We start from the raw sequence: 140,564 nt of genomic DNA, 5'->3' as shown, positions 1-140,564 counted from the left end.
CCCGGTGATTTTCCTCCCCTGGAATCTTTAAAGAACAGAGAGAGGCATGTAATTGAGCCAGGGCCGTCGCCATGGTTGCAGCTGTGGAGAAACTGAAAGATCAATTTGGAACGACTGTCTCCGTGATAATTGCGCCTTAATAGTCGCTGTGAGGCAGAGTGGGGCTCGGCGCGAGGCGGCCCGCACGGGCGCGGGACCTTGGAGGAAGAGGCACCTGCAGTCCCTAGCCGTCAAGGAGTCCCCTGGGCCAGGCCTCTGGAGGGGACACTTGGCCTTGGCCCAAAAGGGGCCGGGGTGGGAAGAGCGAGTGGGAGGGAGGCAGCCCAAGCCCATACCCACCCCCCCAGCCCAGAGGTGTCCCTGCCTCTGCGCCCACCCGCTGCGCCCTGCTCCTGTGGATAATTTGGGCTTATGATCAGAATTATCAGCAATAATGATAACGTGATTATAATTGTCGAGCTGCCTGGCTCGATTGCGGCGCTGTTGGTAAATATTATGATAGAGGGTAGCGTGAGGTCACTGCCTCCCAGCGCTTGAGGGATAGGCTGGGGGGCTGGGGGAGCCCCGAGGGGGGGGTGCGGCCCCTCCCCCGCTCGCAGGCAAGACCACCCACCCTTCTCCCGTGACGTTGCTGTTCCACCTCCCTTGCTCCTCCATTCTGACACCTAAAACGCCTCCCTGCCTGTGACGTTACCACTTCTGCTTTCACCCGAGCAGTAAGCGTTCAGGTCAGGGGTTCCTAACCAGGGGTCCATGGGCTTGAGCTGAAATTCCAAAGAGCATTATCGGGTGTGGCGTATTTATTAAATAATACATAATAGAGTGTGGACTTAGTAAGGGACAAAAAGTGAAGAACGCCTGGATTAGAAGCTCTGCTGGGAAGGGGTCATGCCATCTGTCACCCCCACCAAGAGAGGGCACCCCAGAGCAGTGGGGCGGAGCCGAAAGGACAGTCCCGCCTCGCCCAGTTGGGTTTGACCGGTCCCCGTAGGGACCCGGAGGAGTCCTGAGGGGTCTTGGCAGGGGGCTAAGAAGCAGGATAGGACCACTGCCCAGGCACAGCTCCTGGGGTGCAGGTGACATTTCCTGCACCCACAGGCAGCCCCCCCCCTTCTGCCTGGGAGAAGTGAGGCTAGAGACCCAGGGTGGGAACAATTCTGCAACGTGCCTTGTCCCAGAAGTGGCCTCTTATAGAGAGGCCACCCAGATGACCCGAGGACAGGGACAAGGCTGCCCGGAGGCTCCCCTCGGAGCGCAGCCCCTGGGCTCAGAGCAGCCGAGCCCCCGCTCGGCCCTCGTGCTCCGGCAACGCCAGTCTGCCCTAAAGTGCATGTTAGAAAGGGCTGGTGGGCCTGAGGGTCAGGGTGGGACGAGGTGCCTGGAGCGAGTTAATCCCAGTTAATCCTAGAGGAGAAAGACGAGAAGAGAAGACAAAAAGAGAAACATTCAGAAGATCACACAGTGAAAGGACTCAGTTAAAACAGCAGGGCAGGAGGAGGGGAAGGAGGAAAAAAACTAGACGCAGGAAAGAGCCCCCAGCACAACCTCTCCATCCCCCCCGAGCTTCCCCACCTCTTGCCGTGGGCGGGACCCCGTCTAGGAGGGTTGCCCACAGGTAGATGCAGGTAGATGGCCTCGCCAGGAAGAGGAAAGAAAAGCTTTCTTGCGAAGGCCCCTGGAAAGCTCCCACCGGGGCAGGAGACCCTGCAGGCCCTTCCCGGGGGGCGCACCTGAGATGGAAATGCTGGCTTTAACTGGGGACCCCAGTCCACAGTGCTGGGAACAAGGCTACAGAAAAAGGCATTGGCTCCGGCAGCAAGATGGCAGGTGAGACCCCCCCAGGTGCAGTTCCGGAGTGGGGTGCAGGTGGTCAGGGAAGGGCACAGGCCAGGGGCTGCGCATGGATGAGGGAGGAGAGGGGAAGGCCGTGGAGGTGGAAGACCCGGGAGACCGCACCCCGGGCGCTCATCGGCTCCGGGCCCCCAGAGGAAGGCAGAGGCGGGGGAGGGCAGCGTTTGGCGTCCCCTGCCTGGGCGCGGGACAGTCCCCCGGGGCCGCCCTCCCGCTCTCCGCTCTGTGTCCCTGTCACCTCAGGCCAGCCCTGGTGAGCTGAGTGTGGATTTCAGCCGCTGATTGTCCCCTGGGCACCGTCACCGCAGCCTCCCCCGAAGCCAAGGCCCGGGACCCCCTGATGGCTCCGAATGGAAGTGTCCGGGGCCACAGGAGGGGCTGGTCACTCATCCCCGGAGCAGAGAGCCGGAAGCCCACTGAGCAACTGCAAGCAAGTCCTGCTCCCTCTCTGAGTCTTATTTTCTTTCGCTCGAGCGTCTAATAGTCTAACGAGTCTCTGTCGGCTTCACCCCACGTGGCGTCTAAGCGGGGGGGATCTGAGCCAGAAGGGAAGGGAACCGGAAGAGAAGGAAGCCCCCCGGCCTAGGGCCTGCGAGCGGGAACCCCAGCCTGGCCCCTGGGGCTTCGGGGCAAACGGCCTCGCTCTGCGCGGCAGAAGCCTCACCGCTCAAGCGGGCTGGAGAGGTGGTCGCGGGAGCTGGATGAGCTGTGCTGCCCGTCAGTGAGCCTGAGCGGTGCCGGCCCCGCGGGGCAGGCCGGGGCTCCCAGGGAGCAGACCCCCGGGTACCCGGGGCTCAGGCGCGTCCTGCCCGGGAGGCCTCCGCGCTGGACAGGGTGCACCGGGGGCTCAAGTCCGGCACCCGGCTTGCCAGGGCTGCCTCCTCCCGCCAGCGCATCACGCCAGGTGCACCGGCGGGCGCCTGCCCAGAGCGGGGTCACGCGCTATTTGCGCAGAGGCTTGCCACGGGCTTGCTAGGGGCCTCCACGTTCTGGGCCTTTCCGGGCTTCGGGTCTGTCCTGCTCATCACTTTGTGTCCTGCAGCCAAAACACACAGGCTGGAGAAATTCAAGAGATTGAGTCTGACTGATCAAGGGTCCGTTTCAGGCCGGGAGCTGGAACGCCGGGGGGCCGCTGTCCCCGAGGTGCCATTTTCGGCCCTCGTCCCCTGGGCCGGCGCTGGGGGCTGCCAATGTGAACACATGCGCCGGAGCTGGGCACCCGGGAACCCTGAGGCTCTGGATGGGCGGCCGCCCCAGGAGGCCCAGTGGCCCCCATCTGCCCTTCTGGGCTCAGCTCACACGTCACCACCTCCAGGAAGGCATCCCTGATTCCTGGCCACGCAGCTGCCTGTCCTGGTCCCCACGGTGCTTTGTAGCCGTCTGCCTCCCTACTCAGCCTGAGAAGTTCTCACAGGCCCGGTCAGAGGGTTCTCCACGTCTGCACGGGCGCAGGGCCCCAGGCAGCACCCAACAGGGCTTTGCTGGGACTGGGTGGCAGAAGGAAGGGTCCATGTGATGAGGTGGAAGGGGTGAAGAGGTGCCCTGGGAGAGCTGACCCAGCAGGTCAGCTTGGCCACCCTCCCCAGGGTGTCTCAGTGAGAGCCCACAGGGGTGCCTGCCTCTGGGCCACCTCCTTATCTCGGGCTCCATGGAGGGGCGTGGGGGGGGCGAGGAGGAGATGCCACTCCCTGCCTTTGTCGCTGTCCTGTGGGCTTCATAAGCCCCGTGCTGAGCCCCACCTGCCCCTCTGGCCTCTTTCCCTGTCCCCTGCTTGCAAAGGGGCCCTGCTGCTTGGAGCGCACCTGCCACGGGCCCCTCACCTTGCTGCACTCACCTCTCTGAAGCCCAAAGTCCCCGCAGGCTCAGGCTCCCAGCTGCCCCCATCATGCTGCTACTGACCGGCTGGTTCCCAGCTCGGGCCACCTCCGGGCCAGGCGCTGGGTGAGTGACCCCTGCCCGCCCCAGCCCGAGCCTTTGTGTGGTCGATTCACAGTGTCCCAACCTAGATAGGTTCTTAGTCTTAATCAGCCTTCCTGCGGGTAGAAACCCATGCTCAATAGCTTCTCCTGAATATGTGTTTGTTGTTGTTTTTAGGACAGAGAACACTTTTTCCCACACCCATCAGAAATGGCCAGTTTGAGTCTGTAACAAAGTGCTCGTGTTTCACAGCGCGGGTCAGTAACTGCATTCGAGAGGATACACTGCTACGTACGATATAACCGCTCAGAGCACAGCTTCCCAATGTTTAATGATGTTTTAGGGGAGCAGATTTGGCTCAACTGATAGGGTGTCTGTCTACCACATGGGAGGTCCAGGGTTCAAACCCAGGGCCTCCTTGACCCATGTGATGAGCTGGCCCATGCGCAGTGCTGATGTGCGCAAGGAGTGCCCTGCCACACAGGGGTGTCCCCCACGTAAGAGAGCCCCACGCACAAGGAGTGTGCCCCGTAAGGAGAGCCGCCCAGTGCAAAAGAAAGTGCAGCCTGCCCAGGAATGGCGCCGCCCACATGGAGAGCTGACACAACAAGATGATGTAACAAAAAGAGACACAGATTCCCGGTGCCGCTGACGAGAATGTAGGTGGACACAGAAGAACACACAGCAAATGGACACAGAGAGCAGACAACTGGGGGGGGGGGCGGGGGAAAGGGAGAGAAATAAATAAAATAAATCTTTTCTTAAAAAATAACATTTTAACTTCGGTCTTCTCCTTCACCCTCTCCTTCGACAGAATCCACGCCACCTGCTCAAGGCAGCCCTGCCCGCACGGAGCTCAGGAAACTCTCCTTCCTCTCCCCACTGCCGTCCAGGGGAGCCCGGGCCGCAGCCACGCTGTGAGGTCCCTTGGCGAGCGTGCCTGGGCCGGGTCTCCGCTGGGGCCCGGGGGGTTAGTTAGCACCAGCCCTGAAGCCAGGGGGCAGGGGGTGCTGCTAAAACAAATCCCACAGAGTGGGTGGGCGTCACACAGGCATTTGGCGGCTCCGGGGCCCAGAGGCTGGAAGGCTTGCTTCCTCCCGGGGCTGTCACCTTCTGCGGGTGATCTTCGGGGCTCCTTGGCTTTTCTGTGACGCGGTGACGCACCTGGAGGCGTTTTCTTTCTCTTCCGGGTTCTGGTGACTTGAGCTCCTGGCCGCGCCCGGAAGCCCCACTCCGTCTGGCTTCCCCTCTGCTTGTAAAGGACCCCGGGATGCAGATGAAAACCGAGCCGGTTTGGGGCCACTCCTTACCTGAAGCCCCATCTGGAAGCGATCCTGGTTCTAGTGGGTCATCACGCCCCAGAATGCCAGCCAGGACCAAGAACAAGTCCAGACTGGGGCGCACCGTTCAACCTACCCCGGGCACCGATCCACAGATTAGTGGTGCACTTGGCGTTGACGGTGGCAAGGGCAGCACCGGCCTTTGGGCAGCCAGTCACCACGGTACAACAGGCAGCGAGCCACGTATTTACCATGGCAAAGAAAGCACTTCACCACTTGGTTGGCTGACTCCGAGTATGCATTGGAAATCTCTGCTACAGAAAGCTGCTCATGGTGGGCCTTCTCAGAAGAGATGATGGGACTGCAGGAGCAGATGTGGCTCAAGTTGGGTGCCTTCCTCCCACGTGAGAGTCCTGGGTTCGGTTCCCGGTGCCTCCTAAAGAACACAAGCAGGACAGTGGGTGTGGCTCAAGTGATAGGGCTTCTGCCTACTATCTGGGAGGACCCGGGTTCAATCCCTGCAGCCTCCTGGTAAAAATTTAAAAAAAAGAAAAGAAAAAGTGGAAGCATGCCTGCTCAGCGAACCAGTGCCTGTGGGACGAGCCGAGTGCCCATGTGGTGAGCTGAGTGCCCACACGAGTGCCCGCACAGCAAGCCGAGTGCCTGCATGAGTGCCTGTGCAGCGAGCCAGTGCCCGCATGGATAGCCAGGTGCCCGTGTGGCAAGCCGAGTGCCTGGGTGGGGAGCCAGTGCCCACGCAAGATGATGACACAACAAAAGAGAGATGAAGGAGAGAGTCAAGGTGAAATTGGCAGAGACCAGGAACTGAGGTGGCTCAGGGGACAGGGAAAATCTCTCCATATCAGAAGTTCCCAGGATTGAATCCTGGTGAATCCTAGAGGAGAAAAAACAAGAAGAAAAGACAAAAAGAGAAATAGATACAGAAGATCTCATAGCGAATGGACACAGACAGCAAAAACAGCAGGGGGGTGGGGAGGGGAGGGGAGAGGAGGGAAGAGGAGGGGGGAAAATAAATAAAAAATTTTTTTAAATCCTTAAAAAAAAAGAAGAGCAGACACTGCAACCACCAGACCCTGCAACCAGCAGGGAGCGGAAGTGGCTCAAGTGGTTGGCACTCGCCTCCCACATGGGAGGTCCTGGATTCAGTGTCTGGTGCCTCCTAAAGAAGTCGAGCAGGGAAGCAGATGTGGCTCAACTGATGGAGCATCTGCCTGCCATATGGGAGGGTCCAGGGTTCGATCCCCAGGGCCTCCTGACCCGTGTGATGAGCTGGCCCATGCGCAGAGCTGCTGCGCAAGGAATGCCGTGCCATGCAGGGGCACGCCCCATGCGCAAGGAGTGTGCCCCACAAGGAGAGCCGCCCAGTGTGACAAAAGTGCAGCCTGCCCAGGAGTGGTGCCACACACACGGAGAGCTGACGCAGCAAGATGACGCAACAAAAAAGAGATGCAGTTTCCTGGTGCCACCGAGGGTGCAAGCAGACACAGAAGCACACACAGCGAGTGGACAGAGAGAGCAGACAACGGGGGACAGGGGGTGAAGGGGAGAAAAATAAATAAACTGAAACCATGATTCAAGACTTAAAAAAAAAAAGACGAGCAGACAGAGGAGGGAGCCATGGGCAGGGGGCAGGGGGGAATAAAAATTTTAAAAGGAAAAAATAAAAGGATGGCTTAAAAAAAGAGTCAGTGGGGGCATGGTGGATGCAGGGAGAGGGTGCCGGGTGGGACTGGAACTCTGCCACATCGCCTCCGGGGAGGGCACTGCCACGCCTGCGGGAAGCAGCGCTGGAGGACACGCGCTATGACCTATCAGCTAAGTCAGGCCTGTGGGTCTGGCTCTCAATAGACGTCTCAGGGGACCTCCCTGTCCCCCATGACGGCACGATCCGGGCGCTCCGGGTGCGGGGAGTGGCGAGGGTGGTGCGGGGCTCGACGGCAGCTGTGGAGCCCCGGGGCTGGGTAACTGGGGGCTCCTGCTGTTGTAATCCGCAGAGGGAAATGCCCTCGGCTGGGAGGTGCAGCCGGAACCAGTGCCCTGCCAAGCGCAGCAAGCCAAGAAGCCCTGAAGAGCAGATCTGGGCCGGATCCCGGCCACCCATCTCCCCCCGGCGGTGCTGCGCCCGCGTCTGCCCTGCCTGGGAGGAGCCTCTCGGGGTGGGGAGCCGGCGGCAGGTGCTGGTGCGACCGCAGGCCTCCAGACCCTGCCCGGGCACTTGCTCACCGGCATGTCTCACTAGAGCTGGTGCCGGAGGAGTCCTCTTCTCCCCCCAGGGGTCTTGTCACTTGGCGTCTGGCCGTCGGGCCGCCCACTGTGGTCCAGGGACTTGAGCCCCCCACTAGGCACTGCCAATCTGGACACCAGCCTGACCCAAGTGGGTGGAGAAGCGCTCACGGAGGCCTGCTGCTTTGCGGCCGCCGACGTGGAAGAGGAGGAGACGTTACCGCTCCTTCCAGCATGGCTCTTAGGTGGTCGATGTAAGAGAAATTGCCTGAAGGTGTTATTTACTTTATTTTTTTTAAATACCAGAAATCGGTGGTTGTTTTTTTCCCAAAGATCTATTTTGTTTTATTTCTCTCCCCTTCCCCCCGGCTATTGTCTGCTCTCGTGTGTCCATTCACTGTGTGTTCTTCTGTGTCTGCTCGCGTTCTCATCAGGCAGCACGGGGAATCTGTGTCTCTTTTTGTTGCGTCATCTTGCTGTGTCAGCTTTCTGTGTGTATGGCGCCCCTCCTGGGAGGGCTGCACTTATCACGCGGGGCAGTTTTCCTTGTGGGGTGCACTCCCTGCACCGTGGGGCACCCCTGTGCAGGGGGACACCCCTGCATGGCATGGCGCTCCTTGTAAGCAGCAGCTCTGTGCATGGGCCAACTCACCACATGGGTCATGAGGCCCTGGGTTCAAACCCTGGACCTCCCCTGTGGTAGGCGGACACTCTATCTGTTGAGCTGCATCTGCTTCCCTGAAGATGTTGTTTTTAGTTAAGGGGTGGCTCGACTGAAGTGGGTCTTAAGGCACGTTACAGGAGACCTTCTAAAGAGAAGAAACCAGAGTCCAGCAGTTGGAAAAGTCCACAGAGGAAGGGACCGAAGTCAACAGAAACTGGACGAGCTAAAGGAGAGAGAGATCTCCACGTGCCAGGAAGCAGGGATACGAGCCCAGGAACTCCGAGCCTGGCGGGCATCCAACACCAAAATGCTCCAGGCTCTGGGAGACGGCCATCCTGCCTGATAACTTGATTTTGGATTTCTTCTAGCTTCAAAACCACATGCCAATACATTCCTGTGGTTTAGCCAAAACCATTTTGAGGTATTAGTGATAGCAGCTCTGGCAAACTAAGTTTTTGGGATGCTGCTATGACAAATACCTGGAAATGTAGAAGGAGCTTTGGAATTGAGTGATGGGTAGAGGCTGGAAGAATTTTGAAAAAACCTAAATTGCTTTGAAGAGATCATCAGTAGAGGTATGGACGTGAAAGGTGCTTCTGGTGAGGACTGAGAAGGAAATGACGAATATGTTATTGGAGACTGGAGGAAAGGAGATCCATGCTATAAAGTGGCAGAGAACTTGACGAAATTGTGTTCCGATGTCCAATGGAAGGCAGAACTTGTAAGTGTTGAACTGGGACATTTAGCTGGGGAGATTTCTGAGCTAGGTTTGGTTTCTCCTTGCTGCTTATAATAAAATGCTAAAGGAAAGAAATAAACTGAGGACTGAACTCTTAAGCACCAAGGAACTAGCAATCGATGATTTGGAAAATTCTCCACTTACCCAGATGGCATGCTCTGAGACTAGGACCAGGAGTGGCTCTATTAGGGTCCTCCCTGAGCTTCCAGGAAGTGAGTCCCCAAGAATGGGGCTCCTCCTGAGGGTTCAGCTGAACCATCCTTTGCCAAAGAGGGTGTGGCTAAATGTGGATCCAGTCCACCATCTCACAGGGAGTTAGGATTGGAAATGTATTTGTCTAGGAAGGATCTGTGGAAAATCCTTTTATCTGATGGTTTGGATGACCTTGAATTACAGGCAAAACCAACAAGGTTTTTGAGGGAAGCGGACTTGGCCCAGTGGTTAGGGCGTCCATCTACCACATGGGAGGTCCGCAGTTCAAACCCTGGGTCTCCTTGACCCGTGTGGAGGTGGCCCATGCGCAGTGCTGATGCACGCAAGGAGTGCCGTGCCACGCAGGGGTGTCCCCCGCGTAGGGGAGCCCCATGCGCAAGGAGTGCGCCCTGTAAGGAGAGCCGCCCAGCGCAAAAGAAAGTGCAGCCTGCCCAGGAATGGCGCCGCACACATGGAGAGCTGACACAACAAGATGACGCAACAAAAAGAAACACAGATTCCCATGCCGCTGACAACAACAGAAGTGGACAAAGAAGACGCAGCAAGTAGACACAGAACAGACAACCAGGGCAGGGAGGGGGGGCGGAGAAATAAAATAAATAAATCTTAAAAAACAAGGTTTTTGAACATTTTGTATGAGCAGATGCACTGCCAGCCTGGACTGGAATGGAAAGCAAGGACAAAATGAAGAAAAATGACTGAAGGGCAGAATCATGGAGGCAGAGGTCTGGACTGAAAGAGATCCCCTTGGACCAGGAGAGGGGCTTCCGCCCAAGCCTTTGGGTAGGGTGGGATCCACCCCACTGCTTGGGAGGGGTGGGCCTTAGGCCTGGTACCTGGAGAGAGCTTGGCTGGGACCCCTACTGCTCAGAAAGGGTGGGGCCTACCCCAGCTTCCCGGCAGAGCACAGCAGCTGCCAAAGCATTTGGGGTTGCCTCTCCAGCAGGCCCAAGGGACAAAACATGGAGCCACAGGTGACTCTCAGTCCTTGAAATCTCATGGGGTTTGCTCTGCGGGGTGTCCAACTTGCTAGGGACACACAACCCCTGCTTTCCTTCCAATTTCTCCCTTCTGGAATGGGAATGTCTATCCTATGCCTGTCCAACCATTGTATTTTGGAAGCAGATAACTTGTTTTCTAGGTTTCACAGATCCACAGATGGAGAAGGATTTTGCCCCAGGATAGACCACATGCGTAACTGAATTTGATGAGATTCTGTATTTAGAATTCTTACTGAAATGAACGTGAGGCTTTTGGAGTATTGGGATGGGATGAATGTATGTTGCCTGGGGGAAGAACATGTCTTTTTGAGGTCCAGAGGGCATATTGTGGTAGATTGATTTAGGTATCCCAACATAGATATGTTCTTAGTCTTAATCGACATTCCTGTGGGTGTGAACTCTTGTAAATAGGACCCCCTGAAGATGTTATTTTATTTAAGGTGTGGTCCAACTGGATCAGGCAGAGGCTTAATCCATATTAATGGAGGCCTTATAAAAAGAAGAAACTGGAAGCCAGGGGGCAAAACTGGGAGAGCTGATACAAGGAGAAGACATCACCATGTGACAGGAGCAGAGGTACAAGCCAAAGAACCCCGAGAATGGCCGGCAGCCAGCCCCAAAACCCTATGGTTTTCCAGGAGAAAGCAAGCCTTGCTGGTAGCTCCATTGTGGACTGCTTCTAACCTCAAAATCGTGAGCCAATAAATTCTTATTAAGCTCAAACCAGTTTGTGGTATTTGTCATAGCAGCTCAGGCAAACTGAGACACTGCATGTCTGACAGTGGTGGGGCTTTCTGTCCATCACCTTTGCTCCCTGAACCTCACTTTCTCATCTTCTAGATGGGATGGTTCTCCCACTTCGGGGGACCAAGGGGCCAGGGAAGTAATACATGGGCCAGCAGCAGGGCTGGGAAGACGAGGTTTCTCTGCCAATCCAGTCCTGCCACCCGCCCCCCGGGGCCCAGGCAGAGCCCTTCCTGGCACACTCAGCCCTTCCCTCCTTAGCCCGCCACACACCAGGGTGCAGGATCCCAGCCTGCCCTGAAAGGTGGCAGAAAATGTGCTGCCTCTCCACCGCTGAGGTCTGTGAGCTGGTAGGCCACTGCTCAATCTGGTTTGCAGAGAACTGGATAAAGAAAAAGAAAAATCATGTCTCTTCCTGCCTGGCCACTGAATGGTTCAGACCAGCTCCCTAAGTGCAAAATGAAAATGTGGGGCTCCTTGTTCAAAAAGCAGGGGGAGGATTGTGTCTTACAATTACTAAAATATAAAGCATTTTCCTTTCTTCCATGGCCTCCCTTGACTTAGGGTAGTTTTTATTTGCTGTTTAATGCCATCCTAAGTAAAGAAAAAAATATATTTCAAATAATTACCATGCATTTTACCACTCATTATATATTGTTCAATGCCAATATGTATTTAATATTTTAAATGCAAATATAAGAACATTTACTCATATGCAAAACTGCCAAATTTACACAAGCCACATCTTGTGCCTCGTACGTGCATTTGTATTTCGCTCTTACCAGAACAGAGGAAAAACTGCACAAAATGAGTTCAGCTCTTATTTCAATTCTTTCTCTCTCTTTTTTTTTTTATTGTAACATTGTGTGTGATCATTATTTCATTTCTTGACAACCCACATGTTCCACCCACGCCCTGGACCCCCGGCCTGTGATGAAGGAAGAGGAACCATGAGCTGTGCTGTCTTTCCCTTTTCTTCTGGGCCATCGATTCCAGCGCAAGTGAAAACTCCTTCCCACCTTGTCTTTTGTGTTTCTCGGAACACCATTGCCTGCTCTCTGCCTGGGGAGCAAGTTCTGGTCCCCAGGGAGGCTGGCCTCTCGGGGCCGCCAGCTCCCCACTGGCCTCAGCTGTAGCTGCAACAGGCCTGCCCGGACTTGCTTTTTCTCTCCCCGAAATCCCAAGTTACTGGGGTTCCACCAAATTCTCTTTCCTGGTCTCGGGGTGCAGCAAACGCTGAACATGGCTGTGGCGACGAGCAGCGGGGCAACAGAAACCCTGTGAAAATCTCCTCTGCACTCCTGCGGGCTCCTTTGTCCCATCAGATCTCACAAGACCCAAGTTTAAAGATAACGTGAGGGCGGCGGACTTGGCCCAGTGGTTAGGGCGTCCGTCTACCACATGGGAGGTCCGCGTTCAAACCCCGGGCCTCCTTGACCCGTGTGGGGCTGGCCCATGTGCAGTGCTGATGCGTGCAAGGAGTGCCGTGCCACGCAAGGGTGTCCCCCGCGTGGGGGAGCCCCACGTGCAAGGAGTGTGCCCTGTAAGGAGAGCCGCCCAGCGCGAAAGAAAGTGCAGCCTGCCCAGGAATGGCGCCGCACACACGGAGAGCTGATGCAGCAAGATGATGCAACTAAAAGAGACACAGATTCCCGGTGCCACGGATAAGGATAGAAGCGGTCACAGAAGAACACATGGCGAATGGACACAGAGAGCAGACAACTGGGGGAGAGGAGAAATAAAAACAAAGATAACACGAGTAAGCTTTTCAAATGGGCACCGGCCGAGCGTTCAGCTGAGTGCAGAGCCCTTTGGAGCTGCCCAGGCCGCACCCCATGACCCCACGCGGTCGCCCATCTGCCTATTGGCGCACCACCAGCGCCCACCCACAGGGCTGGCTCCTTTCACTGACTCGTAGCGGCCAGCCCAGGCCTGCCTCTGTACCCCCAGCCCTGGAACCTGGGCTCAGGCCTCTGCCTCGGGAGCCTGTTTGCTGTCCCCATTTCCTTCCCCACCCCCGGCCCCCCAGAAACCAGCCCTGCTCGCTCACAAGCTGCACGACCTTGGGTGGGCGCCTCCCCTCTCTGAGCCTCAGTTTCCCTGGCGTGACAGTCGTGATGCAGTGGGCTGCCCACAGGGTTCCTGGGAGCACCCCGCAAGCTCACCACCAGCCAGGTCACGGCAACGGCTGTCCTCTCCCGTCCACCTCTCTGCCACACTTGGGGACACTTTAGGGGACTGGTGGGGTTCCTGTTTATTTCCCTGTCCCTGGGCCTGGGGCTGCCTGACCCCCTTTTGAGGGTGGGGGTGTGTGTTAATCCCGAAGTGCCTTTCTTTCTCCCACCCGGTTGGAGTTTGCGCTGACGCAGCGTGTTCGCGGCGCTGGCGCCGTGTGCCTATTTAGGTCAGGTCTATTTTGATCCCGCCGGGGACAGTGCTGGGCTGAGACAGCCTTCCCAAGTTGACACGGGGAGGTGTCGGGTCGGTTCAGCCCAGGTGGGCTGCTGAGGACCAGGGGAGGTGGCCGTGGGAGGAGGGAGAGGGGGAGGCAAGGAAGGAGCCGGAGCAGGGGGCCCCCACCGGGGCCCCCACCCCCACCCCTACCCCCTCTTCCTTCCTGCCGAGGCCCCCCCACGGCGTGCCCGCAGGTTTGGTGAGGAGGGGAGAGAATCCTGGACCGAGCAGTGGGAAGGAGGGTTTACAGGTCCACCAATGTGCTGCAGGATTTTGGCAAGTGACGCCCTGTCCTGCCTCAGTTTCCCCACCTGTGTGATGACGTTAGCCAGTAAGTCTAGGTCCCTGTGGTTAAGAGCACAAGCTGGGGTGCCAGCACTCCCCCTTGTTACCTGTGTGACCCCATCAAGTTGCAAAACCTCTCTGTGCCCTGGTTTCCTCTGCTGCAAAATGGGGATAAAAATAGGAGCAGCCCCACAGCGCTGCTGGGAGGGCGAGATGACGTAAGGTGAGGGAGAGCAGTCGCGTGGGATGCGGCTGGCCCCCGGAAGTGCTCAGCAGAGCTAACCCACGGTGTGAGCATTACCTGGTGGCCTCCCCAGCCTGGCCCCAGGGCACCGAGGCTGGGGCTCATTGATATTCCTCAGCCCGCCTGGGTGAACCTCAGCCGCGTCTATCGCCAGATCTGGCGATTAATACCCTTGACGGCTTTTATTGGAATGAAGCAGGACCTGCACACGACTTGCTTTTTAATTAATAACCAGTCTCCCTCCACGCGCTCCCTCCCCTCCCGGCGCTGTCCGCAAGGACCTCTGAAGCGTGGGGCGCGTGGCAGGGGCACAGGGAGGCGGGGGCACAGGGAGGCAGCGCCCTGGTCGATCCCCTTAAACACCGCAGACTCCCTCTTTGCAGGAGGCAGGGGCCAGCCGTGGCCCCTGACCTTGGGGAGCAGGTCGTCCAGTGGCCCCCAGGCCCCCAGGCCCTGCAGTCACTTCAGTGTCTCATTTTTTTTTGCTGCGTCATCTTGCTGCATCAGCTCTCCATGTGTGCGGCACCATTCCTGGGCAGGCCGCACTTTCCTTCGCGCTGGGCGGCTCTCCTTGCGGGGTGCACTCCTTGCGCGTGGGGCTCCCGTACGCGGGGGACAGCCCTCGTGGTACTCCCTGCGTACATCAGCACTGCACATGGGCAAGCTCATCACACGGTTCAGGATGCCCGGGGTTTGAACCCTGGACCTCCCATGTGGTAGGCAGACGCCCTATCCATTGGGCCAAGTCCTCTTCCCAGACCCTGCAGTCACTTCAGGAGAAGGCTCTGGAAGGTGCTGAAGAAAGAGCAGGGCCAGAAACCACCGGCTTGGCCTGGAGGAGCCGATGCTTGAAAGATGACGGAGCTTTCCTGGTGGATTAGAGGAGGCGCCGTTCCCGGCAGCAGGAATGGCCTTTACAAAGGCTCGGTGTCAGGGACAAAGCTGGGGTGATCAGGATTGCTGTCCACCTGCCGGAGGCACGTGGTGGGCGATGAGGCTGCAGGGCCGGGCAGGACAGACCTGGCTTTCCATGGAGGGCAAAGGGGAGCCACGGAGGGTTGTGAACAGAGGAGCCACACATCTGGGATCATCACGTAGGTGACCGGAGTGAGCAAGGGATTGCGTTCCAGGGACCAGCGGGTGCGAGAGGGCAGCGGGGACCCGGGAGCCTTAGAGCTGGGGTGCACACTCAGGCTTGGAAGTCTGGTCACCTCTCCAGGGGCCCCGGAGCCTGGACTCCCCAGCACGGGGCGCCTCCCACCGCCCTCCAGTCCCGAGCTCTCCTTCCTCCTGCTATTTTTACTCTAGCCACCTTGTTGAGATTCAAATGAGCATCTCCAGTCTGGGCTCCTTTGCATAATTTCCCCCAATTAACATCTCGAGGTGCTGAAGACGGCCTCCCTCCCAGGCACACCCTCCCCCCGATCCGGGAGGGACCCCGGCTTTGCTTCCCACGCTCTCTTCGTCCTGAAAGCTCAGTCGCAGGCGTGGACTTGCGGGGGCCCCTGGGCAGGTCTGTGCGTCTCTGGGCCTCAGTTTCCCCCTCTGGGAAGAAGGAGGCTGGTGGCACCATCTCTAAGCAGCATCGCCCCCTCCCGGCTCAGAAGCGACCCAGGTCGCGGGTGCTGAGCCCACTAAACAGAGGAGGACACTGAGCCCCGAGGAGGGGAGGGATTTGTGGCGGAAGGGGGGATTAGACCCGGCCCCTGCACCTCACACGGTGGTCTCTTGTTCTCTATGAACCCCTGGGGTCTTTGGGGAGACCAGACCCTCACCGAGAAATGATGGAAGGAAAAGTGAGGCAAGCCAGGGCCAGGGGTTTCCGAGGGCTGGGGCAGCCAGGAAACCTTTCCTTTCTGGTCTCTGTGGCTCAGCCCCCAACCTGCCGCCTCCAAGAAGTCCTCCTAGATTTCTCACTTCTCTGAGTGCCTTCCTTCCACCCACTGTGACTTGAACCTCTCAGGGGGTTTTCCTCTCCCAGGATGCCCTGGTCTCCCGAGGGCAGGGATGGAGTCCCCTTCCTTCCCGGCCCCACTGCTTCTCAGCCCCACGTGTGGCCCAGCACAGAGCAGGGCAGCCGGGGCTTGCTCTCGTGGAATGTCTGCACGTCCTGCCCCTGGTAAAAAGCTGCTCGTTCCTCGACCTGGCTGGACGTCCCTGCAGGGCAGGGAGCAAGGCGCCTCCCCTTTTAGGATGCCAGCTCCCCAGGGTGGCCTGTCGGGACCCAGGGAGGCGCCCAGGGACTGGAAGTCGTTTGTCTCTTCATCTGCACAATGGGGATTAGCGAGCCTTTTGGGGGAGCATCGACTAGTGCAGGGCTCAGCGTTAGACGCTGGGGACCCAGAGAGGGGCCGGAGCCGATGCTGAGCCCACCCTCTCGGAGCCAAGGGAGACGGGCACATGCAGGAATCAGTACCGGGGTGGGGGGAGGCGATGCTCCGAGCCAGACGTCAGGATGGAGAGGAGGGAGAGGCCAGGAAGGGGGAAGAGCCTGAGTGACGCCCAGAGCCGGGAGCCAGAGCAGAAAGCGAGGGCAGGACGAGCTGCCCAGCTGGACCCACATGGCGGAGAAGGCAGTACAGGGTGCTGCGGCCACGGCGGGGGGCGGGGCCTGCAGGCGGGGCGGGGAGTCTCCTTGGTCCGGTGGGAGGCACGTGGAGGGGCCCCTGTGCCCATGTGGCCGGCGCTTTGTGCCCCTCCCCTGTGCCCTTGGCGCACCTGCAGACAGCTTCCCGGGACTGCCTGGAGGCGTTACCTGGCTGCAGGTGGGGAGCTGGTGCCGCAGGGGGACCCTGGGGGTTCAGGGGACGGTGCCGAGGCACGCTGTCCACCGCCTCTCGGGGTCCCCTTCAAGAACGACCCCCCCGAGGTGACTAGCTCGTTAGCGCTTTCCTGGCCGTCCTGCCTGGCCCGCCCCTCGCGGGCCTCCTGGGCTCACCTCCCGTGGTGGGTTGAACTACGTCCCCCAGCAAAGGCAGCCTCTTCCCCTTACTCCGCCTCCGGGGACGAGAACCGCGGGGGAAGAAGGGAAGAGGGCCTCTGGAAGACGTGAGCGTGGCTCACGCCGTGGCCGCCTGGGCGAGGGTGGGTCTTCTACAGAGAAGGCAGAAGCCAGGAGTTCGAGAAGCAGGGAGAGGAGCCAGCACCCAGAAAGCGGCAGAAACGAGAAGAGGGGACGGAAGGGGAGGACGTCGCCGCTTGACCAGAGGCAGAGATGGAAACCAAGGAGCGCCCAGGATTGCCGGAAGCTGGCACCGCCACGCTGCGGACTCCGGGAGGAAGCACGGCTTGCCGACGGCTCGCTTTTGGATTTCTTCTGGCCTCACAACCGTGAAGCAGTAAATCCCTGTTGTTAAGTCAGTCCGCTGTGTGGTACTTGTCATAGCAGCTCTGGCAGACTAAGACGGCTCCCAGAGCACTTGCAACCGAATCCTCAGGGAAGCCATAGGAAGGCAGCCAGAATCCCCTGTTTCTCCAGGACCTGCTCTCATTGGGAAGAAGAACCAGGGAAGGGAAAGAGAAGGGGGTGAGGCAGAAGCAGAATCCAAGAGGGCAGAGTTGCAGAAGCCGTGGGGAAGAGAGGGAGCATCTGTGGGCGTAAAGGTTGAGAAACCAAGGGATCCTGCAGCATCTTCGCCGTTTTATTTGGTCGTTCATCTATCCTGAACCTCATTCCAAGGAGGGGCTAAAGCTGCTTTTGACCACACAAGCGTAACACTGACGGCAGCGGGGATGGCTCTGTGCCTTGCAAAGTGACCCCCCCTCGAGGCACTCGGTCCCCAGGATCCCCTCTGGCCGTGGGCTCTCTTAGGGACTGTCCCCCAGCCTTCCCGTGCCCAGCCTCACCCACGGCGTGTGGCCCAAGGCACAGCACACGATTCAGCTGGGCTGAGAGTCCATAATTTCTATAAAAAGCCACTCCTACTAAAACTTGGTGTGAACAGCAAGCATTAATGCGGTTTTAAAGAGGCAAAGCGACTGAACTTGCAGAATTGATGCAACTTTCCATTCACTGTCGGATTTCTTCTCGAAGAGCCCAGCAGCTGCGTCGCGCTCCCCCGAACACTGCCAAGCCCTTCTCTCTTCCATCCTTTCTTTCCTGCCTCTATCCTTTCTCCTCAGTTGCCCATCCTAAGAACAAAAAGAAATTCCTTTATCTTCTTCATCTCTCCGGCTCTCTGGTGGCCATTTCCAGGATTTTCTGCACAGAAGCTCATGCTTCATTGTCATAGTTTGTCTGAGCTGCTGCGACAAATAGCACACAACGGGTCAGCTTAAATGACAGGATTTTATTGGCTTACGGTTTTGAGGTTAAGGAAGTCCGAATCTAGGGGTCAGCAAGGCTTGCTTTCTCTCCGATGACGGCAGGGTTGTGTTGGTGGCCGGCCGTCCTTGCGTCCTTGCTTTCCTGTGTCATGGCCGTGTCTTCTCCTCTCTCACCGGGGTCCCTGCTGACTTCCTGCTTCTCCCCGAGGCCTTCTAAGTAACCGGGATCAAGATCCACCCTGGTTCAGTCAGCCACACCTTAATGAAAATAGCAGCCTCAAAAGTCCTCTTTACAGCGCCTTCACGCATGGGGGTGCGGATTAAGTTTAAGGTCATGTCTAAAGTAGGGTGCATAGTTCAACCCACCACCCCCATCCTCAGGGAAATGCCCCCCAAACCACCAGACTTTCCTGCTTCCTCAATTTCATTGGCGTCTCCTCCCTAGCCACAGGGCGGGCTGTGACCCCCAAGTAACAAATCACGGGCCTCATACTTGCCAGGCCAAAGTGATTGATCCAGGATTAGGCCAATCAGAGCCCAAGGCTGCTGAGTCCGGGTCTCCCATCCCATGGAGGAGAGAGAAGGATGCTGGGAGAGAATCGGGGGGCAGAGCTGGGGTCCCTAGAGGCTGCGCCACCCTCGTCTGCCCACTGATGGGAGCGTGTCTCCCTAGCAGCTGGCGGTCCCTCCAGGCTGGGTCTCACCTGCTGTCCAAGACCCCCGGCCCCGTTTAGCCCATCCCAACTCAGCGCCTGATGTGCGCTCTGGGACTCAGTGTTAACGTCGCTGGTTTGTCAGGGTCCCCCTGGCCGGGTCCTCAGACCAAAGCCCGTCTCTGTTGGGTGAATCAGGGTAAGTTTCGTGTCTTTTTTTTTCCTTTAAAAAATTAGAAAAAAAATAATTTGAAAATTTTAAAGGAAAATTGCAAAAATAATACAAAAACAATACAGAGAACTCCAATATACCCCTTACCCAGATACCCAGGTTTACCAACTTTTAACTTTTGGCCACATTCGTTATGCCATAGTATCTCTCTGTCTCATCTATCATCTGTCTAATCTATCTATCATCTATCTTCTAAACGTTTGAAAGTAGGTACATACATAATGCTCCTTGGACACTTAATACACGTCCATTTCCTAAGAACAAGGATATTCACTTATGTAACTACATTAAGCACAATGATCAAGTTCAAGAAACCTAACGTTGATATAAAGCATATAGGTGGCAGACTTGGCCCAGTGGTTGGGGCGTCCGTCTACCACATGGGAGGTCCGCGGTTCAAACCCCGGGCCTCCTTGACCCGTGTGCAGCTGGCCCATGCGCAGCGCTGATGCGCGCAAGGAGTGCCCTGCCACGCAGGGGTGTGCCCCGCTTAGGGGAGCCCCACACGCAAGGAGTGCGCCCCGTAAGGAGAGCCGCCCAACGTGAGAGAAAGTGCAGCCTGCCCAGGAATGGCGCCGCCCATACAACAAGATGAAGCAACAAAAAGAGACACAAATTCCCGTGCCGCGGACAACAGAAGCGGACAAAGAAGTTGTAGCAAATAGACACAGAGAACAGACAACCGGGGTGGGGGGGTGGGGAGAGAAATAAATAAATAAATAAATCTTAAAAAAAAAAGCATACAGTCTATATTCCAATTTTTTCAATTGTCCCAGTAATGTTCTTTTGAGCATTTTCTTTTTTTTTTTTTAAGATTTATTTATTTATTTAATCCCCGCCCCCCGTTGTCTGTTCTCTGTGTCTATTTGCTGCGTCTTGTTTCTTTGTCCGCTTCTGTTGTCGTCAGCGGCACGGGAAGTGTGGGCGGCGCCATTCCTGGGCAGGCTGCACTTTCTCTCATGTTGGGCGGCTCTCCTTACGGGGCGCACTCCTTGCGTGTGGGGCTCCCCTACGCGGGGGACCCCTCTGCATGGCGCGGCACTCCTTGCGCACATCAGCACTGCACATGGGCCAGCTCCACACGGGTCAAGGAGGCCCGGGGTTTGAATCGCGGACTTCCCATATGGTAGACGGACGCCCTAACCACTGGGCCAAGTCCGTTTTCCTCTTTTGAGCATTTTCTTCTCCATTATTATATCCAGTCCAGGATCATGTATTGCATTTAATTGTCTCATGTATTGGATTTTTATCTTTTTCTTAGTGATTTGTAGAAATTCTTTATATATAATAGATCACAATCCTTTGTCAGTTATATGCACTACATTTTCCCCCAAACTAACATTTGTCTTTTTGTTTTATCAAACAGAAATTTCTTGTTTTTTTGTGTGTGTGTTGTTGTTGTTGTTTTAAATATTTATTTTTTATTTATTTCTCTCCCCTTCCCTGCTCCCAGTTGTCTGCTCTCTGTGTCCACTTGCTGTGTGTTCTTCTATGTCCGCTTGTATGCTTGTCAGCAGCACCCAGAATCTGTGTCGCGTTTTGTTGCGTCATCTTGCTGCGTCAGCTCTCCGTGTGTGCGGCGCCATTCCTGGGCAGGCTGCTCCCTCCTTCACGCTGGGCGGCTCTCCTTACGGGGCGCACTCCTTGTGCGTGGGGCTCCCCTACGCAGGGGACACCCCTGCGTGGCAGGGCACTCCTTGCGCGCATCAGCACTGTGCATGGGCCAGCTGCACACGGGTCAAGGAGGCCCGGGGTTTGAACCTTGGACCTCCCATGTGGTAGGCGGATGCCCTATCCGTTGGGTCAAATCCGCTTTCCAGAAGTTTCTTGTTTTAATTGAGTCACACTTACTGATCTCTTCCATGAACATTTGTGCTTTTTGCATTTTGCTTAAGAAAAACTTTCCATGACAGATTCTGTGGGTAGCTTCCAAAATCCATTTTACCCTTCTTTAGTAACTGAACTCCAGTTTTCAGCTGAAGATATTGGCACCTGCTAAAAGACCACACTTCCCAGTTTTCTGCCCAGATGAGTGTGGCCATTAGACTGAAGTCTAGCTGATAAAATGTGAAGAAAGTGTTTTGTGGCACTTCTAGGACATTTCCCTTCCTCACCGTCCCTATTCTGCCATAGAGAATGCAGATGTGATGGTTGGAGCTCCAGTAGTCATCTTGAACTACGAGGTGACCTCTAGTATGAAAGCAACATATTGAGTATGGCAGGCCAGAAAGTTAGAAGTCCAATGCCTTCTATTGCTGTGAATCAGTCATAACTGTTTTTCATTGCATACCTTTAGAGTGATTATACCTGAGATAGAAATAATCTTAAATAGGACAGATTTTATTTAAGCCACTATTGTTTTATGGTTTTTCAATCTGATATATTTATCTATCTTGAAGTTTCTTTGAAAAGTTCAAAAATTTTGCTTTCACACATCATTCTTTAATTCATCTGGAATTGATTTTGCTTATGTAGGAGGTGGGAATCTAATTTTACTTTTTTCCCATATGGACAGCTAATTGTCCTAGCACCATTTGTTGAACAGTCCAAAACAAAATATAAGGTACTTGGGAATAAGTTTAGCAGAAGTTGCTCAAGACCTTTATACATTATTCTAAAACCATTGTATGTATCCTGTGGGATAAAGCAAATGAACAATTATGGGACATTCTAATGTATCACCCTCTATGTCCTTGAAAACCAGTGGTGAAGAAAGGAGATACATAAAATTAAAAATGTTAAGTCAAAAAAGACCCTTATACATAAAACTATGAAATTAACTTATTGACATAAATTTTAAAAACACTTAGATAAATGGAAATATATACCATGCTCATGGATGGAAAGATAATTCTCCCTCAAATTAATCTATAAATTCAATGCTGTTAAAAAATGAAATTAAAAGAAGAAATAAGGGGGCTTCCTGGCAAGCCCCCTAGGATGAACTGGCTCTCCATCAGGCCTTGGAACGCAGTGGGGTGACCTGCTGAAATGGATTGTGACTTAAAAGTCCTTAAAGGATTGACAGCATTTCCCAGATCACGACTGAAGGATTGCTAATTTTTAATCAGCAATAATTAGCAGATAGAGCAAGAGCTCCTTCGGCTGTGGGAAAGCCACCTCCTCCACCTATGGGAGAATGCTGGCCTGTTTTTCTTATTTAAAACACTTTTTTTTTCTTTTTAGCAAAATTTTTATTGTCTTTTTAAAAGATACATAGATCACACAAAACGTTACATTAAAAAAATGAGGTTCCCATATACGCCACACCCGACACCCCCCACTCCTCCTACATGACAACCTCTTCATCAGGGTGGCACAGTCACTGCATTTGGTGAATACATCTTGGAGCACTGCTGCACCGCATGGATTATAGTTTACATTGTAGTTTACACTCTCCCCCAGTCCATTCAGTGGGTTATGGCAGGATGTGTAATGTCCTGCATCTGTCCCTGCAATATCATTCAGGGCAACTCCAAGTCCCGAAAATGCCCCCACGTCACACCTCTTCTTCCCTCTCCCTACTTTTCATTGAGGTGTTAGATCCAGGAAAGTACACAAACGTAAGTGTACCGCTGGCTGGATTTTCATGAACGGAACGTTTCTGAATCACCGGGGCCCAGATCAGGAAGTAGAACGTGCCGGCCTCCCACAGGCCCCCGCGCCTCCCTCGGTCACCAACTGCCCCCTCCCTGAGGAAAACGCCCTGATCCCAGTGGCATGGGTGACCTTGGCTGGCCTTGAACTTGGTTCTTTACACACATGGACTCCTATAGCAGGTACCGTTTGTGCCTGGGGTGGTTGGTTGGAACGAATGTCCTCTGCTCTTATGTTCTCAGTGGCCGGGTGAGAGGTGGGTCGGAGGGCGGGCAGGTCAGGCCTGAGGGCTGGACGCTCCCGGGGACCGGGCTGAGCATGGTGCTCCTGCTGGGAGGTTCTGGGGAGGAATCTGTCTGGCTTGAGTCAGGAACCCATCGACAAACCAATCACAGATGACCCCAAAGACGGCCCCTGAATGGGAGAAGCTCTACAAGAGTCAGCGGCCCCTTGACCCCTCGACCTTGAACCCTCCAGGAAGATGGTCGCACATCCCTGCGCTCAGCGCTCCTGGAGTTGTGCAACGTGGCGGCCAGTCCTCATGAGCCTGGCTGAGGATAGGGGAAGAAATTCCCGTGGTTCAAGCCAACCCGTTTCTGGTATTTGTCATAGCAGCAAGGGCTAACTGAGACAGCAACGGCAGCTTCGGGAAGTCGGGGGTGACCTTTGCAGAGGGACCGGTGGTAAGCCAGGGAAGGTAGCCTGTGGCCTCTGGCATCTCTTGGAGTGAGGTTTGTGGGAAAACTGACTTGAAAGGGCAGGGAGGTCCATGGAGCAGGAGGGCAACTTGGGGGACGGCCGCGGCAACGGGGTGTCCAGCTGTCCTGGGTGCACAGTGGGCTCCTGGAGTGAGGCAGGGCCAGGGACCAGGAGACAGGGAGAGGCAGCAGAGGGGAGAAGCTAGACCAAGCTGCACTAGACCATGGCCAGGCTCTCCTCCTGCCAGCTCCCCTGCTCACCCGTAGGCCAGGGCTGAGGGCAATCACAGCGTCCCGTGGCTGGCTCACTGTGCGGATCAGATGCCTGCAATATTGAGAAGACGTAATCACTGGGAAAAACAGGGGTTTTTCAATGGAAAAGTATGTCAAGGAGCCAGCAGAGTTAAAATCAGGAATGCTTTTAAGTCATGGGGGAAATTTTAGAAGGAAGAAAATAAAAGTCAGAACCAAGGAGATGAAGGCTTTAGAATATAAACATGAGAGCTAAATATAACAGAAAGTTCAAATCAGCAAATACAAGGTTAAAATGAAAAAAAAAACAGCAACAACTAGGAAGCTGGGCTTGCAAGTTACTCTTAACAAGAGATAAGGGGTTTAAAACAATGATAATACAAAGTGACAAAACGAATGCGATTTAAGATAGAAGGTCGAAACCTGAAGTCCGGTATAAAAGATGAAAAATATGAGAGTGACAGCTGCAGACGACCACCCAGGAGATGAGAAGGGACGTGAAGGTGTCAGGACCGTAGGCAAAGGACAGATGGTAAGAACGGTAAGAAAGAAGAAAGTAACGTTGATTTTCCAAACAAGACATAAAGAGGACTCTGAGAAAAACTGTTTTAAAGGAAACGATTGTAAAAACCATGAAGATTCTAGATACTCATGGTCAAATAAATTCAGATCAGCAAAAAATTGAGCCCTTTTAGATTTGCAAGGAGTACGGGGCAGGGGAGGGGGAGAAAATGTTTTAGAATGGAGGGTCGGGGAGAGCTGGGGTGTGCGAAGCAGGGGGAGGGCAGGCCGGGAGAGTCAGGCAGGGCTGGGATACAGCCACCTGACAGCTGTCTGCAGGGCACCCACAGTGTCCAGGCCAGGCAGTGGGGACACCAGGAACCAGACACCGCCTGAGCTAGGGGTGAGGGACCTGGGGAGGCAGACACGGTCCCTGCCGCCTGCAGAGAAACGGGCATTACACCAGTTCCGGGCGAGATGCCTCTTCTTGTGCCATGAGCGGGTAGAGAGACTGCGGGGGGGTGGAGAGAGGAAGTGTGTGTTGGGAGGTGCCCTCAGAAAGGCTCGCCTGGTGTGGGTTTGAAGAATCAACAGGACTGAGTGAGAGAAGGGGAGGGAAGGGGCTGAAGGGCAGAGTCTGGCAACGGGGCCTTTGTCCTGTGTCGTGAGGCCTCCTGAGTTCACGCCGGACCCAACACGCCAGTCCCAGCACGTCGCTTGGCCCCCCTTGGGGAGTGGGAGAGGGACCAGGGGGTCTGCCCGGCGCTGGGCTTGGCAAGGGGGAAGCGGTAAAGGAGTTTAGGAGGGAGAGGCCGGAGTCAGGCCGGGAAGGGGACCTCGGGACAGGGGCTGCGGGGCAAGCGGAGGCTGGACGGGAAGGGGGAGACCCCGTCGGGGCCCTGGGGGTGCAGTGTCCACCCCAGGCTGGCCTTGGTCCCGGGGATGGCTGGGTAGACACAGGACACTCACAGTATCATTTCATTTTGAAATTGAATTTTTATTCCAGGTGATTGGAATGGCTAGAAAGACAACAGCTGACACTCAAAACAAGTTGCTTAATTAGAAATTGAAAGTAGTTGATTTACAGGAAAGTAAACAGTGAGGACACAGCCTTGGCACTGATAATGGTTACACCCAAGGAAGCAAAAAAAAAAAAAAATCAATGTCCTCCCAATACACAATTGGATAGGCAGGATTTATAGCAAATAATAGAAAAAAGACAGAAAGAAAGAGAAAGAAAAAGAAAGAAGAGAAAGGAAAAGAAAGGCCTGAAAAAGCCTGGGAGGCTAAGGGGCAGGGAGCTCTAGGGCTGGACACCAGGACCTCCGTGTCCACTCTGGTCTTGGCTGGTGACCTTGGCCCAGGCCGGGGCTTCTGACTCCCCCTCCCCACCTAGGACCCGGGGGCTTGTCTTCCGGGGTGAGTGGGCCGAGGGTGACACCTGGTGGTGAGTGGGAGCATCACAGGCAGCACTTGGCCGCCAGGTCCTGCCGGGCCCGGGGTGGGGGTTTCACTGCCCGTCTGGCTTCCACACTCTCTTTACCCCCAAGTTCCCTCGGGAGGAGAAGGTCAAGGTCTCCCCAGCTGGGCCTGGAAAGGCCTGACAAACGTCGCTCCAGGCAGACAAAGCAAGAGGGGGAAATGGAGTAAAAAAAAAAAATCCCAGGTGAGTGCCGCCCCCAGCCACGTGGGAAGTGAGTACGACACCCCGTGAAGTGTGTTTTATTTTCTTAGCGACCTAGAGATGGGAAAGCAGGGGCCCAGCAAGGCGCGAGGGCCCAGGACCTGGTGGAGGCCGTGAGCCGGGCGCGCGGCCGAGCTGGGGATCCCCCGCCCTGGATCGGCTCAGGTTCCTCGCGTCGTTGCAAATTGCTGCTCTCCGGGGCACGCGGGGCAGAGGCGTCCCCATCCCAACCCCCCACCCCGGCCTCGGGCCACCCCGGCTCGACCCCCACCCCCGAACACCCCTGCCCCCAGTTCTATTTCATTCTCTTCCCGAAGCGGGACCCCGCTTCCCACAGCGCGACCGTGGGTGGCTTTTGCTTTCCTTTAAAATAAAAATGGGCTGCCCAGCTTGGAGCTGTCCTGAATGATGCTGCAGGGACAGATGCAGGACATCGTCTATCCTGCCACAACCCACTGCATGCACTGGGGGAGAATGTAAATTACAATGTAAACTATCCTCCATGCAATGCAGCAGTGCTCCAAAGGTATTCATCAAACACAATAAATGTGCCACACTAATGAAAAAGGTTGTTGATGAGGGAGGAGTGGGCGGGGTGTATGTGGGAACCTCTTATATTTTTAAATTAAAATTTTGTGTATTCTCTTAAAAAAAAAAAGACAATTTAATATAAATAAATTAAAAAATATAAAAAAAAACCAGGCTGCCCACAGCAGAGGCTAACTTGGAAGTTTCAGCCGTAGACCAAGAACAAAGGGTCAGATTCTAAAGCGAGTCACAAAGTAGAACGCCACTGGACATTCCAAGTGAGCAGCTGGGTGCTGTTGGGTGCTTCACCCACTTCGGGAGTCTAAGGGGGTCCCAGAGGCTGGCGATGAGAGATGAGCGAGGAGGGTTGCTTCGCGCAGGGGCGCTCGCCCTCGACGCGCTGGGCAGGGGGGCTGGGTAAATCGTTGTGGCGGGGGCTGCCCTGTGCATTGTAGGTATTTAGCACATCCCTGGCTGCCAACCACTAGATGCCAGTAGCATCCCCCCAAAATGTCTCCAGACAGTGCCAATGGTCTCTACGGGGCAAACGTGCCCCAGGTGGAGCGCCGCTGGCTTGGACAGAGCTGCGTGCTGAGCCTTCTCTTACAGGTGAGCATGGGCGTCTAAGTCTCCTGGGCCTGCCGTAACAAAGTACCACAAACTGGGCAGCTTTTTATTTTTTTGAGGTATCAGGAACCGAACCCAGAACCCAGGACCTCGCGTGTGGGAAGCCAGCGCTCAACCACTGAGCCACATCAATTTCCCTGCGTTGGTTTTTTTTTTTCATTTGTTTTGCTTGTCGGTCATTTTGCTTTTTCCTCAGGAGGCATCGGGAAATGAACCCAGGACCTCCTGTGTGGGAGGCGGGTGCTCAACCCCTTGAGCCCCATCCGCTCCGTGGGTGGCTTAAAACGACAGAGCTGTGTTGTCGTGCGGTTCTGGGGGCCACAGGTCCCAAAGCAAGGTGTCAGCAGGGCCGTGTGTCTCTTAAGTCTGTTGGCTTTTCCTTAGTGTAATTTTTAAATTTTGGGTTGTGAGCTCGTGTTCAGCGGGACTTCTGCCAGGCCTGGAGTTCGTTCATTCCTGCAGAGAGGAATTGCGCTTCTCCTTTTGCCAGGAGCTCAGTATCAGGACCACTTGAAGGTAACTTCTTGGCTTAGTACTTCCTGAGTCACCCCAATCGCCAAGACTCAAACTCCAGTCCCTCAGGAGGGTTTTTTGTTATTGTTGTTTTGTTTTTAGGAGGTAACGAGGCTTGAACCCAGGACCTTGTACAGGGCAAGCAGGCTCTCAACCACTTAAACTACATCTACATCCCCCCTCAGGAGGTTTTTGGTGTTAGAAATTCTCCTGTGACTTTTTTCCACCCAGAGTTTAGGCCAAGGCACTCAAGTTTCCTTGTCACCTTCCTTTGCCACCGGGTGAAGAGCTTCTGGTCATACTTTTAAGGGGATTGTAGGCCTGTGGCTTCTGACGTTGGGAAAGCATCTTAGTTCCAAGCTTCCACCTTAAAGCCCTGTCCTCTGGGACCCGTGTGGCCTTTAAATCCCAAGCCCTTGGAATTCTGACGTTGGCAAATTTCCAGGGAAGTTCCAGCTTGAACATCAGTTTACCAACCTGGCCTCCAGAGCCTTCTTGGGTTTTGACCCTCGGGATTTCTTGTTCTTTCCTTTAAGCTCAGCTATGTGCTTAAAAGCATGTGTGTTATATTTTATCTGGCAAATGGTATCAGGAGGAATTAAATCAAAGGGATTTAAAAAAAAAAAAAGAAACCTAGCCTGCCATATTGCTAGAAACAGAAACTGCACTGTCTCACACACCCACGGTCGCTTCCTTTCGATTCTGCCGTCAATTGTCTTCAGAGGTTGGCTCTTCTGCTCGGAGTCTCCCAATTGCTGGCTCCTCTTTTCCTGCAGTTTTTTTGTTTTTTTTTAAAGGTTCTCTGCTGCTGAGTTTTCTCTCCCCTTCTGACTTTCTGACCAGGAAATAGCACAGTTAAGTGCAAACAAATAGGATGGGGATTCCCACTGTCCCCTTGTTTGATGGTCCAGTCTTTTGAGATTCCCAGGTGGGACACAGGCGGTGAGCCCAGTTCTCAGCTGACCCCCAGGGTGAGCCTTTGCTCTACCTTCTGTCTCAGCCTCACCTGTGTTGACGCTCGTCCCCAAGGCCTGTGTCAGGGGACAGTGGAGGGACGGCCACAACCTGCTGCTCGATCCATGTTGCCCGACCTCTCGGAGCCTGGCTCTAGGTTATTGGCCAGTCTTACTGACTACTATTCTTATGAACCGTCGTATTTTTTTAAAAAGATTTATTTATTTATTTATTTCTCTCCCCTCACCCTGCCCCGGTTGTCTGTTCTGTGTGTCTATTTGCTGCGCCTTCTTTGTCTGCTTCTGTTGTTGTCAGCGGCACGGGAATCTGTGTTTCTTTTTGTTGCATCATCTTGTTGTGTCAGCTCTCCGTGTGCGCGGTGCCATTCCTGGGCAGGCTGCACTTTCTTTTGTGCTGGGCGGCTCTCCTTATGGGGCGCACTCCTTGCGCGTGGGGCTCCCCTACACAGGGGACACCTCTGCATGGCAGGGCACTCCTTGCGCGCATCAGCACTGCACATGGGCCAGCTCCACACGGGTCAAGAAGGTCCGGGGTTTGAACGCGGACCTCCCATGTGGTAGACGGACGCCCTAACCACTGGGCCAAATCCGCATCCCCATATTTTTTATTTTATTTTTTAATGAACTATTTTTGGAGAAGTTTTAGATTATAGAAAAGTTATATCAAAAGTATAGGGGGTAACCACTAAGTTTCAATTTTTCAAGAATAAGAATTGAGGGAAGCGGATTTGGCTCAACTGATAAAGCATCTGCCTACCACATCGGAGGTCCAGGATTCAAACCCAGGGCCTCCTGACCCGTGTGGTAAGCTGGCCCACGTGCAATGCTGATGTGCGCAAGGAGTGCTATGCCATGCAGGGGTGTCCCCCGCGTAGGGGAGCCCCACGCGCAAGGAGTGCGCCCCACAAGGAGAACCACCCTGCACAAAAAAAGCGCAGCCTGCACTGCACACACGAGAGCTGATGCAGCAAGGTGATGCAACAAAAAGAGACACAGATTCTCGGTGCTGCTGGCAAGAATACAAACGGACAAAAGAAGAACACACAGCGAATGGACACAAAGAGCAGACAATGGTGGGGGGGGAAGGGGAGAGAAATAAATAAAAATAAATCTTTGAAAAATAAAGAGTAAGAATTGAAACTTAGTGGTTAGCATAAGGGGAAACAGGACAAGGTGGAACGCAGGGCATTTGATTTGGCAGTGACGGGTACAGGCCATTATACATTTCATCCCAGTGTGTCAGGGGGTCATTCCAGAGGTTACGCTTATGCACAGGTCAAGAGGATCCCCTGACTTCCACAGGGCCCCAAGCGGGGGGCTCCTGAGGGCTCTCGAGACATCGGGACCCTTTAGGCAGGGCACACAACCCCAGGAAGTCGGCCCCCGGCGGTGGACCTTACTGTGGAATATTTACTAACCTAGTTCCCTACACCTGGCTCTTCTCCCCCTTTTATTTGAGCCTATAATTAGCACTATACCTGTTAAATATGTGTCCCAGAGACTTAAATCTTTGGTCTGTTCATATGCCATTTGAGCTCTGAATCTTAGCAGAGTTGCAGCCAACACCTACTCTCCAGTTCATCGGACAGGACAACTAACAAATTGATGATGATGGACAATGCCCATCCCAAAAAACAGAGAGTATCTACAACTGCAAGCAAGCCAGCTCCATCCATCTGCCCCATGGGATCTAAGTCCCATCTCAATCGGAAGTAGAGTGGGACCACCGCCCCCAAATCCTCAAGATTGAAAAATGAACAAAAGTAAGGGGGGAATGCAGCTATGGACCAAAGTAGACTTCTTCTTATTGTAGTAATGAAAGAACTTATAACACTGATATAGAGGCAGTGGTCCCCAGAGGCTCTGAGGGCAGGGGGAGAGAAGCATCGGTGGAACACGGGGCAATTTTGGAGTGCTGGAATTGTTCTGCATGATATTGCAATGACGGATGCCGGCCATTATACATTTTGTCAAAACCGATAAAATTTTATGGCACAAAGTATAAACCATAATGTTAACTATTGATTAGTAGCAGTGCTTCAATATGTGTTCATCAGTTGTAACAAATGTACCACCCTAATGACAGATGTTAATAGGGGAGAATGTGAGAGGGGAGGGGGTGGGATATATGAGAATCCCCTATAATTTTCAATGTAACTTTTCTGTAATCTAAAACTTCTTTAAAAATAAAGTTTTTGAAAAAAGAGCATATAAAAAAAAGTATAGGGAATTCCCATATTACTCCCACCCACATACACATTTTCCCCATTATTCACATCCTACATTAGTGAAGTGCATTTAATGAACCTTCATGTTTTCCTGCGTCTCCATGGCAATTGTCTTAGTTTGCCAAAGGGCTGCAGATGCAAAGTACCAGAAATGGGTTGGCTTTTATAAAGGAGATTTATTTGGGGTAAAAACTTACAGTTCCGAGGCCTGTATGTCCAAAACGAGGCACCATCAGAGATGCTTTCTCACCAAAGCCAGCTAACGGTGATCCTGGTGTCCTGCCACGTGGCGATCGAGCCCATGCCAGGGCTCGTCCCCTCAGCTGAGGGCTGCTCTGTGGGCTCAGCTGCTTGGGTGCATCGTGCTTAAGCCATCGTCGAGTGGCGGGGTCAAATATGGCGGAACTTCCTTTTCCTGTGTGATTCTCTTTGTGCCTCCATTTATATCAGACCCAGGAAGAGGGTGGAGACTCAGCCTGAGCCACGCCTCACTCTCATAGTCCTGTCAAAAGGGTCTCACACCCACAGGACTGGATTAGTTCGAAAACATAAACTTTCTCTTTGGGGAATTCACAAAAGCACTTCAAATTGTCACAGGTATATTACACAATATTCCTCAATCCAATTATCCATCCACAGGAGAATAGATTAAATGGTGGTATATTCACACATACACATAGTGCAATAAAGAGATGACTCTCACAGACATAATGTTGAGCTAGAAAAACCCAGACCACAAAGAGCACATACTGTGCAAGTCCATCATATGAAGTTCAAGATCAAGCAAGGCTCAGCTATGATGATCGAGGTATAAATAGTGGTTGTCTTGGAGGGGCCGAGGATGAACCGGGAAGGGGCACGAGGGAGCCCGCGTGGAGTAGGAAACAGTCTATGCTTGGTGTCTTAGCTTCCTGGCTGCTAAAGCAAATGGCATACAGTGGGCAGGCTTAAACAACAGAGATGAATTGGCTGCCAGTTTTGAGGCATGGAGTTCAAAATCAAGGCTTCAGCGAACGGATGCTTTCTTTCTGAAGACTGTGGCTTTCTGGGGTGGCTGCTGGTGATCCTTGGTCCTTGTTTTTTGTTTTTTTTTTTAAACTTCTTATTTTGAAATACTTTCAAACTTACAGGACAGTTACAAATATAATACGAAACCTACACGGAGATCTCCAACATATCCCAACCCCTCCAGTTCCATTTTCAGATTTTGCCATTTCATTCTATCTATCTAATTCTCTGAACACTTGAGAGTAGGTTGTATACATTATGTTCCTTTTTTTTTTTTTTTAAGATTTACCTTATCTATTTTTCCTCCCCCACCTCGTTGTTCATGCTCACTGTCTGGTTTCTGCGCATTATGTTCCTTGAACACAATGCTTCCACGTACATTTTCTAAGAACAAGGATACTCATGTACAGTGTCATTATTAAGTTCAAGAAATTCCATATTGACACCATGTTGATGGTCTCTACTACACGGTTTTTGTATGTCCCGGGTCCTTGGCTCTTCTGTCACATGGCAATGTACATGGCGGTGTCTTTTCCTTTCTTTTCTGGGTTCCACTGACTTCCAGCCTCGTCCCCTGATTCTCTCTGTCTGAATTTCATTCTGCTAATAAAGGACTCAGCAGCCCGGATTACAGCCCAGCCTGGGTCAGTGGGGCCACACTGTCCCTGAGGTCACCTCTTCCAGCAAGCCCATTTACAGTGGTCCACAGCCACCAGAATGCGGGCCAGGACCAGGGACATGTCCACGCGGGACACACAGCTCAACCCACCACGCTGTTCTGAGAGGTGAGGGCAGGTGTGTGCACATGTAAGAATTCATTGCGTGGACGCTGAAGAATTTTGTGCTTTACTGCATGTAAATTACACCTTGATAAGAAAAGGAAAACGAGGAGTGGGTATAGTTCCATGGTTGAGTGCCTGCTTTGACTATACGAGGTCTTGGGTTCAATCCTAGGTACCTCCTAAAAAAATAAAATAAAATGAATGGAAACAAAAACAAACCAAAAACTGGGAAGCGGACTTGGCCCAGTGGTTAGAGCATCTGTCTACCATATGGGAGGTCTGCGGTTCAAACCCCGGGCCTCCTTGACCCGTGTGGAGCTGGCCCATGCACAGTGCTGATGCGTGCAAGGAGTGCCCTGCCACGCAGGGGTGTTCCCGCGTAGGGGAGCCCCACGCGCAAGGAGTGCGCCCCGTAAGGAGAGCCGCCCAGCGCGAAAGAAAGTGCAGCCTGCCCAGGAATGGCGCCGCCCACACGGAGAGCTGACACAACAAGATGACGCAACAAAGAGAGACACAGATTCCCATGCCACTGACAACACAGAAGCGGACAAAGAAGACGACGCAGCAAATAGACACAGAGAACAGACAACTGGGGTGGGGGGGGGAGGGGAGAGAAATAAAATAAATAAATCTTAAAAAAAACCCACAAAAACCAAAAACTGTAACACAATATTTCAAACACAGTTGAACACCCCTCTCCATTCATCCCCGGCAGGCTCCAAGTAGAAATTAGTGTTTATTGCCTCTTCGTGGTTACTACATTGGAAAGCGGAGAGGGGCTGCATTACGGCTTCTGTGCCTTGGAAGTCCCTGTTACTTTTACATCAAGTGACATCAAGCAGATTTCACTCACCCCCTGCCCAGCACCACCTCACCCCAGGCTTGTGCTGCAGCTGAAACGGTTCTTGGGGTGTTCTCCTTTATTTTGTCACATGATGAATTGCATCAATCGACTTGTGTGTGTTTACAATCGCTTTATTGAGATATAATGGGCACACTGTAAAATTGACCCTCTAAAATTGACACTCGAAGGGTAGAATTCAGTGGTTTTCAGTATATTCACTGAGTTGTGCATCCATCACTATCTCATTTTAGAACATTTCCCATCACCCTCAAAGGAAACTCCATACCCAATAGCGCTCACCCCCCAGTCCCCTCCTCCAGCCGCCGCAACCACTAAGCTGCTTTCTGTCTCCACAGGATTTGCCTATTCTGGACATTTGATACAAATGGAACCTTACAATACATAGCCTTCTGTGACTGTCCCCTTCCACTTAGCATCATGTTCTCAAGATTCCACCCATGCTGTAAGGTGTATCAGAACTTCATTTTTAATGGCTGGATAATATTCCATTGCGTGGACAGGCCACATTTCCCCATCCATTCATCGGCTGATGCACATTCGTGTTGTTTCCCTTTTTTGGCTCTGATGACTAACGCTGCCATGAACATGCCTACACAAGTTTTTGTGTGGACACACATTTTCATTTCTCTTGGGCCTATACCTTGGAGTAAAATTGCTGGATCATGTGCTCACTTTATGTTTAACATTTTGAGGAGTTGTCCAACTCTTTTCCAAACTGGCTGCACCATCTTACATTCCTACCAGCAATATATGAGGGCATCAATTTCTCCACCTCCTTGCTAATACTTGTTACTGTCTGTATTTTTGATACTAGTGGGTATGAAGTAGTATTGTGTTGTCAATTTTTTTTAAAGATTTGTTTTATGTATTACCCCCTCGTTGTTTGCATTTGCTGTGTCTCTTTGTTGTATGCTGGTCTTCTTTTTAGGAGGCCCCGGGAACTGAACCCAGGACCTCTGATGTGGGAGGGAGGTGCCTAATAGCTTGAGTCACCTGTTTCCTGCTTTGTTGTGTCTCTCATTATGTTTTCCTCATGTCTCTTGTTGTGTCATCTTGTCACGTCAGCTTGCTGTGCCTGCCTGTTGCATCAGCTTACTGTCTTGCTTGTCTTCTTTAGGAGGCACTGGGAACTGAAACTGGGATCTCACACGTGGTAGGCAGGAGCTCAATCAATTGCTTGAGCCACATCTGCTTCCCTTGTTGTGATTTTTTTATTTCTCCCCTTGCCTTCCCTCCCCATTGTCTGCTCTCTGTGTCCATTCACTGTGCTTTTTTCTGTGTCTGCTTATATTCTTGTCAGCGGCACCAGGAATCTGAGTCTCTTTTTGTTGTGTCATCTTGATGCATCAGCTCTCCGTGTGTGTGGTGCCACTCCTGGGCAGGCTGCGCTTTTTTTTGCGTGGGGCAGCTCTCCTTATGGGGCCCACTCCTTGTGCATGGGGCTCCCTTATGCGGGGGACACCCCTGCGTGGCACAGCACTCCTTGTGTGCATCAGCACTGTGCGTGGGCCAGCTCACCACATGAGTTAGGAAGCGCTGGATTTGAACCCTGAACCTCCCATGTGGTAGGCAGACGCTCCATCCATTGAGCCAAATTCGCTTCCCTCTTGTTGTGATTTTAATTTGGATTCCCTGGGATGTTGAGCATATTTTCATATATTTATTGGCTATTTGTGTATCTTCTTTGGGGAAATGTCTATTTAGATCCTTTGACCATTTTTAAATTGGGTTATTTGCCTTCTTATTGTCAAAAGAGCTCTTTATATATTCTGGACCCTTATTAGATGTAAGACTTGAAAATATTTTCTCACATAAATATCCTTTGAAGCACAAATGTTTTAAATTTTGATAGGGGAGTGGGGGGTATATGGGGACCTCGTATTTTTTTAATGTAACATTAAAAATAAATTAATTTTAAAAATAAATTTTGATGAATTCTAAATCTATTTTTTTTCCTTTGGTTGTTTGTGCTTTAGGTGTCATTTCTCGGTGACTGATTCTAGGCCTGGGGCTGAGAAAATACTAGATGACCTTGGAGCATCTTGGAGTACCAGAAAGTGAGGAAGTGCTCCAAACCAAAAAGACAGGGGCATGTCAAAGGGCCACCAGCGCCACCTGGGAGCGCGTCCAGGGGCCAAAGCTGGAGCAGCTGAGCAAAAACAATGATCGTACTGCATTATACCCAAAGTATAAAATAAGTACCATGAGTCTATCCTGGTACAATAAATGATGGAGTAAATAAATAAATGGGGGAGAAGAGACAACTCTTCGTTACAGAAGAATTCCCATTAATAAATGTAGAGGGAAAGAGGGAAATAGAAAATCACCGTTAGAACGTGGCGGTAAGAATCACCGCAGACAAGACCTGCTGATGGATGCTGAAATCAGTGGTGAAAGTCTAAGGAGAAACAGGATATTTGCACAATCTCAAATGTCCCCCCCACCCCCAGCATTTATGAGTTATAAAGGGAAAAATCGTATTGTGCAGCAGAGCTCTGCACACGGCACCTTACCAAGTGACGCAGTTTTAGCACCACCAGGAAGAAGACATTTTGATGCCAGGTTCTCCCTGATCTGATGCACTAGGGACCCGCCCCCACTGCGGGGCCCTTCCCAGGGGCGAACAGCCTAAGCTAACCGTGAGACCACAGCAGACAGATCGAAGGACACGTGACACAACAACCGTTCTGCGATCTTCACGTGTCAAGGTCGTGAAAGACAGGGCGAGTCTGAGAAACTGCCAGGGCTAAGGAGACAAAGGGGCCTTGACTGATTAATGCGAGGTGGGATCCGGGAGCAGCACAGGGTCCTCGGCAGGAACCCCGGGGAGACGTGAACAAGGCCTGGGCCTCAGTCAAGAGCCTTGGGCCACCGTTCATTCCCTCGTAGTGCGCCTTTGCAAGACGTTCAGGAAACAGGCGAAGGATGGATGGGGACTCTGTATTCTTTTTTTTGCTTTTATTTATTTATTTTATTAGTTATACCCTTTTATCTTTTTGTTGTTTTTTTCCTCCTCTGTATTATTTTTGCAACTCCTCTGGTTTTTTTTTTAAAGGTTTATTTATTTCTCTCCCCTCCCCCCCCACCCCAGTTGTCTGTTCTCTGTGTCTGTTTGCTGTGTCTTCTTTGTTTGCTTCTGTTGTTGTCAGCGGCACAGGGAATCTGTGTTTCTTTTTGTTACGTCATCTTGTTGTGTCAGCTCTCCGTGTGTGCGGCGCCATTCCTGGGCAGGCTGCACTTTCTTTCGCGCTGGGCGGCTCTCCTTATGGGTGCACACTTCTTGCGCGTGGGGCTCCCCTACGCGGGGACACCCCTGTGTGGCAGGGCACTCCTTGCGCGCATCAGCACTGCGCATGGGCCAGCTGCACACGGGTCAAGGAGGCCCGGGGTTTGAACCGCGGACCTCCCACGTGGTAGACGGATGCCCTAACCACTGGGCCAAGTCCGCCGCCCTGCAACTCCTCTGTAAGACTAAAGATATTTCAAGATAAAAAGTTAGAGAGGGAAGCGACTGTGGCTCAGTCAGGCTCCCATCTACCATATGGGAGGCCCTGGGTTCGCGTCCCAGGGCCTCCTTGTGAAGGCAAGCTGGTCTGTTCGCCATGGAGAGCTGGCGCAGCAAATGACGCAACAAAAGGAGACAAGCAGACACGGAAAAAACACACAGCAAATGGACACAGAGAGCCGGCAAAGAAAGGAACAAGCCACAAGGGGGGGAATAAATAAATAAATCTTAAAAATAAAAAAGTTAGGGCATGGATGAGGCTCAAGTGGTTGAGCAACTGCTTCCCACACGAGAGGTCCCGGGTTCAGTTCTGGCCGGTACCTCTAAAAAAAAGTTAAGAAGGAAGTCACCAAGGAATGGCGGGGGGCGCCGCAGGTCCAGAGGGGCCGTCTCCCCAGACCCTCTCAACCTCAGCCCCGCCCCCGCGCGTCAACGCAAGGACGCCGGCGCGGGCTCCTCCCGCACCGTGGGGGCGAGGCATCCCTGGGGATCTGCTGACCCCCACGTTGGACTAAGGAGGGGCCCACCGAGTCGGGGCGGGGCCTCCCCGGGACCTGCGGGTGCCACCTCGAGGGGCTTCGCAGCGGCCTGGGACCCCTAAAGGAAGCTGGCTTTATCTTCTCCGTTTCACAAATGAGGAAACTGCGGCTCAGGGAAGTGGAGCGATGGGCCTGGGTCTCAGGGGAGAGGGTGGCTGGCTGGGCTGGACCCCAAGGACATCCAGCGCCCAAGCTCCTTCCAGTGCCCAAGCTCCTTCCAGTGCCGGGTGCTGTCTCCGCGTCCCCGCCTGCCCCCCGGAGGCCCTGGCCCCCTCACCTCCCGCATCTCCTCTGTTCCTTCTTCCCCCCACCCAGCACCCCACTCTTCGCGTAGTTGCCGCGGCCTCGGGGCGCCTGCTGGCCTGGCCGTGCTGGTGGGTGGCTGGGGCCTGGCTGCGGGTCCCTGGCGTGGGGTCCCCGCTGAAGGGAGCGGGCCACGCTGGCCCAGGGCCTCGGGGAAAACGGAGCGCATCCCGGGTCACGGCGGTGCCCGCTGTCTCCCGAGCGCAGGGTCCTGTTGCGGGCGCCCCCGCAAGCTCAGGGCCGGGCTGGCCCCGCATTCGAGAAGGGCCGAGGCCGCTGGCACTGGAGGCGGCGGCAGCTCAGCACACACGCGCGACACCCGCTGTGCGCGCAGGGCAGCCGTGCTGGCCGCTCTGCCCTTGTCCCGTCCCTGGCCTCAGGGCCGCCTGCCCTCTGGGCGGTTGTGCTCAGCGGCGGGAGCTGCCGGCAGGAGCGCCGGGCACTCAGGCCTGCGGCTCCGGGCTCTGGGGACAGCTCCTCCGCTCCAGCCCTTGGGGTGGCGAGAGCTCCCCAGGGCCCCTCGCGGGGTCCCACCTCTGACCGGGCGCCTCACGAAACCCTCCTTCACTCTGCCTGTCTTGTTCCTTCGGGGCGCTGCCGACACAGCTCCAGGGAAGGGGCCAGGGGCTTCGGACATGGTCAACCCCCCGAGTCCTGCCGTCTCCCTGGAGGTGAGTGACCCCTGCGGCCAGGCCCGCGACCCCCGCGAAGCCTGCGCGGGCCGCTCGCTCGTCCTGCCGCGGGAACCAGGCTTCGCGCGCTGTTGCCAAAGAACCCGCCAAACCTGTGCGCGCGGGTCCATCGCTGTTCGTGCGTCAGGGAGACTTCGTTCCCCAGAAAACCCCAGCCCTGGCTTCTCGCTTTTTCCAAAAACGATACCTCGAGCAGATTCGAACCTACACATGAGGCAGGGCAGGCCTCCCTGGCCGCCTGGCCCGGCCTGCCCCCTGCTGACGCAGGCCGCTCCCCTCGCCGCAGCCTCCCCGCTCCCTCCTGAGGTCTTGCTCCCGGGGCCGCATCTCAGGCCCAGGGCTTCTTCCGGGCCCCTGAGGCCCTCGGCAACCACTCACACTCGAGGGGAAATTAGCTGGCAGCGGGGAGCAGGACCCGGGACCGGCCCCTGGCACCAAGGTGCCCATGAGCTGGGGGGGGGCCGGGGGTGTGGGGAACCCGCAGAGAGGAGCAGACCACGGCGGTGGAGGGCCTGGGCCTCGGTCACAAGCTTTATTGTCCCGAGCACGGGCTTGCCACACTTCAACGATTCCACTTGGGGGGAGGACGTGGGGGAGGGGGGCCCCGGCCAAGCCCGCTCCTAGGGGGCCGCGTGGGGCGGCTGAGAGGCCGGGGACCCGCCGCGTGGCCCCCGCCTGGTGGTTGACTCACGGCTGCCCGGCTGGGCTGGCAAGAGCAAGCCCTCCGCGGGGCCGGCGGCTAAAGCGTTGCTTCTGTGTTGTTAATAGAACGGCGGCGTGCGTGAGCTGCTGGAAGCCAGCGGGGAGGGCCCGGGGCCGTGCTTGGGCAGGCCGTGCGTGCCCCCTGCCTGTACCTGGAGGTGCTCGCAGGGGTGGTCTGGCCGTTCCCGGGGCGGGATTTGCCCACCTGTCCTGGTGCACTATGGGAGCATCACGACGGCTAACGGCACGCCCCTCCAGCCCCATGGGATGTCTGCCTGGGCTGCGGGAGGGTGGGCACAGGGCCTCTCTGCGCAACGCAGAGGCCCCGGCGGGAACCTCCCTGGGGGGGGGGAGACGTCTTCCACCACGCACGGGCCCCGGGCAGCGCAGCAGGGCTTGAGGAAGAGGGAGCGGCCGAGGGGTCTTTCTGGTTCCCAACCTCCCTGGGGGTGTCTTCCCGGCTGCAGGAGATAGGCAGACACGCTCCGGGCACTGAGACGGCGAGGCGCGGGGCCCCAGGTGGCAGCCTGCCCCAGAGGCCCGTGGCAGGCACGGCCCTGCGCGCTTGGCCCCGGGGCCTGGGCGTGTCCCCACAGGGGGCTGCCAGGCCTGGGCTCCGCCCTGAACCCAAGCTTGTGCGTCTGTGTGGCCACGTGTGCACGTGCGGCCCCCTCTGGTGTGTGCCAGGATGGGGGGGAGCAGTCAGAGAGCCCATGTGGGTGCAACAGCGGGCGGGAGGCCCAGTTTCGTTCGGAACGTCTGGTCAACCCGGGGACACCATGTCACTGGCCGGTCCAACGTGCCCAGGGTCCTCGCTCTGGGCTCCCCTGCAGCTGCCCCTCCCCGCCAGCTCCAAGCCGGGGCTTGTCCAAGGTCAGTGGGGGGCTGCGTGCTCCCCTAAGCCGCGAGCTCTGCAGGTAGCAGCTGGCGGGGGTAGTGTGTATACCAGGGCAGGGGAGGAGAGAGGCCCTGCCCACCCCACCCCGGAGCCAGGGCAGGCTCAGGGAACTGCACCCCTTCAGAAGGAGCCCGGGTGCGGGGGCAAGATCGTCCGGGGGGGTGCCGTGGCCTGGAGGCGGCTGTGGAAAGGGGAGCCCCCGCTGGCTTGGAGGGGCTTTCCTTCTCGGGGCCTGCAAGGAGAAGCCGGGGCCTCCCCTGGCCCCTGCCTGGGCAGTGGGGGCTCCGGGGCCTAGGGGGCCCCAAGGGCAGGAGGGGAGGAACGGCGGGCAGGGACGTGCGTGCCAGGGCGCCCGCTGGCCCCCAGGGCGGGCGGAGGGCGGGGAGGGGCCTGGCCGGAGCCCCTCTGCCTCCCCAGGCTCCAGGTGTCCAGGCTGGGGGCCCGGGTGCCAGGTGGGGGCCGTACCGCTCTCTGTGGAAGGTCGCGCTTGAGGAAGCCTCCTGGGCCGGCAGGGGGTCGGGGCGGGGGATTGTCCACGGCGGCCAATATGTTATCGTTACAAACACTGTTCTTGTCTCCAAAGTGACAATCCTGGTCCCTGCCTGGAGGGGGCGCCACCGGGGCAGGCCGGCGGGCTCCGGGGGTGGACTGGGCCGCTCCGCCGTGTCCTTCCAGGTCAGTGCTTTTCCTAGAAGAGAGCGAGGGTGAGAGCATCAGGAGGGCAGAGGGACCAGGTAGGAGCCAGTGGGGAGGGGGCGCAGGCCCGACATGTGCACGGGCTGAGGTGGGCAATGGCTGCTGCTGTGTGCCCGGGGCATGGCGAGGCAGGGGGTCGGGTGGGCGCTGTTCACAGGAGGTCACGGGGAAGAGGCAAGCTTGGATGTGTTGGACAAAGAGCACTGGAGCTCGTGTGGCGCCTGGGTCGAAGGCTACAAGAGCCGGGCTGATGCAATGGAGTTCTGATCCACGCTGCAACGTGGCGCACCCTTAAAGCAGCATGCTGCGCGAACGATGCCCGCATAAAAGGCCCCGTGCTGCGTGACTCGAGTTACATGAAATGGCCAGAACAGGCAGATCCTTGGAGATAGAAAGGGGAAGAGTGGGTACCAGGGGCTAGGATGGGGTGGGGGGGTGGGGGTAAGACCTAAGGGGTTGGGGTTTCTTTTGGAGGCGATGAAAATGTCTTAAGATTGGTGATGATGGTAGCGGACCTGGCCCAGTGGTTAGGGCGTCCATCTACCACATGGGAACCACGTGGTTCAAACCCCGGACCTCCTTGACCAGTGTGGAGCTGGCCCACGCGCAGTGCTGATGTGTGCAAGGAATGCCGTGCCACGCAGAGGTGTCCCCCGCTTAGGGGAGCCCCGCGCACAAGGAGTGCGCCCCGTAAGGAGAGCCACCCAGCGCGAAAGAAAGTGCAGCCTGCCCAGGAATGGCGCCGCCCACACAGAGCTGACACAACAGGATGATGCAACAAAAAGAAACACAGATTCCCGTGCTGCTGACAAAAACAGAAGCGGACAAAGAAGACACAGCAAATAAACACAGAGAATAGACAACCGGTGTGGCGGGGAGAGAAGGGGAGAGAAATAAATAAATAAATCTTAAAAAAAAAAAAAGATTGGTGATGGTTGCTCGTATCTGTGCTGATTCTGAAAAACCAGCTTGAAACGGGCGGGTTGTACAGTAGATGAACTGTATCTCAGTAAAGCCATGAAATAACCACAGCTTGAACAGGGATTCCAAGCCTCAGTTTTCACATCTGCAAACTGGGATGACCACAAGCCTTGGGGGGCTCCCAGGTGCTGTGGCACCCAGAGGCTGCTCTGCAAATGCGGCCCTGCCGCTTGCCCCCCTCTGCAGCTCCACGCCTCCACCCGCTCCCAGGCCGGGTCGGGGTACCCTCATTCCGCCCCCCCGATCTCTCTCAGCCCCTCCCTCACGGGATCCGGCCCTGGCAGACTCTGTGGCCGAGGCTCTCCTGTCGCCAAGTGAGCCTGTGGTCAGGAGCCTCCACTGCCAGAACCCAGCCTCACCCGCCCAGGTCTGCAGGGCAGGCCAAGGCACAGCTGGTTCTGGAGCCAGGCGCGGGACTGCACAGTGGGTGCGTCTAGCACTGCGAGTGAACGCGGGGGGTTGACAGCGGGACCTGGGGCGGGGGGCGGGGGGTGGGAGGCTGACACAACAGGGTCCAAGCCAAACCCAGGGCCCACCACTGAGACATAGCATAGTCGAGCAGACATGCCTGGCGTGGGAGTCCCCGGAAGCCCTCGGGGCCGTGAGGTTCTAAAAAACCATGATCACATCTCACAATTGTATAAAAAGTAGGATTTACAGAGATACTCGAGGAAAAGAGAAAATGCTTGTTAAAATATTCAGTGAAAAAAAACCAAGATGAAAAATTGAATACAGAATACACTAGATCATCTACTTTCTTAAAATTACATATATGTGACTTTTGCAACCATCAAGTAGAAGCATCGGTGGATGCTAAATCCAGGGGGAAGTTTCAGGGTATTTGCATGGTCTTAAGGAACGCTCCACAGATGGCTTATTTTTGCAAAAGGGAAAATCCAGCCACCCTACAGTGGAGAATTCAGACACCACCTTGACCGGTGGCCAAAAGCCACACCAGCAGTGAGGGGCAGGTGGTCACTGTGTGCCTCCAGATGTGATGGCCGGAGGAGGCCACAAGGTCACTTATGAAGCTTCCGGCTTGACTCGAATCATGAGGAACCATCAGACAAACTCCACGTGAGGAATATTCTAGCAAAAAAACAAAAGGAGGGGAACTGCCTTCCGAAAATGTCAATGTCCTAAAAATCAAAGAGAAACTGAGGAAGCAGTTCAGATGAAAAGGAGACTAAAGAAACAAGACAACTAAATGCAATGGGGGGAAGCGGCTGTGGCTCAAGCAACTGAGTTCCAGTTTACCAGACAGAGGGCCCGGGTTTGATCCCTGGGACCTCCTGGTAAAAAAAAGAAAAGAAAAAAGGCATCCCAGACCTGCGCAGTGTGAGAGGCACAGGCCCCCGCGCAGTGAAGTGATGCACCAAAAAGACAATGATGCAACCAGATAGGGAAAAAAACAAAATGCAATGGGCCCTGTACTGAGGGGAAGAACGCTATAGAAGGCGTTCCTGGGCCAACTGAAAAAAAACTGGAATATGGAGAGGAGCTTTGGTATAAATCTGGTACCAGTGTTACTGGTAACTGTACTGTGGTTATGGAAAATCATGCTCTTTTTTCAGGACATACAAGCTGAAGTATTTAGGGCTGTGACATATGCAATTACACTCAAGGGGCACAGAAAATATTTACAAATATATATGATTGTACACGCACAGACATACAGAGAGCAAAAGATAAAGCAAATGGGGCAAAATGTTAGCTATTAGTTAATGGGTAAAGGGTATATGATATTCTAGGTAATAGTTTTTATTCTTGCAACTATTTTGTAAGTTTGAAATTATTTCCAAATAAAATTTAATATACACGTCTATATGGATATCATACCTGTATATACACACACACACTTAGGAAAGTTTGGGAAGGATATTTCTTAATGTTAATGACGCATATTTTCTTCTCTATGTATTTTTGGATTTTTTCCCACCAGTGTCCCATAGGCATGTATCAGTTACAAGAAAAACGCCTGAAACGAGGCTGAAGGAGTGGGGTGGACACTGAGGCCTGCCGACGGCACGAGGACAGTCCCCGTCCGAGAGTGACCTCCTGGACCTCGCCCACAATGCATCTTTATGCAGTTTGGGTGACGTTTCAGGATCCTTGCTCCAGCGGGGCTGCCTACACGAGAGGGCCCGGGAGCGCCAGGCATCTCCAGGGGGCCAGGGCGCCCCTTACCTCTTGTTTGTGGGCCTTGTCTGGCTGGTGGATGCCGTTGGCAGGGCCGGAATTGCCGGCGGTCTGTAAGGCATGGGAGAGGCTGAGCCAAGGTCCCCAGGCAGCAGCCCCCCCGCTAGGTGGCGCTCTCTTCCCGTCTCAGGCTCCCAGACCCCCCCAGGCACTCCACGGCAGCTCCCAGTCCGCAGAGAACGAGGCTCTCTGGACACAGCCACGGCTCCCCTTCGTCTAAGCTCCTCTGGGTACAGTCGCGTACCCCTTGGCTAGGGATTCCCAGAGGGCAAGGCTCCCTCCCCCATCAGACCAGGGTCCCCAGGGCAGGGCTGCTTCCTCCATCAGACCAGGGTCCCCAGGGCAGCGCTGCTTCCTCCATCAGACCAGGGTCCCCAGGGCAGGGCTGCTTCCTCCATCAGACCAGGGTCCCCAGGGCAGGGCTGCCTCCTCCCTTTTTCCTGGGTCCCCAGGGAAGGTCCACATCTCTTCCCTCAGATCAGGGGCTGCCTCCCCCTTCATACTGGGGTCTACAGGACAACGCTGCCTCCCCCGTCAGATCAGGGCCCCAGGTCAGGGCTGCCTCCCCCGTCAGATCAGGGCCCCAGGTCAGGGCTGCCTCCCCCCTCAGGTCAGGGCCCCAGGTCAGGGCTGCTTCCCCCCTCAGGTCAGGGTTGCCTCCCCCCTCAGGTCAGGGCCCCAGGTCAGGGCTGCTTCCCCCCTCAGATCAGGGTTGCCTCCCCCCTCAGATCAGGGCCCCAGGTCAGGGTTGCCTCCCCCCTCAGATCAGGGCCCCAGGTCAGGGCGGCCTCCCCCTCAGGTCAGGGCTGCCCCCCCTCAGGTCAAGGCGGCCTCCCCCTCAGGTCAGGGCTGCTTCCCCCCTCAGGTCAGGGCGGCCTCCCCCTCAGGTCAGGGCTGCCCCCCCTCAGGTCAGGGCGGCCTCCCCCTCAGGTCAGGGCTGCCCCCCCTCAGGTCAGGGCTGCCCCCCCTCAGGTCAGGGCGGCCTCCCCCTCAGGTCAGGGCTGCCCCCCCTCAGGTCAGGGCTGCCCCCCCTCAGGTCAGGGCTGCCCCCCCTCAGGTCAGGGCCTGTCAGGGCATCGCCCCCACTCACCGGGGCCCGCTCGGGGCAGCTCCTCAGGGCCTCCACGAGCCGCTCCACCTGCTGCGCCTGCTCCAGCGCGGCGCGCAGCGCGTCCTCGGTGCTGGCCAGCTGGTGCTGCAGCCGCAGGAGCTCGGGCGCCGAGGCGGGGTCGATGAGCGAGTAGCGCCGCGGGTCCGCCGCCTTCTCCTTGTCCTGGGAGCAGCGGGAGGGGCACGAGTGGGCGGGGGGGCCACCTCCAGGCGCCAAGTCCCCCGCCCCCCCCCCAAGGGCCCCCCAAAGTCCTCCCCCCCCCCCCGCCCCGGATTACCAAGCTCAGACGCCCACATTCTCCAGGACCCCAAGGCAGGACCCCCTCTCGCCTTCCTTGCTCTCACGGGCCTCGTAGGGGTTCCCTCTCCCTTGGGCCCGCAGCCCCCTCACTGCCTCCAAACCTCCCACCCTCCCCACAAGCCTCCTCCGCCCCCCCCAGCACCTTCTCTTTCCCTCCTAACATGCCCTTCAGCTTCGCTCTGAGCCCTCCAGGGGCCCCCCCGACTCGCCCCCACCCCGAGGCAGGCCAGCGCCCCGCAGCGCCCCTGGCCCCTCCCTGGTCCTCCAGCTCCCGGGCGCTGTCAAACCTTAGCCCTGCTGCCCTCCCTCAGGCTCCTCCCTCAGCCCTGCCGCCCTCCCTCAGGCCTCCTCCCTCAGCCCTGCCGCCCTCCCTCAGGCCTCCTCCCTCAGGCCTCCTCCCTCAGGCTCCTCCCTCAGCCCTGCCGCCCTCCCTCAGGCCTCCTCCCTCAGGCCTCCTCCCTCTCAGGCTCCTCCCTCAGCCCTGCCGCCCTCCCTCAGGCCTCCTCCCTCAGCCCTGCCACCCTCCCTCAGGCCTCCTCCCTCAGGCCTCCTCCCTCAGCCCTGCCGCCCTCCCTCAGGCTCCTCCCTCAGGCTCCTCCCTCAGCCCTGCCGCCCTCCCTCAGGCCTCCTCCCTCAGCCCTGCCACCCTCCCTCAGGCCTCCTCCCTCAGGCCTCCTCCCTCAGCCCTGCCGCCCTCCCTCAGGCCTCCTCCCTTCAGGCCTCCTCCCTCAGCCCTGCCGCCCTCCCTCAGGCCTCCTCCCTCAGCCCTGCCGCCCTCCCTCAGGCCTCCTCCCTCAGCCCTGCCGCCCTCCCTCAGGCCTCCTCCCTTCAGGCCTCCTCCCTCAGCCCTGCCGCCCTCCCTCAGGCCTCCTCCCTCAGCCCTGTCACCCTCCCTCAGGCCTCCTCCCTTCAGGCCTCCTCCCTCAGCCTGTCACCCTCCCTCAGGCCTTCTCCCTCAGCCCTGCCGCCCTCCCTCAGGCCTCCTCCCTCAGCCCTGTCACCCTCCCTCAGGCCTCCTCCCTTCAGGCCTCCTCCCTCAGCCCTGTCACCCTCCCTCAGGCCTCCTCCCTCAGCCCTGCCGCCCTCCCTCAGGCCTCCTCCCTCAGCCCTGCCGCCCTCCCTCAGGCCTCCTCCCTCAGCCCTGCTGCCCTCCCTCAGGCCTCCTCCCTCAGGCCTCCTCCCTCAGCCCTGCTGCCCTCCCTCAGGCCTCCTCCCTCCAGGCCTCCTCCCTCAGCCCTGCCGCCCTCCCTCAGGCCTCCTCCCTCAGGCCTCCTCCCTCAGCCCTGCTGCCCTCCCTCAGGCCTCCTCCCTCCAGGCCTCCTCCCTCAGCCCTGCCGCCCTCCCTCAGGCCTCCTCCCTCAGGCCTCCTCCCTCAGGCCTCCTCCCTACAGGTCTCCGGGCGGCCGCCAGGCCCCGTGAGCTGAGGCGGCGGCGGCTCTTGGAAACAGCAGGCAGGCAAGGCCGCTGGGGGAAGGGGCCGCTCGCTCCCACCCTCATCCACCTGGCAGCCTGTGCCCCTGAAGGCGAGCCTGGGTGCGGCACTGCCCACCCCCACGTTGCTCTTGGAAAGCGCGGGGGAGTGGGTGGGGGGCGAGTCAGAATCCCGAGGCCCCACCGGCCCCCGGGCCTTGGCTTCTCCCACGTTATTCCAGACTCCACAGGGAAAAGGACCACCGGGGGCACTGGCACCAGAGCCCCTTCTGACCAGACGTGCCAGGACTTGAGGGCCAGCAGGGGGGCTGGGCCCAGTGCACCCCCACGCCCACCATCTGGGGGTGCCGCCAAGGGGCGCCCCCCAGCCCCCCAGGCCTGCCCCTACAGCCGTGAACTCCCGGGGGGCCGGGCCCCGCTCCCCCCACCTCCTCCACGGTGTGGTCGAGCCGTGCGGCGGGGCAGAGGGCAGTGGGGGGCTTCGGGGCAGCTTCTGGGGGTCCTGGGGCCACCCCCTCCCTGCCCGAAGGCTGATCACGGGGGAGGGGAGGTGGTTCCAAGCTGTGCTGCGCCGCCCGCCTAGACCAGGCCCCAACCGCGGCTGACCCCACCTGGGGTCCGAGGAGACTGAACCCTCGGTGTGACTCGACTGTCCCCACGCACCAGCCCGGTCAGCTTCTCGCGCAGGCCGCGGATGTCGTCCTTGAGCTTCTGCTCCTTGAGCCGCCACTCGGCCTTGTGCACCTCGCGGCCCAGGTCCCGCTCGGGCCCCGGGGAGTGGCGATTGGCCTCCAGCAGCAGCACGCGCAGCTCGTTCAGGCTCCTGGGGGAGTCACACACCCGTCAGCCTGGGCTCCCCCGTTCCCACACTTGACTGCCACGGGCGCCCGCCCAGGGCGCAGTGGCCCATTACGACAGTGACAGCGCTGTGCGCTCTGCTAGGAGGGGCCAGGGAGAGAGGAGGTGTCACTGCCCCAGGGGCCAGGGGCTGGGGCTGGGGGCTGGAGGGTGTGGCCTTCCCTACAGTGTTAAAAAAAATTTTTTTTTTTAAAGAGAATGTAATTTAGTTTAACTAAAATTAAAAAAGAAAAAAACCACTCAGCCAAGAGACTTCATGTGGCAAGACATTTGACGTGCCTGATGTCAAATGGGTTATATTTCGGCTGTTACTCCTAATCAACCGGCAGTGGCTGCCTGGGGTACTGTGCTGAGAATGATCCTGAGGCCCCATGGAGGCTCTGCAGAAAAGTAGGGGGCGGGGGGTGGGGGGGGAGTGGACTTGGCCCAGTGGTTAGGGCGTCCGCCTACCACATGGGAGGTCCATGGTTCAAACCCCGGGCCTCCTTGACCCGTGTGCAGCTGGCCCATGCGCAGTGCTGATGCGCACAAGGAGTGCCCTGCCACGCAGGGGTGTCCCCCACGTAGGGGAGCCCCACGCGCAAGGAGTGCGCCCCGTAAGGAGAGCCGCCCAGCACGAAAGAAAGTGCAGCCTGCCCAGGAATGGCGCCACCCACACGGAGAGTTGATGCAGCAAGATGATGCAACAAAAAGAAACACAGATTCCTGTGCCGCTGACAACAACAGAAGCAGACAAAGAAAAGAACACGCAGCAAATGGACACAGAGAACAGACAACTGGGGCCGGGGTGGGGGAAGAGGAGAGAAATAAATAAAATAAATAAATAAAAGCGTGGTGGTCAGTTAGGATGCCTGCCATGGGCACAGGTGGGAGAAATAAGCCACACCCCTCCTAAGCCCCTTTTCCCTGGCCTGCATCTACTATAGGGGATGGGAATACTCCATTACTAGATGTCCATGGGTAGTTCCGGACGATGAAAACAAAGCAGAGGTCAGCTGGTACTGTGCCTTTCACTTTCCTCCTCCTTCCTGCTGTGAATGTAGCTGTGGAAGTTGGAGCTTTAGCAGCCCCTTTGCAACCATGAGGGAGAGACCAACAAATTGGCACTCCTATCTGGAGCCACTGAACTAATTACCAGCCACAGCTATCTCCTGATTTCTTGCTTTGGGAGGAAAAGAAATCTCTAGTAATCTGGTCTGCTCTTTCACAGATATTCCGTTCTTCGTAGCTTGTAGGAAGCATTTCTAGTTGACACCCAGCCTACACATCACAGAGGCACGTGGAGCCGCTGTGGCCCAAATCAACCAAGGGAAGCTTCAAGGAAGAGGTGGTTTGTGAGCTAAGAAGATGGAGTGGACTTAGTGGAATGAGTGAAGAGAAGACGCTGTTCCAGAGGGGGGACTTCCAGGAGTGAGAGATGGAGCAAGGAAGGCGCCTGGGAAAGAGGAACGTGCCGAGGACACGTGTGGGCCACGGGGAGCCGGGCTGGCGCGCCGCGCGGTCAGCACCGCCGGCGTCCTCCTGGGCGGCGACGCTGGAGCTGCAAGCGCAGCGCATCTCATCTGAGCGGGGGGGACGGGCAGCGGGGCGGCGCCCGAGCCCTGGCGGGGGCGCCTGGCGCCTTGCTCGCGCGAGCTGTTCCCAAGGCGCTTCGCTGCATGTCTCACTCCTCAACGCAGGAGGCGCCTCCTGGATTTTCTAGGGAAGTGCCAGATTGGAAGCACATCTAGACTAGAAACTCCCAACCTGTACACAGAGTTACAGAAAGGGAGGGAGGAGCCAGCATCGCCTCAAGAAAAGGCGACTGTGCTTCAAGGAGATTCTTCTAGCCCGGGGGTTGACCTTGCAGCGCTCAGCGGGCCTGGCCAGGCGCGCCCAAGAACCGGGAGTCAGGACAGAAAGGAGGGAGCAGGGGGAGCCTGGGGGACCCGTGCGGAGGGCAGGCGCTCCCCAGCACTGGCTGACGGTTGTCATTCCGGAAGCCAGCCCAGTGTTGTCAGACTTCTGGAGAGATCTAGATTTTATGTGATGTCTTTCTGATTTATAAAAGCTGGCCTAATTTTCCTAAAGCCTCATAGGGGTCACACAAACCACGTCTATGGATTAGAGCTAACCTAGTGGTTCTCAAAGTGTGGTCCGGGGAACCCCTGGGGTCCCAGAGACCTTTTCAGGGGGATCCTTGGGACTAAACTATTTTCATAGTGATAGTAATAAAACTGTTTTCACAGTAACTTCTCATCAATGTACAAGGGATTTTTCCAGAGGCTATATGACATTCATAATTGACTGAAAAGGATATTAAAATGTCTCTTTTCCAACTATATATTTACTTAAGGTGTGACTTTCATAATACGCTTTAACCAAAACAACCAATGGCAAAAATTGAATGCAGAATCTAGACTTGAGAACTCAGACTTCTGTTAAGCCCAATATTAAAGAGATTTGTAAAAATGCCAGACAAAGTCACTCTTCACACAGAATATATTTTGTTTGGGAGAGCAGTTATTTATCTAGCTTTACCAAAAAAAAAAAAAAAAGCATGTTTTTCTGTTACATGCAATTGGTTTGTTATTGTTAAGAAGATTAATATATATTTAAATATAGAAAAAATAAAGTATAAAATATTTTACATATTAAAATGTTTAATAAAATACAATATAAACTATAGAATAAATAAAGGAGCCCCAAATATTAAGAGTTTGAAGGAGTTGCTGAAACCAAAAATCAATCTACTGAGAGCCACTGATCTATCCTATTAGCTCTGTTTAGAGAACTGTGTTAAGAAGGCTTCTGAGGCTTCAAGTGAGCTTAGCAGGGGAGACTATAGGGGTTGCCCTCCACAGCCTCTGGAGAGAGGGTGAGGCCAGAGGGGGGACGGTGGCCAGGTGGGGGGCCAGGCGGGTCCGAGCGACTCACCGCTCCTTCCTGAGCAGCTCCTGGCTGATGAGGACCAGCTGGCCCGAGGCGTCGTGCGTCTTCCGGGACACGGCCCCCAGCTCCGCCTCCAAGCGCCTCTTCTCCTTCAGGAGGGCGTCCGCTTTCTTCTCTCCCGACTTGCACTTGCTCTCCAGTGCTGGGGCAGGGAAAGGAGGGGGTGGGCTGGGAAAGGCGTGGCGATCTGCTCCACCCAAGGGGCCAAGTCCTGGGACGGCTGGTTTTCCAGGTGTGTGTGTCCCTCTCCACTAAGTAGTCTGTTGATGTTGTTGTTGTTTTGTTTTGTTTTAGGAAGTCCCGGGGATTGAACCCAGGACCTCGTACGTGGGAAGCAGGTGCTCAGCCACTGAGCTACATCTGCTCCCCAATGAGAGTTGGTTTTACCATCTGGTTGGCTTTTAGGAGGTACCAGGGATCGAACGTGGGACCTTGTACATGGGAAGGAGGCGCTCCGCCGCTTGAGCTACATCCACACCCCTCCACTAAGCAGTTATTAAAGCATCATGGGTTTCCCTCTTCCTTAAGAGGCAGGCAGCAAGAGGCCTGAGAGGACAGCTACAAAAAGCAGACCCCAACTCCCGAAGTACAGCAGCCGGGGTTCCACTGGCACCGTGGAAACGGTCCACCAGTCCAGAGAAAGGACAGGTGTTTCTGCTGTTGCCCTGACAAGGAAGCTAACTCTTCCCCGTGGCCTTGGCGGGGTCTAAAGTCGACTGGCCTTTGCCAGGCCCAATTATGCCACGTGAATGTGATGGGAACTGGATAGAAGTGGGGTGGCCACCATTTGCCAGGATGGGACTGTCTCAGGGATGCCATCCCAAAAATGCCCAGCCTGCCCAGAGGTCCTCACTTCCCAGGGGCCTTGCTCTCTGCCACATCTAGCCCCCGTCTTCCAAATCTGAAATCCTGGTGTTTCTCTAGGGGCTGGGGACATAGGATGCAGCAAAGTGGCCGGTGGGAAACCAAGAAGGCCTCACGAGCAGAAAGAGAGAAGCTGAGAAGGGATTTCAGAACACACAGGCCACCCCGCTGCTTGGGGCAGGGAAGCCCCTGGGGGCCCCAATTATATTTTGGGCCTTGAGGGGCCACGGCTCCCCGCTCACCGCTGCCCAGGTGGCGGTCTCGTGCAGTGAGCTGGCCGAGGTCGTGACCCGGGTGCCTAGCCATTCCCAGGACTACCGGATGCCGCGGCACCCGCACGGCCAGGAGAGCCCGCCTGCCCTGCGGGAGGGAGACTTACCACTTACTTGGGCCCTGAGCGTCTCTGCCTGGGACGTCAAAGCTGTCACCTCTTTGTCCCTCTTGTTCAGCTTATCCTGCAGACCTGAGGGGAGAAGAGAGGGTCGTGGCCAAGGGGCAAGGGCCTGGCCCTCCCTTGGAACCACAAAACGGGGCTCCCCTTGGCTCCCAGGAGCCGACCCCTCATTATGCCAGCGCTCGCTCTGGCCGCCCATCCCGAAGCAGAGGGCGCAGCACTGTGTGGTCTTGGGCAGCTCAAGTCACCGAGCTTGGGTTTCCCCAGGTGAAAATGGGGCTCCTAAGGCCACCCACGGGCAGAGGCTCATTGCAGTCCTAAAAAGGAGGATGCATGGAAAGTGTGGGCATGAGTTAATTCACTATAAGTTAATTTATCAGTTTAATGGAGTATCAATTCAAATGCCAACGAGATTTTAATTTGGGAGGAACTAGAGAAGCTGATGCTAAAATCACGTGGTGGAAAAAAAAAGCAAGAATTAGCAAAGAGAGAAGCGGCTGTGGCTCAATCAGTTGGGCTCCCGTCTACCATATGGGAGGCCCTGGGTTCGTGTCCCGGGGCCTCCTGGTGAAAGCAGGCTCGCCCGCACGCTGCATAGAGCCCCCGGCCAGCAAGCACCACAGAGCGCTGACTCAGCAAGGTGACGCAGCCAAAAGGGAGACAAGTGAAAATGCAGGGAGTGCACAGCAGATGGACACAGAGAGCAGACAGCACGCAAAAAGCCGCAAGGGGGGTGGGGATAAAAAAAAAAAGAATTAGCAAAGAGAATTTTGAAAAAGGTGAGGACAAATGAGCTCCATCAGTACTTAAAATATCAATAAAGCTTTAAGGATAAAAACATTGCAGAATTGGCATGTAAACAGACAGGTCAGGGGAATAGAATAGAAAGCCAGAAACAGAGTTAGTTATGCAAGGGAATTTAAAGATGATGATAAGGTTGGTAATTCAAATATGCAGGTGAGAGAGTGTGTGAGAGTTTTTCAAAAATGGTGTTGGGGGAGCTGATGTGGCTCAAGAAGCTAAGTAGCTGCTTGCAACATGGGAAGTCCCAGGTTTGGTCCCCGGTGCCCCCTAAAAACAAAAAAAACAAACAAGCTCTGTGGTTGAGGGCCAGCTTCCCAAATACGAGGTCCCAGTGTTCAATCCCTGGCCCCGGTAACTAAAGAAAAAAAATATATATGGTGTGGGACAGAAGGGGGTCACCTGTGGGGACAGAACTCCAAACTGGAGGCAGGGCTTGGGGACAGAAGTGGACAGCAGATCTTTCACCTTTTGGGTATCTTTTCATGTTCAACCACATCAATATGTTCCTTATTTGAGAAACACATGCAGGTACATTAAAAAAATAATTTGTGAAAGACTAGGCATGGCAGAAATGGGACTGTGTAATATAGTGATTTCAGGGGTAGATGAGAATTGCAGTTAACAATACAAATACAAGAATGTTTCTCTATTACAAGGTGTTAAGAATATGGTGATACATGGGAAAAACAGAACTAATATAGTAATTTATAGACTATAGTTAACAGTGTCATTATAATATTAATACCTTGTAGCAAAGGCAAAGAAGGTACATATCAATGCTAAAGGTAAAAAGAATTTGGATTTAGTTGTAGGAGATATGAATATGATCAAGCTTTTTTTTCCCCCATTCTCTTCATTAACAAAGAGACCTTGGTCATGTCATTTAACCAATCTGTGCTCATTTATTCATCTTTTGGAATACTGGAGAAACAACTGAGTTTGTTTTTACGATTAATTAAGATAAATGTGCCTAGATGGGATTTTTAAAAATAATCCTTCCATAACTTGTTGAGATGCCTTTTGCCTGTTATTTTATTCTTTGAAGTTGAAATAAAGCTTTAAAAATGGTATTGGGATAAGTGGGTATTCATTTGGGAAAAAATACAAATGGATCCTTTCACTCATACCTCATAGAAAGCTGAATTCTGGCTGGATCAGAATTTTAAAGACAGAAAATGAAACTAAAAATGTACAGAAGAAAGCATGAGACACTATTTAACGTAATATACCCAAAAGCAAACAAAACAAAACATCTGCTGTAAGAAAAGTCAAAAGACAAACCACAAGTGGGGAAAAATGTTTACAGTGTTATACATAAAGAGCTTTTAAAAATCAACCAAAAAAAGGGTGGAGAACCCGGTAAGAAAAAAATAGCCCAAGGATGAGTAGAAGAGGAAACAGAAATACCGCAACACCTTTCGCAGTCACAGCAAGGCGAGCTCAAGTACATCAGATAACATCTTTTCCTTTCAGGATGGCAAAAGATCAAAAGTTTGACGAAATGTGTGGCTGGCACGGTTTGTGAAGAAACACATTCATAATCACTGCAGATTACTGCAGTCGTGTTTGTCACAGAGACCACAAACGACCCACTACCCGGCAGTGGGAAGCTGGGTAATTCAAGACGGTACCGCCACATGATGGAATATTCTGCAGCCACATGATGACGTACTGACACGAACAGTCTCCAAGCTGCGTTATATTAAGGTGCAGCCCGGGGGGAGATGGGGTCCTATTGGTTACCTACTTGCTTGCGCGTGCATAAAATGCCTCTGGAAAGGGGACAGGGGGTGCTGCCACTGTGCCTTCAGAGAGGGGGACTCAGAACAGGGGACCTTCCACCTGATACCCTTCGAACCCTCTGAGGTGTGCACCTACTTTGAAAAATAAAGTTGGAGCCAAACAAATCCTAACGTACTTAGCACAGTGCCTGGCACTGCGTAGGCCGCCGCGCTCCTCGCCTGGCTGCCCGGAGGAGTCCCTGGCTCCTGCACGCCACGGGCGCCGCCCCCCACGTGGCAGGTGAGGAAAGAGCCGGGCCCACCGGGGGAGACGGCAGGACTTCCCGGGGGCCCAGGGCCCCCCGCCCCCTCGCCCCCACAGTCACTCACCCTCCACCGTCTCCATCAACCTGATCTTCTCCTCCGAAATGTCATTTGACTCAATCATCTGAAAGAAGAGCCCCTGTAAGGGGGGAGCTTGCCCCACCCCTCTGCCCCCAGCTCCAGCCCGGGGGGTGGGGGCCGGCACCCTGCCCAGTCAGCACACCTGCAGTCCATTTGCCTCGCCCCCAAAACTGGGGACCCGGCCTGGTAGCGGGGAGCTCAGATGTCCTCAGTATGGCCTCCCTGGCAAGAGGACATCCCTCCGGTCCCAGCTGCCCAGAGCCACTTGCATAGCTTCTGCCCAAACACCTCCCGCCCCTTCCTTGGTCTATCACAGTCGACTCCTGCAGAGGTTCTTCTTGTGAAATGCTCCCGTCATCTCCCAGGGGCAAACCTCCCGGCCTTGGTCTCCCACTCATAAAAGTAGTGTCACCTGCCACAGGGCAGCGTGCACACAGTGGGCCCCGGAGAGACCAGAAAACGCTAGGGCCTTTCTCTCTAACACCTCTTTTTAGCAATAAATAAAGAAGCCAAAAGACCAGCGACAAGGCTCCTCACTGCTTCCTGGCTGAAGTTTCAGGCTTCCCGCCCAGGTGGGTTGCCCTCAGAGCCTGCACTTCGCCGAAGTCGATCATGGCAGGATCAGCGCAGCTCAGGGCGGAGCAGGCCCTCCCCTCCTTCATTCTGCCCCTCGTACTTCTCCCCATGCATCCCAAGCCCCATTTCAGGCTCAATGAGTTGCGATTACCTAAGCCCTCTGGATCTTTCGTTACACACATTGGAGTAAACATGAGGCGCTAGACTAGGTACACCCTAAAGAACAGCAGCCCAGTTGTCTTTGGCCCTAAGCCGCTGAATCTGGAAGGCGTGTGGGTCCGGATAGGGGGCTCCAGTGTGTGTGGAAAACCGAGAGGTGCACCTTCCTGAGGCCACCACCCACTCCTCGGCCCCAGGACACCTGTGACGGGGGCAGGGGCCAGCCCCAGGCCCCGCAAAACCCCCACGAAGGGAAGCCGGGTCCTGCCCCCGAGGAGCCTGTCGGGTCCGAGTGCACAGACGCAACCCCAGGTTCTTCCCCTCCCTCCGCCCAGGATCCTGCTGGAAACATCCCCTCCCTCGGAGAAGGGGGTGATAAGGGGTCCGCAAGGCCCCACGCAGGCAGACCTCTTTTGCCACAGAACTTCTGGAAACAGTACTCGAGGGCCACGTTCGGGTCTCGATGTCCCCGGGGGAACGGAAGCTCCTGAAACCCCGAGGGCACGTGTGCAGAGGCAGGAGCCCTGCGCCGGCCACGCCTCGTGAGGATTTCATTTCTGCCGACCAGCCCCGCTTGGGGTTTGAGCACCTGCTCCGCCCCGACGCGGTGCCCTGGGGGGGAGCGCCTGCACCTGGTTTTCTCACCTATGAAATGGAGCCAACACTGACCTCCAGGGAGTTCAGGTAAAGGGGGCGGCGTGCGCCCAGGGCCAACTCGGGGCCTGGCACAGCCGTGGCACCCAGAGGCACCCTGGAGCAGACGCAGTCCACGTTACCCGGGTCTCGGCCTCCTCAGGGGCTGGGAGGGCCGTGCTCAGCTGAAGGAAGGAGGATTTCTAGGTTTGCAGCAAAATGCCGCTGGTGGCAGCCTCTCGAGGCCACCCCTACCGTCCAGCCTTCCAATTCCAACTCGGGAGCTGCACACACTGGGCAAGTGGCCGCTTGCTAAGCCTGTGCAGGACTGGTGGAAGGGGGCGCCCTCAGATTCCCTGGGTTGGCACACACGGTGGAGGCCCAGGGACAGCCAGGGCTCGCCCCCCACTTCTAGGCCAGCCCTGAGGCTCAGGGCCCGAGGCCACGGGGGACTGCACAGCAGGGGACATCTGGGTGAATCAGGGGGAGACTGGTTCTCTGCACTGGGGTACACCTTTGTCCAGGCCCGGTGTGGGTGGGAGCCAGCCGGGCCCGCTCAGGCCCCGCCGGTGCCCACCGTCCCCCCGGGCAAGCTCCCGCCCCGCCAGGCCCCTGCTGCCCGGGGGCCCCACCTACATTGGTGTGCTGGGCCGAGCACAGGGACTCCACGGCCTGGAGTCTGTTTTCGGTGACCAGGAGCTTCTCCCGCAGCCTCTCCGCCTCCTGCTTGCTCTGGGCCTCCGAGCACTGCAGCAGCTCGTAGTCCAGCATCTTCCGCTCGGCCAGGGAGATCTGCTCCTTGAGGAACGCGATGGCCTGCGCCTGGCCCCGGTACTCCGCGTCCAGCTTCTCCAGCTCGTGCACCCGCAGCTCGGCGTCGCGCCGCTGGTCCTGGGCCGCCTGCAGCTCCAGCCGGTGCTGGCCGGCCTGCGCCTCCAGCTGGGCCTGCCAGTGCTGCCCCAGCCCGGCCAGCTCCTCCTGGGCCTCCTGCAGCTTCTGCCGCAGGCCCTCCTTCTCCTTCACGTGCACGGCCGTCTCGAGGTCGTGCTTCGCCCGCAGGTTGCCCAGCTCCAGCTGGTGCTCCATCTTGATGCCCTCCAGCACGGCCTTCAGCTCCCCGATCTCCTTCTGCTGGGCGCCCGGGCCCGAGTTCAGCGTGGCCTTGAGGTCCTCCAGCGACTTCTGGTGGTCCGAGGCCAGCGAGTCCAGCTTGGTCTTCCAGTTGTCCATGAGCCCCATGTTCTCGCTGGTGGCCTGCCGCACCCTGTCCTTGAGCTCGGCCACCTCCTGCGCGTACTTCTCATTGGCCGCCCGCAGCTTCTCCGCCTCGGCCTGGTAGGCCTTGAGCGCCTTCTCGTACTTGTCCCGCAGCGCCCCGCTCTCGCGCTGGTGCTCCTTGCTGGCCGACAGCAGCCGCTCCCGCAGCCGCAGGGCCGTGGCCGCCTCAGGGTGCTCTGCTGCAGGCGGGCCCGAGTGCAGGAGGCACTGCTGCAGCTCCTCGATCTCGCCGCGCCGCAGGCTCAGCTCCTCCTCCAGCTGGAGCACCCCGCGACTTCTCAGCTACCGTGGTCAGCTGCCGGGGAGAGAGAGAGAGGGAGATGCGGGTCAGGGGGCGGGATGGAGACATGGGAGGGTGAGGCGGGTGGGGACGGGGGCGTCTGGGCACTCGAGCTCCAGCGGGAGAAAGTGAGGATATCCCCATGCCCCTGGGTGCCAATGTCCACCACGGCTTCCAGAAGCTGGTTTGTGCCCCAGTGGCCCAGGGGGCCCAGTGTCCCTACTGTCCTATGTGGCTTGAGAGGAACTGGGGGCTAAAGAGATCGCCTGCTAGAGGATTTAAGTTAATGTTACTGTTAAAGAGCAGAGGTCTCGGGGCATTGTGCACTGCCCTGCTAGACAGGTCCTCTGCTGGGAGGGGCTGGTCCTCTGAGGGTGGCCAACGAGGAGAATGGCCTAAGGCCTAAAGCAGAACAGAGTTCAGGCTCCCAGACCATCCTGTGCTGCAAAACGGAGATCGGAGGCTCCACCTCCGACCCTGGTCTTCAAAACAATATATTTAAGTCGTCAGTCTCTCACGGGCTTAAAAAAATGTACTTTGGAAGTTGTCCATTGATTCAGTAAGACTGTTTGCTTTTAGGCAGGGCAAACCCTAAACGGAGGTGAGTGTCTGGAGGCCCGCGGCCCACGGCACCCACGTGTGCATAAGCACGCGTACGCGTGACACCGGGCAGTGGCTGGGAGGCGAAGCGGACCCTCCTCATGCACGCACACACTCGCACGTGTGCAAAGGCGGACGTTCGCCCAGAAACTGGCCGCCCACCTGTTGCGCACCCAGTCTGTGTTACCCGTCTCTGCCGGCCGCTGCTCGGCTGCCTCCAGGGTGACCGCAGCAGGGCTGGGTGCCGGGCTGGCCGGCGGCCTGGCCAGGTGTGCCTGCTTCGAGCACTGGCCCTGGGCACGTGTGGCCAGTGGGGCACGCTGTGGCCAGCGGGGCCTGTGGCATCAACTCAGACGCAGGCCCTGGGACTGAGGGGACCCTCGCCCTGCAGCAGAGCTCTCCCTGGCCTGGGTCCCCCACCCCACCATCCCAGCCAGGGGCCCACACGGAGTCCCTCCCCCGGGAACCCCCTGCTGAGAGCCCCACCACGTCCCCCGGCCCCTCCTGCCACCATGTTTGAGACCTCCTGGGCTCGGACCCTGGCCCCACCGTCCCCCCGCCCTCCCAGCCTCCTCAGCCGGGCAGAAGGGAGGCGGGGAGAAGAGCTCCATGCCCGCCCACAGATGGGCAGAATTCCCCGAGAGGTTCCCACTTCCGCACAGGACAAAGCCTGGCCGTGGCAGGGCACGGGGAGCGAGGAAGGGTCTCACGGGGCAATCTCGGCCACTGGGGCCACGGGCTGGGAAGCCCAGCATCAGGGCCCGAAGCCCACTCCTTGTCAGGGAGCAGAAGCGGGAGCCCCATCTCTCCTTCCCAACGAGAAGGGGTGCAAAGGAAAGAAAACAGGGCCGACAGCAGCCGAAGACAGAGAGCAAATAATAAAACAGAAGCCGAGGGGGCACCGGAGGCCGGGGGTGCTGGCTGGGCCGGGCGGCGGGCGCGTTACCCTGTTGTCCGCTAATTCTCTGAGCAGCCGCTCGGCCTGCGCCTTCTCCAGTAGCAGGCTCTGCTCCAGCTCGCCAATGCGCGCGTGCTCCAGCTGCGTCTGTGTCTGGTCCACCCGGGCCGGGGGCGGGGGTGGGGAGAGGGGGAGATGGGGAGACAGGGAGGAGGGCACAGGGAAGAGGAAGCCACAGAGAGAGAGAGAGAGAGAGGCGGGCGTCATCTTCCGTGAACAAGACGAGGAGGGCAGGTCAACGAGAGGAGAATCGACTCAAGGAAAGAGAGGAGGTCTGAGGAGGTGGGCTCGGCAGGCCTGGACCCCCCCGCGCTGGGTCCTGCAGGGAGGGGTGGAAAGGCCGCCAAGGTCGTGTCCAGTGGGCCCCTGGGAGCGCGGCGGCCGTGGGTCCTGTTATCCCCAGCCAGCCCTTCCCCTTGCAGGTCCTGCTGGGGCTCTCGGGGAAGGGACCCCAGGCCAGCCTGCCTCCCCGCTGGGGAGACTGCAGCTCGTTCTAGGCACAGGAAGTCCTGGGAAACCGTCTGCTGAATGAATAAATGATCCTAGGCCTGTGCTGAAGGCGGAACAACCAACTCAACGAGAGGTTTTTGAAAACCCACGCCATCTCCATTCCTGAGGCCGGGCGGGTCCCTGCCCCCACGTGGCCTCCCTGGTGGTGGCCGGCTCTGCCTCCCGCCGCCCTGCCCTGAGCCCGGCCCCCCGTTGCCACCCCTGGCCTCCGCGGAGATTGTCTGGTCTCCAGAAAGCACAAAAGCACTTTTGTCCCCGCTTCACAACACCCGCTTCATACGTTAACAAAGCCCGGCATTCTCGGGGTGCCGGGAATGGCATTTGGGCTTCCCATACCAGCTCCACAGAGGGCAGCGGGACCTGCTCGGGGCACCCAGAGGAGTTTGGAAATCAGGGTCATCTTAGGACTCTCCTCTCCCTGCTTTTCCCATAACTCTCCAGGAGCAACAGGTTAAGGCAACTCTCCCCAGCACTTCTGGAGAGGCAGGGCTTCGTGAAATAGCAGATTTGTGGGAAAACAATAAGAGCCGGTGCCAGGGAGGGTGAGGAGAAACTGCTGCGGTCGTCGACTGACACACACCGCCCGTTTGAGAAACGCTCTGGTGCTACAGAAAGAGCTACAGAAGCGTTTGTGCCTTTGGGCCTGTGATCTTATTTTGGCAAATTTTCCGAAAGGAACAACAAAACAGGTTCTCTCCATCTCAAAAGGGCAGCACCCGCCAGGGCTAACAAGCCACACTATGTCTCTTCCAGAAAATTACAGCTTGACAGTAATGTCTCAATTCCAGCTTCACCCAGGCCGTTTCCCCACTCTCCTCTCCGCAGGTGCTGCGTCCCCCCCCTGTGGTGGGCACAGCAGCTCAGCCCCCACCCCTCCCCTTAGGGGACAGGACCACATATCTGGCACCACTGGCCCCAAGGGCAGGAGGGCACCTCCAGCTTCCCAAGTTCAAAGGCAACATCATTTGCTACCCCTAAAAGTCAGGGGTCAGACAAAGGTTCCTCCCCACTGCTTCCAGAACTTCTAACCTGGCAACAGGAAGGACTGCGGGCTGGGTGGGTGGGGGTCTCTGTGACACCAGGCGATCCCAGGGAGCCGTTTCAGGGGCTCAGTTTATATAAATTCAACCATAGGAGTTTTGTGGTTTTTTCTGAGGGGATGGGGTGGGCAGCTTCTAGAGTCTAGATGGGGCGGATGCTCTGGCGTGCTCTGCTCACGGAGCACTGCCCCACGTAAGGGGTGGGGCCACCACACTCTGGTCCCACGAGGGGACAGTCTTAAAAGCAGGGGCGAGGGGCCCAGAGGCAGTGTAAGGGGTGAGGTGGTTTCTGTCTCATGCACTAACTTCAGAACCAGCCTCCACAGAAGGGGGGTCTCCCCGGGCTCCCCACCTCCCAGGAGAGAGAGGCCACCCCAGAGAGGGGAGGCACCTGGTTCAGAATCATCCAGCACCCAGGGCTGACAGGGGCCCAGGCTCAGGCCTCCCGGCTCCAGAACCAGCCTGACCCTGCAGAGTGGACGCCCGGCTTTCCCGCCGTGACGCAGAGCAGAGGCGCGTGCGGTTGCGGGGGCTCTCCGTTTCCCTGCCCCAGCTCAAACCCTAGAAGGCTCAGGTAAGTCACGCCGAGCCTGCCTGCGGCCCTTCTCATTTGCCTCGCACACGCCGCTCCTGAGGCAGGAGCAGCCCCTGTGGGACGCCTGCAGGAGCTGGGGGCTTGTGTTGTTAATTAACTGGGCCAGGAGGGTCCCCCGACCCCACCAGGCGTTCCTGAAGGAAAGAGGCGCCAGCTCACTCCTCTGGATTCCCTTCTGGCCTTGGCAATACACACCAAGTTCTCGACCAATGCTTGATTGTGTTCCACAAAACTGGTTCTGTCTGTAAAAGTGGGTATTCCTAAGGAAACGAAAAGTAATTCTAGGTACTATGGATAAAAATACACAAAAACCATTGATGGTTAAAAGACAAGACCCCAACACTGTCAAGTCTAAGACACTCTGAGAGTGGTACAGATCTTTTTGTGATGCAAATTGGTAAGAGTCATGCCAGGACTGTAAAATTCACTCCCAGCAGGGACCCGCTCCTGGCAGAGCACCGAGCCAGGCTCCTGCCCCTTTCTGGCATTGGGGATACACAGCGAACAGGGCAGACAGGGCTTTTCCTTCTAACAAAGGAAGCAAACAACAACAGGCAAGATAATTGCAGACTGTGAGTTGGGCTCTGAACAGAGCACTGGGGGAAGAGAGGAAATGGGAAGGGAGCAAGTCAGAGAAGCCAGCAAAAGCCTCTCTGGGAAATAAAATTTAAGCTGAGATCTGAAGGATAAAAAGGAACCAATCACAGGGGAAGAAAGGTGAGCGCTTCAGGCAGAGGAACCAGGGTGTGCAAAAGCTCAGAGGCAGGACAGAGTATTCTGGAAACAAAGAGGAGCCCAATGTGCCTGGAGTCTGATAAATAAGGTGCAGGGGCGGGAGACAGGCTGGAGGGGTGGGAAGGTCTCTGGGGCCACTGGACAGGGTCTGGGTTTGATTGGGGTGTGATGGCACTAGCTGTGTGAGTAGAGACAGGGCAGGCCAGATTTGTGCTTTGGTCAGATGATACCTGGGATTTGCTTCAAAATAATGACAGAGGGCAGAGGATGGGGCACAGCTGAAGCAAGATGAGCTGATGGCTGGTGAAGCTGAGTGTTGCATAAGCGGGGGTCATTACACTGCCCACTCCTCTATAAGCTCAAGTTTTCCAACATTAAAAATTTCAAAAGGTATTTCTGAGAAGACCCTATGGCCTCAGTGTGCAGAATGGGCAGTGGAGGAACAAAGAGGAAAGAGGGTGCTGCAGCCGTTGGAGGGACAGTGCCGTGGACTGGCCAGGGCAGGTGGCCGTGGGGACAAGGAGCAGCAGGAGGAGCGGGGGAGAAGCTGGAGGCAAGGTCGAGGATTTCCCATGGAAGGATGAAGAGGGCGATTCGAGATGAAGTCTAGAGCTGAGCCCCTCGTGGCTGGTGGCCACCTACTGCGGGAAGCTGGGGGGTGGGCAGAGGACGGGAGCGGGCGCTCTGTGCAGGGCTGCCTCTGGGATGTCCCGTGCTCACTCAGCCCCGTGCAGAGCCGGGCTCAGGGAAGACCCTGGCTGGACAGACATGGGGGCAGCGGGGGCTTAAACGTGACCCACAGCCTGGAAGCGTCTCCCAGGAAGAGCACAGACTGAGGCAAATGGCCCAGGAACGCACCCGCACAGCCACCACGGAGACACTTAGGAGGGGCTGCCAGGAGAGGGGCTGAGGCAGGAGAAGAGCTGAGGAGGAGGGGAGGCTGAGGCAGGAGAGGGGCTGAGGAGGAGGGGAGGCTGGGGCAGGAGGGGGGCTGAGGCTGGGCACGGTGGGAGGCTGGAGGGGCGAGGGGTGGAGAAGCAGGGTGGGAGCTGGGACCAGAAGGTCGAGGAGGCGTTCTGGCTTTTATTTTTGACTTTTAAGATGGGTGGGGATGAGCGGGACTCGGTCACTTTCCTCCTGGCTGCCATGAATGTTTCTACATTAAGAGCTCACAGCGTGCTTCCTACGGAGTCAGCTGTCTGTCATCGTCTGCCCCGCCCCCTGCCCCTCCCGGCCAAGGCATTGGACCAGAAGTTGACAGCTGATCCACAGTGAGCCACCCATTGGCTGGCCTGGGGCCAATCGGAGTCTCCCGAGAGGCCGCGGGGGTGGGGAGGGGAAGGGAGTGAGTGGGGGCGCGGCTGGGCCCAGAGCCCCGTGGACACGCGCGGAGGGACACGCGCACACGCGCGGCGGGACGACGGCCTCAGCGCGGTCAGAGAAGGGGGAGGCGGCGGCCCCGGGCCAGGGAGACAAGGGGCTCCCGCTGAGGTTCCGCTCCGGCCCCCTCAATCCCTCAACTGCCCGCCTGGGGCTGGGAGCATCCCGGCAGCCTCGCAGGAGCCCTGGGCCCTGTGCCACCGGAGATGCTCGTCCCCTGCAGGAGCCGCCAGGGGGACCACAGCCACCCAGGGGACGGACAGCAGCCCAGGGGGACGACGGCCACCCAGGGGACGGACAGCGGCCCAGGGGGACGATGGCCACCCAGGGGGAAGACAGCCCTTTTGGTGAAGAGGGAAACAGAAATGAGAATGCCGGGGGCTGGGCCTGGGTCTCCCACACCAGGCTGCGCCCGCGCCCATTCCTCAACCGCTCAGGCAACAAAACCAGCTGCCACGGGGCGGGTGGCTGGGAGCTGACCACACTCGTCCCGGCCTAGCCAGGGTCACCCAGGGACAGGGCAGCCCGATGCACGGTTTTGCTGGGGCAGCACTGGGAGTGTCAGCGCGACTTTCAGGAAATCAGAAACCGTCATTTCCAGTTTGAGCTCATCGACCTGAGCGCCCTCAACCCCTCAGCTCAGAAAGGGGGTGGGGGTGCAGCGTGAAAGGCCCAGGCTCTGCCCAGACCGTCCCCGAGGGCTGAGCTCAGGGGGCAGGAGTCCTGGTCCCGGAAGCTGCAGGCCTGCTGCGTGACTTAGGGGAGACCCTTCGTCTTTCTGGACCTCGGTTTTCCCATCTGTAAATTCTGTGACTCAACAAGCCTCTTCCAATCAAAATTTTACCTGGAACCCAAAATGAACTAAGGCCCAAGGGACCCCTTCGGAGCTTTTTTTCAACAAGAAGGGGTGGGGGAGCAGTGCCATGCCCTCGGGCCCAGCCCTGACCCTCGCTGCCCTCCGTCCACCCCATGGACGCGGCCCCTCCTCCTGGCCCCTGGGACTAGACCGGGGCTGAGCCGTTCCCGCCTGACACCGAGTCTCTCCTGACCTGCCCCCCTTGCGAGCCCCAGGTGTGGTCTGTGGCTCATCCCCATTTCTCCTTCCTAAGTCTCCGATCCCCTCCCAGGGAGCCCAGGGTTGCTGCCTGGACCCCATGGCCTTTGCCATGCTGTGACCGTTACCTCCAGGTCCCCCTTGGTGATGGACTCCTCCTCCACACGGAACTGCAGGTCCTCCACCTTCCTGCAGGGAGGGAAAGAGGGGGGCTGGTGGGCATCCCCAGGTCAGGATGGCAGACCCAGAGTCCTAGCTCCTGACCACATGGGGAAAAGGCCCCAGCAGAGTCCTGCGGCGGACGGAGGCAGAGCCTCCTGGAGCCTCCACACCTGCTGGCCTGCAGGCCGGCACCCCACACCCTGGCAAGGCCTCTACGATGGTGTGTCCAGTGCAACACGCCCCCCGCAGGTGGTGGTGGGAAGTAAAGGCAGAAATGTGTGAATTGCGCGCTCGCTGTTTCATCACTGCAGGGAGCAGGTGCTGCCCCATGGAACGATCTGTGCAAAGGGAGGGCGCAGGGTGGGCTTCCTCGCCTGCTGAGGCCACCCTCATCCACGACAGCAGCACCAACAGCAGCACCCCCACTCCTGGGGCTGCTCTGCTGCAGGAGAGACCACCCTCAGGGTTTTTCACCCAAGAGAGCAGAAGGATGGGCTTTTGGCCACAGGTGGGGGAGGGAGGCACAGCCCCCCATTACCGCCCGCAGTTCCCAACATACAGAAGAGGAAACTGAGGCTCAGGGAGGGCAGGTGACCTGCCTGAGGTCACACAGCAAGTACAGGGCCATGCTAGGATTTGCACCTGGCCCTTCTGGGATGCAACTCCCACGATGTCTTAAAGCCCTGATCTTGTTTGTGGGCAATTAGGCGTATCGCCATGGGAACCAGATGTGTGGGCCCCCGCCACCCACCGTCTCAGGCAGATATAAATAAACCCTCATCTCCCCCAGTCAGACAGTAACAACAGCCCATGGAGCACATGCCTCGGCTGAGCGCCCAAAACACAGCCCCAGGGCAGAGCCTGCGGCTGGGGGAGGGGGACGCCTACCCTGAGGGGGGGGAGGGAGGTGCAGGCTGTGCATCCTCTGGGGATGGAGAGGGGGCTCTGGGGAGCGAGGGGAGAACGACACCCTCCCCACCACTCTCAGCTCTGCACCCCACCAGGTCACCCCAGGCCAGAGTCCCCACCTGGTGTCTCTGGTTGGGGGGGCAGGTGGGGATTTGGGTCTCCCGGAGCAGCCTCAAAACCCGACGGCTGGCACCACCGTCCCCACCTGCCACCGGGCAGGGCAGGAAGAGCCGGCACCTCTGCCAAGTGGCCAGTGGCCTCCCCCGAGTCTCGCTTTCCGATCTCTGCCCTGGGGGCCAAGCACCTGCCTCCTGGGCCACTTGTAAGACAGAGCGAGACGATGAAGGTGGCGCACTTAGCGCGGAGGCCGGGCACCTAGAGGCCGTGCGTGTCAAGAGGCCCTTGTGCTGCTGCTTCTCTGAGCTGGGACATGGGAATGGAGCTAACGGACAGGAGCTGTGGGGTCCCAACGACTGAGCTCCGTGAAAGCGCCGTGCACGGGCTCCGAGGGGCTGCTCTGGGCAGGCGACCTGGTGCACGGGGGGCGGGCCCTGGGGGCAGGAGGACCCTTCCCCAGGAACCTGAGCCGGATGGGCAGAAACAGCGAGTCCCAGGCGGTCGGTATGGGGCAGGGAAGCCGTGAACATGTGTGGGTGCCGCCGTGGGCCCGGCACGGGGCGGGGTGCTTCCCTCTCGTCATCTCCCAAGTCCTCCCAACAGGCTGGTGCAATGGGCATCATCGACCCCACTTTTCAGACGAGAATGAGGCCCACGCAGCTCATGCCCCTCGGGCAGGACTTGCACCCGGGCCTGCCCGTCCCCGAGCCTGTGCTCCTCCTCATACCTCCGCTCCTCCTCCAGCTGGTTGGACAGGTCCACCTTCTCCTTGCGCACGCTGTCCACCAGCAGCCGGGCGCGCTGCAGCTTCTCCTCTGCTTCTGCAACATACTGTGCCCCGGGGAAGGGCCAGGGCAGTGTCAGCTTCCTCCTGGGGCCTGGGGCCAGGTGGGGGTGGTGGGGGAGAGAGGCGGGGTGCTGCCAGGAGCCAGGCCCTGGAACGCCTGCCACCCCTACCAGCCCGCCAGCTCCAGTTGGCACGGTAGTGCACCAAGTTGTGTGTGGGGGGCCCAGCTGGGAGCCAGGGACGGCAGAAGGCTGCCTCACCCAGGGGAACCTCAGGCTAATCTACCCCTAAAACCTGGCACCCCAATATCTGCCACCCCTCAACCTGCATGTGCCTAAGACCTGTTGTCTTATGAAGGCCCCGTCATGGTGCACATGTGGTATCCTGGCACCCAAGGGAGGGTGAGCCAGACCCCAAATGGGGATGGGACCCAGAAAAGCATAGGGAAAAGAGCGTCCCCAGTAGGCCTGGGGCCAGGGACCAGCTCCCTCGAATCTGCTCGAAAGCATTTACTGCAGTATTATTTATTGCAGTATTATTTACGAAGAGTGGAAACTGGGAGACAGCCACCCACAGGGGACTGACCGATGGCACCAGTAAGGACACAACCCTTGATGGACCCAATGCAAACCCTTGATGGACCCAATGCAGCCATTCAAACAGTAAGAACTGTCCAGAACCTAGAGAATGCTCGCACTATCGTTAGGGAAGAAAGCAGGACACAGAAGTCTACAGCCAGGTTCTGAAAAGAAGCGTACCTACCCACAGCCACAGTGAGAACAGGTCAGAGGAACCCCACAAGCTTCCGGGGTTAGCTGGGAGGAGGGGTGGGTGCTGGTACCTGACACCTTTGTCCTTCTCTGCCCGCCCCAGGTTCTCTGCCCCCAAGGCTTTTACCAGGCTGGCCCGAGAAGGCCACCAGGGCTGTCCACACACCTTCACTGCCCCCTGCCTCCCCACCCACCTGCTCGTGTTGCCCCTTGAGCAGGGCGATCTCCTTCTCCACCTCGCAGATGTGGCTCGTGGCCTTGGCCACCTCGGCCCGCTCCAGGTCCCTTTCGGCCAGCAGCTGCTCGATGTGCTGCTGCTTCTCCTTCAGTGCCTCTTGCAAGGCCGTTGTGCCCGAGATCTTGCGAGCATAGCGCGAAGAGGTCTCCGTGAGCTGCAGGAGGGCGTGGGCGCCAGCAGAACTTGGGTCAGTGGTCTGGGGGCGCTGTGGGCTCAGCTGGCTCTATCCTACCTAACCTTTAGTGCCCCAGCAGGTGGGGGGCCCAAGTACCTCAAGTGCTGCTCCCCCCACCCCGCTGAAACCCTGGACAGTCTGCCCCCTGCTTCACTCGGGGCATTTTTCATGTTTGAGATTTAGGAGACCCCCCAGAAGCTCATGGTGGGCTCCCTCCCCTTGGCCACCCTCCTCTGGGCAGGAAGAATCTCCCACCCTAGACTGAGCTTGGATAGATAGCCCTTGGCCCTTCCTCACTAAGCAACCTCCCCTTCCCTCACCAAGGGTGGCTGTGCCAGCCTTTCTGAACCTCCTCGCCCTGCTTTTATATGACTTTCCGACCCTTCTTAATACTTAGGGAAGGGTTTAGGGATACTAACAAATTAGTAATATACAAAATAACAATAAACATAAATGGGTTAATTTTCCCTATTAAGAGATACACACTTTCATCTTGGTTCAAAAACTTCCAACAGAGGGATGCCTGGAGCCAGAGCAAGGCAGGGGCAGATTGGGACATCTGGATCCCACACTCCCAACCACCATACACATACCAGGTACCCCTCTCCCCAGCCCCAGCCTCACCAGGCCACTGCGGCTGGGCCGGCCCCCCACAGAGGAGGCGACAGAGCTGACAGAGCTGATGGAGGAACTGCTGGGACTGTGGGTCAGTGCTGAGACACCCATGGCCATACGCTTGGTCTTCTTGGCCTTGGCTGGGCTGGTAGACGGGAAGCCAATGCGGATAACCTTGTGGATGGGTGCGAAGAGACCAAACTTGGGTGGACACTGAAAGTACCTGGGGAAGCAGGAAAGACCCACACTCTGTCATGGACCCTCAGCCTGGAGCCTCCCTGCCTCACCTTTTCAGAGCCCAGAAGACAGAGTCACCTTCTCGGGACCCCATTACCCACATCCTTCAGACCAATAGATGGGACTCCCAAAAAGGGAACAGAGGTGTGAAGTCCTGAGATTCTCTGTAGTTGTGAAAAGCCAGTGGGAATACTTTTGGGGGATGGAGGAATAGTAATTTCTGAGAATCCACCCTGTCCCTGTTCCTTTATAACATAAAGTCTATATGAATGCTCATTTCCATTCCCCCACCACTCTACTGTAATCTGCATTTCACAGATAAGAAAACTTAGGCTCAGAGAGGTTAAGTAACTTGCCCACAGTCACACAGCTGGTTAAGTGGTAAAGCAGGACTGGACCCCCCACTCTGCTGACCTCTAAAACGCACTATGCTCAGCCCCCACAGACCATCCAGAGGGCCCCAGTCATCTGCAGCCCCAGTCCTAGAGCTGCCCTTGGACCACCCTCAGACCCCAGGGATCCCATCAGCTGTCTGCCCATGGTACTCCCTGCATGGAGAAGCAAAAGCTCTAAGAAGACTGGGAATGGGGCTGCTGCCCCCTAAATTCTGAAAGCAAGAGAGCCTAGGGAAATATCCAGCTTGGAAGCAGCAAGGTGAACTGTTTTCATGGCAACTCTGGATACTCTTCTCCCAAAACCCCTCTGGCCACGGACCAGGGAGCTTGCCTTGTGCAATTTCTGAGGCAACTTGGAAGTGCCACCACATCCCTGCTTCCTTCTACCTCCAGGTCTCTGTTCAGACTGCTCCCCTTGCCTAGAACATCCTCGTCAATCCTCTCCCAAAAGCAAATCCTACTTTCCCTCCTTCAAGGCCTTGTTTGAGTCTGGCTCCTTCCCTGACTGCTTGGCCTGCAGAGACCACTCCTCAGAGCGGCTGCAGCCTAACCGGGCCACAGCATCTAGCCCAGGGACAGGCAACGCAGGGCAGGCAGGCACCTCCCAGGGACGCTGCCCACTGATCACATCACTCTCCCCCGAACCCAAAGTCTCAGGTTCCTTAATGACCCAGCAACCCCAAAAGTCAATTCCCTTTCGTCAGAGATGGGGTGAAGCTTGGAACCTACATGTGCTGCCCAGGACCACTTCCTCTCCTTTTCTAGTGCCTGTGCTCCCCAGCTTAGCCATGTCTGGGGAGGGGGAGGGAACACAGAGACATTTTCTCCTGCAGCATGCCGTGACTCTCAGAGAAGGACCTCTCTGGTCTCTGTTTTCTCATCTGTAAGATGGGTGTGATAATCCCACATGCCTCTGAGGGTTGTTATGGGAGAAGGTAGAAGAAAGCCTGGTGTTTGGGCACAACCAACCAGATGCTCATTGCTGGCTTCCTCAGATCCCCATCCCCATCCCTCGCACCCATCCCAGGCTAAGACCCCACTCCCGTACACCCCAGGGGGAGCCCACCGTACCTGGTGCCCGCCACCGCCCCATCGTTCTTCCCAAGGGGCTCGTCCAGCTCCACGCCGCACCACTCGCCCTTGGCAAAATCTGTCTCCCCCACGTACCGCACCACGCCAGTCTTCGTCCCGCCAACCTGTCGGCACATGGAGAAAGACTCAGGTCCAGAGCGTGCGGTGGGTACGGGCAGGTGCCCGGGCTCATCTCACCCATCCCCTCTAGCTTCAGGGTCGGGGAAACCAGGGGTGAGGATAGAGCCCCGGGAGGCTGGGAGGGGATACAGCCATCACCCCTGTGGTGGTTCGGCTATTGTGTCAACTCCGCCAGGTAATTGTGCCCAGGTGTTTGGTCAAGCAAGCACTGGGCTAACTGTAATACAAGGGCATTGATGGACTTAGTCACCACTGACTTTACTGCAGTGATAAATCATAGAGAGTTGGTTATAATTACATCCGTCAGGAAGATTGCCAACAGCAAGAGCACCGCTTAACCCAATCAGTTGAATGCCTTAAAAGGCACTGAGAGAGAATTTCCCAGCTCGTCTTTGGACAGCCAATGTCTTTCAGAACTCATCAAGAGCCTTCACTGGACTTTCACTGGTCGCACCTGCCTGTGGAACCTGGACTTGTGCATCCCCATGGCTGCGTGAGAGACTCTTATTGACAGGTATCTCTTGTTGTCTGTTTCCCTAGAGAACCCTGGCTATTACAGCTTGGTACCGAGAGTGGGGTGACTCTTGAGGAACAGAGTCTTAAACATGGGGTGTCTGAGGTGGTTCTGGGAGTTTTGCAATTGGCTCTCTACTCTAATTGGACTCAAGGGTACTACGACTCCCTTTCCAATAATGAAGAGGCTGCTAACAGCCCATGGCGCAAGTTGGCAATCGAGATACGCAAAACAGCATCACCGGCTTCCCCTACGTCCATGCTTGTAAGAAGCAAGGATCTGGGTGAGAGTGTTTTCAACACCTTAACGGAGTTTTGTGGAGTCAAATGGTATAATGACATTGTCTGGCTCCTCCTAGATACTCTGGATACTATTACAAAAGAAAGAGATGAGTTAAAGGCTTTAGATTTGAAACTTAGGGAAGTGGACTTGGCCCAGTGGTTAGGGCGTCCGTCTACCACATGGGAGGTCCGCGGTTCAAACCCCGGGCCTCCTTGACCCATGTGGAGCTGGCCCACACGCAGTGCTGATGCGTGCAAGGAGTGCCATGCCTCGCAGGGGTGTCCCCCGCACAGGGGAGCCCCACGCTCAAGGAGTGCGCCCTGTAAGGAGAGCCGCCCAGCGCAAAAGAAAGTGCAGCCTGCCCAGGAATGGCACTACACACACGAAGAGTTGACACAACAAAAAGAGACACAGATTCCCTTGTCACTGACAACAAAAGAAGGGGACAAAAAGAAGAACACACAGCATGGACACAGAGAGCAGACAACTGGGGCGGGGAGGGGGGGAAGGGGGGAAGGGGAGAGCAATAAAATAACTATTAAAAAAAAACTTTGAAACTTAAACACTGAATGGATGTTGCGAAAGTTTCTGTGTGTGTTCTGAAAGAAAATCTTGTTTCCTGTAGCCACAGGCTCGAAATATTTGAGAACCAAACTCTGATTCTCATTGTACAAGTAGAGGAGTTACAAAGAAACTAAAATCTCAACACTGCAGGGTTTCTGCAGTTAAAGTGAAGGCATTGATGTGAAAAGAGTGGAATCCAGAGAGAGAATTGGGATGGAGACATATAGGATGATGATGATATTGATGGAGACACTAGAACCCTGAATTCTGCTGAGACTTTACCAGATAAGCCTGCCACAGCCTGCCCTGTTCAGTCCACACCTTGTCACCCTTGTATCATCCGCCTGCCCCAGGGAGTCCGAAACAACTTCCAGCCCTAAGGCATGTACCAGCCAAAGTGAAGCCTGCCCTGCCCAGCCTCTGGCCTGCCCCAGGGAGTCTGGCCCTCTTCCCAGCTGAGGCATGTACCAGCCAAACACCAGCTTGCACTGCTGAGCCTCCAGTCTGCCCTGAGGAAACTGCCTTCCAACCCCTGCCTGAAGAGATTAATCCTGTCTCACCAGAAGAAAATGCAAGGGAAGGCCCTGAGGTCAGTAGCTCGCAAGGTGCTTCTAATCCTTCTCCTTACCCACCCCCACCACCTCTCTAGCCTTCGAGACCTATTACTAGATCTTAAAATCACATCAAGCCCCCAAAGGTGAAATACAAAGTGTGACCCATGAGGAAGTAAGGTGTACTCAGAAAGAACTGCATGAGTTTCCAACTTATATAGTCAGAAATCAGGTGACTATGTGTGGGAATGGATGCTAAGGGTGTGGGATAATGGCGGAAGGAGTATAAAGTTGGATCAGGCTGAATTTACTGATATGGGCCCACTAAGCACAAATTCTGGATTCAGCGCTGTAGCTTGAGGGGTTAGAAAGGGCTCTAACAGTTTGTTTGGGTGGCTGATTGAAACATGGGCCAAAAGATGGCCTAGCGTGTCCAAGGCTGAGATGCCCGATTTGCCCTGGTACACAGCAGAAGAGGGAATTCAAAGGCTTAGGGAGACTGGAATGCTAGAATGGACTTACCATTTGAGAGCTGCCCCCCCACACACACCCCAGGAATGTCCAGAGGACACACCTTTAACCAGGATTGTGAGGAATAAATTTCTAAGACTAATTTCATCTTCCCTGAAGATCTCTGTGGTTGCTCTTCTCTGTAGTCCAGACACTACTGTAGGGAGGCTGTGATGGAATTAGAATCCTTAAACATTGTGGGGATGATTGGATGTCGGTCTGATAACAGTCAAGGATCTGCAGTTAACAGCCAAGGTCAAGATGGGCATGGCTACCACAGTGAAAGGCAGATTCAAAACAGCACTCAAAATAGTCTGAGTTGTGTAGTTAAGGCGTTGGCTAATACATCATAGGGTACGCAGCAAGGAAATAGATGGGCAGTGTACTAAAGGATGGTTAGGCTATTGTGTCAACTCGGCCAGGTAATCATGCCCAGTTGTTTGGTCAAGCAAACACTGGACTAACTGTAATACAAGGGCATTTATGGACTTTAGTCACCATTGACTTTACTGCAGTGGTAAATCATAGATAGCTGGTTATAATTACATCAGTCAGGGAGATTGCCATCAGCGACGAGTGATGCTTAAGTCAATCAGTTGAATGCCTTAAAAGGGGAAGTGATTTCAGCATTGAAAGAGAATTTCCCAGCTTGTCTTTGGACAGCCAACATCTCCTAGAACTTGTCAAGAACCTTCACTGGACTCTCATCGCAGCCCCTGGTTGCAGCCTGCCTGCGGAACCTGGACTTGTGCATCCCCACGGCTGCGTGAGAGACTCTTACAGAATCGCGCACTATTGCCAGATATCTCCTGTTGATTCTGTTTCCCTAGAGAACCCTGACTAATACAACCGCCCAGGTCTGCCTCCGAAAGAGCACAGGCTTTGGAGACAAACAGACCTGCATTCAAACCCTAGATCTGCCATTTACAAGCTGTGTAAGCTTGGGTAAATTACCTAACCTCTCTGAGCCTCAGTGCCCTCATATGCAAAAGGGTTTTTTTCCTTCCCCCTCCCCCAAACCCTGTTGTTGTTTTTTTCCCTGTGTCCATTCACTGTGTGATCTTCTTTGTCTATTTCTCTTTTTTGTCTTCTCTTCTCGTTTTTTCCTCTTGGATTCACTGGGATTCGATCCTGGTGATCTCTGATGTGAAGAGAGGTTCCCTGTCACTTGCGCCACCTCAGTTCCTGATTTCTGTTGCGTCTCGCCTTGACTTGCCCCTTCGTCTTTCTGTTGCATCACCATTGTGCTGCATGGCTCACCGTGCGCGGGCCTGGCTAATGCATCATACGGGCACTGGCTTGCTGCATGGGCACACCTTGACCGGGAGGCTCCGGAGATCGAAACCGGGTCCTCACATATGGTAGAGGAAGCCCAGTCACTTGAGCCACATCCGCTTCCCGCAAAAGCGCTTCATGTGCAATGTCTGGTACATAGTAGACCCTCAAATTTTGTTATCCTTTAAAAGAGTTTATTTTACATTTTTTAAAACTAATGCAGTACATCTACATAAAGAGTCAAATAGTGCCAAAGCATTACAACGCCCCAGAACCTTCTCTCCTTCCACCAAGAAACAAACACTTTGAACTCTTTAAACTAAATCTTCGGGGTTTACCTCTGTTTTTCTAAACAACACTTTTATATCGTTACTTGACTTTTAAATTTCCGGCGATATCCATCAACCTCTCACTGAGGAAGGTGAGGAGCCAGCACCCCATGACCACTGTCCTCCCCACTTCCTGGCCCTCCACCTTTCCCACGTGGCGGTATCTTAATTTTGGTTAGATGCTGGGTTTACGGTACTAGACTAAGTAAACTCCACTCACGGGTAAGTATGGGAGATTGCAAGTTTCTTTTCCTTTCTGGCACAACTGTTTCCCTCCAGATGTTAACTGTATTTTATGTTTGTTTTGCTTGCCTGGTTTTTATGGATTTAACACTAATTCAATCCCCAACTCCTTCGATAGCCTAAATCTCCTGCCAAGATGCTCAGCGGCACTGGGAATTCCATCAGGTTTTTTTTCTGAGGAAGCCTCCCCGGGAGCCATCAAACGCTCGGGCCGGGCTGGTGGCTGCGTGGCCCAGCCTGCGCCCCTCCCCGACACCCTGAGCCCCCCCACCTGGCTCCTCTACCGGGCGGGAGCCTCCTGGGGTCTCCTGCCTTCCTCTTTCTTGCTTTGCTCACCTATTTTGGTAGAGTGCATCCTCCCATCGCTTCCCAAGAAAAGGTACAAGACGGCATGAAATATCTGAGCCTTTGCGAATTTGAAAATATTTTTATTCTACCCTCTTTCTTTTTATTTAAAAACTGAGGTATAATTCACGACATAAAATTCATTGTTTTAACCATTTTAAAGTGTGCAGTTCAGTGGCTTTCAGTCCGGTCACAGTGTCGTGCAACCACCACCACTATCTAATTCCAGAGAGTTTTCATCGCAGTCCCTTCCCGTTCCCCCCACCCTCACCCCCACGAGGGGCAGTTTGATATTATTTATGAATTCCAAAAAGAGGTAGATTGTGTTTGTAAACTGGTCTGTCCCTCTGGGTGTGATACCCTTTGACTGTATTAGATTCAGCTGAAATGCTGCCTTTGATTAAATTGTTACCATCAGGGCGATGATCTGACCATGTCATTAGGGTGACTCGGTTTGAGCCCCTGCCACCTTGGTGGGCTATATAAACGAACACTCAGTCAAGAACACGGAAGCAGATACGCGAGAAGAGAGACAGCTCCGCAGACACGGCAGGGGCCCTGAAGAGAGATGAGCCATTCGCCCGACAGTCTACAGCTGACCTTGTGAAGAGACCAGAGCAGCTGAGCCCGGAGAGAAATGAGCCCAGGGAAGAGAGACAGGGCCCCAGCCCACCCCAGCCCACAGCTGAGACTGGAGGAAGCTGGACCCACAGAGCCTGAAGAGGGAGGAGGAAGGCTGAACCCTGGCAGACCTCGCCCGCCACCTTGCTTCAACACGTAGCAGATTGAGTTGGCCTCTTTAGGGCCTGGTACCTGTAAGCTTCTGCCCCAAATAAATACCCTTTAGAAGAGCCAACAGACTGCTGATACTTTGCATCAGCACTCCTTTTGGCTAATACACCTAGCAACCAGGAACCTATCTTCTGTCTCTATGAATTTGCCTAATCTGGATTTCATATAAATGGAATCGCAATATGTCATCTTTTGTGACTGCCTTCTTTCCCTTAGCGTGTTTTCAAGGTTCATCCATGTTGGAACATGGATCAGTACTGCACCCCTCCCCATGGCTGAATAACATTCCACTTTATCGGTGCCCATTTTGTTTATCCATTCATCAGTCCATGGACGTCTGGGTTGTTTCCACTTTGGGGCTATTACGAATAATGATAATGAACATTCATGGCCAAGTTCTTGAACACCTGTTGTCAATGCTCACCACCCTCCCTCTTGAATGGTGATTGAGCCGGGTCTTTTCCTTCAGGATTTGGAAGGCCCCTCCCTCTGGTGGTGTAAGCTTTCAGCCTTGAGAAGCTCAACGCCATTCAGAATCCCAGTCCTTTATGCGAGACTCTTCTTTCCACTCTGGAAATTTCTAAGACCTTCTCTTTGTCCTCCGGCTTCTGCCAGGTCACGGTGAGGCAGTCAGGTGTGAGCCTCTCTGCTTCCATTGTCCTTGGCTCACCTGGGCTCTCCCAACCAAGAAACCCTCATCAACCCTGGGGAAGTTCCTGGACTTATATAATTTCCTCCCCTCTTTTTTCTCTGTTCCCTTTTTCTGCATCTGGACTGGCAGGTTTTAATATTCTTACTTTTTCTCTCCTGTTTTCCATCTGTCTTTTTGCTCTGCTTTCTGGGAGGCTTCCTTAACTTTAGCTTCCAATATTTTATGGAATTTCTTCTGTGCTCGTAACATTTTCATTTCCCATCATGTCTGATGGCATTCTGTCCGTATTTAATGCTTGTCTGAGGACCAGCACTGTCCCTGAGAAGGCTCTCCAGCCTCCCGTGTTCTGGGAGCTGCATAAAGTAGAAGCTGGTGGGGACGAGAGGCTCAGTCTTCAGAAGATAAATGCTCATTTAATCCTCCTTTTCCACTCCCACCTGCCTAGGACCCCCTCATCTCACCCTCCCAGGAGACTGGGTGTCCACACCAGTCTGCTATTGGGACAGTCACCAGGCAGAGGGAAGCGGGGGGTAGGGGGGGAATTCTAAGAATTTTCACCCAAGTCTCCTGTTTCTGGCCCACAGATCAGGCCCATTTCCAGAGGCCACTGTGTAGACGGTTCCTGAGCCCACCGACGGCTTCTCGGCCCTCCCTGCTGCTGCTGTGGGCGCGGTGCTGGTGGGTCTTGTGGCTGCTGCCTCTTCTCCTGGTCCTTTTGTCTTGGAAGGTTTAATACCTTTCCAAAAAATCCCTCCACTGCTACTCTAGCGCAAGCTCAGGAGGAGCTGAAAATGAAAGGTGTATGTTTGTCTACCGTATTTATTGGAACCTAAATAGTACTTTCCAAATGTTACTCTCTCGACACCTCAGGGGTGACTGAAAGGGAACCAGCTCCACTCCCACTTAATGCATTAGGTATCACATCTGCATTAAAGAATTCCAAACCGCACGGCTCTATGAGGTGGGCACCTCCCCCCATTCACAGATGAAGAGACTGAGGTTCAGAGTAGTGTTTAAGAGGAAGAGCCTGGTGGGTTTCAATTTTACTACACCATGTGGCCTCCTCAATCAAAGTCGGGCCCAACTACCAGGGTCCATCCTCCTGGGTGTCCCCTCCCCTCTGTGGGGTCTCTGGCCAGAACTGCACGGCCACCCCTCAGTCCTCAGCCTAAGTCTGGACTCAAAACCTTCCCTTGCCCCTCCCTCCTCCTTCAGCACGGCTGAGCGTGAGGGGTGTCCATTCAGAGTTGGAAACAAAGCAGGAGCAGGACAGTTTCCAGAGGGGCTGCATCTGCCCCCACCCCCGGGTAAGCACACGGGCTCGCCTCCCCAAGGGCCCAGGATTCCTCAGTGACGCCCCCACTGTGGCATGCAGGCCCCACCCTTCTGAGACCCACCTCTTCTGTCGTGTTTTTTTTTAAGATTTTTTTTTTGTGGTTAACATACATTTAACACTAATTTGGCCATTTTAGAAACCTAAATGTACGACGCCGTGGCATTAACTACCTTTGTAATGTGCTACCATCAGCACCTTCCAGTACTGGGACCTTTCATCACCCAAAACCGTGAACCCATTAAGCAGCACTGCCCCACCGCCCTTCTGTTCCGCCCACGGGGGCTTTACCTGTGCGGCTTGAGCCCCCGCAGGCCCAGGCCGGGCACCCACTAGACCCGAGTCTCACAGAGCCCCGGCGGCGGGCGCGGCTGGCTTCATTTCTCAGAGGCTCCCCTCCGAGAAGGGAACGACCTGCGCCTCGCTCCAACGCCGACACCGCTCCACCCAGGGAGAGCAGGCAACCCAGGCTCGGCCAGCGGGGCGGTGGGCGAGTCCCCTGGGGCTCGGAGCCTCGGCCCATCTGCAAAGGGGTGTCCGCCTCCACGAAGGCTTACGCAGGACGCCTGGGGCTGCATTTGGGGGGTCAGACACGGGGGGAGGGGCAGGAGCAGCAGGGACGAGGCTGGCAGAGTGCCGGGAGCAGGGAGCAGGGCGCAGGCACCCAGGCACAGGTCTCTGCTGTGTCAAGGCCAAGGAAAGGCTGGTCCAAAGGAGGGAAGGGAAGATGCAGAAGGGCCCAGAGCACAGCCAGAGCGGGGCTGGCAGCTCCCGCAGGGCCTGGGGCCGTGGCTGGGTGGGCTTTATCCTAAGGGTGCCAGGAACCTCCGGAGGGTCAGACCGTGGGGAGACAGCTGCGACATGCGAGGGAGAGGGGATGCCAGGAGGGAGTGGCGGTGGCGGGACGAGGACAGATTTGGGGTGCATCCTGGGGGCCGTGCCAAGGAGACATGCTGACGGCAAGCAGGCCAGGACCACTCCCAAGCTCCTGCGGGGTCAACGGGAGAGGCAGGTGTCATTTACTAAGACAGGGAAACGGGAAGGAGCCCGGGAGGGTCGGGGGAGGAGCAGGTGAGGGCTGGGGGAGGGCCGGGGAGGAGCAGGTGGGGGCTGGGGGAGGGCCAGGGGTGGAGCAGGTGGGGGCTGGGGGAGGGCCGGGGGAGGAGCAGGTGGGGGCTGGGGGAGGGCCGGGGGAGGAGCAGGTGAGGGCTGGGGGAGGGCTGGGGGAGGAGCAGGTGGGGGCTGGGGGAGGGCCGGGGGAGGAGCAGGTGGGGGCTGGGGGAGGGCCGGGGGAGGAGCAGGTGGGGGCTGGGGGAGGGCCGGGGGAGGAGCAGGTGGGGGCTGGGGGAGGGCCGGGGGAGGAGCAGGTGGGGGCTGGGGGAGGGCCGGGGGAGGAGCAGGTGGGGGCTGGGGGAGGGCCGGGGGAGGAGCAGGTGGGGGCTGGGGGAGGGCCGGGGGAGGAGCAGGTGGGGGCTGGGGCAGGGGGATAAGCCACGAGGCTGTTTTGGACAAACCGAGTGGAGACGGCCTGAGCTCCCGGGTGAGGCGGGTGCTCGGGGAGTTGGGGCTGGAGGCGCACCTCTGGGGGTGCAAGGCCCACCCTAGCCAGGGCCTGGACGGGTCCTCAGGGAGGGCACAGGGAAGGGCCCGGAGCCCTGACTCGCCCCAGGAGGAGGACAAATCGCTGGGGTCGTGGCCTGGGCGGTGGGGGAGTCACGGAAGCCGAGAAGAACGCGGCCCTGGAGGGAGGGAGGAAGGACGGGGCTGGTTCCGCGGAGGGCGGCCAGAGGGCACGGCGTGCTGACTTTAGCAACGGGGAGTTTCCCGGCGACCTTGGTGAGGCAGCTTCCGGGGGGGGGGGGGGGGGTTGGGATGGGCGGGGGGAGGACGGGAGGCAGAGGTGACCACAGGCAGGTCGCCCATGGGATCTGGGGGAAAGGAAGAGCGGGCCACTGCAGGGCGTTCCGGGGAGACCAGCGGGGGCGTGCTGGTGCCTGCAGGGCTGAGGGTGCGAGGGGCTGCGGCTGCTCCCCCCCCCAGCTCCAGGGCAGGGCCTCCCAGCCCAGCGGAGCCCTCCTCCCGGGCCACGGCATTTCCCAGGGCCTCCCGCCTGCCAGGAGTCCTCCTATTAGCTCTCTGCGCATCCTGCCCAGGGGGGCTCTGAACCCCACTTTACAGGGGAGCAGGCGGAGGCTGGGTCCCCCTCCCGGCTGGTAGGGGCAGAGCTGCGACAGCCCGTGCAGCTCCTTGGCCCACCTTCCCGCCCCCTGCTTCCCTACGCCAGCACCGGCCCGAGCAGTGGGGGGTTCTGGTCTCAGCACAGGGGAGGGAACTCGACCCAGGCACAGCAGGGAGAACACATCTCATTCCTTCATTCCTCAGAATCCATCTCTCTGGGGACCCTCCTGCCACACCTGAGGGGGCCGGCGGCCGAGGGGGCGGCTGGCAGGACACAGCCTGCGGGTCCCCGGTGGGGAGGCGCCGGGCTGGGCCCTCCGGGGTATCCGCAAGGCCAGGCTGGCATCCGCCGCGAGCTCTCAGGACGCCGTGGGAGAGGGTACCAGCAGTACAGGTGCTTCTCAGGGCCGGCGTCTTGGGGTGACCTCTGGATGTTCCTGGAGCTAGCACAGGCCTGCACCCCGAGGAAGAGACCTCACCCGCCCGAGGCGCCCGCTCAGGGCCCGCTCCAAGGAGGGCCTTGCTGCCCAGGCGCGGGGGTGCCTCCACCTGGCGGCCCCGGCTGGCACCCCTCCCGGGTCTGCCTCTGCTGCAGAGAGACCCCGCCTGGGCATCCTCACCCAGGGCTGTGGGACGCGGGGACAGAACGGCCCAGACAACCTGGCTCCACGGGAGATGCCCCAAGGGGCCCAGAGGGTGGCCCAGGCTTCGGGGGCCCATGGCGCAGCCTGACGCCCCCACCGTCCAGACCTGCTCCCCTCTCCCGGGACAGATGTTAGTCCCAGCAACCATCGGGCAGCCCCACCTCAGCGGCCTCCTCTGGAGAGCCCAGCAGTGACCTGCAGTTCAGGTGGCATCCTGTCACCTGGGCACAGAACGTCCTCTCGGCAGACTGCGCTGACGTCTGTCTCCCTGCAGCGCTGGCCCTTGGGCGCCTCTTGGAGCCATGGGCCAACAGCCGGGCCTCATCCCTCCCGCAGGCAGCCTTCTCTTTTCCTTGTAATCGTATCCCCACCGTCAACTGTAGTGACGAGACGCTGCCAGCCCCCAACCCTGACCCTGGGGACACATTCTGGCTGGTAGGTAGAACCCCAAGTCCTGGTTCTCACCTTGCCCGTGACCTGCTGTGTGACCCTGGGCAAGCCCTTGCCCTCTCTGAGCCCAGTGTCCTTGGCTGTACAATGAGTAGTTGGGCCCAAGGGTCTCTGCCACAGCAGGCTTATGACTCTGGCCAACGGCCCTCGGTGGGGCCACCTTCCCTGTCCCTCCTCGCTGCCACTGGATTGCAACCCGCCCTCTACACGGTCGGTCTCGGGCCTGCCGTGCCTTCGTTCCAACTTGGAATGTCCTTTCCCTCCCACTTCCTAAATCCTCCCCTTCCTTCAGGGCCCAGCTCCCCTCCTCCCACCTCGCACTGGGTACTCGCAGCCCACCCTGCTCCTGCCCTCCTCAGCTCCCCCCAGCCTTCAGCACCCGTGACCCAAAGGCTGAAACGGGCGGCCACGCCGCTGGCCGCAGAGTCTCCCTGCCACGCCGGGCCACGCTGCCTCTGAGCCACTGCCCTAAAGCACACGCGCACGGCCCTGCTCCCCGGGCTGGGCCTTCCAGACCAGGCCTCGGGGCTCCGCAGGCCCCGGCCCCTCGCACACAGCACCCCGCCATGTCTCAGGCCGACCAGGTGGCCCAGCGCCCCCACACGCTCCACGGGCCTGCAAGAACCCCCAAGGACCAAAGGGGGTGATGGAGAGGCACCCTGGGGTGGCGGGGCCCCACCAGACTGGCACTACCAGGCCTGGGTCCTGCTTCAGCCCTGCCAGGTGTGTTCGAAAAGGCTGTGTGACCTTGGACAAGTCACTTCACCTCTCTGCTCCCACCCCTTCCCCACACCCCCCACCCCACACATCGAGGGCCCTTGGGAGCCCCTCCAGAGCAAGAGATCAAGTCACCCAGGCCCGTGTTGAGTGCCTGGGGATCTTAGAAGAGGCAATGGGGAGGACAGAGCGGCTCAAGAAGGAGGATCCCAGGTGCCAGCCAGGACGGTCACCTGTGCACGTGCTGGAATGGGGGCCAGAGGGCCTGGAGAGGGCAAAGGCAGAGCGACCGGCTTTTGAACCCCAGCTCTGCCACCGGCACCGGATGCCGTGAGAATTCACATCTCCACGTCAATAAAATGGAATAAACAGGGAAACGGACTTTGGCCCAGTGGTTAGGGCGTCCGTCTACCATATGGGAGGTCCGCGGTTCAAACCCCGGGCCTCCTTGACCCGTGTGGAGCTGGCCCATGCGCAGTGCTGATGCGCGCAGGGAGTGCCGCGCCACGCAGGGGTGACCCCCGCGTAGGGGAGCCCCACGCGCAAGGAGTGCGCCCGTCCTTGCGCCCGTGAGGAAAGCCGCCCAGCGTGAAAAGAAAGAGCAGCCTGCCCAGGAATGGCGCCGCCCACACTTCCCGTGCCGCTGACGACAACAGAAGCGGACAAAGAAACAAGACCCAGCAAATGGACACCAAGAAGAGACAACCAGGGGAGGGGGGGGGGAATTAAATAAATAAATAAATCTTTTTTTAAAAAAAAGGAATAAACAACAATAGCAACAGCCTTGCGGTGACTGCGAGGCTGAGGGAAGCTGGCGGGCGGTGGCTGAGGCCACCCTGCGCTTCAAACGCCAGCCTGGAAACTGCCGACGGTGCTCGTGCAGACATGTGACGGGACTCCCGACATTGAAGTGACACTGGTCTGGAGGTGAGACTCGTTCCAACCCTGGGGCCTCCGGGTCTCCCTCCCGCTCTCCCAGGGGCTCCTTGGGGACCGCGGCCCCGCGGGGCTCCTGCAAGGAGGAAACGGGGTCCTGCCTGCGGAGGTCGGCCCCCAGGAGGCGCTCAGTGGTGGGGGCCAAGGATATCGGGGCTGCCCCAAGCCGCTGGGTTGAGCTCGGCGAGGTGCCGAGCGGAGCAGAGAAGGCCCAGCCTGCACGGACTTCCACCGGGCCAAAAGCCGGCCCCGCCCAGGGGCTTACTCGCAGCCATGCACCTTCCAAGGGCTTTGCATGTGAGGCAGGTGGACTCGTACCTACATTCTACAGGTGAAGAAACGGAGGCACGGAGAGGCTGAAAAACTTGCCCCACCTCCTTGACCCATGTGGAGCTGGCCCACACACAGTGCTGATGCGCGCAAGGAGTGCCCTGCCACGCAGGGGTGTCCCCTGCATAGGGGAGCCCCACGCACAAGGAGTGCACCCCATAAGGGGAGCCACCCAGGGTGAAAACAGTGCAGCCTGCCCAGGAATGGTGCCGCCCACACGGAGAACTGACACGGCATGATGATGCAACAACAACAACAAAAGAAACAGATTCCTGTGTCGCTGACAACAACAGAAGTGGACAAAGAAGACTACGCAGCAAATGGACACAGAGAACAGACAACTGGGGGGGGGAGAGAAATAAATAAAAACAAAAACAAACAAAAAAAAAACCTTTTAAAAAAAACAAAAAAACTTGCCCCGTGTTACCCAGCTAGCACACAGACTGCCCAGGGTAGCTCTGACACCCAGGGCCTTTGGCAGCACGAGTTACACCCACGTAAACAGCGGTCGTGCCTTCTGGCCCAGGGCAGAGGCGGGTTGCTGGCCGGTGATGCCAACAGCGCTTGCTCATCGGGGTCTCTCGCCTGCGCCAGCCTCTTCCCGGGCCCTGGGAGGGGCCCTAGCAAGGCACTCATGGGATTACATGATTTGTAAAATTTGCAAAAGATCTTTTTTTTTTGGTACTGTGTTTCCTTAAGAGCCCCTCACCCCCAAACCATGTAAGTTCAGGCCTCTGCACCACTCTTGTCGAGGGGTGATTTTCTAAAGGGTGTAGGGAGAGGACTGTGCTGGGTCAGGTGTTTACTGCAGGCACGGGGAGAAGAGCCCAGTTTCAGGGTAGGCCGAGCCCGCTGGACCTGGCAGTGAAGGGCACACAGGGTGGGGGATCACTCAAGGGGACTTCCAGACAGTGGGGGGCAGGTGGGATGCGATCCCCGTGGTCCAACAAACCCTCCTTCCAAGTCCTCTCCCCAGCCCGAACCCAAGGAGCACCCGTGCCCAGGGCAGACGCAGTGGATGAGTGGGTGAGTGAACGGAGGGCCCGTGGCCCCTCGCGTGTGACCTGGGCAGGCTGCTTTCCAGGCCCCAGCCCAGCTTTCTCGTCTGTTAAACGGGTAACACCCACCTTATAAGGCAGTGAGAAGGGCCAAAGAGACAAGGCACAGAAAGTTCGGGGCACGACGCCCCCAGGAAGGCCGTGTTTCCAACGCAGGCTGCCACCCACGAGGGGCTGGGAGAAGCGCCGCCCGCCGGGCCTTGCTGCCGCAGCCATTCCTGCTAAGGGCGCTTCTAGAGCAGAGGCGGTGCCCGCCTGGCACCTGCTTGAGTGCCCCCTACCCTGCATGTCCAGCTTCTGGGCCCTGGACACCCCAAGACGGGGAGAAGGTCCCACTCCCTGAAGGGGGAGCAGGGGCATGGGGCTATCCTGGGCTGGATCAAAGCGGGGTCAAACCTCCCCACCCCCCAACCCAGCGGCCAGTCAGGGCTGGCCAGGAGCCCCCAGAGCCTCCGCTTCCCACCCCAAAGTGGCCGCCTCCCTGCCCTGCAACAAGGCCCTCTCCCCCCGCCAAGTGCCCACCTCCCCTTGGCCCCCTCCCACTCCAGGCCCACCGGACACTCTGCAGGGACTTCCCAGCATCTGGTGCTTGGAGGGCCCCCGCCCTGTCCACCTGGGCACTCCCAGTCCCGGTGTGGCCCAGGGCAGGTGCCCAGGGAAACGCTGCTGCGGTCAGGCCACACAAGGACAAGTCGAGACTCCGAAGGACTCGGCCCCCCCCCTCCGCCCACTAACTTGGTCCTAACAACTAGGAACACCAGAGAAGAGCGCCCTGGGCTCCAGCTCCAGTGCTCTCTTCCAACACGCCAGCTAATAGCTGGTTACAGCCTGCACCCCCACCCCTGGCCAAGGGTCTCTAGGGCTCTGGAGCCCAGCCTTTTCCAGACGGGCTGGGCACAGCCACAGAGAAGGGCTGAATCAATGGACAACGTCTGTGATAGCTAACACGGGACGTGCACTAAGTATCAGGCACTGTCTAAATGCATTACCTGTATTACTGTATTTCAACCCGAGAAGGAGATACTATGAAAATTCCCACTACAGAGGTGGGAAGACTGAGGCCCAGAAAGGTTAAGCAACTTGCCCCACGCTGGACAGCGATGGTCTCGAGAGCCCGCTCGACCTGCCTCCCTCGTCACGCTGTGTGGTTACCGAGGAGGCGTGTGGGCCCCCAGCACCCCGCCCACACCCCCTGCCCAGCCCCAGGGTGCCGCGGTGGAGGGCAGGGCGCACTCACCAGCACGCGGTCGCCCAGGCGCAGGTCCTTGTCGCCCCGCTTCACGGAGCCGCTGTCCGACAGGTTGGAGCCCGACTCGTTGCCCGTCCGGACGGAGCTGTTGAGGACGCTCTCCCGCAGCGGGATGACGCGGCTGGCCGGCGGGGGCGTGGCCGTGCCCGAGTGCAGCGACAGGTTCTGGGCGGTCAGCGACTCCACCGAGGGCGCGTCGCTGCCCGAGCCCTCGGCCGCGGGCTGCCGGGTCAGCTTGGAGGGCCGCGTGAAGATGCCCTGCAGCGCCGGGCACTCGAAGTAGCGCAGGCCGCCCACCGAGCCGTCGTTCTTGCCCACGGGCTCGTCCAGCACCACGCCGGCCCACTGGCCCGGGGGCAAACTGCGTCTCGCCCAGGAACCGCACCACGCCCGGCTTCACGCCGTTCACCCACACCCGCTCGCCCACCACGAAGTCCCCCAGGAAGTCATCGCCCACCTCGGCGGCCTTCGGGCCCGGCTTCTCGGGGGCGGCGGGCGCGGCCGCGGAGGGGGAGCCCGAGGCCTGCTTGTGCAGCGGGGAGCCTGTGGACGAGGAGAGAGGCGGCGGTTAGGGCCGGCGGGGAACCGGCTCCTGGCGGCCCCAGGAGCACAGCGCCAGTGCTGGAAGGGCCCGGGGCGGTTGACGGGCGGGGAAACTGAGGCGGGCTCTGGGGCAGTGGGGCTCCGGCGGGCCTCCTCGCTCCCGGGTCTCGGGCATCCATCCCCTGGTCTCTCCCGGCTCTTCCAACCTCTCTGGAAGGTTCTAAGGATTAAATGCTCAGAAGCAAAGGCTTTCAGGGTTGAAGGTCACTGAAAACCGGGGGCAGGGTGAACCCATGCTTGAAGCTTATGAAGCCTCCCTCTACCTGGGTGGGGCTCAGGCCCGCGGCTGTCACCCCTGTAAGGAACCCACATCTCGCGCGTGTTGTGGGGGTGGTCTCTGTGCCCACCAGCCAGCTGCAGGCCCCCCACCAAAGGCTCCCGACCTGCTCCTTGACGGCCGGCGACAGACGCGGCAGCAGACACGAGGCAAGGAAGGGGCCAGGGAAGCCCCCCTCCTCCCTCCTGGGCCCTGCCCCCTCCCCTCTCCCCCTCCCCACCGCCCAGGCCTGCAGCCCCAAGGCCTCAAGGCTACAGAGACCCCGGAAACACAGAAGCGGGGGGGAGCCCACTCCTGGGACTGGGCTCTCAGGCCTGAACTGGGCTCAGGGGTCCCCTGACCCGGCCCCTCCTTAGAGGGAGAGTGACCGGAGGCCCAGAGAGGCCAGGGCCTTGCCCAGGCCACACAGTGGAAATAGGATTCAAACCCAGGGAGGGGCCCGGCGTCCCAGGACTGGGCCCCGTGGGCTACAGATGCGGAAACGCACTTGGAGAAGGTCACTCAGCGAATGCACGCGGCCAGGCCCTGCACCCGCGCCGCCCGCGTGCCTGAGCCGCTGGGGCCCATGAGGCTGCCCTCGGAAGCCTGCCCGTTTGTTCCTCCGGCTCACTCCCAGCCTGTCCTCGGGGGCCCCCACGCCCCTGCACCTCGAGGCCCGAGGCAGCCCCCAACCTCCTGCCAGGCCCGACATCAGGCAGAGGGCCCGGGCCTCCCTTCCGGAAGCTGAGGGGCCGGCGAGCTGCCGACGGGGCCGGGCAGTGGGCAGGCGCAGGCAGCGAGTCCCACGTGCAGGCCAGGGGGGGTCCCACCAGCACCCTCCTTCCACCCAGGCTCAAGGAGCCCCGGGCCTCAGCCTGGCTGCGGCTGCCCCGGGCCACACAGAGCCACCCACCCGCCAAGGGCAGGGGGTCGGGGTGACGGGGAGCCACCGATGGCAAGGCAGGGGCCACCAAACAGGTCCACAGGCTGCGGGGGACCTCCCTCTGGGCACTGGCGTGGTGGTGGCAGCACAAGTGGCCACTGGGGCCTGGGTGGCCAGAGCGGGGGGCCTGGACCGGGGAGAGGAGCCCCTCTTCCGGGGCTCCCGGAAGGTCGATGCACTTCACTGCTGACCATTATTCACAGCCTCTGCGCCAGGAGCTGGACGTGCCAGGGCCCATCCGACCCTCACAGTAACCCTGTGAGGTGGGAACTGTCCCCATTTTACAGGTGGAGAGACGGAGGCTCAGCGACAGCAGGTGCTTTACCTGGGCCCCCAGAACCCAGCCAGGCCGAGGGGCCAGGCACTGTCATCAGCAAATGTGCCATAAGCACCCACCACCCACGGCCCCCACTACAGTCACCCCAAACCCCGGACTCCCCGGAATGGACCCGTCCCCTGGGATCCAGCCAAGCCCTCCAGTTCTCCACGAGGAGGGAACATTCTCGTCTTTTGCTCTTTGCCGCCGAAGGGCGTCCCCTCCTTTTTCTCATTTAGGGGGTGGGACCCTGGTGGAGTGACGTCCACTCCGAGACGCCAGGCGGTGGGGGCCGCAGGGGCCCGCTTCCCAGCCCCAGCTCTTCCCAGCGCCACCGCCTCCCCGCGGCAAGGGGTCCAGACGGTTATTTAATGCCATGAAGCCGCCGTCCCCTCATCTGCAGCTGTCACGGGGCTTTCTGAGATGACACACACAAAGCGCACAGCACAGCACCTGGCCCGTGGCGGGTGGACAATTGGTGTTGATGGTAACAGTTATTTTGATAAGAATGATTTAAACTCAAACTGAGCAAGTAGGAAGAAAACAACACAAAAGGCTCAGGAGTCAGAAGTGGGGCTCCCAGGCCGGTGCCGATACCATCTTGCAGTGTGACCCTGGGCGGTCACTCTGCGCTTCCGTTAAGCAGGGAGAGCGGGTGAACGTCCAGTTGTCATCAAAAGCCGAGTGCAAGCATCTGGCTCGCACAGGTCTGCTCCAGCCAGAGCCCTCCTTCCCAGCCTGAGCTCCTCGGAGGCCGGAGGCCGGTCTAGAACGTTGTATTACACGGAGCCTCTGCTGGCAGTACACGCCAGCAACGGGAACAGGGGCCCCGGCCACCCGGCCGACCCTTACAGACGCAACTCCCTCACCACCACGTGCACGCCAGGTGAGCCCCTTCCTAAGGAGGAGCAGCCACGGGTGGGCAGGAAGCTGCAAAGCCGACGGTGGCCCCAGCCAGAGCTGGGGGGTCTGACCACCAAAATACCAGCTGCCCACAGCACTGCCGATATGACGGATCCCACTGAATGGTCTGCTCGGGAGGGGCCAAGATGGGAAAGTGTATGTCATCTCTATGTTCCCTCAACTTAAAAACGAGAGATAGAGAAACAAACAAACAAAAAGAATTAACAAAAGAAGACAAAAAAGAAGAAAGAAAACACACGCACAAACAAAAAAAAAACAAGAGAGAGATTAAATGGATAGTGACAAATGCAAGACATGAATCTGGAAATACATGCACCTGGATTAGATCTAATAAGGGAGGAGAAAAGGCCCAAAAGGGCATTTATTGGGACAAGTGAAAAAACTAGAAGACAGACTAATACATCAATGTTAAAGTCCTTGAACTTGACAACTTTACTTAAGATGATTGCGTAAGTGATTTATCCTTGTTCTTAGGAACATGATGTATACAACCTACTCTCAAATGTTTAGAAAATAGAAATGATACGACAAATGTGTCAAGATGTTAAAAGCTAGTAAATCTGGGTATATTGGAGTTTTCTGTACTGGTTTTGTCTTGTTTCTGCAACTGTCCTGTAAGTTTGAAATGACTTCAAAATAAAAAGTAAAAAAAAAAAAAAAAGCTACCATTTATGAAGCGCCTACTGTGTGCCCCCAATGGCCTGGGCCCTTTTATGCATTCCGATCTTACCTTACAGGTTAGGGAACAGAGGTCGAGGGACTTGTCCAAGCCCCCCCAGCAGCAGACAAGCCCTGTGGACCTGGCCCAGAGCCCCCTCCTCACCGCTCCCGCTCCCCCACCCTGACACACGTGGCAGGTCCCGGGCAAGTGCCAGCTCCCTTCCCTTCCCTGTGCAGAGGGTTCCGGAATGTTTGCACCTGACCTGAACCATGCTGGCCCAGGTAAGGGCGCAGAGAAGGGGCCCCAGGTTGAGGGGGGCCCGGCGTGGCTACTCCTGGCAGCACACTGCCCCTCAGCTGTCCTCCCCGGGCAGACCCCCAGGTGATCTCCCCCCCTCCCTCCCCCTCAGGGTTACCCAGGCTCAGGGACCAGCTGTTCCAACAGCTGCTGAAATCCAGGGCCCAAGCCCGAGGCAGCCCCCTGGGTTTTCACCCTTTGTCATGGAACCCTGGCCCTCCCCAGCCTCGCAGGGACAAAACCCCATCCACCTCCCCCCACCCGCACTGGGAGGGTCTCAGCTGCCCGAGGTTGGGGCCCCCAAAGCCCACCTCCCACTCCACCCCACACCCCGGCGAGCCATTAGTGGCACACTGGCTAACCCGGGCAGCCCCTTCCCACTTCTGGGCCTCGGTTTCCCCGTGAGACCCCAGCAGGCTAGATCAGAAATAGCGGGTCCTGCCCGGCATTGACCTCCCACGTGCCCCCCTCCCTCCGAGGGAAGCTGGCATGGGCGATGAAGCCCTGGCTGACGGGCCCACGCCCCACGGGCCGGACACACAGCCTTAAACCCCTCGTGGCAGTCGATTCCTCTCCCCCAGACAGCGGGTTCCCACCCAGACATGAGGCACAGGAGAATTTATCACGGGTTTCAAGTTCAAAGCAGAGCGCTAATGAAAACGGCTAGAGGACCTGGGTGGAAGGCGCCGCCGGCAGCCTCGTGCAGCAGCTGGTGGGAGGGGGGCTCGGTGGGGTGCGCTCCCACGAGGGCTCAGGGCCTGCCCTGTCTAGGAAGTGGGGACAGGCCTCTTCCAGGCCCCCCAGATCTCAGCTTAGTCAGGGATTCTACTCACCACGGCCCTGTGCGGACCCGGGGTCCTCAGGCAAGGGCCCAGCGATGCAGGGGACAAACAGAACAGGCAGCTACTGCTCCGAGGAAGGGACCAAGCTGTGGGGCTCACCGTGAATGGGGCGGGGGCTACTTCCCAGGACCCCCTCCCCAGTTAGCCCTGCAGCTCATTCCCTCGCCTCCTTCAGAGCTCGCTCGGCCACCTCCTCCGAGAAGCCTTCCCACACTGCTTTACTGAAAAGCCCGCCCTGCAGCACTCTACCCTCTTACCCTGATTACCCGTCCAGAGTCTCATCCCCTTATTACCTGTTTAGGTCCGCCTCTTCCAATTCAAACAGAAGCTCAAGAGAGCTTTGTTTCGCCTCTGGCAGCGGCAGATGCCTGTTACTAGCAGAACCCCACTGCCTGCTGGGAGCCGGGTCCCACCCCATGCGAGGCCGGCAGGGGGGCTGCGAGGGTCCCATATCAGCTCTTCCAGGTGCCTCCCAGCCCCCGGGCCAGCTCCCAGGGCACCCCCTACGTAACCCTGTCCTTTTTTTTCCTGCATGTCTCCAGGAAACCTACGAGAGCTGATCCTCCCTGCAGAAATGCAAACCTCCACTCCCCCTGCTCTGCTCAGGGACCCCCTTACCTCCTCCCTCCCCGCCACCTTCACCTTCTCCCCTGCAGGGTCCCCGACAGAGCCCCCGGGTGGCATGAATGCCCCTCCCCGGCCGCACACTGCTTCCTCCACCGCCCACCCCTGCTGCTGCCGCCCGCTCGCCTTCCCAGCCCGAAGCCCTTCCCTAGGTCGGTGTTTCTCCCACAAGCAGCCCTGCTCAGCGGGAAATGGGGAGAGCGGAGCCTGGCAGGCTTTCCTTAAAGCTCACCACACAGACCTGTTCCCCGCGCACACTGCGAGGCCGTCCCAGGCCGTGCGCGGGACGTGCACACCGCGTGCGGGGGCCGGAAAGCCAGGGCCCTCCGCACATTCTCCCGATGCCCTGCTCCCCGGGCAGTGGGGTTTTCCCACCGGGCAGGCATCTAGAAGCCACCGGCGCCAGCCGCCAACGCCACTGTCTTCCCAGCCCCCCGACCCCTGCCCAGGGTGGAGCTGCCCACGCCAAGGTGTGCGGCCTCCTCCTCGCCACGGCCTCCTCCTCGCCACGGCCTCCTCCTCGCCGCCGCCCCCAGGGGCCCTCTCCTGGCCGGGAGGTGCCCACCTGGGGATCTCGGCTCACCCGGTGGTCCCTGCAGCACGCGGCCCTGTCCACTCCTCTCTCCACGCGTGTGTCCCAGCCACGCTGTGCAAGAGCTGCCTCTTGCGGGGGCGGGGGCACAACTGATGAGGCGCGTTGGCCAATTTCCGGGGTGCAGGTTCTCCCACCACAGCCACCCCCCAGCTACCAGCGGGACGGCGCTGAGCGTGGAGGTGGGAGGGGAGGCGAGGCAGACGCCCTTGTGGAGAACTTCCACCACGCGGCACCCGCAGAAGCTCGGACTGGAACGGGTCAGAAACTATTAGGAAGTCAGCAGCTCTGAATACTTAGAAGAGCTTCTTCAAAAGAATTTTTTAAATTGTAAGCTCATACAACCTGACTCTTACTAATAGCTGTTGCCTAACAACTGGTCGGCAAAATTCCTGAGGATTTCACGATCGGTTCAAGTGAACTGGCAGGGGCCCGGTTCCACCATGGGCCCGGTTCCGGCACACCCTGGCCCAGTCGCAGCCCAGGGCCTGGGCCTGTGGTCCCTCTAAATCAGCAGATGCCACAGAAGAGGGAGACGAGCACAGAAGGGAGCCTTCTGTCCCTTCATGGGGGTGGGGAGAAGTGAGGCAGGAAAAAGGTGAAAATGTGCTTCTTCTCAGGGGAGCAGCTGGGGAACCCCGATCTATACCGTGCCCCCTAAAATCTAACCCATGCTTGCAGCTTCAGCTACTCTTTATAGGCTCTACATTTCTTCGTTTTTAAGAGATGCAAACAAAGTCCCCTAGGGATAGATCCACGCCACACCGGAGGGTGGGGGTGGCGTTGGCCCCACTTTCCCCCCGCCCACGGGCGCCTGGCCCCAGGTAGCCCCAGGTCCTCGCACTAGACCTTCCAAGCCAGATGGCCCCCCTAGAGCCCCCATCCCAGCCTCCCATCTCGGGGAGCAGCCCACCACCCGCCCGCTCGCTCAGGCCACCAGTCTTCATTCTTTTCTCCTCATCGCCTCCCCTGCCCCCCCAAATCCAGCTCCTCATCGAGATCCAGGGCAAGACTCCCCAGAAGGAGCCAGGCCCTGGCCTTGAGATTCCACACCCGTCGGGGCCGCGCCTGGGGTCTTGCCTCTCCCACCCCCCACCCCACCCCTGCACACCCCCCTGCCCCACCAGCAGAGCCGGGAAAAGCCAGCGGCTCCTCCAGCTTAGGCAGACGGTGGCTCTCCAGACAGGGGCCGCCGGCTCTCTAGAAGGGGCCGCCGGCTCTCCAGACAGGGGCCGCCAGCTCTCCAGACAGGGGCCGCCGGCTCTCTAGAAGGGGCCGCCGGCTCTCCAGACAGAGGCCGCCGGCTCTCCAGACAGGGGCCGCCGGCTCTCTAGAAGGGGCCGCCGGCTCTCCAGACAGGCCGCTTCCCAGGCGACCCGTGGACTTCTAACAAGCGCTCACTCATTAGGAAATTTTCATAACCTAAGAAGTGAAATGTAACGTGTTTTAAAAGGAAAGAACAAACGGAGAAAGTAATCTTGGGCCCAGGTCCCACAGGAATAATTCAGAAAGAAACTGACTCACTTTCTTATCGTTCACCAAAATGAAAAAACCCGTCCAAGCGCCGAGTCCCGGGGGGCAGTTACAGAAACGCGGTGAAGTCCTGCAGGTTTATTAAGCAACATTAAGACTACTTTTTCCAAGCTCCATGGAAAAGGGCTGATGAAGCAGCGCTCAGGGAAGAGGAGGAGCCCGGCGGTGTCCTGCCCTGGGCACCCTGGCACAGGCGCCCGGGGTGGGGGTGGGGGACGAGTAAAGGGCACAGGATAAGGCATCAATGAAAAAAAGTCAGGAGGGGACTGCACGACCCACGACCGAGGACAGGGGTGCGCTCGGTCCTCTGCCGCGCCAGCCACGCAGGGGATGGCATCCTGAGGCTAGCCCTGGTCCCGCAGGAGGCACGCAGCTCCCCAAGTGCTCTCCAGAACAGGGTTCCGCAAGACGTTACTAGGTACTACGGGGGGGGGGGGAATTAACTTCCAAGTTCAAATAAGTTTGAAAAAAAACAAAGTTAAGGTTTCTTTCCTGCAGGACTTTTCAGAGCCTTTAATATGCAAATGTGTACTGTGACCACCAAGAAGGGGCTCTAAATAGGGTGACCACCAACTCAGCTTCCAAACCCGGACACTTCCGGGAGGGAACGGCTCTAGGAATACCTGTGACATGAGCAAAAGCGTAAACCAGGCGTGTCCGAGACAAAACACGTGCCCGGGCCTTAAAGTGCAGCACTTTCCTCTCATGAGCACAGAGGAAAAGCTCACCTGCCCCGAGACCAGCTCAAAGACCCCTCCACCTCGCAGCCACCCCGACTCTCTCCTGCCCGGCCCCACGAGTGCCCCCCGGGCTGCCAGGAGCGCGTCTGTGCCCCACCCGGAGCGTGTCCAGGGAGGCATGAGCCACTGGGACCCCTCCTCCGGCCCCCAGAGCCCCTGGATGGGGCACAGGTGCAGCCTGGCCACGAGCCCCGCTGCCCCTGCCTGGTGGGGAAACAGCAGGTGCTCAGGGCAGAGGGCGTGAGGGGAGGGGCGGGGTCTCCACCGCAGCCCTCAGGGAGGCAGCTTCCCCTCCCCCCCTGGAGCCCACCCCCATCACCCTCCGGCCAGCTCCCCTGACGGCCTCGGCCACCTGCAGTTCAGCACCGCCTGGGCCTCCACAGGCCCGGCCTCCCCTCTGCCCAAGGACTGCCCAGCGTCCTTCCTGCACCAAGCGGCCCGCACAAGCCGGCTTCCACGCGCCCACCCCGAACCCGGAGAACAGAGCCCCCGCCCAGCGGGCGTGCCCGGCACCCAGGGGACACGGAGGCAGGGGGTCTTACCCTGGAGAGAACGGAGCCAGCGCCCCGTGGAGAAGGCCGCTGCAGCCAGGCCACCGGGCAGCCAGGCGCTGCCTGCGCCGCCCCCGGCCCCGAGTGACGCTGGGTGACGTCAGGGGCATCAGGAGGCCGCCCTACCCCGGGCTGGCCCCCAAGGAGCTCGGCTTGGCTCCCCCGTCCCGATGCCACGAGAAAGCTTAGGACGTGGCTAGGACAGAAGTCGGTCTTGTGGGAGGACGTGCTGCCCGGGCCGGGGCTGACTCGGGGGGGAGAAAGGGCCGGAAGCGCGAGGGCCAGCCCAGTCCCCGCCCTGGTCCTCCCGGGCTTGCACAGCGCCTCGGACAGGCCACCCAGCTGAAACGGGGATGACTCCACCTGCCCACCTGCCTTCCAGGAGGCTAAGGGTCATGGGTGTGAGAGGCAGGACGTCCCTGGGGGGAGCCGGTGCCTGAGGCTGGAGGCCAAGCACTGGGCTCGGTGGGCCCGTCTTGGGCGCTGAGGCTGCTCCCGGCTTGGGAGCGTCCCCGGGGGCAGGGATGGTCCAGGCCCGGAAGGTCAGAACCGAACTGGAAAGCTCTGGCCTGGGATGGCCCCGCCTGGGCCCTTCGTGGGGCCAAGACAGGGAGAGTGGCCCCAGCCTGCACGTGGCTGAGCTCCCAGCTCGAGGGGACCCCCGCGCACACACCCGCGTCCGGCCCGCAGGCACGCTGGGGGACGGTTGTTTGCAAGCCCTGCCCACCTGCCCGGCGCTTTAGCCGAGTTGTGGGGCTGGGACTGGACTCGGGGGTTCCTGGCCACCCCACCCCTGGGGGAGGTGGCAGGGGCCACGGCCGGAGGCAGCTCGGAGCCAGGCCCGCCGAGCCCCAGCTCCAGCTGCGCCGCTCTCGAGCCCTGCGACTCGGATGGAGCTTGAGTCCAGCCTCAGTTCTCTCATCTTTAAAATGGAGGGAAGCGGATTTGGCACAACAGATAGGGCGTCCGCCTACCACATGGGAGGTCCAGGGTTCAAACCCAGGGCCTCCTGACCCGTGTGCAGCTGGCCCATGCACAGTGCTGATGCGCGCAAGGAGTGCCCTGCCACGCAGGGGTGTCCCCCGCATAAGGGAGCCCCACACACAAGGAGTGCGCCATATATGGAGAGCTGCCCAATGCGAAAGAAAGTGCAGCCTGCCCAAGAGTGGCACCGCACACATGGAGAGATGACACGACAAGAAGACACAACAAAAAGAGACACAGATTCCTGGTGCTACAGACAAGACCACAAGCAGACACAGAAGAACACACAACAAATGGACATAGAGAGCAGACAACTGGGGGGAAGGAAGAGAAATAAATAAAAAATAAAAATAAATCTTTAAAAAAATAAATAAAATAAAATAAGGAGAAGAGCCGCTAGCCCCTGGGGTTGGAGAGAAAGAAGCCTGATAAGGCGCCCCCTGCAGGCTTGACACGCAGGGCGTGTCAGGCACTGTTGTCCGGCTCAGGCCTCTGGGGCTGGACCGAGCAAAGGGACAGGAGACCTTTGAGTCAAGGTCCTGCCGGCCGGGCCGGAGGGGCGGGGACAGGCGGGGCTCGAGGGCAGCATGCGGTGCGCCCCACGGCTCAGGCACCTGAGCCCGCACCCAGGGCACGGCAGCCCGGCCCTTCCTGCTGGGGCCGAGGGAGACCCACAGCCCCCACCCGGGGCTCACAGCCAGGCCCCGGGCTCCGGGTCCCAGGCCCCCTTCGTCCTGCCCGGCTGGATCCCGCCGCAGAGGGAGCCCCCCACCCCGCACAGCAGCCTCGGGATGCCATCTTCTGCCTGAGCCCCTTCTCATGCCCAGACCCAGGGTAAATTCTGTGCCCAGCCCACAGCCCCCCAACTCCCCAACTCTCGCTCCTCAGCCTGCTCCCCTCGTCCACTCCAGCCTGCTTTCCCTTTCTGGGTCATCTCAAGCCTCAGGGCCTCTGCAGTGGCTGTTCCCTCTGCCTAGATGCTCTTCCCTGCTCTCAGCTGGGTTGGTTCCTGCTTGCCAGGTAGATCTTTGCCAATGTCACCTAAGCACGCCCTTCCCTGACACCCAATCCCAGGTGGCCTCGAGGGATGCTGTCCCTTCTGAAAGTGCTGTCCCCAACCACAGTCTCCTCCCAGGCCTTTGCCTGGGGGCCCTGACGGCCCTCCTGGCCCCTGTCAGCCCACCTCTCCCCTGTGGCCCTATTCGAGGATGTGGGAGCAGGCCCCTCCAGCTCACGGGGCAGGGCGGGCGGCAGCCGAGGCCCCTTCCCTCCATCCCTCAGCCAGGGCCTCTGCCCAGAGGCTGAGCTCATGTTTTGGGAGGCAGCCACTGTCCTGATTCCCAGGGTACACCCCAGCTCGCGCCCCCCCGCTCGCCACTGCCAGGCTCTGGCCCCCGGCCAGGCCCTTCCGGAGGGGCCCTGGCGCCTGCCCCTCGCTTGTGGCCCTCTGCCTCTGACGGGGACGGCACCTCTGGCATCCTGGAGAGCAGATGGCCAGAGCCGCAGGGTGGGTGGGAGAGCCGGAGGAGCCAGAAGGAATGGGGGGGGGCATCCTCCCGGGGGCCCCCACCAGCCCCTCCTCTCAACACTCGTTACACGAGACCCGGGGCAGGAACAAAAGCAGCTCTGGCCGGAACTCTCCCTGTCCCTCTCCCAGGGTCTCACGGCCTTGGCCAACCGCTCCCGGCTCGCCACCCCCTCCCTCCAGCTTGGGTGCCCCCCTTGGATGGGCAGAGGCAGCAGCAGGTGCCAAGGGGGGAGGGAGGGCACCGCCGAGCCCGGCCACAGCCTTGAGCCGCCGTCTGTCCCCACGTCGGGCCCTGGGGTCCGGCTGGCCAACTGACCAGGCATCTGCAGGGTGACCACCCCCTCTCTAGACCAGCTCTGCTCTCTGGGGCTCCAGAGGACAGGGCAGTGCAAGCAGGAAGCAACCAGCATCCTCCGAGGGCCTGTTAGACGTGTGCATAGAAAAAAAGACGGGAAGGAAATGTGCCGGTGACGGCCATGGTCAGGGTAAGTGGGTGGTAATGGGTACCGATCACTTTCAAAACGTTCTGCAGTCAGACTGCAGGTGGGTGAAAGAAAAAGGAATGAGCCTTTAATACAGGCACCATCACTTTATAGACCCATTTGATCCCATAAAGGGAGATCCCATTTGTAGATGAAGAAATGGAGGTTCAGAGAGGTTAAGTAGCTTTCCCAGGGTCACACAGCAGAGACAGAGCTAAGAGGGGCAGGAGAGCTGAATCAGAGCCAGAACTCGGCCACTATTGATCAGGACAGGGTGGTGAGGAAAGAACCCAGAAGGCGCCATGGATCCGTCTCCCTAAAGAGCACACTAGCCCCAGCCTGGGCCTGGCTGGGGTCCTTTTCCAGCCAGTGGGCCATACATCTGCCCCGCGTGGGACCAAACTCAGCTCACTTCCTGCCTCGGCCCATCTCTTCCCCCACCGTTGGCTGGTCCCGCTTCCTCCTCTTTACAATTACAATTCCCATAGCCTCGCGGTCCCATCTGCCCAGTCCCGCCTCCTCCCGGCTACCTTCCCCGACCACCCACCCACGACTGCCAGCCTCGACCTGCAGGGCCCAGGCAGTGGGCAGACATCCCCCAGCCTCATTTCACATCTCGCGCCACCAGACTGGCCTGCTTCTTCCTTCCGAGAGCCAAGCTCACTCCTGCCGCAGGGCCGAGGCGTCCCCCAGAACCTCCTTCGCCCTGGTCTTCTCGGGCCTGGCTCCTTCCCATCACTCAGGAATAACCTCCCACGCGTCAGGAAGGATCTGCCACCTAGAGGGAGCGCCCGGGTCCTCACACGAGGCCAGGCCGGGCAGGGCCTGCCTGCCTAAGGCCTGACCACGGGCCTTGCCCCCTGCTCCCGCGGCCTTCGGGCTGCTGTCGGGCTCTGCGTCTACCCACACCTTTGGCCCAAGCTTCCCCAGATCCTGCCCGAGGGTCCTGCCAGGCTGCCCAGCTGCCCTCCGGCTCTCTTTGTCTCTCCAAACTTCTGCGCCAATCAGGTGGCGATGAGCCGTGTCCTACCTCACCGGCTGAAGTGTCATCAAAAAGCAAGGCTCTAGGAAGCGGACTTGGCCCAGTGGTTAGGGCGTCCGCCTACCACATGGGGGTCCGCGGTTCAAACCCCGGGCCTCCTTGACCCGTGTGGAGCTGGCCCATGCGCAGCGCTGATGCGTGCAAGGAGTGCCATGCCACGCAGGGGTGCCGCCCGCATAGGGGAGCCCCATGTGCAAGGAGTGCGCCCCATAAGGAGAGCTGCCCAGCGCGAAAGAAAGTGCAGCCTGCCCAGGAATGGCACCGCACACACGGAGAACTGACCTAGCAAGATGACGCAGCAAAAAGAAACACAGATTCCCATGCTGCTGACAACAACAGAAGTGGACAAAGAAGACGCAGCAAATAGACACAGAGAACAGACAACTGGGGCGAGGGGAGGAGGGAGAGAAATAAATAAATCTTAAAAAAAATAAAAAGCAAGGCTGTGACAGAAGTGGCTCAAGCAGCTAGGCACGTGCCTCCCACGTAAGAGGTCCTGGGTTCGGTTCCCAGTGCCTCCTAAAAAAAGAACGGCAGACAACAAGCACAGAAACAAGGGCGCCATTTCGGGGAAGAGGGGGAGTAAAAATAAAAATAAGTAAATAAGTAAGCAAGGCTTTGAGCCCAAAGAGGTTCATCACAGCATAAGGCATCAAAGTGAAAAATAAGAAACAAATTCAATTTTTAACTGCAGAGAATGAATAAGAAAATGTTTCTAAGCCCTTCTATTGCACCCTCCTGGATTTTAAAACTTCCAGCGGCTTCCTCCCGGTACCGGGATGCAAGGTCCTGAGCTGCCCACGCCTGTCACTCCCATCGCCCCAGCTCGCTCCGCCTCCCCTCGCCCCCTCCTGGCTCCTTCTCCCTGTCCCAGCCGCTCCCGTGCTCTCCCTCCCTGCACCCAGCAAGCTCCTTCTGCCGCTGAGCCTCAGAGCGCGCTGTTCTCTCTGGGATACTCTCCCGCGTCACCCTCCAGATCCCGCTCGTGCATCCCTGCGTAGGGGGGCCCGTGTGCACCTCCCCGACCCGCCGGGCTCTTGTTAGGGGCTCCCCCACACCCAGCCTCCCCGACCCGATGGGCAGCCCCGTGGGAGCCAGCACCACACGGGGTTTACTCCCAATCAGAGGCCCGGTGGCGGGACAGGGTCAACAAAGCAGGCCTTTCCTTAACGTTCACTGAGAGAACAAAGCAGTCCCCAGCCTAACGTACGTGCGAACTTTTTAATGACGTGGAAAAATGCACCAGGGCACATTAAGAGGACAAAGGCAGGCTTTCGGGTGGTACATGATCGCAAACAGGTAAGAGAAACGTGGAAGGAAATATACCAAGACACCCACAACGGCTGCCTCTGGGAGGCCGATGCCCGCTCCCTGCAGCACACCTTCCCAACAGTCACAGGGGGCACATCTTACTTTTCAGCTCAGTGAGAGCCAAGGCCCAGCCGAGCTCTGCCCTGCACAGCACCTGGTCCCGCAGGGGCCCCCTGCCCCCCAGCAGGAAGACTAGGTAGGGGTCGGCTAAGGAAAGGTTCAAGAGGCTGGGGGTGCGTCACAGACAGGAAGATGGGGCTGCTGGCACCACTGGGATAGCGTCAGGCCCAGGAAGGACACTGAGTGGGGGAAGGGAGGCAGGGGGAGGCCGGGGTGGGCAACCGGGCTGTGTTTCCAGGCTGAGTGAGCTTGGGCAAGGCCGTACCTCTCAGAACCTCTATTTCCTCACCTCTAAGTGGGGGCCGCAGGGGTTCTCTCCTCCCAAGTCAAGGGAGCCTGAAAAGGGGACGATGCACATAAAGCCCCCATCAGGGCCTGTTCGTTAATTAATTGTTAAGAGGATCACAGTCAGACACGAAGAAGCACTTCCAGCGATCCACCAGCCGCCCAGGCTGATGGGAGCTGCCAGGGCCCCTGGGGAGTGTCTGGAATAACCGTCCCCCTCACCCCCAATCCCCTTGGTCCCCCGCACCTTCCTTGGAGCCAGTGGCCACCGCGGAGGCTGTGGACGAGGCCGAGCCAGTGGACGTCCGGCCCACGGGGCTCGAGTGCTTCCCCCCGCGGCCGGGGGGCTTCAGGCCGCTGGGCTTCTGCATGGCGGTGCTCCTCGGGGGGCGCGCGGGGGTCGGCGTGGGTCACCGCCTCTCTGCCATCTTCGCTCACCTGCGGGTGGAGAGCAGGGGAGAGCTCAGCACAAGGTCGCCAGACGCCGGGGACCCCCAGAGCACCCCGAGGCAGACCCGGCGCCTTCCCCGGGCTCCAGCAGCCCCTACCCTGTGAGGCAGGGAGGGCCACCATATCTTTAATTAGACAGGGAAACTGAGGCATAGAGCAGTGGCAACGGAGCCAGGGTCACGCAGCGTGGTGGCGGGACACGGGTCCTGGGCTGCTGGACCCCGAGGCCTGTCGTGCCCTCTCTGTCCGCCTTCTGGGTCCAGGGGAGAGACTCGGGACCAAACTGGCCTGGGGGTCTGCGAGGGTGGCACCAGGACCACCGGGTCAGGACAGCCATCCGCAGGCCAAACACAGTTCTCACCAAAAGCGCAGGCTGGAGCGGATTCTGACCCAGTGACCCCCAACCCCTGGGACCGGCCGACAGCTCGCCGCCCTCCTGACGTGGGCTGGGTGAAGCAAAAGCCGGCTCAGTCCATCCACTAACGGTGCCCCTTGCCACGCAGGCCACGTTCCGCTGCAGACGCGCTCTCCCAGCCCCTGCCCGCCGTCCCCAGGTGTGGGGACGTACCCACAGACAGGCGGTGACCTCACTCCCCTCTCACACCTGTGTGGGCCGCCTGCCCCAGTGCCACAAATGTGGCTGTCTGACGTTCTTTTATGAATCCCAAAAAGATGATATTCTTAAACTAATCTATTCCTGGAGGTGTGGCACCCTCTGATTGCATTAAGTTCAGCTGCAGATCCTTTGATTAGATTACTTGATAAGATTGTCAGGGGTTCTTAACAAGAGATCCATGAGCTAGAGTTGAAATTCAAAAAACACATTCTTTGGGGATGTGTTGGTACGGGTGTGATGTATTTATTAAACAATGCACAGTAGAGTGTGGACTTAGTAAGGGGTCCGTGGGGTCTGTAGAACTGAAAGGTTAAGGACCCTGCTTTAGGGCTTCTGATTGGGCTCCACCAGCAGGCGTAAGCCAGCGGGGGCCCCGCCCTCTCGCTGGGTCTGATAAAAAAAAAAAAACAACACACAGAGAGAGACTGACACACAGAAGGAAAGGAAGCTGCAATACTGATCCTACCACGTGGGAGCCGGCCGCGGGAAAACAGAGGGACCCCGTGGGCTGAGGCAGGTCCCCACGTCTGAAGCCAGCAGAGCAGAGAGGACAGACAGAGGCCCCCAGGCGCTGGGCGCGTGGACAGCTCGGCTGGGAGAGGCGCCCTGCCGTGCGCCCGCAGTGATCAGCTGAGCGCAAAGAGCAGGCCAAGCAGCCAGCCTGCAGGAGGAGGCTGCACAGAGCCAGCCCTAAGTCCTGAGCTCCGCAGGGGCAGGCAGGGGCTTCGGCAGAGACTGGTGAGAACGCATCTCTGAGGGTGCCCTGGTTTGGACATTTCACGGCCTCAGGACTGTAAGCTTTTACCCCAAATAAAATTCCCGCCCTAAAAGCCAACCCATTTCTGGTACTTTGCATCCGCAGCCTTTGGCAAACTAAGACAATGGGCCCGCCACGCCCCTCGGCCTGCCTTACCACGGTGACAGCTTCACACTCGTTGACAAAATGAACAAGACACATCTGTGACTCAAGAGCGGCGCAAGCATCCACGTGGGGACTCTGAGAGAGGGAACCCCTCCAGCATCCAACGGGGCTGACCTGTGCACAAGACCAAGGCCAGCACGCTGGGCCTGGCTGCCGGGGGCTGGAGGGGAGGCCAGCTCAGCCCCACTCCCCTGCCCCCCTCTACACACGACCCCTCTGCACCCTGCACAGGGCGTGCGCCCCAGGCGCCAGGCTGGTGCCGTCCCAGGGTTGCAGGAAGGACTCGGCGTCTGCCCCGGGAGGGGCACATCACCCCCTCAGGACCTTGGGAACGGGGCAGATGGATTTCCTCGGGGCTGGACTCACAGGCACGGGTGGCCGTATCGCCGCCCCACCCTTCTTTACAAAACCTGCATTCTCTTGCAGAGAACGCTTGCTTCTCTGCATTCTTTTTTGTTGTTGCTCATTTTAAAAATGTACTGAAGTATGTGATTTATACACGAACATACATAAACAATAAGTCTATAGTAAAAGTTGTGGACTTGCAAAACAAACATGCATATCATCATTCAGGGTCCCCGTACATCACCCGTCCACAAAGACCACGTACTGTTGCAAAACATCTGTAACAAATTATGAAAGAGCATCGTCGAAGTATTACTAATAGTCCTTATCTTACATTTAGTGTGTTTTCCCCCAACGCTCCCTTTTTTTTTTTTTTGGTTATAAACCACACAATTTATCTAATGTTGGTACAATCAGTGGCATTTGGTATAATCACAGAGTTGTGCATTCATCACTTCAATCAATATTAGAGCATTTGCATTACTCCAAAAACCAAACAAAAAACCCACTAGCATACCCATATGTTAGCACTACTAAATAGAAATCCAATGGTGTGCTTTCACCATTTTTATTCATTTCCAGTATTTACAAACAAGTTTTTACAAATTCTGCACAGATTAAACCTCAGCTTTCCATTCTCTAACCACATCCTATTCTCTGGTGACTTATATTCTAGCTACTAACTCCATGAGTTTGCTCATTATATTCAGATCATAATAGCAAAATCATGCAACATTTGTCCTTTTGGGCCTGGCTTGCTCAACATAATGTCCTCCAGGTTCATCCACATTGCCACATGCCTCACAACTTCATTTCTTCTTACATCTGAAAAATACTCCATCATGAGTATATACCAGTTTCTTTCCACATTCATCGGTGGATGGGCACCTGGGTTGTTTCCATCTTTCAGCAATCCTGAGTAATGCCGCTATGAACTCGGTGTGCAAATGTCTGTTCCTGTCCCTGCTCTCAGTTCTTTTGGGTATATACTCAGTAATGGTATTGCCAGGGCACGTGGCAAATCTATATTCAACTTCTTTAGGAACTGCCAAACAGTCCTCCACAGTGGCTGTACCATTCCACATTCCCATCAACAGTGGGAATAAGTGTTCCTATCTCTCCACATCCTCTCCAACACTAGCAATTTTCTGTTTTGTTAATAGTGGCCATTCTAGTAGGTGTGAAATGATATCTCACTGTAGCTTTGATTTGCTTTTCCCTAATAGCCAGCGATGTCAAACATTTTTTTCATGTGATTTTTCGCCATTTGTTTAATTCTTCAGAAAAATGTCTATTTGGGTCTATTGCCCATTTAAAAATATATTTTCTTTCACACTCTGTCCAGGGTTTTTGTTTTGTTCTGTTTTTGAGGTGCTGGGGCCAGGTATTGAACCTAGGACCTCGTTTGTGGGAAGCTGCCACTCAACCACTGGGCTACACTGGCTTCCCTGAGTCGGTTTTTTTGTTTTGTTTTGTTTTGTTTAGGAGGCACTGGGGACCCATCCCAGAGCCTCCCATGTGGGAAACAGGCGCTCAATCGCTTGAGCCACCACATTCACTCCCTTTTTTGCCCATTTTTTAATCAGGTTATTTTTCTTTTTATTATGGAGTTGTAAGATCACTTTATACATCATGGATATTAGACCCTTCTTGGATGTGAGGTTTCCAAATATTTTCTTCCATTGAGTAGGTTGCCTTTTTATCCTCTTCACAGTCCTTTGAGGTGCTGAAACGCTGACTTTTGAGGAGGCCCCATTTACCTACTTTCTCTTTTGTTGTACACGCTTTGGGTGTAAGGTCCAAGAAACCACCCCCCACCAGACAGGTGTTTAAAAGGTTCCCCCACGTTATCTTCCAGGAGCGTTAGGGTCCTGGCTTTTACGTTTAGGTCTTTGATCCATTTTGAGTTGATTCTTGAACAGGGAGTGAGATAGGGGTCCTCCCTCATTCTTTTTCGGTTATGGATTTCCAGTTCTCCCCAGCGCAATTTGTTGAAAAGACTGTTCTGTCCCAGAAAAGTAGACTTGGTAGGTTGACCAAAAATCAGTTGACCAGGGAAGCAGCTGTGGCTCACTCAGCTGGGCTCCCGTCTACCATATGGGAGGCCCTGGGTTCGTGTCCCAGGGCCTCCTTGTGAAGGCAGGCTCGCCCGCACACTGAGGAGAGCTGCCTGGCCCACAGATGGTGTGGAAAGCCAACTCAGCAAGGTGATGCAACAAGAAAGGGGAGACAAGCAAAAAAAACCACAGAAGAGTGTGCAGCGAAAAGACACAGAGAGCAGACAGCAAGCAAGCCACAGAGGGGAGGGGAAATAAAATAATAAATATAGATACAGAAGAACACACAGCGAATGGACACAGAGAGCAGACAGTAAGCAAAAAGCCATGGGGGGGGATTTTTTAAAAATCAGTTGACCACAGAGATGGGGGTCTATCTCTAAATTCTCAATTTGATTCCATTGATCGGTGTGTCTATCTTTATGCCAATACTGTGCTATTTTGACCACTGTAGTTTTATAATGTAATTCAAGGTCAGGAAGCATGAGTTCTCCAACTTCACTCTTCTCTTTTAGCATGTTTTTGGTTATTTGGGAACCCTTTCTCTTACAAATGAACTTGGTAATTGACTTTTTTGTTTCTGTAAATAGGCTATTGGGATTTTGATTGGTATTGCACTGAATCTATAGATCAATTTGGGGAGAAGTGACATCTTCACAATGTTTAGTCTTCCAATCCATGAACACAGATTATCTTTCCATTTGTTTACATCTTCTTTGATTTCTTTTAGCAGTGTTTTGTGCTTTTCTGAATACAGGCCCTTTACATTCCTGGTTAAATTAATTCCTAGATATCTGAGTCTTTTTGTTGCTACTGTAAATGAAATTTTTAAAATTTCCTCCTCAGGTTGCTCATTAGTGTATAGAAACACTACTGATGTTTGCCTGTTGATCTTGTATCCTGCCATTTTACTGAAATCATTTATTAGCTCTAATAGCTTTGTTGTAGATATTTCATTATTTCCTAAACAAAGGTCATGCCGTCTGTGTATAGTGAGAGTTTTACTCCCTCTTTTCCAATTAGGATGGCTTTTATTTCTTTTTCTTGCCTAATTGCTCTAGCTAGAACTTCTAGCACAATATTGACTAACAGTGGTGACAGTGGGCATCCTTGTCTTGTTCCTGATCTTAGAGGGAAAGCTTTCAACCTTTCCCCATTGAGAACAACACTGGCTGTGGATTTCCATGTATGCCCTTTATTATGTTGAAGAGCTTTACTTCTACAACCATCTTTTGTTTGTTTGTTTTTGTTTTATCCTTTCCCGCCCCCACCCTGCTGTTTTTGCTGTCTGTGTCCATTTGCTGTGTGATCTTCTGTATCTATTTCTCTTTTTGTCTTCTCTTCTTGTCTTTCTTCTCTAGGATTCACCAGGATTCGATCCTGGGGACCCTTGATGTGGAAAGAGGTTCCCTGTCACCCACGCCACCTCAGTTCCTGGTCTCTGCTGCACTTCACCTTGACTCTCCCTTTTGTCTCTCTTTTTTGTTGGGTCGTCATTTTGTTGCAAGACTCACCTGCGCAGGCACTGGCTCACTGCACGGGCACTCAGCTCACCGCGCGGGCACAGGCTCGCCACACAGGCACTCACATGGGCACTCGGCTCAACACGTGGGCACTTGGCTGTTGTGCAGGCACTCACGCAGGCACTTGGCTCACCACACAGGCACCTGGCTCACCGCACAGGCACCTGGCTCACTGCACAGGCACGCTTTCTTTTTTTCCACCAGGAGGTCCCAAGGCTCGAACCCAGGTCCTGCCATACGGTAGGAGGAGGCCCTATCACATGAGCTACATCCACTTCCCTCTATAACTATGTTTTGAAGTGTTTTTTAATCAAGAAAGGATGCTGGGTTTTGTAAAATGCCTTTTCTGCATCAATCAAGATGTTCATGTGTTCGATTTTTTCCTTTGATTTGTTAATGTGGTGTATTATATTGATTGATTTTACATTGAACTACCCTTGCATACCGGTAATAAAATCCACTTGATTGTGGTGTATAATTCTTTTAATACGCTGCTGGATTAGATATGAAAGTATTTGGTTGAGAATTTCTGCATCTATGTTCATTAGAGAGATAGATCTGTACTTTTCTTGTAGTATCTTTTTTTTTAAGATTTTTTTTTAATTTATCTCTCCCCATCCATGCCCACCCCCACCCCCCAGTCGTCTGCTCTCTCTGTCCATTCACTGTGTATTCTTCTGTGTCCACTTGGATTCTTGTCAGCAGCACCCAGAATCTGTGTCGTGTTTTTTGTTGCATCATCTTGCTGCGTCAGCTCTCCACGTGTGCAGCACCATTCCTGGGCAGGCTGCACTTTTTTCACACTGGGCAGCTCTCCTTATGGGGTGCACTCCTTGCGCATGGGGCTCCCCTATGCAGGGGACACCCTTGCATGGCACAGCACTCCTTGTGTGCATCAGCACTGCGTGCGGGCCAGCTCATCACACGGGTCAGGAGGTCCTGGGTTTGAACCCTGGACCTTCCATGCGGTAGGCGGAGGCTCTATCCATTGGGCCAAATCCGCTTCCCGTCTTCTAGTATCTTTATCTGGCTTTGGTATTAGGGTGATGCTGACTTCATAAAATGTGTTGGGTAATTTTCCCCTTTATCAATTTTTCAGAAGAGTTTAAAAAGGATTGGTATTAATTCTTCTTGAAATGTTTGGTAGAATTCACCTGTGAAGCCATCTGGTCATGGACTTTACTTTGTTGGAAGATTTTTGATGAGTGATCAATTTTCTTTAAATGTGATTCATTTGTTAAGTTCTTGTATTTCTTGTAGCATCAGTACAAGTTGTTTATGCATTTCTAAGAATTTGTTCATTACATCTAGGTTGTCTAGTTTGTTGGCATATACTTTCTCATAATAACCTCTTACGATTCTTTTTTTTTTTAAAGATTTATTTATTTATTTAATTCCTCCTCTCCCCCGGTTGTCTGTTCTCTGTGTCTATTTGCTGCGTCTTGTTTCTTTTGTCCGCTTCTGTTGTCGTCAGCGGCACGGGAAGTATGTGCAGTGCCATTCCTGGGCAGGCTGCACTTTCTTTCGCACTGGGCAGCTCTCCATATGAGGCGCACTCCTTGCGCGTGGGGCTCCCCTACGTGGGGACACCCCTGCGTGGCACGGCACTCCCCGCGCGCATCAGCACTGCGCATGGGCCAGCTCCACACGGGTCAAGGAGGCCCGGGGTTTGAACCGCGGACCTCCCATGTGGTAGACGGACGCCCTAACCACTGGGCCAAGTCCGTTTCCCTCTTTTTTTTTTAAGGGCACCAGGACCGGGGATTGAACCCAGGACCCCATATGTGGGAAGCCAGCACTCAAACACTGAGCCACATCAGCTCCCCTGAGTTTGTTTGATTTTTAGGAGGCACGGGAACCAAACCCCAGGACCTTCCATGCAGGAAAGCAGGTGCTCAACCACTTGAGCCACAACCACTTCCCTCTTATGATCCCTTTGACTTCTGTGGGGTCAGTCGTAACTTCATCCCTTTCATTTCTGATTTTATTTATTTGCATCACCTCTCTCTTTCTTTGTTAGTCTAGCTAAGGGTTTGTCAATTTTATTGCTCTTCTCAAAGAACCAGCTTTTGTTTTTGTTGATTTTCTTTTTTTTTTTTTTTTTTTTTAAGATTTATTTATTTATTTAATTCCCCCCCCCTCCCCTGGTTGTCTGTTCTTGGTGTCTATTTGCTGCGTCTTGTTTCTTTGTCCGCTTCTGTTGTCGTCAGCGGCACGGGAAGTGTGGGCAGCGCCATTCCTGGGCAGGCTGCTCTTTCTTTTCACGCTGGGCGGCTTTCCTCATGGGCGCACTCCTTGCGTGTGGGGCTTCCCCACGCGGGGGACACCCTTGTGTAGCAGGGCACTCCTTGCGCGCATCAGCGCTGCGCATGGCCAGTTCCACATGGGTCAAGGAGGCCTGGGGTTTGAACCGCGGACCCCCCATATGGTAGACGGACGCCCTAACCACTGGGCCAAAGTCCGTTTCCCTGTTGATTTTCTCTGCTGTTTTTTTTTGTGCTCAATTTCATTTATTTCTGCTTTAATTTTTATTATTTCTTTCCATCTGCTTGCTTTGGGGATGGTTTGCTGTTCTTCTTCTAGTTTCTCCAATTGTTCAGTTAGGTCTTTGATTTCAGCTCTTTCTTCTTTTTTAATGTAGGTATTTAGGGCTATAAATTTCCCTCTCAGCACTGCCTTCACAGTATCCCACAAGTTTTGGTAAGTTGTGTTCTTGTTTTCATTCGTCTTGAGATATCTACTAATTTCTCTTGCAATTTCTTCTTTGACCCACTGATTGTTTAGGAGTGTGTTTAGCCTCCATATATTTGCAAATTTTCCCTTTTCCCACCTACTATTGATTTTCAGCTTCATTCCATTATGATCAGAGAAGGTACTTTGTATACTTTCAATCTTCTTATATTTATTGAGAGCTGTGTTGTGGCCCAACATGTGGTCTATCCTGGAGAAAGATTCATGAACACTCGACAAGAATGTATAACCTGCCTTTTTGGGGTGCAACATTCTGTATATGTCCGTTAGGTCTATCTCATTTATCCTGTTGTTCAAGTTCTCTGCTTCCTTGTTGATCTTCTGTCTAGTTGTTCTAACTATTGATGTGAGTGACATGTTGAAGTCTCCAATTATTTCTCCCTTAAGTTTTGCTAGAGTTTTCTTCTTGTATTTTGGGGCACCCTGGGTAGGTGAATATATACTTATGAATGTTATTTCTTCCTGGAGGATTGTTGCTTTTATCAATATACAATGACCCCCTACATCTCATCACTTTTTTGCATTTAAAGTCTGTTTTATCTGACTCCAGTATAGCTACCCCTGTTCACTTCTGGTTACTATTTGCATGAAATATCCTTTTCCACCCTTTCACTTTCAGTGTATTTGCATCCTTGGTCTAAGGTGAGTTTCTGGCAGATAGTATATGGATGGCTCATGTTTTCTTATCCATTCTGTCAGCCTGTGTCTTTTTACTGGGGAGTTTAATCCATTCACATTCAATGTTATTACTGTAAAGGCATTATTTACATCCACCATTTATTCTTTGGTTTTCATACGTCATATCTTATTTTTGTCCATCTTTTTACCCTTTTGGTTACCTATCAAGTCTTCACTTCTATACTCTCCTTCAAGCCTCTCTCTTGCCTTTTTTCTTCTGGCTGCAGTACTCCCTTGGGAGAAAACCCTGCAGTGTTTCCTGCAGAGCTGGATTCTTGTTCATGAACTCTCTTAGCTTCTGTTCATCTGTGACTATTTTAAACTCACCATCATGTTTGAAGGAGAGTTTTGCCAGATAAAGATTTCTTGGCTGGCAGTTTTTCTCTTTCAGCACCTTAACTGTATCGTACCACTGCCTTCTCTTCTCCATGGTTTCTGAAGAGAAATGTGATGTTTGTATGTGATGTTTCACTTCTCCCTTGCTGCTTTCAGAATTTTCTCTTTATTTTTGGCATCTGGCATTCTGAATATTATGTCTTGGGGTAGTTCTATTTGGATTTATTCTAACTGGAGTATATTGTGCTTCCTGGACACGTATTTTCATGTCTTTCACATGAGTTGGGAAATTTTCAGCCATTACTTCCTCAAATACTCTGCCTGCCCCTGGGTGGTGCAGGAGCAATGTCCTCAGGCTGGCCAAGCCGCACAAACCTTCTCAGACGCTGTTCTCCACTCCTCTGCCTCCTCAGGAACCAGCCCAGGGCAGTAGGGAGGGTGCTTGAAAAGGCAGATTATCTTAGCTGCCTGCTGGCTCTCAGGGCAAACAATATCATAGCCCCCCTGGCTTGGAACTAAGGGACCCCTCTAATGCAGCAAAGTCCGTGGGCTAAAATCAGAATCTTCTGTAGGTTATGTGCCCCCCTCTCCCCTTTCTTAGGGAAGAGGACCCCTGCAACCCCCTCAGCCTGCAGCCTCTGCAGTCCACAGCTGCTGCAGTCCACAGATTGCTGTTTGCTCCCAGGGAGGGGGGATGGGCACCCACAGCTGCTACTGCAGCTTAACTCCCGGGATTGTTCAGCCAGCTGAGACTCCTTTCCTTCAGCCTTCTCTTCCGTGTGGTGTCTCATGTTCCCTGGTGTCCTGGGCCCCAGAAGAGCCCCCCAGACAGCCTCCGCCTGTCCTCCAGCTATTTTTTCTGGGAAAGAAGTGATTCCTCTGCCTCTCTAATCCTCCACCTTCCTTTCTCCATTCTTGTTGCATGTGACCTATGAGTGGCTGACCCCATGTCCACTCCTGGAGTAGACACGTGACCCAGCCCCACCCCACCCAAGCCCCTGTGGCTGGTCAGGGCAGACCACTTGACCCCAGCTGAACCTTGGAGCTTCAGGGCCTGGACTCCAGTTGGAACCTTTAGGAGGAAGTGCTCTCCTGGCCCTGGGGCTGCTGGGGTATAGGACAAAAGTCAGGTGTCTCGGGGGCCATCCCCATCCCTACACAGGAGAGCCTGCCAGGATCAGGGGAGCAGGGGCAGTGGCTGGATCCAGCTGAGCCTGAAGCTGGTGACCTGAGATTCACACTTCCATCAGCCAACAAATCCCCTCACGCACAAACACTGTTTTCTTTTCTTGCCTAAGGCTATTTGAAGGATACTGTCACTCACAACCAAAAAACGTTCTAATAAAGAAACCAACTGACAATGCTCACAGCAGGAATATCAGAGTGTCCGCAGAACAACCCTCGGGGCAGCAGGAGGAGTCGGCCACCCCGTGACCTGCCCTGGCACAGCCGCGGGAAGGCTCAGCTCCTCATGCCGGGGCTGTCAGCCACAAGAGCTGAAACAAAAGACCTTCCCCGAGGCACGCGGCGGGACCTTCACGCCCAGGTGAGCTGTCAGCAGCACCGCCGGACGTGCCTGCCAGTCCTGAGCCTGCCAAGCCCAACATCCCAATGCCCCATCGCCTCCCGGGGCCTGTGAGTCACCTGGTCAGGCTGGGAGCGAGGCTGCTCCGTAAAGCCTGGCCTCCAGGTGGCTGGTTGGCTCGTGAGCTGGCCCGGGGGGCCCAGCCATCTCGCCCTGTGACCGGGTGGGCCGGGTCAGCAGCTCCAAGCCTGCGAGGAACTCAAGGAGCCAGCAAGGGTGAGAGCGGAGGCTCCAGGCACACCCTCCCACCCTGTGGGCCACCCAACTGCCCTCCCACTCCGGCGGCTGGACCAGGGTCCCCTGTGGCCTGGGAAATCCTGCTGCAGAGCCTAACGTATCTGTGAGGCAAGGAGAGGGGTCGGAGCCAGGGGTGAGGCCCCTCCCCACCCCCTGCCCCCTTCTATATCCTAAAACCTTCCCAGAGAATGTTATCTAATAAAGGATTTGTATTCAAAATATATTAAAAACTCTTAAAACTCACTAATAGAGACAAAAAGACTATAAAAAAATGAGCAATCTTTACTCTTACTATATAAAGGTTTTGAATGTTTTAAAAATGAGCAAAAGATCTGAACAGAGAGAAGCAGATGTGGCTGAGGCAACTGGGCTCCCCCGCCTACTACACAGAAGGTCGTTGGTTCGAATTCCGGTGCCTCCTAAAGAAGACAGCAAGCTGACACAGAAAGCTAATACAACAAGAGACACAAGAAGAAAAAACATAACGAGAGACATAACAAAGCAGGGAGCAGAGGTTCCTAGCGCCTCCTAAAGAAGACGGCAAGCTGATGCAACAAGAGACATGGGGAGGAAAAACAATGAGAGACACAACAAAGTGAGCAGAGGTGGCTCAAACGATTGGGCACCTTCCTCCCACATCAGAGGTTCCAGGTTTGGCTCCCGGTGCCTCCTGAAGAAACCAGAAAGAAGAACAGACATAGCAAGTGAAAAACAACAAAGGGGGGGGAGGGATAAATAAAAAAAACAAATCTTAAAAAATATATATATTTGAATAGATATTTCACAAAAGAAAACATGCAAACAGCCAATACGCACACAAAAAGATGCTCAACGTCATTAGCCTTTAGGGAAATGAAGATCTAAACCACAAGGCAATACCACTTCACCTGTAAGAACGGCTAAAATTAAATTAAAAAACAAAACAAAACAAAAAACCTGACAAACAAAAATATATTAAAAGATGAAAATGTGGAGCAGCTGGATCACTCAGACATTGTTGAAATGAAAAATGGTACAAGGCCTCTGGAAAGCACTCTGGAAAACACCATATGACCCAGCCACCCAGGAGAAATGAAAGCATATGTCCACAAAAAGACTTGGACACATACGCTCAGCGCAGCTTTATTCCTAACACCCCAGAAGTGGAAACCACCCAACTATCCATCCACTGGCAAGCGTACAGGTACAGCCACACAGTGGAACACTACGCAGCAGTCAAAAAGCACCTGATACATGTAACAGCAGGGGCAAACCTCACAAGCACGGCTAAGTGAGAGAAGCCAGACAGAAAAGACAACTTTGTGCATGATTCCATTTATGTGAGATTTCTAGGAAAGGTAAAACTACAGACACAGAAAGCAGAGCAGGGGTTGCCAGGGGGAAGGAGCAGGGATGACAGCAAACGGGCACGAGCAACCTTTCTGGATAGGGGAAATGTTCTAGACCTGGATTGAGGGGGTGTGGGGAGAGGGGCATATGGGAATCTCTATTTTTCAATGTAACATTTTGTGGGATCTATATCTTTTAAAAATAACTAAAAAATTTATTTTAAAAAACTGGATGGGGTGATGGCTGCACAACTGTATAAGCACACAAATACTCATCAAATCGCACACTTAAAAAGGGTGATTAGTATTGTATGTAAAATATCTCTCCATTTTAAAAAGCATAAAAATATAAAGCCCCTCGAGCCTGCCGACTCCAGGAGGAAGCGCTGTGTCAGGGTGTGGCCCTCGCGGCACGCCTCCCCCCTGCCGCCGCCTCCCCTGCTCCAGCCTCACTGGCCCCTGGCCCTCTTGGATCACTCCCCAGGCACGCTCCGGGCTCAGGGCCTTCGCACACGCTGCTCCCACTGCCTGGAATGCTTGCCCTCAAACGTCCCCTGGCTTGTGCCTCACCGCCTGCAGGTACCTGCTCGGGGGTCCAGCAGGCCAGGGGCTGGGGGCTGGTTTGCCGCCCTACTCTTCATCCTGACCGGGGTGCCTGGTGCATAATAGGTGCACAGTTAATCGCTGTGGAATGAGTGACAGCGGCCCCAAGGAGGCCCAGCCGTCACTCTGGAGGTGGTGAGCGACCCAGCTGGCCGTCTGACACCCTGCTGTAGGTGCAGCCCACCTGGCTCCCCTCGAGGCAGAGACCTGACACCGCAGGCTCCCCAGCCGGCCTTGCCACGGATGACCCTGCCTTTCTCCACCCGCGCTGGACACCTGCCCGCCTCCGAGCCGTGGCCTGTGCCTCTTCTCCCGCCTGCTTCACTTCACATTCGAACCCTCCTGGCCTTGAACACCCAGCCCGATGCCTCCTCCTCCAGGAAGCCTCCCAAGCGTGTGAGGCCCACTGAGACGTCAGGATCACATCTGAACGAGGAGGAGCGACCTTGTGTCCTCCTCTTCACCTTGCCCCCTGGGTGGCCCTGGGCAGCCTCGGGTGGAAGCACAGCCTCTCCCCTCTGGGAATCCTGCCCCAGCACGGTGCCAGGCACAGAGCCCGGGATATGGAAGTGCTGGGTCCCCGGGCAGCCCTGCTGAGGCCCACGGGACAAAGGCCACAAACCCTTAGGATGCTCCTCCTGGGGGAAGCTTCCGGAGACTCCCGCAGCTGCCCTGCTGCTGCCCAGCCCCCAAGGCTGCCAGCAGCCGCCGTTACGAAGACCCTGGTGGCGCCAGGCCCCGCAGGGGCGCGGCCTCACTCGTCGCGAGGCCCTGGCTCGGCGGCGACCACCCCACAGCTGCAGTGTGCGCGCTCAGCAGAGGTCGGGAACTTACCCAGAGTCCCGTGCTGCCAAGCGGCTGCGCTGAATGGGCTTCCGCCCTGCCCGAGGTCCCTGGAACAACGTTTGTGAGACCCCTGGCCCCGCGGGGAGGGGGGACGCCCGCCCGCTGCTCTGACAAAGGAAGCCAGAGGAGCTGGCGGGAGGGAGAACCAAGGAGCCTTTCACGGTGGCCGCCGGCACCCGGGGGGGGCTGCGGGCAGCGGGGACGGGCGGGAGGCAGAGCTGGGGGCAACGGAAGGGGAGCAGGAGAAGCGGCGAGAAGAATGGCTGGCGGGCAGCCCCTCTGTGACTCAGCCTGGGTCGTGGGACAAGGGGCTGGGGCCGTGGCCTCCTGGCCACACCGCCGCCACGGGGAGGGCGGGGAGGCAGGGGAAGGAGGAGGCAGAGCCTTCGTGCAGCCCCAGGTTCAAAGCCCAGCCCCGACCAGAAGGGCTGGGTCACCCTGGCCCAGGGACAGCCTCAGTTTTGTAGCCTCTAAAATGGGATGAAAGCACGGCTGCCTGGGGGTGGGGGGGGGGGCTCCAGGGAAGAGCCAGAAAATGCACCCATGGCCCCTCCCCACCACAGTCACCCTCCTCCAGGGACCGGGTGGTGGGCGGGGGCGGCGTGCAAGCCAACAGGCCCCCTTTGTGCCGCCCTCGCATGCCGCGGACGAGCTGGGCTGCGTTTCAGGGTTTCCATTTCAGCCGCCCCGGGGCGGCGGGCTGCAAAGTTTCCGCGGGGACGAGGCCCAAGGACCCGCTGCCAACAGGCAGCCTGGGGTGTGGCCCCGGCAGAAGGGGGGGCAAGGTGCCAAGTAGGGCAGCGGAAAGCCCATCTCGGGCCTGCCAGCAGGGGCGGAGAGGGGGCGGCACTGAGGAGCGGGGGCCCCGGGCCAGGAGTGCCAACCTGCTGCCCTTCGCCACCGCGCCCTCCTGCTGGAGTGGCAGGGGGCATGGGCACCCTACTGCTGGCCGAGGCCTGCCTCCCCCGAGAGCAGTGGCCCTCCTCTGGGGGCCCAGGGGCGGTCGGGGTGCCACCTGTGCTCACCCACCGCCTCTGGCCGTCATCGCCGGGCCTCCTGACCTGAGCCTGTGCCCCTGTGCCTGGCCCGGCAGGCAACCAGGGGTGGGCTTATGCAGCCCACTAGGGACGCTCACTGCCGGCCTTGATGCATGGCCCTGGGGGGCCCAGGGTGGGGTTACCCCAGGAGCAGAGGCACAGAGCGGGCTCTGCCAGGTCGACCAAACAGCGGGGCATTTGGGGGTGTCCCCAGAGCCTTGGAGGGGCCGGCGGGGGTCTCCACCGAGGGCACGAGGGCCGCCGTCAGAGGAGCATGTCAGCCCATCGGCGCCGGGGAGCTGCTGAGGAGCACGGCCGGGGGCTGGGGCGGCTGGAGGCCGCTGTGCTCCCCGAGGGAGGCGGGGACCGGGCTGGGCTGGGCAGGGGCAGGGGCTGGGTGGGAGCGGGGCAAGGAGAGAAAGGCTGCAGGTTTGGTGGCAAGGAGGGTGGGGAGGGAGCGGGCAGGAGATGGAGGGCCACGGGTGCCGCCGCAAGAGGGAGACTGCCCAGGGGGTCCGAGGAGACTCAGTTAGGACATGCTGGGTGTGAGGTGGCGGGGGGCCGAGGGCAGGGTTCCGGGAGGCAGAGTCGGGGGCGAGGCTGCAGGCAGTCACCCCAGGCAGCCGAGGCTCGGGGGCACGAGGGCGCAGAGGCCTGGGCAACCCCCCCGCTGAGTCACAGGAAGTGGGGGAGGAGAGAAAGAGGACCCAGGGCACCTGCTCCAGGGCGAACTTTACAGGGGATCCCAGGAACAAGGGAAAGGCCAGTTCAAGCCACCAGGAGCCCCCACTCCACACCCAGTCGGATGGGCAAAAAGGCACAAAGCCTGCCGGGAGCCAGCGTCTGTGAGGCTGTGTGGCGTCGGGCCCATGACAGTGCTGGGGCAGAACGGCAACGCGGGGGGCACACCTGGAGACCCACCCGGTCCTCAGCAGGTGCACGCTGGGCACACACCACTGGGCACGCACCACCAGGCACACGCCACCGGGTACATGCTGAGAGGCACACAACACCGGGCACATGCCACCGGGTACATGCTGAGAGGCACACAACACCGAGCACATACCAGCATGCATGCCAGGCACATGTCACCAGGCACATGCCAGGTAAATGCCATCAGGCACATGCCGGGCACACGCCGCCAGGCACACGCCACCGGGCACCTTGGCTGGCGTGGCCCAGGAGACACTTCCAAGGACGCTGACTGCAGCGCGTTATGGACAGCAGGGAAGTGTGTTTGGGGGGTTAGGACTGGGGTGTGACTAGGACCGGGCGGTCACTGGAGGCTTCATTTAAGGTTTCCTTCTTATGTACTATGGGTGACACGGTCGTCACTGTACCCTTGCCTACCCATTTTTGAGAGCCTAAAACATTCCATAATCACTTTTTTAAAAACATACATACATTACAAATAGACAAGGGTGAGGGAGAGGAAACAGCCCCCCTCCCCACCACACCCACCCAGAATGGGGGCAGGCCCTGCACGGCATGACCCCACAGGTGCCGGCCACCGGCGGTTCCTGAGCTGACCGAGGAGCCCCTTCCTGGCTGGACCCCTGCAGGCGCGCCCCATGGGGCGTCCCAAGCCCACACTCGAGGAGGCCGGCACGGCACGGGCTCCGGCCTGCTGCCCGCTCCCACCCAGCCCAATTGTCAGCATCCGACTCTTGGAGAAACCGAGGCCCTGAGCACGTTAGCAGCTTGACGAAGGACGCCCGGCGGTGAAGCTGGAACCCCACGTCCTCCTGGCCCAGAGGGCGGCGCAGGACTGGGCGGGCCCCTCCTGCCAGTCTGGAGCCACAGCTCCGAGCCTCACGCCAGGCTGCCTGTGTGCCTCACCCCGCGCCCACCCACTGCCCTGACCCGGTCAGTGAGGCCCAGCGGGAAGCCAGAGCCAGCCCAAGCTGTGCGGGCCAGTGGCGGGGGGCTGCCCAGGATGGGAAGGGGGGTCGCTGCTGAGGGTCCCGAGTCCCATGAGAAGAGAGCCGCTCCAAGGGCCTGGCAGCCATCCAGCTGGCCGGGAAAGCCAATACCTGAAGCTGGGGCTGGCAGCCCTGTTGCCCCAGGGCAGCTGGGCTTCGAGGAGGAAAGGAGGGACGAGGGTGGGAGGACACAGAGTGGGCTTTGCCGGCTGGTGGGAACAGCCAGGCAGGGCACCCCCGGGGCTGAGCAGGGAAAGGACAGACAGGTCCCAGGGGCCCAGTCGATGCCCAGCTCCTCTGCCATCTGAGGCTGGGAGATGAGCGCGGGCCAGGAGCCCAGACGCCGGGATTCCACTGCCCGGGCCTCGTGCCTCCGAGCCTGGGGTTGCAGCCTCCCGGTTCTTCCCACCCCGTCGGCAGGCCTGCCGGGCTTCCTGATCGGGACAGGCCAGGGGCCCGGCCAGCTGCCCGAGGGCTCTGTGACCACCCACAGCCTCAGCATCCGGACGGCCGGGCCCTCCCGTGGCTGGCCCACGAGGCTGGGCGGGCAGCAGCCTCGCTCTGCCGGCTGGGATCCCACGCAGGCCCAAGGAAAAGGGCCTGGGAACAACCAGGGTTCAGGGCGCCCTCTGACCCACCTTGTTTCCCATCACCACGCCCATTCCACAGAATGGAAAGCCAAGGGCCAGGGCAGAGAAGAGTCACTCAAGGTCAAGATGCAAGAGACAGGAAAGTGAGATGCAACGGCCCATGGGTAGAAAACCTATGCTGGACGAGAGGGTCCCGGAGACCAGACTGAGCTCAGAGGAACTGGATCCCTGGGGTCCCGCAGGCCAGGCTGCTGACCACATCTGTCATTATTGCCCCTTTCACTTCTGACTTCCCTGGCAGCGCTATCCAACAGTCAAGTCCAAGCAGCTGCAGGAAAGCCACTCCTTCCCCTGGCTTCCCCTCCCCACCATCAGAACTTGCACGAGCACCTAAAAATTATCCCTGAGCAAAGGAAGAGCTTTACAGTAAGTGCTTCTGGGTCAATGGGATAACCACCTGGGGAAAAAAATCAGGATTCCCTCCAGGGGTTGGCAGAGTAACAATGTCCCACCACTGCCCATGTCTTAATCCACAGGACCTGGGAACACGTTAGGATACATGGCAAAGGGGAATCAAGGTTGCTCATCAGCTGACCTAGAGATGGGAAGTGTTTCCTCACGTACCCAGGTGAGCACAAGGAAAGGTTCTTATCGGCAAGAGAAGACCAGAAAGACGGCAGCGTGAGAAGGGCACAAAATTGCTGGCTTTGAAGACAAGAGGGGAGCCACGAGCCACGGGGTGTGGGCAGCCTCGAGAAGCTGGAAAAGGCAATGAAACTGATTCTTCTCCCCTGGAGCCTCCAGGAAAGCACCAGCCCTGCCACCACCTTGCAGGGAGACCCACTGCAGGCTCCCGCCCTCCAAAATTTTAACAGAATACATTTGTGCTGTGGTCGATATTTGTTACAGCAGCAGCAAGAATCGAATACACCTCCCTCACACCATGCAGAGAAATCAATTCCAAATGGGGGAAGCGGATTTGACTCCATGGATAGGGCAACTGCCTACCACATGGGAGGTCCAGGGTTCAAACCCAGGGCCTCCTGACCCATGTGGTGAGCTGGCCCACGTGCAGTGCTGATGCACACAAGGAGTGCCGTGCCACACAAGGGTGTCCCCTGCAGAGAGGAGCCCCACGCACAAGGAATGTGCCCCATAAGGAGAGCCGCCCCATGCGAAAAAAGTGCAGCCTGCCCAGGAGTGGTGCCACACACACAAAGAGCTGACGCAGCAAGATGATGTCACAAAAAGAGACACAGATTCCCGGTGCCACTGACAAGAAGGCAAGCAGACACAGAGAAGAATACACAGCAAATGGATACAGAGAGCAGACAAAGTGTGTGTGTGGGGGGGCGGGCAAGAGAAATAAATAAAAAATAAATCTTTTTTAAAAATCTTAAAAAAAAATTCCAGTGGACAGCAGGCCTAAATGTGAAAGGCAAAACAACACAGTTTTCAGAGGAAAACAAAACATCTTCATACCAATGGAGTCAGCAAAGATTTCTTAACCAGGACACAGAAAATGCTAACGATAAGGGGAAAGATGAATAAGTTGAACAATAACAAGATTAAGAGCTTCTGTGCATCAAAAGACACCATTGAGAGAGCACAGAAAAGGGCAAGCCACAAGGGCAGGGAGAATTTGCAATTCATGTCTCGTGCAAAGGACTCATGCTCAGAATATATCAAGAGCGCCAACAAATCAATAAGAGGGCATTTCACAAAAATCAGAAGACTTCCCAAAAGGATGCGCCATAAGGCCCACAACCGTGAACAAATGTTCAACTCCATTAGCCACTGTGATGACGCCATTCATCCACGGAACGCGTGAAAGGGGGAAGGCTGACCATGCTGGAACCCTCGTGCGCTGCTAGCGGGAACCGGTACACGCTATCTGGAAGACAGTTTGGCCTTACACAGGAAATCAAACACACATAACCCTAGGGCCCTGAAATTCCACTTGTGGGCATACACCCAGCAGAAGTGTGAGCGGACACGCAACAAAAGGCCTGTGATATTCGTAACAGCCCCAAAGTGAAAATAACCCACACATCCACGCCCGTCAGAATGAGCAAACTGGGGCTTATTTTACACATATTATAATACACAGCAACGAAAACGAACTAACTACTGCTCTACACAACAGGATGAATTTCACAATTACCACCTTGAGTGAACGGGGCCAGGTATAAAAGCCTGCAGAGAGGATGACAGCTGCCACTGAAAAGGAAGTTCAGTAACAGGCAAAACCTCGTGATGGGGTCAGAGGTCAGGAAGGGACAGAGTACTAAGCGGAAGGGAAAACCAGGGGGGCTTTTGGGGACCTCACTGGCTGTGCCCTGAGCTTGACGCTGTCATCCGGGGGTTTGAGCTGGAGGAAATTCAACCAGCTGTACAATTACTCTGTGCGCCCTGCTGCGTGAAGTTGTACCTCAGTAAAAAGTGTTTTAAAGTCACCCTGGGTAAGGGGTGGAGGAAGCAGCGAGAGCCAGGACGGCTCAGCAGGGGTGGTCCCTGCTGCTCTAGGGCCACCCCCCCACCAGGCTGTCCCGAGCTGGTGACACTTAAACATGCGGCTCCGTGTGGCTCCGTGAGCTCCCCGCAGGCAGACGCGACTTTGACAGAGTCCATGTGCCCAGGGCCGGGCACAAGGAGGGGTGGTGCTGAACCAGCTACCGCCCTTCTGTGCCATCCCCAGGCGGCGGCGCGTGAGCCCAGCCCCCCAGCGCCTCACTGGCTCCTGAGCTGTCCCCCCGCTGAGGCTGGGGCCTGGCCCCTGCACCACGAGGCCCCTGCGCGCCACGTGGCCCCTGCCGCCACGAGACCCCTGCGTGCCACGTGGCCCCTGCCGCCACGAGGCCCCTGCACACTATGAGGCACCTGCCGCCACGAGGCCCCTGCATGCCACGAGGCCCCTGCGCACCACGTGGCCCCTGCCGCCACGAGACCCCTGCGCGCCACGTGGCCCCTGCCGCAAGGCCCCTGCGCACTATGAGGCCCCTGTCGCCACGAGGCCCCTGACGCCACGAGGCCCCTGCGCACCACGTGGCCCCTGCCGCCACGAGACCCCTGCCGCCACGAGGCCCCTGCGCACTATGAGGCCCCTGCCACCACGAGGCCCCTGCCGCCACGAGACCCCTGCGCGCCACATGGCCCCTGCCGCCACGAGACCCCTGCGCAGCACGAGACCCCTGCGCACCACGTGGCCCCTGCTGCCACGAGGCCCCTGCGCACCACGTGGCCCCTGCCACCACGAGGCCCCTGTGCACTATGAGGCCCCTGCCGCCACGAGGCCCCTGCGTGCCACAAGGCCCCTGTGTGCCACGAGGCCCCTGCGCACTGAGGCCCCTGCGCCCTATGAGGCCCCTGCCGCCACGAGGCCCCTGCCACAGGGGACGGGACGCAAGCCAGGCCCACATCCCTGATGAGTAACTAGGGCAGGGCCCGGGCAGAGCTGCCTGGGGAGGGGAAGAAGGGGCCAGGGGGCCGTGGGGGCCGCCTCCATGCCTGAAGGGTGCCCAAGGCTGCTGGCTGGGGAGTGGGAGAGGGGCGCACCTTGGTGGCCCCAGGGGCGAGGTCAGTCACTAACAATCCCTCCAAGTTTTCCTTCCATTGTGTCTCTAGAAAGACCACCCCACCTCCGCCACCACATCCTGGCTGAATGCCAGAGACCCCCGCCCACACCCACAGGGGCCCTGACTCCCAAACTCCCAAGCCCGTGCACAGCTGCTTCCTGCACAGGAGGCCCTTCCGCTCCCAGCGCTGCCGGGACAGCACAGCACCCAGCCTGCCCCGCTCTCTGCTGCGCTCCGGTACCTAGGACAGCGCCGGGCACGCACCAAGGGCTCAGAACTATGTCAAGTGACTGCATGAAAGAGATAAAACACCCCCCTCTGCCACCCTGCCCTCCCCATCGGGGGGATGCCCCAGAGGGCTGGCACACACCCCATCCCAGCTCACTGGACGGTCGGGACGGGGAAGCAGCTCCACCTTCCACTGGCCGGCACCCTGCCAATGGCAGCCCCAGGCGCAGGGCAGGTCTCACCCGCCCTGGTTCAACGCGCGAAGAGGCTGCCAGAGAGCCCCCATCACAGCAGATGGGCCAAGGCCTCCTCTCCGGGGGGCCCCGCTCTAGGTCAAGGGGCTCTCCCGGGCTCCCAGGATTCTGAGGCTGTGCAGCAGCATCTCCCTTGGGACCTGGGCACCGACCCCGAGGAGCAGGGGACGGGGACCGGAGCCCAGAGACCCGGCTCTGAGCGCGACTCCACTGCCTGCCAGGAGAGACACTCGGACCACTCACCCCCCAAGGAGGCGAAGGCTGGTTCTCGGGGAGCAAAAAAAAGCAGACACTACAATGCTCTGTGGCCCTCAAAAGGCTACAGGACATAAACAACTAGGCAGTAAATCTGTGGTTTGAAAATTTCATGGGGGAGCGGGGGTGGATTGGGGGAAAAAGCTCTAAAAAGAATCCTTGGGGGCAGGGGCGATAACGAGAAGAAGGCTAAGAAGACCTGCCATGGGCCATCACGCTACCCTCTAGCCTTCCCTGTTCTCCCCCAGCCCCCCTCACGCAGCACCCCAAGGTTTCTAAGAGGTTTCATCTAGAAAGCTTCCCTCAGCGCCTGGCAGAGAGCAGCATCCGCCTCTGGAGCCACGGGCCCTGCCATCAGTCAGTGACAACCCTACGGGGAGCTGCCGGGTGCACCCCCGCTCCCCCAGGGCTGCGCTCCAGGGGGGCACCCCATGTCCAAGCCGGTCTCCACTCCGGAAGGAGAGGCTGGAGGAGAGAGCTGGCTTCTTCACTGTGTTGGACTAAGAACCCTAGTTGGGTGCACTTGTGGGGGGGGGGTTGTCCTCCACTGAGCTGCTCCCACCTGGGGGCGGGGGGGGCACAGGTCTGTAACATTTATTTGATTTAGACACTGGCTTCATTTGATTTAGCACCATTCTAACTAAATGCCTTAGAGATATTGTTAATAACTTGTTTATCCTGCAGACTAAATAATACTTACAGATACTATTATTAGCTACATTTTACTAGAGGGAAACGGGGGCACAGCGCAGTCAAGTCACTTGCCCAGATTACACATAAATCAGCAGTGGAGCTGGGATTCGAACTCAGGCCACCTGGCCCCAGAGTCTGTGCTCATAATCAGTTCTCTCTACCTCCTTGAATCCAAGACCAAGGCCACGATCATCAGCAACTCTCCCCCTCGCCTGGCCGCCCTCTCACCCCGGCACCCTGTGCTCCAGCCCCCCCCATTTCTTGTTGCTCCCGAGGCCACCCCACCCCTCTGGCACCCTGTCCTGCCCGGAATGCTTTCACCCCTCTCCCAGCTCTTCGCAAACTTCCTCTCTAAACTCAGAAGCCCTCCCCTCCATCCGTGGCACAAGTGGGGCGTGCACCTCTGGGAGTGTGGGGCCACCAGGGGGCCCGAGCTGGGGCTTCTCCGGGGGCGGGGCAGGCCCACTCCAATCTTCCCTGGGGCCTCACCCTCCTCCGACCAAGGAGCGCCTGCGCGGAGGGCGCTGACGGCGGAAACCAGCGAGCCAGGCTCCTCACAGCTGCCAGCAAGGAGCGTCGCCGGGGGCCGGGCCCAGGAGCACGCTGTCGAGGCCCTCCCTGGAGTCGCCACCCCTCACTTACCTTTAACGCTGCATGTAGCACAGGCTCAGGGGCTTACATGGAACAATGCGACCGCACGCGGCCCCTCGAAACTCCCGCTCCCCGCCTTGGACCCGCCGCTAGAAAGCCTGGAGTCAGACTACCTCCAATAAAAGGTACCCAAGTCCCCTCCGGCGTCATCTGAGTTCTGCTACCCTTGGTTTCTTCTTGCCCCAATTTTCTCATTTATTTTTAATCTCATTATATGGCATTTATCTTTGTAAATCACTCCGTGTCCTTTCTGGAATCAGACAAAGAACAAACCAGACCCTTTCGGCTGTCCTCTCCTCTGCTGGCTGCTCCTGCCCCGCACGGCTCTCCGTGAATGCGAGCGAGGGGGCGATGGGCGGGCAAAGGGGCTGGCGCCGGGGGTGGCATGTGTTGGAAAAGGGACAACACGAGCAGAACGGGGAGGGTCCAAGGCGGCACAAAACCCAAAGAGGTCCGACATCGGCCCCTCCCTCGCCACGCGAGGCGACCTTCGCGGGGACGGCCAGCCAGGCACCTGCCTTGGCACCCGCCAGGGAGGAGAAGTGGGCTCCCAGAATCCAGCGGGACGCTCCACTCCCCAACTGCCCAGCCCTCCTCACCCTTCTCCCTTGGTGCCCATCGGGAAGGCCCTCCCCGCCTGGCCCCAGGCGCCCATCCTTGAAGACGCGGCCCCAGCGCCCTGAGAACTGGCGAGCGGGGACGCAACCCCGCAAGGCACGCAGGCGTCCCCTCTGCTCTGGCCCTAAGGTGTTTCTCAAGCCTTCCCAATCCTGATTCGGCTCCTGAAGGCAGGATCCCGGTCTAAAGCTCACTGTGCTGCCCCCGCCCCTGCCATCCTCGGTGCTGTGTTGGGGGAGGGGCCGGGGCACCCCAGTGAGGAGCTGCTGGGGCCAGAACCGTGCAGCAGGGCCACGAGCAGGGGCTGCCCGGCCCTGGACACCCTCCTGGGGCCCCATGGTGAGGCGCGGGTGGAAAACCAGGCGCTGCTTTTGAGCCTGAAATTCGGCCCTCACATTGCCAAGAGGCCAAAAGGACAACGCCGGAAGCCTGAGCCTTCCTGGGCTCCAGATGCGACTTCCAGGGATGGGGCAGGAGCCACTCAGGCGAGACGGAAGCCGTAACCCGGCCCGAGTTTATGCCCCGCTAATAAAAACCACCTGGGATGCCGGCTCGCTCTCAGAAAGGAAACATTTCATTAGCATTTGGAAGCATTTCCTCCAAAAACGTGCTGTACAACGGATTCTGCTGTGGGGATGCCGGCAGTACAGCACAAAGGGAAATGAGGGGCCGTGGCAGGGCAGGTGTGGGGGCGCAGGGAGGGCCCCCCAGCTCCAGGCCACCTCCGCGTCCAAGCCAGGGCTGGGGAAGCCACATTGTCAGGGGAGCGCCCCGGCCCTCCCAGGTCTCGGGGTCTCACCCAAGTGACTGAGAGGCAGGCCCAAGGGCCCGTAGCCAGTGGCACCTCAGGTAAGTGACAGTCTGCCTCTTCCGAGGACGGGGATGCCCAGATCTCCCCATCCTCACCCAGCACAGCACCAAGCGCCAGCGTCGCAGCCGCTGACTCGACCCGCTGGCCCAGCGCTACCCCCACCCACAGCCCGAGGGACCGACCACCTCGCCCGCCCCCCAGCAGCTGGCTGGCGCCGGGTGCCCTCATCCAGGCTGGGCCAACCAGTCTCTCTCTGGAAAACGGTTGTTGGGACCCCGAGCCTGAGCCCCGCTGCAAGGTCCTGTGGGCTGGAGCTGGAGCCACCATTTGGGGACAGCCACGCTGACAGCCCACAGAGCCGGCCTGCAGGGAGAGGCGGAGAAAATGAAACCGCAGTCCAGAGAGAGGAAAAGGGAGGAGGGCTGCCTGCCGGCGCCCCAGCTCCCCGCGGGCCCGGCTGCACAGGTTCCCTGCTCTCTGCTCTCAACTCCCCTTTCGCTTAACCTAATTGGAGAAGGCGCCTGTTTCCTGCTATAAAATAACCCCAAAGACGCGGGATGGGTGACCTTCCCGCCCCCCCACCCAAGGCCAGCCCTGAGATCCGGCCATGCGCACTAGGTGCAGCGTTGGGGAGGCATGGCCCGGTATGGCCAGCATGGGGGGGCACATGGGGGAGCCGCGGTGGGCAGGCGAGGCACAGCAGTGGGGGGCGGAGGCCGGGAGTTGAAAGCCGGGGCGGGGTTTGGACTTTGCACTTGGGCAAATGGGGTGAGGGCAAGACCAGAATTGTGCTCCAGGGACATGAACCTGCTAAGTGGGTGGAATGGCATGGCGGGGCAGGCATACAGCAGGTGCTTAGCAAATGCATGGCAAGCCAACAGAGCATCTCATTCTCCTTACCTGTAAAACATAAGTATCACCACCAAAATATTCACAAACACGTGCATCTCAAGAGCTGGGGACAGCTGCCGGCACAGATGCAGCACTTGAGAGGTTACTAGTTCTTTAAACCCACATGGAGGCTGGTGCTCCCCGAGAACCACCGGGCGTGCAACCAGGAGGCGGAGCGGGCAGCCTCCCTCCACCAGGCATGCAGAGGGCATCAAGAGGGCAGGCCCAACCTCAGAGGGGCAGAGCAAAGGAGTGGAGGCCAGGAGGGAACCGTCTCCCACATCGCCCATGAGCCACGCGGGCCGAGCAGGGAGGGGGATGTCGGGACCGTGGGGAGGTGGCCTTCCCGTCACCGAGGGGGCCGGACCCGGGCAGAGGGAGCAGCCGAGCAGGGCGGGAGGCCGCAGAGAGGCAGACAGCAGGGCCTGGGGCAGGGCTGCCCGAAAATGGACAAACGGCCCGGGGAGGGATGAGCCTCCTGTCACCTGAGGTATGCAAATGGAGGCTGGAGGGCCACTTGATGCAGCAGCAATGACAAACCCAGGGTATTCGCTCTGTGCCAGGGTTGGTCCCCGCACTTCACACACATCCACCCATTCAACTCTCACCAACCCTGAAAGGGGACGACGCTGCAATGTGATTTTCAGAGTCCCAAATTGGAGGCAGAGGGAGAGGCAGAGACTTGTCCAAGGTCACTCAGCGGGTAGGTGACAAGAGCTGGAAGGGGACTCTTCCCCACAGTGGAGAACAGATGCTGGGTCCGAACCCCAGGCACCTGCCGCCCCGCCTGCCGGGGCACATCTGTGGGTGCCGAGACCCAAGGGTCTTCTGCCTTCGGCGCTCCACACCCCTCCCCACGACCTGCACCCCAACATCACTCTTCACCTGGGCATTGCAAACACCAGCACATCCTGTGCTCACCAGCACCTACTGTATACTGTGGGATGAGTGGGCAACCCCTGCTGGGAAAGTAGGGGGGACAGAGGCCCCTTGTCACCTGTCGTAAACCCCAAGTCCCAGTCACCCTAAATCCCCGGCTGCTCCTCCCTCCCGCCTCCCTTTTGGGCTCCAAGCCTTTGCCACCCTATCTCCCCTGCCAGACACTCCAGTCCACATCCGGGCTCATCGTACCCTCCAGGCACCCCTTCCCTGGGCTCCTGTCTCCCCCATCACTTCACTTGGTAGGGAGGCTGCTGTCCCGTGTACCTGCCGGGAGCCAGGTGACAGCAGCTGGATGAAGGAAGGGCTCAGTGTTTACATTTGCAGCCAGTGAGAAGGAGGCACCCCACGTGGTGCTCCCTGCACCTCCTCCTCCTCTGCCCCCAGCCCAAGGCTGGCCCCAACCCCACCAGCCTCCCTGAGCAGCTCTCGAAGTGAGAGCAGACCCCCTCCTCCCACAATTCCTGCTGCTCACCCAGAAGGGAGAGTCCGGGTCTCAGGGGTTGGGGGATGTGCTGCTGGGTATGTGACGCCCCCCCCCCCCCCGCCCCTGCAAGTGTCCCCTCTGCCTGTCCTTCCCCGGGAGGAGCTGGGGCCCGCTGGTCAGTGCCCAGGGGGCACCCGCCTGGCCCAGGCTCCGCCCGAAGGGCCCGAACAGTCAGGGCGGGCCCTGGAGGCCAGCGAAGCATCCTCGGCGGCTGCGGCCCCTCCCGAGGGGGAGGGTGGAAAATCTGCTGCCTCACCAGCCACCAGCGCCAGCCTGGGGGGGCACCCCTGCGGGCAGCCGCCCTGCCCCGCCGCCACCCGCACCCCCTTCGCCACGCACTTCAACCAAGTTTTGCGAAGGGCATCGGCCGCGCAGCCCCAGCCTGCGGGGCGAGGGCTCGGGGCTCCCCGAGCCCCCGGGTCTGCAAGGGGAGAGGGTCTGCGTGGTTGCGCCCACCAGCCCGTGTCCCCCTCCCCGGGGACCTCCAGGCCCCAGGAGCCCTGCGTCGCGTCCAGGCGCCGGCGCTGCCCTGGCGAAGGGGGACGGGCGGGTCCCCCGCAGATGGGCCGAACCCCCATCTGCAGGCGGGGGGCCGACGGGGCGGCGGACGTCTCGGCCCAGGGACCCCGCGGGCCGGGGCGCGGCCCCCCAGCGCCCGCGCGCGGCGGGGCAGGGGGCGCAGCCCGGGGCCGGCCCACGCCCCCCGCCGGCCTCTCCCCACGCGGCGCCGCCGCCTCCCGGCCGCCCCCTCCCGCCTCGCCGCCGCCTTTGTCGCCCGCGCCCTCGGGGGCCCCGCGGCCGCTCCTACCTGCGCCCCTCCGGCCTCCGGCCCGGCGGCGGGAGGCCCCGCGCCCCGGCCGCCTCCTCCGCCGCGCCCGGGCGCCGAGGGCAGGGGCGCCGCGGCCCCTCCGTGCGCCCGCGGCCCGCCCGGCGGCAGCGCCTCCCGGCGCCGGGGCCCGCGCTCCGCCCGGGGGCTCGCGCCCTGGCTGCGGGCCGGCGTGGCGGGCGAGCGCGGGGCGCGGGCGGCGGCCGAGCGGGGCAGGCGGCGCGGAGCGAGCGGCGCGGCTGCGGGAGGGAACAAAAGGGGCCGGCGCTGGGGCGGGCGCGGGAGGGCGGGGCCTGGCGCCGGGGGGCCGGGCGCGCGCGCGCGCGGCCTTGCGTTTCTCGGGCCTCGGCGCCGCGCCGAAAGCGGGTGGGCGGGCGGAAAACCCGGCGGGCCCCCCCCCCATCCCCACCCCCAGCCGTCGTTTGTGGGGCGCCGTGGGGACGCCGACGGCCACCTCCGTGCTGGGCGCAGGAGGGGCTTAAATCGTGTTTGGTGAAGGGGCGGCCTTCAGCCACGCGTTGCCCACGAGGATGTCCCAGACTAGTGAGGAAGGAGGCAGATGCTGGGGAAGGTGGCGAGGGGTGAGGGCAGACGGTCCCTGGAATTTCCAGGAAAGCTCCCCAGAGGGGACTTTTCGACTTGGGCGGGAAGGGATGAGGAGGGGTGGCTGAGGTGAGGATGCCAGGTTTCACTGAGCTGCCTTGAGGCCAGAAGCTTTCTGGAGCGTTGGCATGGGTCCTGTGGTAATTCGCTCCCAACACATCTTTGGATGAGTTGGCGCCCAAGATGCAGAGGAGCCCTGCACCAAAAAGTCACCAGTATCCAACGTCCTCGGGCTGGGGGCTGCCCCAAGGGGCTTGGCTTTCCCCCACCTCAGGGGTTAGCTCCCCTCTGGGCCCCTGCCCTGGCTGGTTCTTCTGCCGTCATGTCCCGCCTCCTTTCTCTCTTTGACAAAGTGTACTTCCTCTTCAAAGCCCAGCTCAAATTTACCTCGATTTCCCTTAAGTAGGGGAATGTTGAAATGCTGGGGGAGGCAGCGGTCTGTATAGCGAGACTGGACTTGTGTATATCCCCTAAAGGACCCACTGCAGTGACTGGTAAAGGGTAGCCGTTCCCTGATGGATGCACGCACGCATGCATGAATGAATGAATGGGTTTGCTAAGTTGCCACCACCACCCCTTGATCACCTTGGTATCCATAATCTTGGAGAAACTGTCCAACCTCTTGCCCTCAGTTTCTCCATCTGTAATTAGGTCAGCCACCATGGATGATGATGGAGCACCTCAGTGCCACGCCAGGCTCTGGGCCAGCCTTTGTGGAGCTCCCCGGCTGCTGGGGAGGTGGGGGGTGGGTTGGACAGACCTGGAGACTAGAGGGGGGGAGGAGGGTGCAGAGTGAACCCAGAGGAAGTCAACCCAGTGAGACTGGAAGGGACTCAAGGTGGAGGGGCCTGTGCGAGCCCAGGTAGGGAGGCTTGAGAGGTACGTTCAGGAAACAGTGCTAATCTCGCCGTGCAGCTGGATGGCCAGTCCCGAGGTTAAGAGAGAGGACGGAGGCAGGTGCGGAGTGAAGAGAGAAGGCTCTAGAATCCAGCTCCATCACCTCCTGGCTGAGTGACCTTGGGCAAGTCACTAAGCCTCTCCATGCCTCAGTTTCCCCATCTATAAAATGGGGCTAATGATACATTCCACGTCTTTGGGTTGTTGTCAAGGTTGAATGAATTAATCTATGTAAAGTGCTTAGAACAGTGCCTGGTACATAGCATTCAAGAAATGAGAACTTTTTGCAAAGAACAGGATCATGAAAGGCCTTGAGTGTCACACTCAGAGTTTGCATTCTCTCCTGGGAGCCAGTGATTGCCAACGGGGGCTACCCCACACACACACACCCACACCCCACCCCCGCCACGCAGAGGAGGAAGTGCAGGGTAGAGAGCTTTTTCAGGCTATTCTGCCAGACTTGGTGTGTGAAGAGGTGAGACCTCCCAGGGCAGGAGCCTCAGGTGAGACAGGTGAGGAGGAGAACGGAGCCCAGGACGCCTGCCAAGGCCATGGAGGTCCTGATGCTGGAGAGCAGGTGGGGCCCAACTGGAGAGAGCAATTCAGAAAGTTCTGGCAGTTTGTGAGGAGACAGTCTGAGAGTCAGGCTGGAAGGCCACAGGACCCAGGCTAGAGCTGCGCAGGTTGGGGGGTGAGGGGGTGGCCAAAGTGGGGGATGGGGGGGCCCGCAGGGGAGGAAGCAGCCCAGTCCAGGTCAGAGGTTCCTAAACTCTCAGGGGTGCACACCCCTTTGAGAATCTGAAACCCGTGGAGACACTCCCCAGAAAGGTACCATGTGCTTACACATGTGCACACACACACAAATGCGTACATACACGTGTGCACACACACCCAGTTTTCAGACACGTTCAGGCAATTCACTGACCCCTTGAAGTCCCACCTGGTCTGTGGACCTTGAGGTCAGGAAGAGAGCTCAGAAAAGACGGGGGAGGGGAGGAGAGGGAGAGGACAGGGGTGGCAGAGAGCGACCTGCCTGGACAGGTGGGAGGGGTGGACGATGATACAACCTCTCCCTTCCTCTGACACCTGAGGCTTCTGGAACCAGGGAACTGGTCGAAGTTCCCGGATGTCAGCCCACCGCCCGTGGACTGAGAGTGTTGACTGTTGAGAACGAGCTGTGGTCTGGTCCCCACACCCCGTCAGACAGGAGGGGAAGGAGGTCTTCAAGAGAAGCAGACACTGGCCGGGGGCTCCCCTGAGCTCCCCTGCCCCGGCCCAGCAGGCTTGGACACCCACTCCTGCCCACCCCCCACCCCCCCCCGAGCCCTTCCACCCCCACTGACAGACCCCAGCGTCCTTCAGAGATGGCTCGGGGGCAGCTGACAGAGGGCAGGCCTCCAGAGGCGCCTCACCTGGAAGTCGCTGGGCTGAGCTTCAAAGGGGTGACTCACCCCAGAGGAGCACCTTTGGCCCTGGCCCTTCCTCCTTCCGGGCGGCCAGGCTTGCTCCCCTGGAGAGACAATACGTTCTATCTCGTGGCAGTTCTTCCTGCAGCTAAACCAAATCCTGTCAGATGGGGAGAGTGGCGCTGGGTTGGCAGCCCCTGTCCCAGCAGGCCTCTCACCAGGCCTTTGCCTCCATGGACAACGCCATTTTCTTGCTGACACTGACCCAACCAGCCGCCCTGCATGGAGGGGAGGCCCTGGGAAGGGGGCACTGGCACTGGACTGATTGGGGGGCCAGGGCAGATTTCCCTGAGGCCTGCAGTGGGGTGAACAAGCCACAGAGAGGCCTCTCCCGGCCCCCTGCTAGGCCAGCTTTTCTTTTTTTGGACCGACAGGACAACCACATGATGGAATCTTTGACACATCTGAATTGCAGCTTACAAGGAACTTGTAATAACATGGGAAAAAGCTTATTCATTTATGTCAAATTTTAAACAAGCATATCTTAAAATCTGTGGGAATTGAGAAACATTTTTTATGCAACTGTGTTTTCTTTTTAGGTTTTAATTGTCTGTATTGTCAATTATTAAATGTAAAAAATAAAGTTAAAAAAAAATCTGTGGGTATGGGCCAATCCCGGCCTTGTGAAATGCCGAGTGTGGACCTTAGAAAGGAGGGCAGTTGCTGCAATCAGCTCGGCGATAGGCTGGGTCAAAGGGAAGGCAACCTACAGCTGCAAGCAGGAGAATTGCATCCATCATCCATGTGGAATCTAAGCCCCCTCTTGATGTAGAGGGGGACTGGACAAAACCATCCCAGGGTCCACAGGATGGAGGAATAGAGTATGGATTAGAGTGGACTTACTGGTGTTCTGCTGGAGAACTATTGTGATTAGTAAGGGAAGAAATTGTAGTAGTGATGTGGAGAGGTGGCCACGGTGGCTGCTGATGGTTGGGAGAGGGAAGAAGAGATGTGGTGTGGGGGCATTTTCAGGATTTGGACTTGTCCCAGGTAGTGCTGCAGGGACAGATGCTGCACGTTGTGTGTCCTGCCGTGGCCCACTGGGTGGACTGGGGGAGAGTGTGGGCTACAATGTGGACCACTGTCCATGTGCTGCAGCAGTGCTCCAGAATGTATTCGCCAGGTGCAGTGGATGTGCCGCAGTAATGGAAGAGGTTGTTGATGTGGGAGGGGGGGGGGGGTAGGGGGTATATGGGGATCTCATATTTTTTGAATGTAACATTTAAAAGAAAATAAAGGGAAGTGGACTTGGCCCAGTGGTTAGGGCGTCCGTCTACCACATGGGAGGTCCGCGGTTCAAACCCTGGGCCTCCTTGACCCGTGTGGAGCTGACCACGTGCAGTGCTGATGCGCGCAAGGAATGCCCTGCCACACAGGAGTGTCCCCCATGTAGGGGAGTCCCACGTGAAAGGAGTACACCCCGTAAGGAGAGCTGCCCAGTGTGAAAGAAAGTGCAGCCTGCCCAGGAATGGTGCCACACACACGGAGAGCTGACACAACAAGATGACGCAACAAAAAGAAACACAGATTCCCATGCCCCTGACAACAACAGAAGCGGACAAAGAACATGCAGCAAATAGACACAGAGAACAGAAAACTGGGGTGGGGGGGGAAGGGGAGAGAAATAAAAAATAAATAAATCTTTTTAAAAAATAAAGAAAATAAAGAAGAAAAAGAAAAAAAAGGGGGGAATGCAACGCAGAACTTTACGAAATAAAAGAATAGAGAGAGACGAGAGAGGAGATAAAGATGGGACCAGAGGACTCACAGCTTCTGGAACCGAGAGCCTCGAACCTAGTTTCCACCTCGTATTTATTGGAAACTACCAAGCAGCTGCTTGCTATTTGAACAGCATCTACAATAATAGGGAACAACTGCAACATCTACAATAGAATAGGTGTAACATTTACAATAAGGAACAGATCATAAAAAGTTCAAATACAATTTAAATATTTTCCCACAGGCAATGGGATTTTTCTCTCCCCTTTCCTGCATTTTCCTACAAGGAGCATGTGTTACTTTTCGAGCTAACAAAAAAACTTACACATTTAACAGGCCTATTTCTGTTAAATGATTGTCTGGATATAGACCTGGGCCTTTCTAAAACAGCAGACCCCAGGCTGCCCAGAGCGGGAGAGAAATCCCCAAAGTAGGGGCATCGGCTGCAGCCATCGCCATGCTGATGGCCACACCTGGTTTTCAAACACCTGGACTTTGCCTGAACCTCGTTCTGAGTTCCCTCGTCTCTACCTGCCCAGGCCCCTCCCTGCAGGGCTAGCGAGGCTGGTGGTGCAGCAAGCCCAGCTGCAAACAAAGGCTCGTGGGCGCCCTGCAACTGCGTGATACAGGCCGGCCGGCCCGGGTGGGGGGCTCCAAGGTCCCAGGTTTTTCCACACAGCTGCCCCCATGTCTTAACGACACGCAACAAACCACCCTTGCAGAATGCATGAAAGTTGGCAGTTTTGAGGACTTAGTTCAGGGCAGATTTCAAGTAAGAACTTCCTATGTACCGACCCCGTTAACCCTCACCAGCTGCTCTAAGACGTGGACATGACTATCGTACCCATTTTAGAGAGGGGGAAACTGAGTCAGGAAGAAATTAAGGGACACGCCCAAGGTCTCACACCTCATGATTGTAAGATTTGCCAGGCCCCGACAGAGAGAGCCTGGAAACACTGGCAGTCGCCACCTGGATTCGAATCCCAGCTCTGCCATTTGCCACTAACCCTGAGACCCTGGGCAGGCGACACGGGCAAACACAAGGTGCCCGAGATGGAGACACTAAGAGACGACATGTGAAGTGTGTTGAGCACCTACAGTGTTATCAGTGTCCATTGCTCAATACACACCAGGCACCGTGGTAAGTGCCTGAGAATTTATAAACTCCCATAGTCCTCAGCACCGGCGGAGCCAAGTTCTGTTGTCTGCGCCATTTTACACGACACTGAGGCCCAGAAAGGATCTGCAGTTGGTCCACGCTCACACAGCACTGCCCAGGGCAGCGCTGATGTTTCCATCACTACAATCGCTGCCTCTCCTGTGCAGTGCTGGCTGGCAACCCGCTACACTGGGTTACCCGCCACATGCCAGGTGGCTCAAATCACAACAGGGGAAAAATAATCAAATAAAATAAACCAGGGGAAAAAAAAAGAGACGAACACACACAAGAGAGAGAAAACAAAATAAAGAAAAAAAAAAATAGGGGAGCAGCTATGGCTCAAGCAGTGGAGAGCCTGCTTCCCACATGGGAGGTCCCGGGATTCGGTTCCTCAAAGCAAAAACAAAAATAACATGGGAACAAACAAAAACGGCCACCTCAGGGAAGCCGATGTGGCTCAGTGGTTGAGCGCCGGCTTCCCACATACGAGGTCCCGGCCCCAGGACCTCAAAAATAAAAATTAAAAATAAAAAAAAAAAACACCACAAGCAAAAAATCAGAACGGAGGCCACTCAGCGGAGGCCTGATGACATGAGTCACTCCTTGGCCAACTCCTGAGGGAGCTGCCTCAGGCCGGGGCCTGAAGACCGCATAGGAAAGTGGCTCTGGGCGGGTAGTTCCCACAGGGACAGACGCCCCGCCCTCCGGGCAGAGGCCCCGGATGCTCAGGCCCCTCCTCCCCGCCCCGGGGCGACTTCCTCCTTCCCCAGCTGGGCCCAGGTCCAGGCCTCGTCTTGCTGAAGGAAGTCTCTAGAAGGCTGTGGCTGCGGGTGCCCTTCTGCAGTGACTCGGTGTCCGCCGTCCAGGCTTTCCGCCGTCCAGGCTTCCCTCCGCACCGCGCTCCCTCGGTGTCCCTCCACGCGCCACGTCACCACGGCTGCGTGTCTGCGCATTGCGTCACTCGGCTGCGTGGTGACGTCCTTGGGAAGCTTGTTTACGTTTCTGCGTCCCTGCTCTCCAGGCTTCCAAGTCTTTCTGCACCGTGGCCTAAGGGGGCAGCTCTCTCTTTTGAGCCCCTCTGAGAAGTCATAGGCGGATGAGACCACCACCCCGAGGAGGGGCGGGCGGGGGCACTGGAGACTGACAGAATGGTACCAGTTTGTTAGTTTACCAAGAAAAGACTTTGGAGAAAAATAACGAAGGGCTAGCACCATTGCTTCCTAGAAGAAAGGACACTTCAGCACCAGAAAAAGAGGAATGTCCTTTTTTGGAGTAAAGAACAGCCCTTTAAATGATGAAGTACGTTTGACCTTCTGGAAAACTTGTTTTTTCACTTTGTTCCTGATGGGAAAACCATGGTCTCGCTTGGCCGCTGTCCTTGGACAGTGTTCTGAAGGAGTTCACCCTGGCCTCTTAGCAGCCCGGGCAGTGACCTCACTGGCCCCAGCCCCTCCGGGGCACTCGCCACCTTGGTGTCCTATTCGAATTACACTGTCCGGTCGGGCCTTGCTCGGGCTAGCTCACATGCTCTTCTCTCTGCCTTCTGGGGTCCCCTGAGCCCTGGAGTCTGCGGACCAGATGTTTGAGGAGAGGCTGGGATGTCATTTGTCCAACCCCTGTGCCTTCCAGCAAGAAGTAAAAAGCTCCATTAGGCGAAGCACCGTGAGGAATGCTGCTAGCCCCCCTGAAAAGAGCAGCCTCCTTTCCCCTTGAGGGGTCACCATTCATAAACTGCTCCTTCATCCCACAGATGTGGACCATGTGTGTGTAATACACAAAAGTCAGAGCTCATACGCAAACTGCTCTTGTCCCAGCAACAACCCCCCCCCTTTTTATGTCACTTTTAAATCTTTATCTCCCTTCTGCTCATGTGTGGCTACAAAATTGCTTTAAAAAGGCACGTACCAGGAAGTGGACTTGGCCCAGTGGTTAGGGCATCCGCCTACCACATGGGAGGTCCACGGTTCAAACCGCGGGCCTCCTTGACCCGTGTGGAGCTGGCCCATGCGCAGTGCTGATGCGCGCAAGGAGTGCCCTGCCATGCAGGGGTGTTCCTGCGTAGGGGAGCCCCACAGGCAAGGAGTGCGCCCTGTAAGGAGAGCTGCCCAGCATAAAGGAAAGTGCAGCCTGCCCAGGAATGGTGCCGCACACACGGAGAGCTGACACAACAAGATGACGCAACAAAAAGAAACACAGATTCCAGTGCCGCTGACAACAGAAGCGGACAAAGAAGACGACGCAGCAAATAGACACAGAGAACAGACAACTTGGGTGGGGGGTGGGGAGGAGAAATAAATAAATCTTAAAAAAAAAAAAGGCACATACCCAGATATCTCGGTATAAAATGATACAGAGCTCCTGGAGGTGTGGCCGGGGTACAGTGGGCCACATTTCATTTTCAATGTGTGGGCCTAAAGGCAGCTTTCTGGGAGGAGGTGACAACCCAGATGTGTCTTGAAGGATGTGTGGCAAGAGGAGGGGGCGACCTGAGGCTGATGTTGGGCGGAACCTCCAAAAAACCTCCAAAAAAAAAAAAGCTCAGGTGGCTGGAGAGCCAGGGTGCTGGCGCTGAGATAAAGGGAAGGGTGGCAGGCCTCCGTCAGTCAGGGGCGTCCTCAGGTGGTCGGGTGGAGGGTTTGGGCTTTAGACCGAGGGCAATAAGGAGCTCTGCAGGGCTCTAAGCAGGGGAGAGACTTGGGTGCCTGCACTGTGGACCCGAGGCTCCCTAGGCTTTGCGGTGACAATGTGGTGACCGGAGGCAGGGAGGGTGGGGGCAGGGGCTGGGCAGGGTCTGGCCTGCCCTGAGGCAGTGGCCTTGTGTGCAGAGACGAGAAGCCTCGTCCCCAACAGCTACCCAGGTGTGGACGGAGAAAGAGCCGGCGGCTGGGGACAGGACTCCACAGCTGACCTCCCCTCCCGTCCTGATGACAGGAGGGACCCCAGCTTCCGGTGCCTCTGATGCTAAGATGAGAGCTTGGCCCGCCCACAGAGGGTGGACCTCAGCTGCTGGCTACGACAGCTCCCGGGCGTCTGGGTGGTGATGAGCCCAGCCTGGCAGGGCCAGGGACAGTGACATACTTGTTTTCCCCAGCCCGGCGCTCCACCGGGGGAGTCCACATTCTCCGTGTGCTCCTGACGCGAGGTTGTGAAAGAATCGCCTGCTCTGCGCGCACAGCTTCCCACGGCCCCTGGGGTGGAGGCTGGCTCCAAAGAAATAGGGTGCCACGAAGGGGGGTGATTCCTGAGGGTCCCCATCGGATGTGGGGGGCACCCAGGGCTGGTGTCCCTCTGGGTTGTGCTGCTGACGATGCCACTACGCCGTCCCTTTGGAGAAGGGGCTCTGGGGAGGGGTGCAGGGTGGAAGAGAGCAGCAGAGGCTTGGGAAGCAGCAGACCCGATGGCACCACCAGCTGCCGTGCACTGGCTCTATGACCCTGCATGCTGTCTCGGCCTCAGTTTCCTTGTCTGCAAAATGGGAGTGTCAGGCTCCACTCCCCAGAGGCTAGACAGACAGACAGATGGTCTGAAACAGCAAGAGCTCTGATGGTGTGTGACCGGGGTGCTTGGGGCCACCCCTAACTTGCGACTATGGGGCTAAGAAGAGGGCAGATGTGGCAGTGTGCTTAGGGCAGCGCGGCCAATGACTGCAGAGCATTTTGACTCCCATTTTTTCAGGCTGCCTGGGCAAGGAGATGCAGGGGCGGTGATGTTAGTTGAGAGGGGTCAGCTCCCATAAAAGATTTCGCAAGGAGGAAAGGGCTAAAATGAACCTTTTGTGTCTTGGGCAGGAGGGTCAGCAGCCCGCTAGCTCCTCTCCTCCCCTGGCTTGGAGAGCTGAAGGCAGCTTCTGTGCAAGTTCTTTCTGGGGGCTCTGTTCAAGACACACAATGACTCTGTGCCTCAGTTTCCCCATCACACCACTGCTGCTCTCTTTTTTCTCTCTGGGAAAAGTGCCAACTGTTTAGCTCTACCCCCACCCCCACCCCCACATGTCCCATGCACTGTGCCCTGTGGGCCACATGGGTTCGCAGGGCACTGGAGCCCATGGGACCCCAGGACCCCTCATGTTGAAAACTGAAGTTCCCAGAGTACTTCCGAGCCCTCTGGAAAGCTGACCCCCAGCAGACCATGAGCACGCCGAGGAGCAGGGTTCTGTCTGTCCTGCTCACTGTCCTCCCTGTCCTCCCTGCCCAGCCCTATGCCACCTGGTCCCGGGACAGTGCCCAATGGATAGAAATGGCTGCATGAATGAACGTCAGCCCCAACCCAGAGTACGGAGGCTTAAGTGCAAGCTGAGAAAGAGAAAACAGGTGTCTACGTGAAGAGCACGGGCCAAGGGTCAGAAGGCTTGGGCTCCAGCAGTGGTTCTGGGACTCAGTTTCCCCTTTTCTCAAACAGGAACTGCAATTCCTATCTCGTGAGTTAAGCTGAAGATCAAACATGAGGTAACGTGACAAGCACCCTGGCAGGGGGGTGCCAAGTGTGCATCCCAGACAGTTAAGGGGAGACTGGGATGAGCACTGGGGCTACAGGCTGTGGTCCAGCCCAGCCCCTAGTTCAGAAATCTGCAAGGAAGTGGATTTGGCTAAACTGATAGAGCGTCTGCCTACCACATGGGAGGTCCAGGGTTCAAACCCAGGGCCCCCTGACCCATGTGGGGAGCTGGCCCATGCGCAGTGCTGATGCGCGCAAGAAGTGCCATGCCATGCAGGGGTGTCCCCCGTGTTGGGGAGCCCCACGTGCAAGGAGTGCGCCCCATAAGGAGAGCCGCCGGTGCGAAAAAAAAGCGCAGCCTGCCCAGGAGTGGCGCCGCACACACGGAAAGCTGACGCAGCAAGATGACACAACAAAAAGAAACACAGATTCCCAGTGCCACTGACAAGAATACAAGCAGACACAGAAGAACACACAGCAAACGCACACAGAGAGCAGACAATGGGGGGTGGAGAGAGAAATAAATAAAAAATAAGTCTTTAAAGAAAAGAAATCCCGGCAGCGTGTGATCTCTTGCGGAGCTCGCTTTCCCAGCTTGGCAAGGAGTATTCCGTCCCATGAATGCACCAGAGGGGACAATCGCCTGATAATTAAGGTCTCCACCCATGTCGGGCCAAGTTGCTTTCTCCAGTGGAAGAGAAAAAAGAGGGATGCAGTCTGGGACCCCAAGTGCATGTAAGCGCAGCTGTCTCCTCTGCTTGTCTTGCCAAGAGCGAGCCGCCGTTTCTGGGGCTCCCGCCGCGCCCGGTGTGTGTGTGTGTGTGGGGCTATGAATTATGGCGGGGCTGAGCCTCCCCACCACTCCAGCAGAGGGTCGGTCAAAGGCCAGGTATTTCCATGGGACCGAGCCACGCCTGTGAACCTCACCCATGAGCACGGTGGTAGAGGCAGCAGCTGGAGGAGAGCTGCGGGCCGGCCGTGTGCTCAGCAGCCTTCCCAAGGCCAGCTTCCCATGATTCCACCAGTCCACCTTGGAAGACAGATAAGCATGGAAAGACCTTTTTGGTGGTTCCTCAAAAAGTTAAACATAAAATTACCATATGCCCCAGCAATCCCACTTCTAGGTAAAGACACAAAGTATTGAAAACGGGATTCAGGCAGATATCTGTACACTAATATTCACAGCATCATTATTCACAATAGGCAAAAGGTGGAAGCCACACTAGTGTCCACCAGCAGATGAATGGATGAACAAAATGTGGTCTGGCCACACAGTGGAATATTATTTAGCCATAAACAGAATGAAGTCCTGCTCCATGCTACAACGTGGGTGAATCTTGCAAACATTACACTAAGCAAAAGAAGACAGACACAAAAGGACAAATATTGTGTGGTTTCACTTACCTGAAATATCTAGATGTGAAGTGGAGGAAGAGGGACCCTATACTGGAGCAAAAGCCCCATAGAAGCTCCTCCCAGGCGCCCTGTAGAATCCACTGGGCCCAGGGTGGAAAGCGGATTTCAGCCAAAGGCGTTTGATTCCTGCAAGTGGTGTGGCTTGGCTGTGAGGTTCAGTTAGGGATTGCACCATCTTGATTCGGGGGAAGCTAGGTAGAACGTCTTCCTTTGCATCTTGGCTTTATTAATCTTAAGTATGTGTGCCCACTGCGATAGTTGGAAGCAGAAAGTACCCCAATAAAACATGTTCTTGAAGTTAATCCTTTCCTGTGGGTGGGGACCCATTCTAAGTAGGACCTTTCAATGAAGCCGCTCTTCAGAAGGTGTGACCCACCTCAGTCAGGATGGGTTTGGTTTTGTGTGTGTGTGTGTGTGTTTAAGATTTATTTATTTCTCCCCCTCCCTCCATTGTCTGCTCTCTCTGTCCATTCGTTGTGTGTTCTTCTGTGTCTGCTTGTATTCTCATTGGGCGACTCTGGGAACTGATCCTGGAACCTTCCAGAGTGGGAAAGAGGTGATCATTCTCTTGTGCCACCTCAGCTACCTGGTCTGCTGCGTCTCTTATTGTCTCTCCTCTGTGTCTCTTTTGTTGTATCGTCTTGCTGCGTCAGCCCTCCACGTGGGCCAGCACTCCACATGGGCCAGCCCGCCACACGGGCCAGCTTGCCTTCACCAGGAGGCCCTGGGTATCGAACCCTGGATCTCCTATACAGTAGATGGGAGCCCAATTGCTTGAGCCACATCCGCGTCCCTAGGATGGGTTTTAGTCCTATTACTGGAGTTCTTCATAAGAGAATGAAATTCAAACGGAGTGAGAGAGAGAGCTGCAGGAAGCGAGACGCTGAAACAAAACCCAGAAGAGAAGGGAGAGACCTGCCGACACCGCATGTGCCTGGCCATGTGACAGAGGTACCCAGGATCACTGTCAGTTGGTCTTTGGGAAGAAAGCATCGCCTTGATGATGTCTTGATTTGGAGGTTTTCCCAGCCTCAAAACTGTGAGCCAATAAATTCCCATTGTTTAATGCAACCCATTACATGTTATTTGCTTTGAGCAGCCTAGGAAACTAAAATATATTTAATGTAGGATCTCATTTGAATTCATTCTGAGACAGCACCTGGGAGAAAACATGGAGCCAGGATCTCCAACCCCCCACATGGCACGTGATAAAGTTGCTGCTAAGAGGGCTCGTGGGTACTCCTGAGCCAGGCAAATGGCCCAGGGTTTTGGGGCATGGTGTCATGACCTGCCAAGGTTAGAGGCTCTGGGGGGCGTCAGAGGGGCTGCCACGAACCAGACGGGGATTTTCTACCAAAGGTCACCCTGCACTGCCTACCAAACGCCCTCCACTTGTCACATCCCGGGGTGCCTGCCTGCCCAATCTGAACTGCAGTT

General features: G+C 57.2%; 1 protein-coding gene and 1 long non-coding RNA gene across 3 annotated transcripts; one reads left to right on the top strand and one right to left on the bottom strand.

Moving 5' to 3' along the window:
• The first annotated feature begins 24,939 nt into the window (after positions 1-24,939).
• LOC131275483 (uncharacterized) lies at positions 24,940-35,308 on the top strand. 2 transcript variants are annotated; one of them, XR_011647183.1, is made up of 2 exons: positions 24,940-25,501; positions 35,021-35,308. It is a non-coding gene; the product is annotated as an uncharacterized lncRNA (long non-coding RNA). The 2 variants fall into 2 exon arrangements; XR_009182941.2 differs by lacking the exon at positions 24,940-25,501 and adding an exon at positions 26,270-26,656.
• Positions 35,309-38,601: 3,293 nt separating this feature from the next.
• CLIP2 (CAP-Gly domain containing linker protein 2) lies at positions 38,602-127,481 on the bottom strand. Its single transcript, XM_058285946.2, is given in 19 exon segments — positions 38,602-40,371; positions 43,548-43,610; positions 44,650-44,832; positions 47,065-47,224; positions 50,176-50,332; positions 51,434-51,517; positions 54,364-54,421; positions 56,383-57,291; positions 57,293-57,319; positions 58,851-58,955; positions 64,305-64,365; positions 66,092-66,195; positions 67,116-67,313; positions 67,959-68,172; positions 69,653-69,777; positions 84,734-85,099; positions 85,101-85,288; positions 99,627-99,817; positions 127,416-127,481. Coding segments are annotated over 18 exon segments (3,138 nt in total). The 5' UTR covers positions 99,751-99,817; positions 127,416-127,481; the 3' UTR covers positions 38,602-40,359.
• Positions 127,482-140,564: the final 13,083 nt, after the last annotated feature.

The sequence above is a fragment of the Dasypus novemcinctus genome, chromosome 23 (genome assembly GCF_030445035.2).
Source record: "Dasypus novemcinctus isolate mDasNov1 chromosome 23, mDasNov1.1.hap2, whole genome shotgun sequence".
In the NCBI taxonomy this organism is placed as follows: Eukaryota; Metazoa; Chordata; class Mammalia; order Cingulata; family Dasypodidae; genus Dasypus; species Dasypus novemcinctus.
This window is presented reverse-complemented; position numbering and strand designations above follow the sequence as displayed.